Raw genomic sequence first — 110,111 nt, 5'->3', positions numbered from 1 at the left:
TTTTTATAATTTTTATATTTGATATTAGTTCCCTAACAAATCACGGCACCATCTCCTTTTTAATCGACGCCTGGGGTTGCCAGGTAATGTTTGGATGGATAGGTTTTTAATGAGTGGGTTATGGTGTGTTTGCAGCCGGGCATGAAAGATTTTGTAGAAACGTATAGCTTCTTCTGTCACAGTTTTTATTGACAGGTCATTATGTATAGTGTAATTCGAAACAAAGGGTGGAGCATTAGTAATTTTTCGAAGAGCAATATTCTGAAATTGCTGAATTTTGTTTGTGTTGGACGTTTTTGCTGTACCCCATAGTTGGATACCATATGTCCATAGAGGTTTGAGTAATGTTTTATACATAAGAACTTTAATTTTTAAACTGGAGTGTTTGTTATTTGTGAGTATCGTTCGTAGTCTGCGAAGACGGGCGTTTAAAGCAAGTCGTTTTATACGGATATGGCTATTCCAGGTGAGGCGCTTATCCAAGTTAAGTCCAAGATATCTAACTGAGTCAGCTGTGGGAATAAGTATGTTATTTAAATAGACATTTGGACAAATGGAGTGGCATAAAGTGAATGTTGTGTGTACTGACTTAGTGGGATTAGGTTTAATGCGCCAATCGGTGTACCATACAGACAATAGGTTGAGATGAGTTTGGAGATTTGCCGAGGCCGTAATAGGGTTTTTGTCAATTGATATGATGGCTTTGTCATCCGCGTAATCAGCTACAGTAGTGTTCTGTGAGATAGGTTGATCAGAAGTGTAGATATTAAAAAGAAAGGGAGAGAGGATTCCGCCCTGGGGAACTCCAGCTAAGATTTTCTCGATTTTGGATACTGAGGAGCCAAACCGGATTTGAAAATGGCGGTCGCTTATATAAGACTTAATTAATAAATATAAACAGGGAGACAGAAATTTTTTTAGTTTAAAAAGTAAACCTTCGTACCAAACTCTATCAAACGCTTGGCTAATGTCGAGAAAGGCACAAGTGCAATAATGCTTGTTTTCTAGGGAGCACGAGATTGCGTCAACTAGTCTATGTACCTGGTGTATTGTAATTAAATATAAATGTGAAAACGTGTACCTTTACTCAAGTCCCAATAAGTAATTAATAATTCATAAATTATTATAGCCAATATTGGCAATTTCATATGTGGAGGCTCAATTAATAAGAAACTTTTTTTATACCTATTTATTCAATGAAAAATTTCAAATATAAATAATTGTATGTCCGAATATGGCTTATGCTTATAACTATTAATTATATATAAAAAACAACTTTTGTATTAGTAAAAAAATTCCGGTCAAAAAAAAAAAAATCAAAAAAAATCAATGTCATAAAAATTTCAAGACTCATATAAAAATAATAAAATGTTCATGAATTTATACATAACTTTTTTCTAATATGCTAACAGTAATTTTTTGAGGTACCTTATATTATATTTTCAATATATTTTGACAGGGCAAAAAATTATTTTCTAGTGTAATATTCACTAGGAAAAAAAACAGGTAGGCTTAAGTTCATGTAAACTCCTGCAGTGAAGAAAATCATGTAACAGTACACAATTTATAAAATATATTATTATTATAAATAAAAATAAATATTCGTTATTTTTAAAATGAAAGTCGTCCATATAAAATCCCAAAACTTAAAAATAAAAATAATAATTGTCTCAACAAATCATTCAAATTGTAATGTGTACCTATCATTATAATAAATAACTGTGAAAAACTATTTTTTAATTATTTTTACTGTTCTAAAAGTTTATGACAGAAACAATAACAAAACAATACACATCGTTGTACACAGAATCTAAAACTGTTTCAAAGCCAATAGGCCAATTTGTCCAAATATTTTGAAAATGTCATTGTGTGGGTATAATATTATAATGTATAGTACAATATCATAAATATAATAATATACTATAACATAATATAAAATACATGTAACAGTAATAATATTTCAAGTTTCTACAATTAGTATTTTTAATTTATAACAAAATTATAAAAACATTTGGTAACCTGCATGCTGCCAGCAGGCAGCAGAATTTAAGTGTGTCTTATCATTAAGTTTATTATTTAATGGTTGTCTAATGTCTAAAATGTGAAATTTGAATTGAATGATACATCATTACTAGGGCCTAGATTTGTATAGGTATGAGTAGGTTGAACAAATTTTTGCCAAAAACATAGTAAATTATATTATCGAAATAATTCATTATACGTACCTAATATTGTATCATATTATACGATCGTTATAAGCTTATTCACATGTAACGATGGTTACATCATTACGACATTACCAAGCTGTGTATCGTATATAGGTACTTCTGGCCCATGAATCATGATCATTGTTCTTTAACATGTATACCTACATAAAAACACAATTAATTAGAGATTGATGATTATACTAATATAATAATAAGCCATTAACCATTTCTGAACTACAATAATAATAATATTATAATCCAGTATATTAAGCTCAATTTGTGATCTTAATCCGAGTAGGTACCTTCCTTCACATTTATTTATGCATTGTAAGTTATGAGTAACTTTGTTATTATTAATTATTATAGTTATTAAACTATAATTACCTATATCTCTGTATAAAGTTCTAAATGCTGAAAAACGATAATCGTGAAACCTACAAATAGCGTTCCAAGAAAAATATTCCCCTCATTCTGGACATTATTATTTTTTTTAGACTATATTCTATTGGGGTGTGACGAGCTTCTAATTTCTACACTAGTCACCTAGTATAACAGGTTATAATAATATCCGTCGTGTATACCTGCGTTTGACATTTTACGCACAAACGCACATGCAAACACGTGACCCGCGTGACACTTCTCTTCACCGTCGTCCAACACATTTTCGTCCTGAAAAAAGAGCGACACGCGTGCCTCGTGCACATGTTGCGTTTGCACGTTTATACGGCGCAGTCCTAATCCTACAATCTTAATTAGCCCCCCCCCCCCGCACCGCAAGTATACACCCTCGGCAACAACAGTTAGATTATGTCTATTAGTAGTGCTGTTCGAAATTATTTAATTACACCGTCTCAAAGGTTATACAAGCTAAATAATATATATAGTTTATAGTGTCGTTGACGACTTCACGCTCCACCCAACATAACATATTGTACAAAACACAAGTTCACACCGACCAACTGTATGATTTCGATTTCCACATTTAATTACCACCTGTAGCGGCGGGATCACTACATTATTTCTATATAAAATAAACTACACCATAATATACACCCACGTCGTTTCTATATATACCAACATTTTACGTTACATCATTATATCATAGACGGACGAACAAAATGGAATTGTTGCTGTCGAGTTTCGACAATCGTAATTATTTCACATCATATGTTCGTCTTCTACTACAAAATGTCTGAACAATTGTAGAAAAGAAGATGCGCTACGTTAAATTGGATTGATCTACTTGGTTGATTGCGATTTGTATTTTCCCTATAGGAAAACGAAAAATACAGTCCACCATCAGATTAGCAAAGACATAGTAAAGTATAGAGGTATAAAAACGTGCGAGTGCAGGACGACTATACGAGTCATAATGTAACATACATAGTTACGGTATTTTTAATGCCTATTAATACCTAGTATCCGTCTAAAATAGAGAAGTATAAATAAATTGAAAACAGAAATTGCGAATAAAAATACTTAATAGTTTAAATTTGAAATACACATATAATAGCGAACGAGGAAATGTACCTATCGGCATATGCAAAAATATGAAGGTATAGATATTAATGTATTATGTTCATAGGCGGTCCCAGGATTTTACTTCAGGTGCAGCCGTGCAGCATAGATGGTTAATTTTTAAATGTTAGGGGTATTGGGAAATGGGAATGTGTACGAAGTTAGATTTACTGAGTATCGATGAACCATAATTTACTTTAGACTATTACATATAATTTTTGAAACTAGTAAAATAGTAATTTCCTTTCCTCCGAACTTGGTTTTTCTTCATATTATGATAATTATAGATGTGATCGCGCGTGACTATAAATACCACCAGGTTAGGTTATTCTGTGATACCACTGTTAGCCTAGGGTCTTCCTCCCTTTAATTCTGGCTTGATCATCAGATCTACGAGCTAACAACTATCCAGTGTTAGGTAAATTACTTTCGATAAGAAACTAATTACGTTACCTACTTGGCTACTTATTACATTAAATATTTTTATTTAAATTACATAATTCGCGTTTCCCGACATTATTTTTATCACGTTATGTTACTTTTTCATTCAAAAAGTAATGCGTAATGAATTGTTACTTTTTCAAAATTTAACGACAAATTCAGTCTATAACGAATGCCGAATGTAATAAGAAGTAGGTATACTATTAATTATTATATGTAAATTGTATAGTAGTATATGTAATACATTAATTATGTAGGTACACTATATTGATAATGGATGGATGTAATACACATGAATAAAATACGTAAAATGCCTGCATATTTTATAATATTCATCATTATTATCTAAAATTTTCAGAATGGTAAATACATTTTACCGATTTTTAATTTTTCTCGAATATCTTAACCCTTAGTCTATGTCATGGACTCTACATTCATAACTTATTTTAATAACGTGGAAAATAACACGTTGCTCCAAAGAAATTACTTTTATAAGAAATTTGGTTACAATTGCGTTAATTTAAATAATATATAATAAAATTACTACAGCGTTACTGGCTACTACAATAGTAATTTGTATTCTTCGTTACGTTACTATCCAACACTGAAACTAACAAAGTAACAACTAAGTTCATGATCAGAACAATATATCGTGAAATAACAAAGATATAAACTATAAAATATCTACCTTATGAGTTATGAATAGTTATATGATTTCAACCAATAAATTAAAGTGGTGGTTGTAATGTCAGGTGCAGCACAGGCTGCAGAGGCTGCACCCGTAGGACCGCCTATGATTATGTTTATATGTATTCTTTTATATGTGTAATAATTGTTGTTATAGTTATAAGTTATAACTTAAGTAATATTTAAATTATCTTTACATAATAACAAAGCATAATAGTGAAAGATTGAAAAAAAACATAAAAATGAATTAAAATATTTTGCATTAATATATACTCATGAGTTAAATTATGGAAAACATACCTAGGTACTTTTATAATTTTTAAGGAATTAATATTACCATCAAAATTATATAATTAATTATTAAATTAAAATTCAGGATTTTTTTTACAAAATTTGTTGACCTTTTTGATGCTATTTTTGTTACCCAGAAATTATTATAATATGTATATTTTTTAGATTCTGAGCAGAGCAATACTACTGAGTAGTACTAATGCCTACTAGTAAAATAAATAACTTTACTCGCAATAATATTATCAAATATACTAAATTACTAAGTACCTAATATTATAAGCTGACAGATAGTCTTCGCTCAGAATCGTTTTTCGTATACAATGATTTTATTTAAAATTTAACGCTATCGTCATTATCCATTACAGTGACACTGAACCTGCACTTGTAACCTATAATTTACAGCAGAGCGACATCCACATAATAACCGCTTTTTTAAATTTAAGTTGAAGGCTCGATAACAGGACCATTGGTTTGTATTACATGCTTAAATTGTTTAAACTAAATTGTACCATTTAATATCTTTCAAAAATAATAACATTTTTTAATGGAATCTTCGTTGGTGCCCACTGCTCAGTGCGTCGTAAGGTGCTCGGATAAGTCGAATTTCATTCTAATATTGTTCTCATTTTGTTTTGTTTATTTTAAACGAACTTTTGTGTTGCACCGTGTGATTTTTAACAAAAAATAATAATTTATCTACAAATATATTTTTAATACTTTCTCTAACTTTTAGGGAATTTTAAAATATTACTGAGTGTATAAAATTGAATACACATTAAAAGTTTCAAATAACTCACGGGGCCACGAATAATATACTAAAATTACTACAAAATAATTGAAACCATTATTCTTCGTTTAAAAAATTAAATATCTAATTTCATAAAAATTTGAGTTTAAAATACCTATAAAAAAACTGTGTTTAAATATTTTTTAGATTTTTGAATGAATATAAAATGAAAAAATAATACAATAAAACCAATTTTTGAAAAAATCGATTTTATATTATTGGTAGGTACAACTTAAAAACTAATAGCTGTAAATACTTAAAATGTATACAAAATATTTATATTAACGTCTTCCATTTATGCTAACACTTTCAAAATACTTTGACACTTTGAGGTTTATTTTTAATTTTTTAAATTTTTTTTTGCCTATAAATGTCGATAAAAAATTGTTTGATCGGTCCAAAAGCTCGGGAGTGTAATAGAAGATTCCGTACTAATTGTTATTATTATATCTATCACGATTATATTAAATATCGTCTCTGCTAAACTGCTAACACTTAACTGTTAACTGATATTGCTATTTAACAAGCAACCTGCATTAATAGTAAAATTACTACAATTAGAAGTACAAATAAGTTTAAAAAATATATACATAGCTGATTACTGCTTCCATTTGAGGTCCCAGAATTACATAAGTAGTTGGTCATACAAGTAGTATTAATTTAACTTTGGTCCATAATAAGTGTTTCACCATTAGCTATATGTTCCACTATTCTGTAGGTTAAAATCGTCAAAATCGTCAAATATGTACAAAAATTGAAGCCGATCTAGTGGTTGTCCAAGAAAGACTGGGTGAGTACGAAATGTTTATGGAGTTATTCAGGACGTATACTTGCGTACCCGGACGGTACGATGAGTGAATGTCTATAACTCTTAAAACGTCGATTGATTCGCCGTGCCTTATGAGCGAAACAGTTGTCATTCTCTATCGACATTGACAATAATAATTGTATGCATTTATTGACGGATAGTGAATACAGAGATGTGTTGGGTGTCACATACCGTAAATAATATAATTTTGCTCAACTGTATTTATTTGCAACAGATATTTTTACTGGGCGTTGTATACATTAAATTGTTGTACTTGTATAAAACGTTATGAGAAAAAATTAACCATGTTACTCTGACTATAACCAATTTCTATGAGGGTTTACCTATATAATAATTTCGCGACATTTTCGTCTGAAAAAGTAGTTATAGGGACATCATAAATTCATAGCTACTAACAAAACTACAATCCAATATTTACTTCTCTTATTTTTTTTTATAGACATTTTAAGTTAAAATTTTGATAAAATATAAATAATTTGATTATGATATACTTTGATGTAATTTAAATAAAATATTTTTTTTTTTGTAACCGGAAACTTTTACCTATACTAAAATATGTTATAAATATTAAATACCATGACTTTTTAAATACATAATGTTATACTTCTAGCGCTTCTATGGTATTGACTACATAGTTAATAACAAAGAACAATAATGTGTCAGTGGTGGTTCGTGTACCTATAATCTATATATCCGTATAAGTGCAGTGTGCACGTGCACTACCTTCTCAAACTCAAGAAAAATTTAAAACCTAAATCATAATTCATAATAATAAAACCAAGTACCTGTAGTGCTAAGACAATGTTTTAAAATAGAAGTTTAAAAATTCAGAATATGAAAATAAAATAAAATTTGGATTGGCTTATTTTAAAAGCTAAGCGGACGGGCGGTTGACCACGTCGGAATGGTATCGGTATGTATAGTAATGCACACAAATACACAATCGCTATACACATTAATTGTTCTGTGTTCAGTGTAAAATTAAAACAAGTCAAAACAAGCAACACAATAGAATTGATATGCACATTCGTCTCTGTGCAAATAACCAATTAAATTGTTTTTAGCAAATTATTTTCGATGTCGTAGTCGCATCTCCCATTATAATTTATTTTTACTATCACTCGTTTATTATATTCCGATTATCAGCTGAAAATGTTCGTAAACAATTGTTTAATACAATCTATAATATACATATATATATATTATATAAGTTGTATTTTTTATGGATGTGCCTATTTCATTAAAAACCCACGAACCGTCCCTAATATGGGTATAATGTATAAACATATGCTATTATAATAATTAAATATTAATAAAATAATATATCCAATGTTTTCGGCAAAAATTAACTAAAAATACTATAGGTTAGTGTATAGTAAATAGTAAAATTAATTACTATACTATAAATACATCATAAAGTATAGGTACCTATGTACTTACTACTTAGTTATGTACTTATGTAGGAAGACGACTGTCTTCGCACAGAATCATTTTTGGTATGCAAAGGTTTATCATTGAATTCAAATTCCACATGCATTATTAACTTACTTTATCTATTTACCCTGTACGTCTGTCCCTGGCGTCTGTCGTTTCCGCCAAATCTATTTTTATCTACCTGTCTAAATATAGTTTGAGAACCATTTAGAGTTACCTAGGGGCCACCACGAGGAGCAGGTTCTCATTGACCTCCAACAATTGTTTGACTTAATTTTTATATTAAAATTAAGTTGATTAAAATTGAGTTTGTCTTACAATAAAATATATATAGTCAAATATTTTTTAATAATTATTTAGTATTTATTATTCTGAATAATTGTTACATACCTTTTTTAAAAGGTCATTCTTGAAATCTTTTTGTTTTTGTATTCGTTTATTGCGTTATTTGTATGGATTAGTCGTTTTTTTATATTACAACTGATAGGTTTTTGCATACATACGTTGCAACTGTTAAATTGAATGTATACTCTGTTTTAAACATTTGAAATTAAAATTTTTAAAGGGTTCTCAAACTCCAAATCAATAATATAGGTAGAAATATAGATTTGGAGGAAATGAAAATCAAACCTTTTTCGTTTTGGCAGAAACGAGAGTTGGCGGAAACGGAAATCGAGCTTTTTGGCGGAAACGATGACCGCCCACCTACTGAACAGCAGAAAGGTTATCAACTTCTCGGTTACTAACTTCCCATTTTTATTGTTAACTTTTAAGTATACAATTTTAAAATTATACCCTTCCCAGTTTCCCATCTTAGATATAAGGAACGGTAAAAAGTTTTGTCTCCATGATTTTTTTTTTTTTTAATTGCTAAAAGTGAACTAATATTATTTGACAAAAAGTGTTATTATTCGTTTATCTAAATACTTTTGGTAGGTCGTGTTACACATACTATACTATTTTGATAAAATTTGATATTCACACTCAAAAAAAAAATTGATGTAGCATTAATTATGGTTACCTAACTTTTTTAATTTCAATAAAAATACCGTATATAATGATTGTATACATGTAACCCTAAGATATTTAAATTATAAATTAAATTTTTTTTTTTAGTCCAGAGTAATTTGCAAATTTTCGTGATTTTGAAATACTGTTATCGAACAAAAATATATTTATTTTATTTCTAACTTATTCAATATTCATTAAGAGGGCGTTATAGTATAGAATCTAGTGTTTAATACACGATTTGTTCATCACCATTTCGTACATGACGTGGGTCATATTAGACATTTTTAAATTGATCCTAGATTCCTAGATCAAAATTGTTTGATATTAAAAAAAAAATGTATTTAGTTTTCATCAGAAAATTTATATTTTACCTTATGACGTGTTAACTTTTTATTTGTAAGTTAAAGTTTATTGATTTTTGTTTTTTTAAACATAATTTAACCCTCATCTTAATTCTTAACTTATAAAAAGCGTTTGACAATTTATTAATCATAGATAAATTTCTCTTCTACAAAAAAATGAAATAAAAATATCTTACGATCCTCATGAGTTATAACCCTTTGTATTGTATAAGTAGGTTTCTATATTTTTCATACAAATAATTACATTTACGATTTCACGGATTGTCATTTATCGGCTGTTCTATTGAGTAAGCGGTGACGTCAAGAAAAGTATTCACACCACCACATCGAGTTGGTACTGTTTGAAGCCTGGAGGTAAGAGGCAATGGTGTCATGGTTAAGTATACCGTATACGTACAAAATATGTACAATATACATAATAAATAATAATCATAACATACCATTGTACATTTTGCATCATAGATATTTGAATATTTCTTAGAATTACAATAATAGTAATATTATGTCTATGATTTGCATCACCACCTGTGCCGCTATTCCTCACCAAGCACCAGTATACTGTATTACTGTATACTGTATACTTGTCGATGCTCATTAGCTCACTGATACCATCGAATCAGACAGAGAACAGAGTTATAACTAAAGAGTGTACCTAATATTATTGTAGTACCTAAACACTCAGAGTAATAACTAATAATAAAGATTAAAGACTAAAGAGTAAGCATAATATACTGTAATAAGCACTTCTCCGAAACAATGATAAGGGACGTTTACGAACAAAATAACATCACATTATCAGGACTCGGCGGCAGTCGGCAAACGGCAGCAATTTATTCTGATAAGTAAGCCACTCGGTCAAAGTTTTTCGTTGTAGTCTCAAATTTTCGATATCGCCGTTGTTATGGTTTTCGTTGTTATCATTGACTTTTAGAATAAACAAACACGTAATACAATTCCATCGTCAATATTGGCACAGCTTGCATTAAACGTTATATTATCATAAATCACAATTGTCGAAATTTGCACACAACAATGAACCGTATTTTTTATTGCCTCCGGCAACTGGTCTCAATGTAAAACGCACGCGCCGTACAATCCGCGTTATAAACTGTTTCGTTGTACACCGTAATGACGTGGTGCTGTTGTTGTTATTATTGTTGTAATAAATTATTACTGTCTTGTAATAACTCTGTACGCAACGTTCACCGCCCTCGCCACTTTGGCGGCAAAGTTTGTCGTCAATCTATTTTTCTTAGCGTGCGTCAACACTACGGCCAGTATCGCTGTTGGAACGCATCGAGTACTGGCACTTAAGACCCCAGTCCTCAACTGAATAAGTGTATCGACTATTGCGTCCACAATGTACGGGTATGACTTTGAGTATGCGCTGCGTATTTCCGCTTCAGCATGCACGTGCGTCCAGTTCCTGTCTGGATTGTGAGTACAACACTATCATAGTACGATTAATAAGTACATAAATAGGTATCTATAAATTATAATGTTGGGTTATTGTTGAATTTTTGTATTATTTATTGTTTTGTTAACTGCACTTGATAATCAACAAGTTGCTTATGGACATATTATTATATTGCAATATTTACTTTGATATTCTTATGTTACAGTTTGATATGTGCTAATTTCATGAAAAAGGGCAAAGTATCGAACGAGTCTGTAGTTCCATTTGTAACTGGATTTCTGTCGTAAGTAATTTCATATTTCAATGTTGGAATTACATTTTTATGACTGTTGTAAATAGATTCATTAATTGTTGATAATAGTTATGCTTCCTTCATAATTATTATTAACCTTAGATATAATATTATAATTGTTACTACTAAAATAAAATATTTAATGGAATTATAATTATTATTGCCCAATCACAATTCCTATTAAGTATTAATATTATTATACTCAAATATTTTAGGTGTTCACTCTGGCTGTATTATGGTATGATATTGGCCAACAGCACATTAGTGTCGGTGAATGCTTTTGGCTGTTTGCTATTTGCGATATACACATGGATATACTATAGATATACGTCTAAAAGAGTAAGTTATTCAATAAGCAACTTTCTAATAAAAAATTAGTGTAAAATATTGAGGGTTGTAAAGTTAAACAAACAAATAATTTTATACAATTACCATATTTTATGTTAAGATTTAGTCCTAAAAAATCACAAAATATGCAAGCAAATACAAAGTTAAAAAAAATACAAATACAAAAATTTTTTTCTTGTAATTTAATTTGTGATAAAATAAATAAATTACATATAAAATAAGACACATGCAATAAGTTTTTAAGAGACTAGTGTAAACTCAAACACCCAATCAACTCGCAGAACAGATTAAAATTATGTTTTTAGGAACATTATCTTCTTTTCGAGGATTTTAAGCTATTTACAAAAAAGTTTTGAAAAATAAATCCAAATCGATCAAGGTCTGCAAGAGGTTCACATTTCTATCACTGTCTTGGTATGCTGTGTCAGTAGTCAATTAATGTGTGAAGTTTTTTTAATAATATGATAGCAGATTTTTGTTTTCATGAACATTATTTATACCAAAATATTACTAAAAAAGCCCCCCCCCCAAAAAAAAAATTATATAACAAATCAAAGAAAATCCAATTTTACTTTTGAACATATAATTACAGATTTGTAGTTATATGAAACAAATTTGTTTCTTGCCGTTCTTTTTTTACTGTTATGCAAAATAAATAAGTAAAATATACTACAAGTACTCTGCCTTATCCATTACAATCTATTTAAAGTAAAATCATTTTATAGTGAACCTCATATTAAATTTTGATTTTTGAAAATTTGGTTAATGTATGCAAATTAAGTATATAATTAAACTAGAACCATACTGACACATTGAACAGTATTATAATTTTTTTTAAACAAAACATGTTTTTCAATTCTCATTAATCAGTGTTAAATTATAAAATAAATTAATAATATTTTCTTTTCATCTATCTCAAATTGTACAAACGATAGTATTAGGATAATTTTATTTCTTATAAAATCGGCATTATCTGCACATTCTTTGTTATTATAAAATAAGTTTACTTATTGGTTATAAACTATTATGTATGTTTCACATTTTAACTATTAATTTATATAATAATATGTTTGCTCTCGGTGCTTTAGAAACGAGTTATACAGTATGTAGTATCAGCTATCGCCGTCATTGCGTGGATTGTATATATTACTTACACAAATGTAAATAGAAAGCAGTCAAAAACTGTGCTAACCTCAGAATTACATCAACATCAAACAGTGGAGGTGGCGGCAGTAACACCTTTGGATATATCAGACACATTAATCATCTCAACGACTACTAATGATGCTATAGACCGTGTTGGACTTTTATGTTCTCTGACTACTATGTTGTTTTTTGCAGCACCATTTTCAAATTTAGTAAGTGCCAAGACTCATGATAAATTGCATTATATACATTAATAAAAAAATTTATCTCAAATAAAACTAATTGTTAATGATTATTTCCACATTTACAATTGTTATAGATTCATGTGATAAGAACTAAAAATACAGAGTCAATGCCACTGCCGTTGATTGTAATGACATTCCTTGTTTCTGCTCAGTGGTTGGTTTATGGCCGAATGTTACGTGATAAGTTCATTATGGTAATTTACAATTATTATTAGTTTGATTTTTCAAATCATTTATTAATCTATACATTTTTGGTTGTATTAAGGTTTGAACTATTAGTTAAGCATTAATTACAATTATAGATTCTTAACGGGGACATTCATGTATTGATTTTATATCTAAGATTTGAAAATTTAATATAAAACTGCCTATTAGTTTCCCTACATTTAACATTAAAACAAGTTTGCCGAAAACTCAAATTAAATTTTTATGAGCGTTTGTAATTAGACATTGGATATTCACCTGTAAATTCACAAGTTCTTGTAGAATGATTTTCTGATTTTTTTGTAATTCAAAAACTAATAGGTAATAGCCATATGTACTAACTTAATGTTTTGTTCGAAATGTTTGAACATTTATTGAGGTTCATCTTACCTATTGAGTTGTTAAAATGGCAGTTTAGTAATATTGAAGATGTATATACACAATTTTTTTAATACTTATGTGAAGTTTAAATTTTGATAAAATTCATGCAAATCTACTCAAATTACTTGGTAGTTAAAAACGTATAATATATTCAATTTTTACAGGTAAGGATTGAAAATTTAAAACAACGATTATCTTAAATAGTACATATTATACTGAAATTCAAAAATGTATAAACTCGTTCATAATTTATTGATATTTTAGGTTTAAATATTCAAAAAATAAAATATTATGATTTACTTTAAAAGTTTCAAGTACCTATATCTTAATATTTTATATACATGATATTTTAAAATGTAACTTTTTGGGTAAAAATTAATTCAACCTACTGTAGTAAAAATGTCTGAAGGTGAAATAAATACTTTAACCACGATAATATCATAAGATACACTTAGTAATTTAGTCTGACACACTCTCTTGCTCAGAATCATTTTTTTGTACAAAATATGGTTTTATATCATTGAATCCAAGTTTGACACATCCATTACAGCTACTCTTTTAGAGTTTCGACACTTACTATACAGCAGAGAGTTACCCACATTTCTTTATAATTTATTAATAATCACCATTAAAATTATATAAACAATAGTTATAATGTTGAACATTTTTATAATACTATTAACTATCTATGTGTTTTATTTATTTTTGTACATAGTCTTGATGAATTTTGTTACAGTACCCAAATGCTGTTGGATGTATGCTTTCTGTCATACAACTGGCTCTATTTGTTATTTATCCTAGAAGGTCTGCTGTACCATTGACCACCGAACTTCATAATCATCACCATCCATATCCTTATATTAAATTAATGGACGCATGAATGAGTATTTTATTATTATTTTACTAACATTTATAAGTCTTTTGGGTAGCTTATATTGTTGCAGTCTTTATGATGATAGCGTTTCATCAGAGAAGTACAAAACTCTAAAATCTAAAACTATAAAAAAAATTCTAATTATTGTTATTATATTTTTATTATTATTAAAAATGTATTCTAAGTATTACACTTGTGATATTTATATTATAATTTAACTAATTATATTTAGTTTTTATGTTGTTTTACACCATTAGTGGTACAATAATTGATAAATTGTGTTGTTGTTGCTGAGTTTATGTTATTTATTGATGACTGATGATTATCTTTTTCTCAGTTTTATATTTTATAAACTATTTTCTACAAAAATGTTTAACAGTAGTTAACATTTTTCTCAATAATTGTGTATTATTACTTATTAAACACTACTAATGTTCCTTCTAGTCTTTAGTTAGGGAAAATTAAGACATCACTTCATTGTAATCACTGATATACAATTTGACAAAGAAAGCAATTTATAATACATACAATTTATTTTAAGACAATAAGTATTGACAACTAAATTATTAATAGTGTATTATTATAGTTATTTATAATGTAAAATTTGTATTTTCTTTTCGAAAATATGTTATAACATAATATTATGTACCATTTACTTTGAAACCATGTACATTAAAAACCAACAAGGAATAATACTATTTTGTAACACCATCATTATTGTTGAATTACTTGAATAAAAAAAACCAAATATTTTCTTTTGTATTTTTAATGCTCTTAATTATTTACCTGATTATTATTATCCATTGAATACTTGGTATCCACAAAATTATTTTTTCTACTAGTATGTTTGTGTAAATTTTTTGCTAAAGGTTTGAATTATAACGAGAGGCAAAGCATAATATTAAATATTTAGATCTAGTTATTGAAATTTGAAATGGTATAACACTTGAATATTTCACAAGTCAATCATGTATTATATTTGAAAAATTCTTCACCCTCTATTATTAAATTTAAACATTAAGTAGTAGTCCATACTGTTGAGCTCTATCAGTGATTTACCAACGTGTAGTGAAAGCGTAAAACAAATTAAATTGTTGTTACTTATTACCAGGGCTCGCAAGTTCATGCACTAAAAAAAGCACAAATAAGCATGCATGAATGCATTAAAAAGTTCGAAAATATGCATTTAAATGCCCTTACATTTTTAAATTATGCACTCAAAATATGCATTATGTAAAATATTTATGAGCAAATTTTAAAATAATAAGAATATATCCATTAATTTTAAAAGTATTTTATTCCTTTTAATTTTTATATATTTAACAATCAAAATTAATAAAATGAATACTTGTGTAGTTTATATAATCTGATAATCATATGGATTTTTCATCTTTATTAATTTTAATTAGGTAGTCATTTTTTGTCTAATTTTTGTACACCATTATCCTGCACCTACAATGAAAATATTTGGAATGAAATATTAGTTATTTGACATTTTCACGACTCGTACAGTTAAACAACTCATCGGCGACTGGCGTGTGCAAGAAAACTATACTGTACCAGTGTACAAAATTGTAGATGCGGATTGGTAAGAAACATTGTACAGGCGTACATGCTTGTACAGGTATCGTTTCGACAAGGGACTAAACACGGCGAAGGATGGTAGTAGTAGCTATAAAATTGTTTCCGCGGTACTAAGTAAAACGCATAAAATCTAAATAGGGAAATACTAGAAAAGTAAGTAGTCACACAAAAATAAAAATAAATCAAAACACTATCATTCAGTAAACGGGAAAGTAAATAAGAAACAAGAAACATTTCAAATATTTTTCTAAACAATTTTTTTATAATACTATAAACTCTAAAAAAAAAACGATTATATGCCAAATTATGCCTTTACATCCAAAACATGCAAAAACATGCACTATTAAACTTCATATTATTATTACTATTGTTATGAAACGGATTTGTATCTCAGTTAGCATATTTTTCTGTGTAGCAAAAAAAAACATGCAAATGCATGAACTTACGAGCACTGCTTATTATTTATAAAATATTTGTAAACATTAAAACATTTTTAGAAAAAACAGTTTTTATAAGATGCCATTTAACCAACATCTAAAGAATCTGTATTATTTAAATTGTCACCAAATGGCAGCTTTCAGACAGGAAATTTATTTAATTTAAATTACAGTTTTTTTATTTCACCTTCACTTAAATTGGATAGCCATGTATATACAATTTTGGTGGTCTCCAAAAACAATGTGGCATAATCTATGGATGTATTAATTTTTACTCCTACGAGTACACTGTTTTATTACCTAACTCAGAGAAATTTTGCACCTTAAATTATCAATTTAGTGCACTGTTGTGGTTGTAAGCTTTTAAGTGATATTATTTTATACAATTTAGTGAATTTGGTAGCTTAGAACTTTAGAAGTTAAAACAATATTATTGTTATATTTTCAGGTTGAGTAAATTAAATTAACCAATATTTGTGGTAAGTTGTTATTATTTTGTAGTACTTTTATTATAATAATTTGTGTTGGGTACTTTGTTTTTTTTCTTCATAATAATATGAACTAATGAATACCTTTGTGGCTATGTTACATATTGAAGAGATATAATTATCTAATGTATGTATCATGTATGTATATTCTGTATGAAATGAAATTCAGAAAGATAACAAAAATGTTAAAAAATGTTTAAATACAAAAAAAGGTTCCAAAAATTAATTGTAAATACTTATACCCAATAAGTCAATAGAACATGTAAATAAAAATAAAAATATAAATTCATTACAGTCAAAAAAATCACAACAAATCTCAAATATTATTTGAATTTTGTTATTAAACATTGTATTAGTTGATTGATTTATCAATTAATTTAACAAAAAAAAACTTAGCAAGTATATTGCACACAGTATGGACAGACCACATAAAATGCAAACACAATTTTATTAGCTATGAAAATATATAAATATGTGTTAGCTAATTTAAAATTAATCATACTGATAAATAACAATAATAAAGGGTATTAGTTGACACTTGACTTTGGTATTAAACATATACAAATTAATAGAGAGCTACATTTTTTATGCAATTGCATATATTTTCATTTAATATTTTTGGGTTTTATCAGTAACCTTTACTAATTGTAATAGTTTGAACTCTTGAAGCCAATCACAAATTTTTTCTGTATATTACTGCAATTTCTGCATAATGTTGACAAAATTTAAAATGTATTATATACTACATGTTTTGCATATTAAAGCAAAAATAATAAAAAAAAAAGGGTAGTAAATAATATTTTGTTTAACATACAATTTAATTAGTAAGGCACTAAGTGATTATTAATTTTAATAATTTTAAATTATAAATTATTACATTTTAAATTATTTCTCGTTTATTAAATAGACACCTAAAATTATAATTATCTATAAGTTATTTAATTTGTTTCAAATTGTTTTTGAGTAGGTAATACATTTATAAACTTTTAAATTGTGTATTTTACCATATAACACAATTTAGAGATTTTTTTCTTGCATACCTATTTGTTGCATATTTTCATAATTTTGAGTGCAAAATATTATGTCATATTTTGACACTTTTTAGTGGATAAAAATCCGCGCTCTAAATATGAGTATAAAATGACAATTTACAATGATCGATAAAACATAATAATAATACGAATTACGACATGACATATCATTAAATAGGCGGCGATATACCGGGTCAAAACTAGTAAATGGACGGTCGCCGGTGTAGCGGTCATATTAATATTCATACACAGAAATCAGAATTATTATTATAATTATTAATAATATGATTCTTAATTGAATAATATTGCTACCGCGTAGTTGATGGGTAAACGGCTGTTCGGTACAACAGGCAGCCCCAAAACCAGCTCTTTCTCGCGCACGGATTATAAATGAGTGTAAAACAGAAAGATAACTTTATTATCTATGGGTAAGGCCAAGTCATTTCTTTATTATCTATAGTAATAATCCGCTGCGATCGACGTTATCACTGCCGCCGACGCCGTATCACCGTTGTCGTTACGAACAAAAACCATTAACTATTCTTTTTTGTATTCCGACATTAAATTTTTAAATCGTAGACGAAAATATTAAGCAAATCTAAGACTTAAATGCCTTCAGCTTACATAATAACGGATTCATTATTACATCTCTACAGCCGTCCGTGTACAGCAATAAACGAGTTACATATATTTTACTTCAGATTGATGACCAGTAAGTAAATTAGTTTTTTTGCTCACTGACACGGTTTCTAACTATTGTTATTTGTAAGTAGAAACGATTTATTACTCTAGAGTTAAGCAAACGTTATCAACACTCCAACTACCTATATGATAACCACTCTACAGTCCTTCCTAGTTTTTGTGACGAACGTGCTTTGGGTGTTGGTGGCAAGTGATACTTTGACAATTAATGGTGAGTAAGTATATCTTTATATTTTTTAATTATTATTTTGAATTACTTTTACGAATATAAAACTAGCACTTTTATGTGCTATTTACACATTTTGAAATACATATGTGTATTTACTATTCAACAGTAAGTATTTACAATCTTAATATTTTACTATTGTGTTTTTAGTTGTTTTCTGGAAGTTTGTCGATTGAAGTGATGGAGATGGACAAATACTATGTCCACACTATACAATTGACAAATACTACCTCTCAGTACCGTTGAGACTACATATACGGCAAAAACAATTCCAACACTTCATTCTTTTACCACAATGTTTTTCAGGGTCAGACATCAAAAAATGGTACATGTGTACCTACTTGTACTTGTTATACTAGGAATTTTAGTAGTATTGGGCGCAATGATTGCATACCACGCATTACTACGTGAACAGCATTTTCAAATTCAGGCAGCTGTAGCCAATTTGGCAAGTAGCGATAGTAATTACCAGCGTTTTGGTAAGTGTACATAAATCCATACCAGTATACTCATTACAATGTAATAGCCATAGGTGCTCATGACAAAATAGATATGTATGCCAGCAATTCTGTGATACGCATCTGGGTGTACCACCACATATTCCGTCTGCCTTCCACAAAAAAATCTGAGGCACTCGGGAAGTGCAGGGGTAAAGCTATTGCATAGCAATTTTGTAGCTATGTATCATGTATTTTTGTATGATATTAATTCAAGTTACACTTTTTAAGCGCGGAGACCAAATAGAAAAAAATAAGATCTTACGACTTGCGGTCACACTTTCGTTACAAAAAATATTTTTTCAGCCACCACGCCATAAAAGCTACGCAATAGCTTAAAAATTAAAATTAAATTGTTGCTGATATACACATCTATTTTGTCATAGTAATAGTGTGATTTTTCACAATTATATGAGTCACTATCAATCTGTGTGTACCACAGATTCATCTGCCTCACAATACCACAAAAACTCTGTCGTGATTCTAGAAGAACAAAAGCCTCTGGTAATCTACAATAGGGTGCCAAAAACCGGATCCACAAGTTTTGTCAATGTGGCCTATGATCTGCATTCTCATAATGCATTTCGTGTCCTTCATGTCAATGTTACGGGCAACTCGCATTTGCTTTCTATTTACGATCAGGTATTGATTTCAATGCGTCATCTTTATTCAAGATACTCTACTATAACTATCTCAAACTTAGTATTTAAATAACCAATTATTATCTCTTTCAGTTCCGGTTCGTTGATAATACTACACGTTGGATGCGGCCTGCATTTTATCATGGTCATTTTGCATATATTGATTTTGAGAGGTAATTATCGATTAATTTTAAAGTTATTTTCTAGGATATAAATATTATGTTATAGTTACACTTCTTGATTTTATTTTAAGATATGGGTACAAGAAGCCATATTATGTTCAATTGTTACGCAAACCTTTGGAGAGGTTGGTTTCATACTATTATTTCCTACGGTATGGTGATGATTATAGACCACATTTAGTGCGTAAAAAGCATATGGACTCATCGACAACATTTGATGAGTGCGTTGAGCGAGGTGGGTCAGATTGTCAAGCAAATCTTCTGTGGTTACAAATTCCTTTCCTGTGCGGTCAATCAGCCGATTGCTGGTTTGTATAATAATATTTTTCATTTATTATTCTCCATGTTTACTGTATTTTATAAATAATGCCATTTCATAGGATTCCAGGAAGTGAGTGGGCATTACGACAAGCTAAACGGAATGTTCTTGAAAAATATACTTTAGTTGGAGTCACAGAACAAATGGGACAATATTTACAAATGCTTGAACTTGTGATTCCTGGTGGGATGTTTCGCAATGCTTCTGAACACTTCAAACACAGTATGTATAGTGTATACATGGTCCATATTTTATTCAGCAAGTATGTAGTCTACCGCACATTTCTATAGGCATAATTAACAGTCCACCTCTCTCTACCACATGTTTTCTTTATTTAATGAAAATATCAATAAATACATAAATGTAGAAATAATAATAAAAAATATATAAATATTTAAATGTTATCTAGTAAAAAGTCATTCAATAATACACAAATATGTAAATAGCACGCTGTTATCCAATTATTTAATTGTAAATACAATAATTTATTTTTATTATTTCTTTTACATTATGAACATTACATGTATATAAAGTATCAAAATTATTTATAAGAAATAACTATCAAAAAATATTGGCAATATAATTAATTATATTTTGGCAAATATGATGTCAGTAAAAGAGGTGATGTATCATGAATTTCGTTTATAAATGTATGAAGTTGTAATGCACCCCATTAAATTTCTACATGAATACACAATTTTTTTTGAAAGCCAGTGTCCACTAGGAGGAGTATCAATGTTAATAAGTCTATTTTCCTTTAAAAACATGCAATTGAATTTTTCTCTGACTGAATAATAAAATTGAAATTGGCTAACAACTTAAATAAGGATTAAGTTTAATCATCACTGTTGCAAACTCTGTGGCAATTATTGCCTAGATGTGTGGTAGCCGGTAGGTGTTGTGCAGTAGACCACATACGACAAGAATACCTTTTATTCATTGTCTTTGATATATTAACTATTTTCAGTTCCATGTATTGTTGAACTTACTATATTATATAATAATTTATAGGTTCTAAGTCACATCTAAGAAAGACCGCTAAGAAATATCCTGTCTCTCGAAAGACCATACAAAAATTTCATGAATCTACAGTTTGGCAAATGGAAAATGAACTATATGCATTTGTTGTCAGAGAGTTTGCTTTTGCATATGCCAAACAGTTTCCAAACGTCTCATCAGGACTTTCTGGTACTATGAAAAAACATTTAAAAGTTAGTGACCTACCTCCACCTAGTTTCCGATATGAAAAAATATACCCAAAGCCATCACAACAGAAAAAGAAAAAAAATACTGCCCGTGTTTAACAAATTTTATTTTATGAGCTTTTACAAATGACTATACACAGTAGTACCCATGATGAAAATAAAGTACTACTTATTACTATTTTTTAATGTATTTATAATGTTATGTATATGTCTATTTTAAATCTGTCTTGTATATTATTATTAAACTATGTTTTCTACATTTTTATTGATGCCAAAAGTTATTATTTATAATGATTAATTTGTTTTAAATGTTATCTGTTAAACGGTTGTATTATTTTTGTGTGTATATAAATTTAACTTGACATCATGTAGTATAGTCAAACAGTTATTTTTATACTAGTAGAGAATAATAGTTATAGAACAACCAATATCGACTGAATTTTTAATATTTATTGTTTATTTATTTATACTTTTTATTATTTACACTCAATGTTCTTGAAGAGAAATAAAAATGGAGATTTAGATGTAAGACTTCAATGTTTATTTTTTTATATTACTTATGGATTGATTTTCATAAAAAAAAAGGAAAATATTATATAACGTATAAATTGTATTCAAAAATAAATCATAACTTATTTTAATTGCATTTAGAAATTCTTTTAATCAATCAGACTGATACAATAAGATTCAAAATATTATAACATTTAACATTATACCAATTAAACTAATACATTTAAACATATGTATATAGAGACAGTAGAACCTTGATAAGTTAAAAACCTTGGTGTATGATATGAATTTAACCTAATGTAGAACTAATGCCTATCACAGCATTTGTTAACAATGATAATATATTGCTATGGTTTTAAAATCTTTACCAACTTTTAACCATTAAATTAACTTAAAAAATACTATTAAATGCACAAGTATTATTAGGTAGTGATCACAGTAATGTGGTACTTTTACTTATAATGGCTTTGAGAGTTAGGGGAAGACGCATAGCATGTCACTAACTTAGAGACATACCATTTTAAAGTTACTAGTTTCTTAGTTTACAATTTTAAAGCTGTATTTTTTTGAGGGCTAAACAAGTCAGTATTTTACTAGAGCGATGGCAGACTATTAATCAAATATATTAATAGCAGTGATTTCTATTTTATTTTGTTGATATATTTCCCTATTGCCTACCCTCATGATATTAATTATATCGCCGCTGCTTCAGCAGCACTCATTAATAGTGATTAACTGATATTGTTATTTAGCAACATGCATTAATAGTGCAACTACTACAATTAGAAGTTCAAATAAGTTTAAAAAATATATATAACTGATTTCTGCTTCCATTTTAAGTCCCAGAATTACAAACACTATTTTGTAGGTCAAATATGAACAAAAATTAAATTAAGATTTAATCAAAACTTATTGTTCTTAATTGGTAACTACTTGAATGGTTAAATAAGTACACTAATTATTTGAATTTCATTATTTTAAATATTAAATGAGAAACGTTAAGAGTAGGAATCATTCCAATAAAATTAAGCAATAACTAATGTAACATAATGATAACGCACTTTTATAGTTAAGTCAACTTGTATGATGTATCTATTGAATGTATCTAAACAAATCGTTTGAATCATTCATTTAAGTGAATGTTTAAGTAGGTAGTGAACGGTTCCCACGGAGGCGGTTTTGAATTAGGTTCCTAGTTTTGGCGACGGGGTGACGGTTGTAGATACTCGCTCGGCCATCGCGATTAGAGCATATGCTCCTGCTACATTATATTCATTTGCTGTCAAGATCCTCCTTAAAAATATACCAAGCCAGTACAAGCCAATGGGTCGTGGAAATCCGGCGTAAGAGGCTTATATTTCCATGTTTTTAGGATAAATTTTAAATTATGATAGCAATTTATCGTCCAAAACTCCAAAGTTACATTGAATGCAAATTAAGGTGGTCGGTACCACTCTGCTGTTCGTTTTTTAAAAAATGTTTTCTTTGGTCGTGGATCAATTTTCTTTGGTTTAGTGATCATTTGGTTAAGTTAATTAAACTATCTACCTACAGTTATATTGTACACATAATGGCGCGTCCAGAAGTAGCGGCCTTCTAGTTTCTAGGATGCGGCACACAAGAGTGGCCATCATCGGCCTTTTGTCGCAAGGCAAATACGTGTCTTGACTATGCAGCATTTGTTTTTCAATAATATTGATAATGATTTTAAAAATTATTTAAATATTAAAACATTTATAAAAATAAGTACTGATGCCGCGTGGTTTTGCCGAAAATGCACCACACAAGCGCGTGATAACCGAGTGGCACAAGCCGCCTCTGACTTCCTTTGATGTGGACAGCCAAAAATTCAAAGAAGTCCGAAGAAAATGTAATTGTGCCGTCAAATTTGTTACACGCTCGTTCCCCAAAAGCTGCTTCGTATGGATGCGCATTTGAGAGACATAAGTTATAACTAGGGCGTGGATTTTAATGCCCTAAAAAAAACCTATAAATGCCTTAGAAAAAATGCAATTATGACCTAAGAAATTCAATTAATGACGTAAAAAAATGTACTAAAAATGTGAAAAATGATGTAAAAAAATTCACAACATTTTTTTTATTTTATTAAAATTTAATTAATGACATGAAAAAATAGAATATTTAGAAGATAGCAATAATAGAAATAGCTGATTAGAACGATATGTAGGTATAAAACTATATTTCGTTGAAAAACGGAAATTCTGTCCACTGACGGGACTATTAATAGTTTTATCATTTACCACAATTCATATATGAAACAGACGATAAAGTGTAGTTTTCAATAATTTAGTAAAAGAAAAAAAAAAATACTTGAAATTTTTTATTTCTCTCCAAAAATGCTACATTTTTCGAAAATATGAAAATAATAACTTTAATAGTAGCTAAAATGACCAAAAATGCATTAAAGAAGTTATAACGACAAAAAATGCAAAAAAATGCAAAATAAAAATTGAATTACATGAATCTACACCACTTGAAACGCATTTTTGCCAAACTGAGCATTGCGTAAGGATTTAGGAAAAAAAATGCATTTTGCATTGAAATCCGCGCCCTAGTTATAATTTATGAGTTATAGCAAAACACATACCTAATACTATTCATAATACTAAGATACAAAAAACAAAAAGTGACAACACCAATAACATAATTATTAAACCTTTTCCTATATGTATTACATATATGGTTATATGTATGTAGGTAAAGGTTTATATAGGTAGGCATTAAAACCTAATAACTATTATTATTTGTAATACTTATTTTTTACCATTAGTCTTAAATAGACAGTAGCCAAATAGACAAATAGACTATTATTTAGCAATATTTCATTTCAAAATGGTAAGAAATATATACTCTTCGATTTCGATAAATAATAATAACTTTAAGCTAAAACATTATACTAAATAAATAAATGTAACATCAAAAATAAACAATAAGCAATTATTCGATCTTAAAAGATAGCCATGAATCTTGATATCAATCAGCTGTCGAATAGTGTCGATTTTATAATGTTTTTTATTGCTATGGTGACACGGTGTTATGATTTTTAAAAATGAGAACGATTAGTGATTATCTATGTGCTATGTCACTATGAGTTGGGCCGTGGTTGGAGTTGTACTACAATTGGGCTGCACTAACAATTTGACTAGCCTTTAAAAAGGGTGGGATAAATGCCCCCGCCTGCCTTCTCTGTTTCTTGGACACCAGCGATGTTTAATCTGTAGGTGGTTGCCAGCTGATAATTTAGGGCCGCTTACACATACAATTAATTTAAATGCATGTACATAAGAAAAATATTTTTCAATGGTACAAAAAAAATTAAATTTTAAATTTGGGAGCCTCGGACCGTCAGTCCGAAAAAGTAACAGTAAAATTACTGATCTTGTTAATGATAGGTAGTATACCAGCATACTACCACGAACCAATGATTATAATTATTAATATATGTAGGTAGGTAAAATAGTATTAAAAATAAATTGTCCTATTACCTAAAGGTTAAAAATGGAAAAACATAATATTATAATTACTCATAAGTCAATAGCAGCTCCTATTGATAACAATTAAAAAAGTAAAAACATAATAGTGGTTGTTCACTTTTTTTTTTACCGAATTTCACAAAAAATATTGGTTGGTAACGAGGGACTAAAAATGAATGTATATTTTTCTACAATATGTTATGTCAACAAACAAACAAACAAAGGTGTATTTTTTCGTGCATAATATTGTTATACGTTTTTATGTACTAGTATATTTGATTGAAACCGTTATTTCACTTGTTCTTATATTTTGTTTTCAATAAATAATTAGTTGGAGTCAATCATTTTTATGTTTTGAGTGAGCTTTCTGTGTAATTACACTATACACAATGGCAAATAATATAATACCTCAGGAAGATAACACTAGCGAGATACTAAGGGCCGACATACTTAAATATGGTTACATAAACAAACGAAATAAACTCAGAAAAAATAAAACAAATGCTAATCCAGCTAAACGTCAAGAGTAAGAATAAAATATGTACACTATTTAGTATTTACTTTATATTATAATTTAATACTAGCATGCATCTTGAATACCTAGCAAATATTTTTATTTGATGAACTCGAAATTAAAAGTTGATGGAAAGTTTAAGTAAACAACCATTCTGGATTGTATGCAGCCATCTATAACGATGTTGAATTATACTTATATTGTGTAGGTTACATATAGCCATATAGGTATAACAATAGTAAAAACTAATGAAAATATTATAAAGTAAATTATTTAATTAAAACTTTATGTACTTATAGCCTATAGGTAGTAATAACTAATATTAAATATAGGTAAGTGACGTAACGAAATAATACTATTTATTTCTGTCACTGCACTTAAATGATAAAACATTTGACTAAAAGATTACCTATTACAGTATTAGCTATAGGTAAGGCATATTCGTTTATATGTAGATAGCTAATAGCTTTTTTCAGTTATTTATAATGATTATCAGGGCAGGATTTAGTTAGAGTTGGCTGAGTGGAATGCAGCTCAGGGGCCACCACAATATTTTCTTATTCTACCTACTATTTTACACGTTAACAAAAATAAAGGTACCTAATTTAAACAATGCTGGATACATATTAAAGTAATTATTAGAATATATCATATTATCATCCTAATATCCTATATTATAAGAAAATGTCATATTTGTGAGCATGTTATTCGACCAAAATGGGGATTTATGATAATCATTATTTATTAGGTAGTTACCTATTAGTGTTATTACCGATATTCTTATTCTTATACTCTTGAAACCTAATCATAGAAAGCAAACAAAAGTATTGGTGAACTTATTATACAATACACCTAGGTAATAGGTACAGGCCTAAAACCCCTTTTTGTAACATCAAACATTGGTGTCGTATTGAAGAATTCAATATTTAGTGTACATTTTCTATAGTTCATATTTTGACTTTTTAATTTTATTATTTATCGTAATCTATTAACTAATGGTTATTACTTATTAACGAATTTCAATAAGTGTTGTGTAAAAGCACATAAAAAAAACTTTCATAAAGGTTTTTAATACTTAATAAATGAATATGCTTTTCACATAACAAAATACTGTTAATGATAGCTCCACTTATAATATTAGGAATATATCTAGTAAATTATACCTATGCGTTTATACAACAATTATTGTGATGGCCTCGGGACTGCGGATTGGTAATTAATTATTCCTTAAAATTAGTTCAAATGCAATTTAAAATTTAAATATAAACAAGTTACTAAAATATACCCATATGCCTATTCTTATTCCTAACCAGTGTATTTTAGGTATAATATTTAAGGTAAATGGTAAAGATACACAAGCTAAACAAAGTTATACAACGTACATTTTATCGGATATACCTACTCTTATGTCTGTTATAGTTTTTTCATTATTTTAATCCCTTTCTTCGACACTTTTATTTAGAAATAATTTTAAAGTATATCTTGTTATAAAATCGATCGAACAATATAGATAGTAATTACTGATTGGGTTAACCTATTCTTTCCTACGGTATTTATATTGGTAACTCTATTCTTGGTATACCTATATTTAACTCACTTTCACAAATAGTATATAAATTAAAAAATGTATGCGGAAAAAGACCATAACAGCGTTAATTAGTCTACAAACCACCACATTTTGTATGTTCTTATACGGCTATACGCCAATACATAACTATAATATTATAGACGACATTATGTTAAAATAAATTTTTTGCACTCTTATTTAGGGCCCCAAAAACGTTTTCGCCCGGGGCCACCACATACTTAAATCCAGCTCTGATGGTTATTGACGTTGGAATGTGTGGTTGCGTAGATGGGCCATTAGGTTCTTGGAAGAAGAACGCAATAACTTGACGGTTGATTTGAATGCTATGGAGTCCAAAGAAAAGTCAAAGGTAGACGAGAAGTACAGGGCAAAGTTTATAAGTTTAATTCACCAGACTAAACAGGCCAAAATCGACCTGAATGAACAGAGGAAAATTGAAGAGCAGGTGAACAAAGAGATAGTCCTATTAGAGGCTGAACTGGAAAAACTTACAATCAAAAATAGAATGGCAAATGTCGACGTTCCGACTTTGACAACTGTATGAATACATAATTAAATTCTATAATAATAGGAATTAGTTTTTTTTTTTGTAAACACTGTTGGGTTGTTTAATAGTGAATACTTAATTTTTTTTGTAGAATACTGTAAATTATGAATACAATAGGCTAATTGAAGAACAAAACCAACTGAAAATACAAGTGGAAAACTTACTTAAACGATGGCAACAAATACAAAACATTTATAATTCACACATGAAAAAGTTAAACAAAGGAAAAGAAATAGCATCAATTCTTTCCGAACAAGTAGCAAGGACCTACACATACAGGTATACCTAATGCTGATGGTATTACATGAGGGACACTTGAACAGAAAATATTTATTATAAATAATTATCTCTATTTAATTCATAATAGTTATTATTACCATATTATTTTATATACCTAATCATTTAGATAGTCAGCCAGTCAGGTAAATGTTACATTAATGGCTGATACTATAATACCTTACTGTAGAACGTGTAAATAGTGGTAACCAAATATTTTAAAAATTTTATCTCTAGAAATATTATTTTTTTGAGAAAAAAATGTCAACAAATTTAAAAACGAACTTGAAAAAAATTCATACATGCTTATATGTTTATGAGATTTTTTGGTGCTGTAATTCAACAAAAAATTGCAAATGTTTATGATCTTGACGAATTTAATGAAAAGTTGATCAAACGCTTATTAAAATATTTGTCCATTTGTCGAATTGCTAATGTCTTTTCAATACTTTCAAATTGCTGCAAGAATAGTTTATAATAGATCTTACCTATACAAAAAATATTAAAAATATTTTTAATTGTTTAAATATTTTGAAAATTCCATTAAGATTCTATGATAAATATTTTTAAGTTACAACAGGATAATTAAAATTGTTTAGAGTCTTTAGGAGACCGTTAATTTACGTTCGTAAATACTACATTTTGTCACAATGATTAACGACATAACTTTGAACATTGATAAAAAATGAATAAACCTTTATGCTCTTGACTTCTTAAGTTAACTTAATGAGATGTTTTATAGATAACACAAAGTATAAATACTATAAATATTCAATTTAAACCTTTAAGCCCAGGTTGGAATCTGTAGTACTAATGCCTAATAGTAAAATAACTTAAGTAAATAGTTATTAATTAAATTGAATCGTAATAATATCATACAATATTCAAAGTATTTAGTAATATATCATAGGCAGACCGCAGACATACTGTCTTTGCTCAGAATCATTTTTGGTTTACAATGATTTTATACAATTGAATTCAAATCCAACACATCCATTACAGTGATTTCTCTAGACACCTAATGTACAGCAGAGCGTTACCAACATGGTTAGGTTTTTTTAGTTTGTTCTGATTGTCGTCCGAGGAGGAGATCTTAATGTCTCTAATACATTTGCGTGCAGTCTAATTGTCATCTCGTCTGTAGTATTATTATTCCAGGGAGTGGTAAATCGAATCTTAAATAACTCGACGAATATTGGGGCTAAGTAAATTGAGCTTGAATAATAATATAATTTAATTTATTGATATTTTTTAAAATATTTATTATACTGTTACCGGGTCATATTTTCAACGGAGATAATAAATGCATTAATACTTGATTCAGAAATGAAGCTAAGGAACGATTGGAGACATATTTAAAAACAAGTAACACTCAAACTGGTGATTATGAAAACCGTTTAGTGTCACTCAAACGGCAGGTGAACGAAGATTTAAGAATGACAACATTTCTTTCACAAAAGCGTATGTATTGGAAATGTATAGATTTAAAAAGCAACTTTCAAGTTTAGTTACTATATAGTCATATAGATAAGAGTACGGATTTATGCATAGGTATTAGGCATATGACATTTGGTTGAAACATACAATTACAATTGTGAATGAGATTATGTGATACAGGTAAAGTGGAATTTAAGTCAAATTTTCGATAGCTCGAAGGACTGCAGTCTTGGCCCCCGATTTTCAATACGTGCATACGATTTTTTATAACTAGAATTTTTTTCCCTTTCCGACCGATTCGAGTTATTGAAGTTTTACTGTATGTTTGTTCAATTGTTCCTATTATATTAATATATTATTATTTATTATGTAATACATGCAACGGCTGTATGTATACCTCAAATTAGGTAGTAGTTGAAACTACAAATTAAATTGAGTAGGTATACGATATACCTAAAAGTTTTTTGTTTTCAAATTAAATGTTTCATTTAATATTTTTTTCAAGGATAGGCATTTACGAGTTAAAAATTAAAATGAAGTTAAAATTCTTAAAAAATCGTTAATTTGCCCAGCCTTGGTTTTTTTACTGTCGAAGTGTCGACTCCAACCAAAAGTCACGCAATATAATTTTTAAAAATCAATGAAATAATCATAAATGTGTTTTAATAAGATACTGTTATTTTTTATTTTTAAACATATTTTTAGTAAAATTAAGACATAGTAAACAAACTGAAGAACCCCAAGTTGATAATACAGAAATGTTAGCATTGAATGTTGAAGCAGAAACATTTATTAAACATTTAATTCACATTGCTGATGAAAAAAACTTAGAAAAAATTATGGATCAAATTGTTAAAATGGACCTTGATAATAAATGTATGTTTAGGTTTTTGATGGAGATAGAATCATACGTAAGTAATATGTATGTACCTATATGTGTTTAATATTTAACTATTATAACATAAATTATATAACATACAAAATATTATACAAGTATAGGTATTATATACATTCTATTTATATTTTGTTTAAAATTATTTTTACTTCAATTAAACCAGGAGAAGAATTATGATTATTAAACATTTAAAACAAATGTATGCATTGATGTTGAATGGTTAGGTAGGTATGTATTGTGTCATGAAATTCTAATTGCGAACAGATTTTCTCATATCTTGCATATTTTATAAATAATAAAATATTTTTAAAAAATCATTAATATATTTTATGGTAAATTATGTGTATTTAACTATTTAACGGTTTCTAAGTCATCATATGATATTATCATAGATCCTAGTTTTTTCGGTTGTATAATATATTTTGGGTTTTTTATCAGTATAATTTATTTATGGTGGTAGCAATATCGATTTATCTGTTTTAAGTTAAATTTCACAGTGATATACGTTAGCTTAACCTAGGTCCATCGGAGTTGATGTAATTGATGATTTTTGAAAGTATTTATAGTTTATATTAATTTTAAGAGTTGTATCGTTGTTCGTTATTTAGTTCATTAGAAATCTATATTGTTGTACAATGTACTTTGGTTGTCGGTTGTTTCGTATTTATTAGCGATAGTTGCATTAATTAAGTTAATTTGGTTTAGTTCATGTCGTCTATTATCATATTGTATGCTTCATTTATCAACAATTGCAATTGATTTCTTTTGGGAAATTGTATTAAGAGGACGTGATACCCGTATGTGTTGTCTCCGTCTTACAAGTGCGTACCATAGCAAATTTTACGCTCGGCAGAACACGTGTAGCTCCGTTAGTTTAAAAATGAGTGCGAATTGACCTCTTATAAAATCTAAAGGTAAGATTATTATCTAGTCAACCTCATAGGTTTTTTATTATATTTTTATCTTAACGCGAGTTATGAGTATTTTAAGATGTATAAAAATTAATTTAACTTTATGTTTATCGTGGTGGGTTGTACTTACAATGCATTATGTTACTTAGATTTTTGAATTATTATTTCCATCAATTTTGTACCATATTTGTACATTGTATAGTTTTATTTTCAATTTTCATATATTTATTTTTAAAACCGATTATTAAGTTGTATTTAAAACATTAAAATCGTTTCCTAATAGTAATTTCTAATTAAGTCCTTTTATCACGTTTACCTTGATTGATATAGAAATTTCTTAGTTTTAATTATTGATTCTGTCGTTCCTATTTGTACTACTTCATTATTACCCTCACCTTTTATTATTATTTTGTTATTTGGGCTTAATGTGTTGTTTATTTTTGATTAGAGAATAATCTATGTATGATATATTTGACGATTTGAGCCTCTGTCTATTATTGCATATTTTTCGTTACTGTTCTACTTTTATTGAGAATATTTTTTATTTTCGTTCTATACATTTGAATTATACTTTAAGTATGGGTGTTGATTTTAATTTTATTTTTGTGTTGAGTTAGTCGGCTTGTCATTTCTCTCCATATTTTTGTATAGATCGGTTGCGACATTTTCTTATATAATTCCTGCAGATTTCACAGAACATTATGTCTCCCCCACACTCCAAGACTGTTCTCACGGTCGTCTAGAGTACTCTGGGCCTTAAACAAATATTCCCAATCTTGGTGAAATTGTGAGTACCATATTGTGGGTTTATCATTTTTTAGATTGTTGTAGGCATTATCTTTTGTTATAAGATTTTGCTAGGATAATACATTTTAAACGATCAAAACATTTGTATGGAAAATGGTCTATGTTTTTTTTTTCAATAGTAATCAAAGTCGGAGAAAACATTATTGATAATTATGTTTTTGAATGAACTTGGGTAATCAGTTTATTTAATAATACCTGACTTCCAATGACAATTTGTATTGAATATCCCTACACTTTATCTATTTAATTCCCAGTAGCAAATGATGATATTTGTGTGTTCAGAATTTTCATGCATTATAGCCTATATAAGTTTAAATTAAATTGGACACATATAAACGGGTAGATTGTCATTATTAAGATAGTAGACAGATTTAAAATTAGGAATAAGTGAGAATATTTAATATTTCTACCGCTTTTTTAAATATGCGATGTCGTTATACTTATAGGTAGTTACAGTCACCACAATCTCCGTTTCTGTGTACGTCTCTGTTTTTATGAACGAATCAACGATAAGTGCGGTTTCGTTTTTTAATTCATCATTGATCGTATTATTAAAATTCCTAATTAACATGATATTTAGAGTTTGTAAATCATTGTCTTTAAGATATTTAGTTTGGTTTTCGTCTTCATTCTCTGATAATACTTGGACAATGGACATAATATAATATTTACTGGTAAATGTTTAAAAACTTAGTCTAGGTGGACATAACGTTCCATTCTTTTTATCTTGTTTAGTGCACATTTTTGGATGTGCTAATGTACCTGATTATTTTATTTTCTTTAGAAAATTGTTTAGTGTTACCTAGTTGATATTCTAAAAATGTTTTCTTGGAATTTCACTGGTTTTTAAGTTTATAATTTTTTAAGAATGATTATTGAATTAGAATTAATGAAGTTGACTAAAAAAAAAAAATATTTAAAATACTAATACCTATGCAATTATTTGAAACAAAATGTATTGTTTTTTTTTTCTGAATTCCGAAAGCATCGGAAAAATAGGGTCAAAACTGTTGAGTACAAAGATCGCAATATTATGAAGAAACGATCTATAGTAATGTAAAGCTTAGCATCTTTTGAAAGGCGAGCTCAGAGAAATCATTATACATAATACACACAATTAACACAAATATGCATGTATTATATAGGTTACATAGGTACATAATATTGATTACGTTGTATAGTGTTCTTGGGGTATTTACAATATATTAGGTTAAGTCAATGTATTTATTTTCATAAGACAGTATTCGTAGAAAAATATGATTTAATTAAATTGCAATAATACAATATTTGAACTAAATTATATATCGCCTGCCCACATAAATGTGTAATTTAGATTTTCCAAATATCTTATCCCTACAGCGACCTTTTACTAATGTGGGACTTAAAGATTGATATTTTTTACATTTATTCATATGTCAACATTCTAGTCTTATTTTCGGTGATAAAAATAGACTCATCGGTACTTAATCATTTTTTGGTGTGCATATGCGATAACATTTTGTCTACGCTTTATACCAGAAATATCTGAATTGCAGCGATTGAAAGTTTATAATTATAAAGGTTTTATTTTAAAACTAAAATTTCCAGTTAAGTCTATGAAATTGAATTAAAAATACATGTAAAATATTGATTCATACAACATAATATAAATATAATTTTTTTATACAGATAACTCTGCGCTCGCCTGTTTTTATGTAGATCGTTTCTTTATTTAGGCGGTTTTCAAACAGGGGTCTCAAAAAATTTATATTCTTTTTTAAAATGTTTCTTCGGTTTTCCATGAGGATTTAAAGTATCAAAAACATTGATATCCATTATAAGTCAATATAGTTTAATGTCGATTACATAATTCGTATTATAATTATAATATGTACAACAATTCTCTACGGTAAAAGTATTTATGAATAAGAAAATTAAAATATTTATAATATATTGTGAAATGTACAATATGTTGACTGTGGGGATTCGTTTAAAAAAAAGTTAGTGTTCTATGCTGAATAATAAAGCATTAGGGTAAATATAGTTAAAATTAAAAAAAAACTTAACGTGAAGATTTTGACACGGGCTTGTTTTCATTTGTATATTACAGTATCTATAGAGGCAGTAAATACTTGGTTCCATACAAAATTAATGCTAATAACTATTATTGAGAAGATAAAAATGTATATAATTTTTTATGATTATTAGCATTGTGAGTACTAAATATTATGACTTAGGTATGAGTCGATATTTTCTTTTCACAACACAAAGCAAACTGATAAAAAAGCTGTAGTCAAAATTTGAAAGTGATCATGATTTAGAACTAATTATGATTTATAAAGCATAACTGCATAAGATAATTCTTGACTTTTAATTTATGTTGGGTGAGTATTAGAAATGGAAATGTATTAAGTAGGCTCGTCGCTCGTGGTTCAGTTTATTATGTAAGTTAAGCCATGCGTTTGTGTGACAACGGATATATTGTGTAACACATACTATAATGTTTAAACATTATGGAGATGCGTTTCGTCCATTTTGAATACTCCGTGGTATCATACCTACCAGTCCATTATTTTTTTTATTTATTACATTTTATTATTGATGACTTTTTTTTTGTCATATAATTGAATGTGTCGTATCGATTTGTCCATATTTTTATTAGATTTGGGATAGCTTACCTTAGTTTTCAAAAGTTCAGTATAAACACTATTCATTTTCTGTGTTCATTTTAAATTTCTTGAAAATTTAGTTGAGCAAAATAAAAAATGAGGCTAGGTGTATAGGTAAATGAAATAGGTTTCAGAATTTTCATTTGTTAAATTGATCAATCGATAATAAATCCAGTTCAAACTTTGTATGCGTTGCAAAATTGCACGTGTTTAGGACAGTGGCGGAAAATCTTCACTTCCAATACCCTCATGTTTTTATATGGTCCATGATTGGAGGTGATTGGGTCCTGTACACACTGCACAAATGTTTCCCGGTGGTTATAGAAACACCCAACTTTGCTTGATAAGGTGTAAAAAGAATTTGTTTAATACTTACGAGGAAAATGTGTGAGCTTAGACGAGTATATTACTTAAAATAATTTGTGAAAAAACCGTAATACCTAGGGATTTCGGGATTTTATTTTTAAATAGACTACTAATATCTATTGCAGAGAATAACCTAATAATTTGCCATTGACACATAGCGAACAATATCGATGATTATAATAATAATAATAATAATAATAATTTTTTTTTATAATTATTATAATATTATTAATAATAATAATAATAACAATAATAATCGTGTAATTCGGTCGTGCAGTTGACGAACGCTGAAAAAACGATCGAAGAGACGCGCATCATCGTGTCGGACAGAAAGCGCGAGCTTTGCGAAACGCAGGCGGCGAAAACGGACGAGTTCGCGAGCGCCATGAAGACGTTGAAATCCGGTCGTACGTCATTGCGGGAGGCGCGCAGGACGTTGCGTCTGATGGCGGACGAATGGCGGCAGACGTGCCGTACGGTTGACGACGCGTGCAAATTGATGATGGGCAGGGACAGCCGGCGGCCGTCGTACAGTCTCCTAGTGCGCGACGACGGCCGCGACGGCCAACGAGGGTGTGAAGACGACGACGAACACTGCAGAGGAGGAGAAGAAGAAGGGGAAGACGAAGAAGACGGCGAAGACGAAGCCGAAGACGAAGCCGAAGCCAACGAAAGCGACGACCACGATGGCGGCCGCCGTCAGCACCGCCGGCGCGGCCGCCACCGACGTCGCCGCCGTCGTGGACGTCCGCGCGGCGGCCGACTATCGCCAACGGCCATAGTGACAGAGGTGGTTGAGTATTTCGAGCCGATCGACAGGCGGCTGGACGACGTACTGCAACGGGTGTTCTGGATCCAAAACAACTATGTTGGTGGAGACAGCGGACCGAGAGAGCAGCTTGAGGTGCCCGCCGGTGAATCGATGTCCACCACGTCCGATCAGGAAGACGAGTTCTTAGCACGTGATCTGGACGGAACAGTGAACAGGCACTCGAAAATCATTGCCGCCCTAGATCCGACCACTGTGACAGTCGACAACGAAGCACCGCCGCCGCCGGACGGTGGTCAAGTGTCTTCACTCTGTCCGAGGTGAGTATTTATTTATATCCTGAGAATAATTATTGTTGCGTTAAACCTGCAGCGGGCAAACTACATTTTTTTAATTCGGCTTTTAAGACAACTGCTGTAGTGTGGAGCAGTCTGCGAGCGAGATTCACAGTTTCGTTTTTGACAGACCTGATACCTTTGACAAATAACAATAAATAGCAGCCACTCTGTAATTATAATTATTATTTTAGGACTCGCATAATATGTTTTGGCTGGGAAAGTTAACTATTTTTTTTTTCAACGCGTTAAGTTAATGTAATGTATAGTAGTTAATATTCTTTATATTAAAATTAATTTTTACAAAATAAGATGAGCTGAAGAAATAACTTAATGAGACGGTAAAATTAATTACTTCACAACATGGAAAAAATTAAACTCTTCAAGTTAGAAATCACTACTAAAAAAACTTATTTTGTAACTTTTGAACTCTTTAATAACCGGCATCGGCGATTTGGTACTTAATTACAGGGCGTTGACACATACTATTTTCATTTTTCTAACGAGTTTACCTAATAGTATAGTATTACAATATTCTTATCCCTATAGTTTTCTTATGATATAATAATATTTTCATCATAAAAAGTACAAATAACCACTTCATACAATTTTAAGACGACAACACTCAGACCCTTTTTCGTACTTGGGCCCACTGTCATACCATCGTTATTCGTTGACCCTACCTGCGATATGCGCACCAAATGAATAATTTGGTTCCGTTACAGGTGTTTAGAAAAACGTTACGAAGAAGAAAATCAATGGGTGTTGAGATATATCGATAAGTTCCAGGGTGACAGCGTTGCACCACCGACCGCATCACTTGTATGCCAAAATAAAAATGTCAGTTTCAAAGACATCGATGACGAAGAGTTCAAGAAATACTTTCACCGAACTTTAGATTGTCCTCTTTATACAGCTGAAAAGTTCCACGCGAAGTGACACTACGTTGAACATATTATCACTTGATGTCCATGTAATGCGCTGTTGTTATCGTGTTTATTAATGTTGTGTTTTTTTCCCTTTCAATACTACCGTGTCTTAGAAGTATTTATTTTTCAAACATTAATCCAATTTCGAAAGTATTATGCTTGTAAATAAATTTAGTTCGGAATCGATTATTTATTCGTAGTGTTATCTACCTAAACTTACTTGGGTAAGTTGTACAAAACAATTAATAATTTGTATGGAATATATTTATGCAAGGGTGCCTATACTACCTACTGGATAGTTTAGATAGATACTTAATGTTGGTTATAAAAAAAAGTAATGTACTTAGTTTAAGATTTAAAAATTAAAATACAGTAGAATGCAGGTATATATTTATTTATAATATTGGTTACGATAATTTAGTAACTAATTATTTGTTAAGCGTAAAAGAACTTTCTTAAGTTTTGCTGGATATATTTAGCAACAATTTCATGTCCATCGAGAGTGTTAAAAATATATTTCTCTATATTGTACATTGCTATATTCAAAAAGTATAGGTTCTTAATTAAGTGTAAATATATAAATAATATAATATTTGGATATTATAAAGATATTAAAGTTTCAAATTATAAAACGTTAAAGTACAGTTAAAAAGTTTAAAAAATGAAGTGCCTTTTTAATTCTAGTTAATTACTACCTTTAAGTATATCTGCTGTTTATCTTTCAACTTTAGATAGTAACTCGTACCTATAAAATTATAACAAGAATATTACATACCGTGCTCACGAGGTAGTCAAGGTACCATTATAGTTATAACTATACTATGTGAACATTGTGACTGTTTTTTTATATATAGGTATACGATTAGGTCATGGTTTGAAGCTGGAGAGGGGCATTGCCCAGTCTCGATGCCTCACGCTTTTTACAAAGATTTGGGGCTTCGTGTTTGAAAAAAATTAGGAATATTGGAATCAAAAATTATATTATTTCATGGGATTTGAAATCTTATGTTTCAAAAGGAAATAACCAAGAAGTTTCTTTGAAATTGTGTTGCGATATAGTGACTTTTAGGTCGGACTTATAATAACAGGGCTACACAGTAGGACAAAGCAAACAAAAAAAGTGTAACAAAATGATATGCGTCATACCTATACTTCGGAAAATATATTTCTTCAAAAAAAGTTTTGTTCCATTTTTATCCAAACGTTTTTTTGGACTAAAATCATATCCATTTTCTCTAACACTGATATTATATACGTACATACGTTTGTTAAATTGTTTATGAGTTATCACCGATTATGTATATGATTACATACAGACTTGAAAATAAAACAGACACACGAATGTTCGATATCTCGAACTGTATTATACTCAATGGCTGCATCCGAATTGCATACAAAAAAAAAAACGTCCAAATTGCATGTGGTCTCTTGGAGAGATCTGCCCGAATTGCATTCCGTGAACCACATCCTGTTTATTCATCATGCATAAAATATTTTTATATTTGAGAAAAATATTTCCCCAAATTGTATCTATATTTTAGTAGTGTAGTGTATTATGGTCTGTTTCACAGACATACGTATCGGTCATTTAAGTGTTTGTAGCTCAAATTTATAAGCATTACTATACATTGATCTGAAATAATTATGATAAGAAACGTAGAGCTACGTACTACGGCTATAAATAATAGTAATAATAATAATATTATTTAGATCAAATAGAGATATCACCTGCGTATTTTTCTATGTCTTATAATATTAGTACGTCTTGGAACGTAAACGTTAACTTGTCTGTAGTGTGATCTTGGAACCACAAGTTGAAATATATATATGACATATGTTGAGTGAAAAAAACAAAAAACTTTTTGTAATTGATGAGTTTAAATTTTATTTTCAAAAGTTATTGTGCAATGCTATTGAAAGGTGGGCTTGTTGTAAACGTTAGTGTACGGCTTACATAAAATTATTGTATATAAACGGTGAACAGAAAGTTATATTTCGCAAGATATATCACAACAAAGATGATAAACAAAAATTAAATAGACAACGGGTACGTAATGATTTAAAACGTAAAGGTCTAGATGATCCTTTTGAAAAACCAAGTAAAATATTGCATCGTGAGCTATTAAAGGGAGTTATTACTGATATTAGTACATGAACAACAGATGACACTACACGTCAGTACACGAGTTCGAAAAATGTACATTATGCCTGATCAAGCATTTATCCTAAACTGCCAGAAACTTTGATTAATTTACATACAGCTTTAGATAATTTATACATTAAAACTAATAGACATGACGATTTTTATTTATTAATAATCATGATAAAAATATTGTGGCATTTGCAACACACGCAAATTTAAAATATTTTAGTGAGTGTTTGTTTGTTGACGGTACATTTAAAAGTTTCCCTAAAATGTTTTACCTATTTTTTACAATTCACGGTGTTAAAAATCATAACTATACGCCACTAATTTTTTTTTGCTAACTGGTATCAAAAATCAAATTTATGAAGATGCTTTGTCTAATTTATTAATGAAGATGAACTATTTGAACTTAAATTCATCACCAAAAATAATTTACGCTGACTTTAAAGTAGCTATTCATTCTGCATTTCTAGTTGTTTTTCCAAATACAATAAGAAAAGAATGTCGTTTTCACTTAGAGCAGAGCATATGGAGAAAAATACAATCAGAAGATTTGTGCACAAATTTAAAAAAAAAAACAGAAATCGAAATATTTTTAAAATTATTTTTTGGACTGTCCTTTTTAAATCCAAATGATGTAGACGACTGTTCCACAAACGAAATCGTGGCAATTCAACCCACACATGGACGTATACATGAATTTTGTGACTAATTCTTAGAAACTTATGTGATGGCTAACAGTTTATTTCCACCATCTATTTGAGCTGAATTTTCTAATTCTACAATACGTAAACTAAAGTTTGTGAATCATTCAATTCCAAACTGAATAGCATGTCTTACTCTCCAAGTCCTTATATATTTCAATTAGTTGATTTCTTAAATAGCAATTACAATGTGATATATATGTAAAAATGCGCAGTTTAAATTTAAATAAAAGACGTCGGGAAATATTAGCAAAAGAAAAAAGTATAAGCTTTGTAATGACGGAATTTGAAAATAATGAAATTAATAGACTTGTACATGTAGAAAAAATGGCATACAAGGTGTTGCCCACAGCAAAATAAATAAAGGAATACTTTTCCAAATGTCTAATATAATATATATGACGTTAAATATGACTATGCCTATACTATATAGACAATTATATTATTATAATATTATTATCTAATATTATTAATTATTATTATTGTTTTTTAATTTATTATTATATAATATATTGTAACATTTTTCATTGACAATAGTTTCAAACATTACTTACTATATCTATTTCTATATTATTATTCAAAAAAAGATGATTCCGGTATGAATATTATTATTATTAATATGAACTATCACGTCTTTATTATTTTATTATTATTTATTTATATGTAATATTCTATGCCGAGATATATTCGCTTACATGCATTCACTACAATAGTTGTATACTTTATTGTAATGTAACAAAAGCTCGTTCATTCAAGAGTAAGTTATTTAGTTGGTATGCAATTCGGATAGATCCCTCAAAGAAACGGCATGCAATTTGGACATTTCAATTTATATGTTTTTTTTCAGATGCACCGTACTTCATTTACGAGATGTAACAGAATTACCTGACAAATGAAATAACTTTTGTTCTAATCAATCCTCAAAATTTAAACATTTTTTTTTTTATCTTTATAATTTATAGACACTTGCGCTTCATGTATAGTATACCTACATATATTTTTTTTTTGAAAATAGACAATCTAATTTTTAGGAAAAAATTTGACGGTAAACACTTTTATTTGTCAAGTAGCTTATATTTTATTTTTTTTCGAATTTACAAAAAAAAAATTAATAAATTTCTTCAAAATTTAAAATTCCAAAAAATCCATTTTTTAATGTTATATATTTGCACCAAAAGAAATTTAAAATATTTAAAAAAACTTATGGTATTTCAAATATGGCAAAAAAAACCGTTCATTTTGACATTTTATTGAACTGAAAAATATATTCGAAAATAACTGCCGATATTAATAAATATCTACATTCAATAATATTGAGTTTTATATTCAATATTATTATTAAAATACACAGCTTATGAAAGAAAAAGATCAATTTTTTTAGAAAATGTATAAAATGTGCAAAATATGAGTATAAAAATCAATAAATATGCACTTTTCCTCTAAAATTGATGAACATTTTCAATTTTTAAACTCACCTATGTAAAGTTCAGATTTCTAACTTGGTTTGCTATAAATTGAGAGTATATAGAATAATACTCAACTCCTACAACTACTGAGCTCTAAATTATAAGATATATTCCAGATAGTATAGCCTTATTAAAACTAATAATATATAAAAGCATTAATATAGTTTTTCATGCATGTATAAGGATTCTATTTGTAAGTTTACCATAAAAAAAGAGGAATTGTCTTTTATATTCATAATGTTTTCTTTGATTTCTTTTAAAGTACTAGGGTTAAGAAGATCAAGTCACTTTTATCATATTTCTCATGTGTAATATAGGTATCATGATAAAATAACTGTAATCATTAGATTTTTTTTTGTTTGTGATACTGTTTCCATTGTTTCCAACATTGCTAAAGAATATGATATTGGGACTTATTAAATTAAACTGTAATTTTTTGTTTATTAGTAATTCTATTATTATCATCATTATTTTTAATACAATTAATAGGTTTAGAGTCACAAGAAAACAAATTGCTCACATCTTTGATTAGAGTCCAGACTTTTTTTTATCCTCATTATAGTATAGTAGTTCTTTCTAAAAATACATATTTTTTTCCCCACAAATTAAATATTGTAATAAATTCCTGTACTTAATGTAATAAATATTATATTTTATATCAAATAGATTATTAAGTTTTTTAGAATTTATCTTTCGTTTATGTCTAATGATTAATGATTAGACTGTAATTGATGTAATAATACCCCTGGATATCCATTTTTGAAATTGAGATGTATGTATATGTTTAGAAAGCATTACAAATTAATATTTTTAATTTGCTATTAAATATGTCGAGTGAGGTATTAACATTATTTTCATTCATCAAATCTGACCTATTTGCGTTTAAAAATAAATTACTTATAAGTTTAAACTTCAATACATTTTTCAATTATAAATCAATAACAGTATTAGGGTTTTTAATTTTTATCTAAGGGAAGTTAAGTGGAACCTACCATTGTACAACTTATTATATTAATCAAAACAAATAAAGGTAAATGGTCACTTAGAGAGAATATAAAACACTTGATTTTAGGTTATTGCAATTAACACTTTTGACGAAAATATCATCAATAGACTTTTTATGATGATCGATTATTCATGTATAATCAATAATGCAAGGAGTATACTGGCCAGAGATGTCAAATTTTTAATAAAATGACCTGTTTTTTTAAAAATTTTTTCACGCGGTATTTTAAATTATGAAATATTTATCTATATGTAAATAATCAAAAATGATGGTCTTATTATTTTTTATTAAAATTAAAATTAAATATAATATTATAATAAGTATTTTAATATGTTGAGTGCCCTCAAAATTTTTTTGTGTCCCATTGATTTGCTATTCCTGATATAGTTAGTGTGCTATAACATTAAGATAATTTAGTGAGTTCAAATTGTTGCTATTAATATCTATATAAGTATCTCCTTTGATTATGTAAATATCATTTACATTACGTAATTCTAAATACCATTGTAAGCTGTTATCAAAATCAATTAGATTAATACTAGATCGGTAAATTCTTGTGCAATAATAAATTGTACTTTTAAATTCAAACTTAATTTCAAAATATTTACAGTTAGTTATACAGTGTTATCTATTATTAAATTTATTTCTAATAAATACAGAAACACAGAATTGTTTGGATTGCTGTAGTAATTTTGGATTTTTTGCTAAAAACAAAGTAATTATTAGTCCAAACAAAGCTGTATTTGTTAGATGTAAGCAACAATTTTTAATATGCAGAGCAACTTTTTATTGAATAAAGTAAGATAGTGGCTTATATATATATATTTTTTCAATGAAGCGTTTGTACTCTGTGTCAGTAGTTTTTAGCGTTTTATTTTATTTTTCACATTTTCTATAGTTAGGGAAATTTATTTTGGAACTTATATTTGATGCACATATATTAAAGATAGATATAATATTATATAAAAATGGTGTTTATATTGCTATACTTAAATTGTAGTCTATGTATGAACAAAAAATATAATAAGACAGTAATAAAAAACATTTATTAATGTCAGTTTTATTAAAAATAAAAACTATACACAAATTAATGGGATGGGGGCAGTCTCTACAACCTTAATATAAAAATATAATTTAACTTTAACTTAAAAATAACAATAAAATACAACATATTTTATCTTTGAGGTCAATATAAAACAAATTTTTCATAAACACATTAAAAACAATAAAATAATTAGTTAATCATTGTGTTATTCTTGACATAAAATAACAAATATAATATATCTATATTATACAGTTAATAAAGTGAAAATCCCACAGTTTACTTTTAAAGTTGGGTTCCTATGATTGGTATACTTGCCAAATACACCTATAATCATATGGGCCAGTAATTCACATAGTTTCATTCATAATGTTCCAACAATTAGCACATTTGTCAAGTACATCAAAAAGTATATTATTTGCTTTTTCTTTAACAAATGCTACGTTTTCTGGAAACACACCAGTCACAAGTAATTTATTATATACGTGTACCATTTCAATGGTATTTTTAACATCCAAAAGTGACAAATTTTGGCAAGAACACAATTCATGAGAACCCAGCTTTAGCTAGGAAAATTAAATCAAATAAGAAATTGAAGCAGTCTCTACATTACAAATTAGGTTTAAAATACTATGTCGGCAGTTTTCTTTAGTTAGAACTGGAAGAAATGTACATAAAACTTAAAATAAAACATATAAAATGATTATAGAATTACAGAATTAAACGGAACATTTGCCCTGAGAGTTGGGAGGCGTGGTTATGCCAAACAGATCAAGAGAGATAGGTTAGGTACTGGTATGATAAAAGTGAGAGAAACGGAAGTATTGTTCCAAGGACAGCCAATTAGAGTGATTGTTCAAAACATTAATTAGATTAGGAGCCTCGTAATAAGCTTGCCAGGCATTATCATACTCAATAAACCTATGTTTATTTCTATAAGTCTATGACAATATTAGACAAGTATGTTTTTACAAAATAATAATAAATGAGATGATTAAAATTATACAATAGTAAAAACATTATAAAATTGTAATTGTAAACATTTAACATAGATATGTAATATATAATATAATGGTAATAACTACATAAAAAAGTAGTTTTCTTATCCTCGGCAGTTTAAGCCTACAGCATATCGTCTCCACCATCGTCATCTTCACCAACACCAATACTATTGTACCATAAAGCAGTAACATTCATTGGCTTGAATTTGCTATAATAAATAAGAAAATGATTTAGTTTAAAGAAGTTACAGTATTATGACATACCATGGAGGATAAAGAAGGCATTAAAATTAGGCACACCCCCCATCTCCCAACTATCCTTCATTTCATATTTAAATTCTAACATAATATACATGTACATAACACAAATAGTGATAATTTCCTTAAATATCAATAAATACTTAACCAGAATAACAATGAATATAATGGTACATTAATTATTAGTTATTAAAACATTTGTAAAACTTACCAAAAGTGTGAAAATGGGCAACTTATGATAAATAATTCAGAACCGCTTTTAATATGTGTTGGAATTCCTTCTTCATCTGCATTTGTTCCGTCATCTTGATTATCTGTATTAAGATATAGCCGCCACAGTCCCTTGTAATGCCCTCTAATGTCTAAGTCCCATATACCTAGGCACTAAATATACAAGCAAATATAGTTATATTCTATAATATATTTAAACATAGCTTATAACAGTTGAGAGCATTGAATGATGTTAACACAATTATTAGGCAATTTATAAGATTATCAGCTATTTTGGTATTTATAGTACATGCAAGCATGCATGTACATAAGTCAATAACACATAATTTAATGATAATTCAGCAGCTTGGCAACATTCACACATACTGAGAATCTCTGCATGGGTCAAAGCATAATACATAATGTAGTCAACTTTCTTCTGTTTATTTGTCCTTCACGCCTAATTATTTTCGATCTGTTATTCTTGTCCTATACCTCCATATTGCTGTTCCTCATTTCTCTTTTTCAAAGCCACCTTTTTTTTTAGCGCCATTCAGTATTTTATCTATCCATCTCTTTTCCAGTCTTCCTCAACTTGCCTCTCCTGCTAAATTTATTTTCATAGCTGCTCTCACTGCTTCCGAGTCATTACTTCTCATAACATGTTAAAACCATCTAAACTTATTCTCCCTCATTTTGTCTATAAATGGTGCCACTCCTACACTATGCCCAATTAATTCATTTATTATTCTACAGTTATATTTACCTTAGCATTCTCATCTTTGTTATATTCACCCTCATGTTCTGTTTTAATATGTTATTGTCTATTGCCAAACACTGCGATCTATATAGCTTGCCCGACCTCACAACTGTGGTGTAAAATTTTATATTATAATCTCAAAAACATTCTCTTGTCATATAAAATGCCTGACACTTCTCTTCACTTTATCCGTTTGCACATAATCTTATTTCTGATGCCATCCTCAAAACCACAATTATTTAGTAACACCAATCCTAAGTACTTCACACTACACCATCCCTAACAGTCCCGTTCACCATTCCAAGTTAAAAAATAAATAAATACAAATACATTTCATTCAATATAAATTATAATGAAAAACATTTTAACTATGTGTAATTTACTAAGTTTAGTCAGGCTTTTAGGTCTAAATTGATTAAAGTATTAACCACCTTCAATTCTGTTAATAACCATTAAACAAACTATTTTTCAACATTTACTTATTTACCTTTGCCAAAGGAGTCCAAGCAACATTTGCTGTATTTCTATTGCCACCAGATGGATCTTCCATTTTTATATATAATATAAATAATTTCTTAGACCTAATTGTATTATCACTATTCATCATTTCATCAATAACAAAAAATTCTTCATCTGATTGATAATAGTTTCTGTTTCCGGCATCCTGCATTCTTCTGTTATCATTATGTCTTCTACCTTCATTATTCCACTGTTTTTTTCGACATGGCCACCTACTGTGGTCTAACAGTTGGCCTTCTGTCATGATCCTACGTTCCATCCACCCAAGGTATGCTATTCGAGTCATCCTAAAAACATAACACATACAATTTTATTCCGTATACTCATCTATAAGCATTGTAGAATAACAAATTCAAACTAATTAATATATGAGAAAATAAACCAGTAAATATCATAATACAAAAAATATTATTTAATTTTAGTAAAATATACTGACTTGTCAATGTTTTTAAAACGAATCAGGCCCCCTCCATCATCATATTCTCCTCCAGTTCCACCACTATGAGATCCAGCACTTCCTCCATTTGTAGCAGCATTAGGGTTGTAGAATGCGTGACGACCAAAGTATGTACGTTGAAAGTATGGATTCACGTTAACAGAACGAGATGATCCAAAATGATATGTTCTGCTAACTTCTGGTACTATACATTGTCTACCACGCTGAACTTTAGTTGATCGCATCCACATATCCCAATCCCAGGGCTAAACAATCATATTGATATCAGTTAGTTTTTAGTTGACAGCAGAAGTAATTGATGTGTTTATGGTCCAAGTTAAACAAAAATAACCTATTTTATTTTATTATTAGAAAAAGGTAATGAAATACAGTTGAATTTCAGTATCTATAAATTCTTGAATAAATAAAATTCCCCTTCAAATAACAATAATATTTAATGATTTTGAAAATTCAACATTTTTAGTAAGTCAAATTTTTTTCCTCCTCATGAACTTTAAGTCACCGAGAGTCGACTGTATTAACTATTAACATCAAACAGGAAAAAATTAATTCATTATTACAGCAATAAACCTATTAAAACAATTGCCTTGCAAAATAAAAAAGACAAGGTGATTTAAAAACAAAACTAAGAAATTTAACGAATTTATGAAGACATATTATAAAATTACGAATCTAAAAAATATATAAAGAAAATAGCATAAACTAACTTTTTCTACTGTTGGCCATTCTGATTCTAATTGGTCTTTGTACAAGGATCTTTTAAGCATCCATCCTAATCCTGGCATCCAATCGACCCGGTATAAAACATCTGGTCGACTAGCAGTATGCTCATATCCCTGGTCATTCCATGCAGACACACAGTACAGCGATCCAGAACCACTACCACCATCTGTAGAGTCGTCAGCTACTGCCAATAGTGGAAGAGTCTGACTGAAGAAGCTAAGCAACACAACAAATATTTCACATTAATACAAGAGAGTATAAATCAACAGTTAACTTCATACAATGTTAATACCAAGCTAATTTTCTTATCATCAGTAAATTATAATGTTCAATAAAATATTTAGAAGAATAATATAAGCAGACACCTAAAAAAGTCAACGGAAACATCAAGGTCGTCTTCCAACACAATAGCATAATCAGCCTGTGGGAACAGTGAACCAAATGTGTTTGTTAAGGCTGATTTATAATGCTGTGTTACTCGACGGCGACGTGAATTAGAATTGCTTGCAATTTGCCCTCCACCAACACCACTGGCCGAATCTCCTACAGCAGGCATATGTTGCACAGCCCTCACACCCAACAGCCGAGCCACTTCAACTGGTTCATCATAATATCCGTCTACATGAACAGTAACCATATGTCGTTGAACACCTCGAGCATTCAGCACAGATTTTAGTGTCCTTTAAATCACAATTATACAGAATATACTAAAATTAAACTTCCACAACAATATAATATAAAAAAGTAAGTAATACATAATCAGCATATAATATAAATCACTTAGTATGTCTACAAAGAATAATTATAATACCTGTAAAGATAGTCAGCTCGATTACCAGCTACTATTACCACAGGCACTCTGTCAATATTTGAATCAGGTATCTGCATACAAATAATTCAAATTATTATATGACCTAATGGGTAATTTTTCCTATTTCAATAAAAATATTCTACACTCACAGGCAATGGATGGAAGTCTAGAGGAGCAGGATGTACGCAGCTACATACATCACCATAGCCCTCGATACGGCTACAGAATCGTTGTCGCCGTGCCAGTGGTGATTCAACTATAACATCATCATCAATAATGGAGCCACTGTCCACAAAATCACCACCATCATCATTGTTATCTTCGGAAGCACCAGCTGTTATCCACGAATCACACCACTCGTCATCTACAAATCAATAATTAATGTAAGGTATAGAAAAATTAAATGTTAAATAAACTGGGTGATTATGCTTAAGTTATACATAAATACTCACTTTGATTGTTATGACTACGATTTACATCAAGTGGAACTTGTACGCGCAGTAAAACATCAGTGCCCCAAGAAGATATAGCTGGTACACTCTTACTATTATGTTGTAAGACTAAGCTCGGGTTGCTATTATAGCTCTCTCCGTATACACGACCACCAATACCATCAACATTTCTCTCTCCTTCTGGATCATTGTTATGATGTTTGGCTACCATTGCCCACATATCACGCCAACCAAGTTCATACAGCCACAATGATCCACCTGCAGCAGATCCAGATCCACTTCTACTAGCACTAGCACCGCTTGCGCCAGTATGCATTTGCATAGCACGCCTACCTTCGTTGGTGAGGTGGAATGATGCTTCATCCTAATAAGTAGTATAGAAAGATTAAATTAAATTTAAAAAATAAGTCCAAATTGACAAACACTAAAATTCCAAAGTTTTACTTAGCTGACACGGTATAAATATATTGACAGTAATTTAACATGCATGAAAACTTAAGAAGCTTACATATTACAAGTTTTATTTATATTTGTTATTAAAATAAGCAATCATTAATAAATACTGGAGTCAAAATGTCATTTCTTTATATTAACTAAAATTAGGTAGGTTGCACACGACAATGTATGTGACGCTAATTGACAAACTGACTTGAATATATAACATACAAATTTAGTGATAGTTAATGCCATCTAAATCAACAGCTATATGTTTTACTTATTAACAACTAAAAACAGGAATTGTACTTAAAATTTCTTTTTATAATTATGTCTACCTATTATTTCTAATCTTATACACTCAATTTTTCACTTTGTGGGGGTTTTTATGTTACTTTTTGAGCACAATTAGCTATTCTACGATTTTCATTGTTTTTAATACATACAAGTAATTTTCATAATTGAATCGAGCAAATTTATTACTATTATTAATAACTACAATTTTAAACTTTATAATAGTCAATACAAGTTACAACTTAAACAAAAAGGATAAGTTTGGAGCTTGTATATTAAAATTTATTGGATAAATGTGTGAATAAGAATTTTGAATAATAATAATTGTGAAATAATGAAATATAATATATGGCCAGTACTAACTTTAACAGCAAATATCATTATACGGCCAGAGGACACACGATGCAAAAAACCAATGAGCGGTTCATCATCCATGTATGTATCAAATACCCGTTGAGCCATCACCATACCAGTGTGTTGATTCAAGACAACAACATGCATGCCTCTATTGTTTAATGGATCACTATCATCAATCACCTGAAAATAAATAAATAAATATATATTTTTTTTTACTAATTTTATTTTATGCAAAGAAAATATCAGAGCTTTGTTAGGTTTCTCTCTTTGAACCTTGCGCAATATAGCAAATTTGCATTCCGCAAAACCAATTTTTGTTATTATCTTTAATATTAAATTTGAGTATATTATCTGTGTTTGTATGTTCTGTTTTTATGATTTAAATTTTTCTGCAATGAGTATGTGGTATATGAACATTTTTAAATTATAATAATTTACGCACTTATAATTTGCATACAATTCTTACAACCTATATTATGCTATAAAATTTTGAATTTGTGTTCCACTTTAATATTAAATAATTTTAAAATGTACCGTATTATGATAACCAAAACAATAATATACTAAATTATATTATATCAATCATTATTAAAACTAAATATTTTCAAATTCAGATAAATTCAATGATAATAAACTATCAACTTTGGGCATTGAGTCAACACTGTTAACATACAATTTTAATTCATTACTGAAATTCGCATTATGCAATTCAAAAGTTTGCATTAGCGAAACACACTGGTTCATTATTATTTTCGATAATTAATTGTAATCAAATAATTTTCAGTTTTCTAGTATTATATATTTTAAGCTAGAACAATATCAATGTAAATAATATGTAAATTACCGTTGCATCGTCAACACATATCCTCACGCGGTTTTTACTAGACAGTACCTCTATAGATATGTACTTTGCTGTATCACCTTGAACCCATTTACTACTGTTGTTGTAACCAATACCTACTGCAGAAGTTGCAGGGTCAACATGGTGGTTAGCGGTGAGCAAAGTCAGTATCACGTTGACCAGGACAAACAGGATGACAGAACACACGAGTAACACCTGTAAGTGAAACAGACATTAGACATGCTGTTTGGTTAAATATGATACTGTAATGCTACAGCTTCAATGAACTGGCAGATACTCACCCTGACACGTTTCCAGCAACAACAGTTTCGACGCATGGCCGCCGCTGCCATGGTTTTTGTATACATGCGCACAGAGAAATCGCTCATTGCTACGGTTTCACCAGACCACTATAGAGGCGTTTTCTTCCGCACAGGACTATATTCGCCACCACATCACTCGGAATAGTCGAAACAAAAGCACGTGCGATGGTACGTGAAACCGGTGTTTGGGTGTTGTCTTTCCAAAAATATTTCGCGCTAGGTGTTCCTACTTTATCTCTTCCGATTTGTGTCGAGTAGCGCTCGGTACGTAAGTTTTTTTCCGCCGATTCAATCCACCGCGCAAAAATCCATGAGACGGACGCGGTAACGACGGTCGACGATAGGAAATATTATCCTGATCTTACCGGTTACTCAATAGTTAGTAATCACAATACGGTTGGTCATTAGACCATCTCCACCACCGCCACCGACGCCGAAGATCGTCGTTTGTGCCCGTCAGTACGATGCGTCGCTGCGGACGGATCGGTAGCCACAAAGATTACGTCATGTCCACAGGGATCGTACGTACCTTGTGGTATTATAGTGTCTTCGACTGTTTCCGATTCAACAACAACAACAACAACAATAATAATATCAGTTTAGTCATTCGCGCGGTGAGTAGTCTAGAGTGTTGATAACAGTAGATTGTAAGCAACATCTTTACCCACACGCTTTGTTGTCGCGGCTGATAAGAGTGAGACGAGCAAGAGACCGGATGGCCAACTCCGACAGATGTCGCGTCAAGTAATGCATATTGAAGCCTCCACGGTGAAGACACCTACAGAGTGGGTAGTGGATAGTTGGTACTGCTTAGTGGGTAGAGTGGGTACTACTCTACGGTGAAGAGAGTCACCCTAACTCCAGTAGTCTTGTTATAATATTATATTTATCTATCCATATTATTGGTATTCACTATAAATAAAGGTACTATTTTTTAGATTCTGAGCGATGAATGTATTGATTTCACGATGATGTTTATTTAAAGAAAAAACAATTTTGTGACCGCGTACCCAACTAAGTAGTCAAAATAATGATTCGATTTTCACCTTCAGTATCTTGTCCAATATTTTCGATTTTTATTAGTGTTTTTTAAATTAATGCCGATAAAAAATTTTGGCTCGGTCAAAAAACTTGAAAATGTAATACAAAGTTACTCTTAAGTTTTTGTTAGTAGAAATTTAAAAAAAGTTGAGCATAATAGAAATGAATAAAAATTGTCTATGTATACATAAGATTTGAAAATTTAATAGAAGAGTCCCCATAAGTTTTCCTACACATTTACCTAATAAAAAAAAGTTTGCCGAAAAGTCAAATACATTTTTTATGAGCGTTTGAAGTTTGGCATTAGATATTCACCCGTACACCGTAAAAGTTAACAAATTCTCATAGAGTGATTTTGTTATTTTGTTGTGATCAAATCGAAAATTGTTATAAAAATTTAATAGTCGTAGGTACTTGAAGTCTTGAAACGTTCACAATCTCAAAGTATAAAAACCAGGTGGTTATTAGTTATATAGATAGGTGTTTTACAGTAATTTATTTACAAATATACTTATATGAATAATAACTACATTAAACAGTAGGGTGATGGTGATACGTATTATTTATTAGACTAATTCTAATAGTAACTATAAGAGCTAATTATTTAGGTTTACAACTTTGGTATGTGTTGTACAAGTTTGTTGCTTGAAAGGACGTCGCACCCGCGTGTGTTGTCTCAGTCTTACACACGAACAAACAACATAGCTAATTTTCGTTCATTACTTTCAATAATATGCTGTTAGTTTTGATACTATAGTGAATTTACCTAAATTATCAAACCTGTAGGTAAGAACTTTATTTGTGTTCTCTCTTTGTTTTTACGATATTTTAATTTTTAAGTGAATTATGAGCATTTAAAAATATTAATACTTTTCCATACTTAGAACTTACTTAAAAATTTAAATATCATAAAAAACCAACTAGAGTACACAGGTAATGGGTAACGCTCTGCTGTACATTAGGTATTTATAGGTGTCTAGAGAATGATTGTAATATATTATGTGTTAAATTTTTAATTTGAATTCAATTAAAAAACAGTTCATTTCATAGAAAAATGATTTTGAGCGAAGAGTGAAGACTGCATGTTAACCTATAATATCACTAAGTATAATTGATGATATTATTGTGATTATAAAGTAATTAATTTTACTATTAGGTATTAGCACTGCAGCTGTAAATTCATTTTCGCCAAAAAATTATATATGAAAATGTCAATATAATAATAAAAAATATATAATAAAATATAATAATTTACTCTAAAAGATCCACAAAATACGAATAATATTTTTTAATTATAACAAAATAACTAAAATCGTTATTCTTTGATTTAATATGTAATTTAACTAATATTAAATTAACAATTTTTTTATTTTTTATACTTACAATATTACTTTATAATTCAAAACTTATAAAAATAAATAAATATATATATATATGACTATATGGATCTTTAATATTTCCAAACTGCTAGTATAACTATTCTTATGAGGAATACTTGTATTGAATTTTCAAGCATTTCAAACCAATGAAAAAAATTGTAATTTTATTTATAGAAAATAAAACTAAAAATATTGAAAATCTCAAATAGTTCATAGAAATCGCTAATACATAAATATTTGGTGAAAATTACTATAGTATCTACTATTTTTTTGGAGTTACACTAAAAACAAAATCGATTATTTCAAAAGCTGGTTGTGTGTAAAAATCTCTGATTTTTCTTAATCTTTTGTATTTGTTTTTACTGATACTTTTGAAAACTATCGGTAAAACCAGAAAAGACGCTGTTGAAGAAAATCAAAGAATTTTTACTGTTATAAAACGTGATGACAGAAACACTCACACACACATCATTGTAAAATCATCGGCTCAGAACCTAAAATAAATGTAAATACAATTTTTTTAAAAATATTTCTCATGTATTTGTTGGGGGCAAGTGTACCATACTGAAGACAGTAAATATTTGTTGACTTTTGTGGTGTAATTATTGTTCCTACAAAAATGATAATGTTATAATAATATATTATCGAGGTTTGACGTTTGTAAAGACTATAGACAGATATAAGATTATACCTAGTTGTAGTTAAAAGTCACTTGATCTACCTAAAATATAAAATATGTTAGTACTATTTGAAAAATAATTCAATATTACTGCTTAGTACTTACTTACATAGTATAACATCTTATCAGTAGCAAAAGACAATACCTATTTGTAATATATAAGTATTAAATCATCTGGTTAATAATTTGCATAATTAAAATTATTACTAACTTATAATTTCAAGGTTAAGAGGAGAGGACGCCACACCGGCATGAGTTGTTTCGGTCTCACAAACGTACAACATAGTAGTTGTTTTGAGCGAAATAGAATCACTGAAGCTAAGCAACCAAATATTCACACTTTAAACAATAGAACATTTACTGTGCGACTTAGTCTTTATTTTTCGATATCACAAATACAAGAAAAGTTATTTAAGCTTGAAATAATTAATTTTTAAATAGTAAGAACTTTTCTTGTATTTGTGATATCGAAAAATAAGAACTATAAATACTCAGTAAATGTTCTTCTCTTAATAGTTTAAAAATTTGGCTGGTTAGCTTTGCCTAAGATAACCTAACCTAACCTAAGATAAGTTACGGCTAAGATTCTTGGAAATCTGTAAGGTAGGTATATACGAGCAGTCACACGTTCCTATATTTTGGGATCACAAAAGTTTTAACATGAAAATCCTAAGTCTTTTTCCTTATTCTTTTTTCTAGGTTATGTACGAAATGGATTTTCGAATTGTTATATTGTTGAATTTGTATAGTATACCAAATTTATTTTCTTTTCTTTTCAAATATTACTATTACTTAAGTGTTACTAAAAAAAATTTATTTCCTACAAAACACAGATATGAAAGATAAGAAGCGAGCAATTTCAAATATTTTTTCAAAATTAAAATTGGAAATTTGAAGCATATTTTTTTCTTCAGCTTATTGGTTTAAATACACAAAAAACTTCTAGCTTTCCACAGCCTTAATAAATTCTCGTTGGAAATATTATTCAGCTGCCGTTCATCAGTATATTTTATTATATACTATTTATGCATATATTAAACACATTTAAAAGCAAATTCGGTGAATTCGAAAGAGAATTAACAAATATTCTACTGGCATCCTCTCAATACTTATGTTTTACAGTAGGTAATCTATTGGTTTATTTGTTCGACTCCATTATAATAACTTACCATATAATTCTTAAGTTTTTATACTTAAACGCAAGGCCGGGCAAGTATGAATATTTTTTTTAAAACACAGTTGAGTTAAGTTAATGTTTCATCAATAACAAAAAGTTCAATGTTAAAAGTTAATTTTTTTTATTTATGCGTACTTTATTTTTTACCAACCCAAAATTATCGGGTAGAACCATTATACAGTATTTCCATATAAGTTATAATGAAAAAATGAAAAATTTTAAACTTTAATAAATTCACGGTAAATATTTTTTGACATGATGATGAAAAATATGAAATAGACTCAAATAGTGAAATGTAATAAAACTAAAAACAAAATAAATAAATAAAACTATTACTCCTTAAAATAAAAATTAACCTGATGTTAATTAAAAAAGAAACTTAGAAAGTTAATAGTTAAGATAATGAAAATCAAAAAGTAACTAGTTGAGTTAAAAAGTTAAAACAAAATAAACTTAATAAATCAATTCAGTTAAAATAATAGTTAATAATAATGAGTCGCGTGAGTAATCAATGATAATAATAATAACTATTTTAATAGTCATATATCTATGTCATTGTTTACGTCATAATAATTTATCATTATAAGTATAAGTTATAACTAATGAGTAATGTGGTTTGCCGATTATGACCTACTATATGCATTAAAAACAAAATTATTATTTGTAGGTAGTAGGTTAGGTTATCTTAAAGAGACGAAGAGTAGGTATATCTGTAAGGCTATAACAGTAACATAAATATTTAAAACTTGTACATAATATTATTTAATTTTAAGTTGTTTCTTGTTATCTTTATGTATAAGATATTACAATTTTATTATCCTAAACAAATGCCTATAATTGTTACAGTGGAAAGTAATTGACTCATCAAAAAAATTTGATATATCCAAGCTTGGGAAAGTTAACGGCTTTTCTTAACTCAGTTAACTAACTTTTTTTTTCAATTTATAGAAATTTGTAGGTAATACATTTATAAAGTTAAATACTTAGTAATTTTAGTTTAAACTTAAATACTAACTGAAATCAATTTAATTTACAAAGAATATTATTCTTAATTTTTATAAAATAATCATTCCCATTTCAAATTACAGAAATTATTCATAATTACATATTTTATTTTATTTCTCATAATAATAATGACCTACTTAAAATCATCTTCAAAAAAAAAATCTGGTAATGAAAAGTCACCTCGGCGATTGAAATGTGAAGTGCGATCCTGGAGTCGTTTTGGTGAAACATGTTTTTGCACCTATACCTGTATACCTACAATATATATACATAGTAGGTATTGTGTGTATAATGTACTATGTACACAACTCAAATATATAATATACTGTAGATACCTACTTTACCAATTTTGATGAATTATTTCGACAGAGTAATAATTATTTGTGATTATAATTTACATTCAAATAATATAGGGATATAATTTTTATAATTACATAATACGAGTATATTATGTCAGTAATATGGATAACATATTATTATATATTCAACGTTTCAGCGAAACTCGTTTCTGGTTAGGTAGAGTTTTGATTTATTTCTAGAGGAAAATAATATAATTGAATTCTGCTATTTACCTATATTAAATGAATGATAATGTAGTGGTCATAGCTGATACTTACTGCATTATTGTCAATATAACAATAAGCAATATTTTATTTTGAGTGCAAGTTTCGAGATTCTTATTACTTAATATATTTTTTTTCGCTCCTTAATAAAATCAGTATTTTTCTCCTATAGAAACATTAGCAAAAAAAACTTTTTAACTTCTCAAGCTTGAAACTGAATAAAAACTATATCCAAGATCTTGGTATTTCTGTAAGTTCAATAGGTACATATATATTAGGGAGGGCCCAGTAAGTGACGACAAGCACAATTTTTTAGTAGGTTTTACAACTAACGAATCTATGTTAACCTAACCTAACCGTAGTGGGTGTAATAAGTGTAATGTTTTTATGTGATACTAAATAACAGTGTTTCTAATGCTTTTTAGTGGTTTTATGATCTACCAATACAATTTTTTTATTGTTGATAATTCGTATTTTTTATTATTTCATATTTTCTTAGCATTTTACTGTGTACAATTTGGAACTTTACTGAAACAAGTCGTCAGTTTATTATCTTGCAGTAAAGAATATTAATGTGTATTATTATAATGGACGTTTTACGTTACAGCGAATAGTATCCACGAGGCTATCTGAAATATAATACGTGGAAATAAAGTCACGGAACAAAAATATAAATAGCCACAGTAACAGCATCTATATATTGTTAATTCCTTCATGACTTAGAACGGGGTTGGGGGCGGACATGAACAGCCCACTTCGACCCCTGTGAACACGTCACTGCCAGTAGTGCACGGTAGGTTTGTAAAAGTTCTGAATAAGTATTGGAAATCATTATACATGTATAATATATAAAATGAATCCAGCCATTTTGATAAAAAATATTATATTATTATTTTGTATATTTATAGTGGTAGGGTATTATATAATATTTATACATAATTTAGAGTTCATCTCTACAAGCTCTATATCAAACACAACCACTTCTTAAACTTAGAAAGTTATACTAGACGCATTTGAATACTTAAAAGAAATTAATAATTTAACTTATCACAATAATATCATATACATTTGTTATACAAGTTAATCTTTTGGAAATATGAAAATAAAGCCTAATAACTAACAGTCAAACTGTTTCGACGAAATTTCGGATAGATAGCTAGAGTATAGTTTTAATTAAGCTCCGTTTAGAAATCTGTTTAATCTATATTGTTGCTTTCGGTTGTTTTATCACGGCCCCGTAGGTACCCACAGCCTCCATATTAATATTCGGTTTTTGTCCAATCAGGATTTTTATTTTTATTTAAAACATAACACAAATGGTACCACTTGGTGAAAACAATAATAATTTAATGCGTCAAGTAAATTATGTGATGATTGATGATTAAAAAAAATTGTTCAAATTTCAAAGACTAGAAGACATAACCTGCAGAGACGAGTTGAGGAGATATTTGTCTACGTTGACACTAGGCGCTAATATAACTGATCACTTAAAGTTTTGAATTTTTCAAAATACGATCATTTTTTGCTTAGGCAAATACCAAAGAGTATAAGTTATAAGTTATAACCATTATGTAAATATATAATCATACTACATGAACAACGATTTTGATTCGGATATAACTTAATTAGACACTATTACACCAACACAAATTGTTCAAGTCAAATCAACGAGGTACGCCCGACGGCTGTAATAATAATACCTAGGTATAGATGTTTGAACATATATTATAGTATAATAATATAATAATTTAAATCTGTATTGAATATTAGCAGATATATACGCATCTGGTATTATTTAGACATTTGGTACATTGACCGCCGGCCGCGATCGCCTTGCTGTAGATATTAATTTTTATGTTTTTAATCGAATACATCGAATATGAGCATGTATAAGCAATATTATTAATAACATTGGTTTACATATTTTGTAGTATTATATTAAAGGTTGGTTAATGTTTTAATAATGCTAATGTTTTTTCGATAATAATTCAAAAATGTTTTTATGTAAAAAATTGAATACACAGTTAAAACAAGAAATTACTTATTCTCATTTCCATAACATATAGGTAATAATATTTTAATATGCAATCAAACTGTAAACGTGGTAAACCTCATTCTGTATGACCTTATTCTGGAAACTAACATATTTACTCAATTATTCAAACATAATAACAGCCAATAAAGAAAATAAGTAGTACAAATTATATTTCAAAAACATGAGTAAAACTGTTTTATAATAGTTTATGGAGAGTAAGTTTGTTTGTTTATGAGAAATTAATATATCTATGAATAATAAATACCCTATTTCGTATAGATTTATAGGTATTATTAACTTGAAAATTTATCTATTAGACTGACCATTTTAATGACATTATGTGACTTTATTTATCGGAAAATATTTTTTAGTGAGTAAGTACAGTGGAGATGTTTAATGATTAGAAATCGAATATACATAGAGTAATATTTGAGACTTCCATCTATTTTTTAAAATGTCAACAAGCACCAGTTCCTATACAAATATTCGCCATTTATGTGTCATCGCTTTTAAATTCAAGGTCACTCATTATAGCAGACAATTTATTTCTCATAATAGCCACTTTAAATGTAATTGAATAGTCATTGTGTTTCAGAGGAAAATTTAATACCACCAAGTATACCACCAAGTACATATTGCTACTTATAATTTAATTTTAAATGTATAATACCTCAATATATACAAATGTATAGAAGTTTAAACGAGCAAAGGTGTGAACCAATTTACTAAGCATTTAGTGATAAATAATAATATTATGAAACATTTCACAATTTAAACCCCTTATTTTATTAGGTGATTTGTTTATAGTTTGTACAACATTACATTAGGTATAGTAAACACTAAGGTTTATATAATATAGTAGTAGTACATATTATACCGTATACCGCAGTAAAAATAATGATGTGTATTGGATTTCATTCTCGATAGGTATCGATATCCTACATGACGTGGTGACGAGCACGTTTTGTTTAGTCTAGTGTTTTGACCCATATTACCACTTACGTTTAATTAAGCTAATCGTTATGGTAAACTATCTCCGAAAGATGAGCTATGACCACACGGCAAAACGTTAGACTAAACAAAACAAAACATATTATATTCCACTATGATCACTACATCGTAATATTATTTAATTAGTATGATAACTGCAAGGTATGTCACATAATCGAATAATTTTTTAAAATGAAAAAAAAACCATAAATATATTGATGAGCTATTGTTTATATTTTTTTATTAAGTTCTATGTTACAATAACTATTTCTTTTAACTTAAAGAAATTAAAGAATGTCTACTAGCTAAAATATTATGCAAGTAACGAGTTGGTAATTTTCGTTATTTCTTTTAATACATTGTATATTATATTGTATTAATGTAATAATAAAAAATCTTTCAACAAAAAAAAAAGATGCCAGAAAATTTCACTCTATAATTAATGTCAATAGGTAGGAGGAACCCAACTTTCTATTTACATAGTTATTATAGGTAGGTATCTAATAGTTATTAAAGTATTTGTTAGATAAACTATGTATCATTAATTATTTAGAAAAATCCACGATTTAAAAAAAACCGGCTGTAATAACGCTCCTTTTTTAATACAGACTATCGATATTATTCTATGTATATATTGCAGTAATGCTATACCTTTACTTATTACTAGGTAGATTAGGGGCTTATAATAATAGCCCAAATACACTCAAATAGACATGTTAGTTTTATATTTATTTGTAATTTGAATTATTTTTATTTTGTATAATTTATTATATTCATTAAATATTATTGATATAAGATCCTTCAAAAAAAAATATAATGAGTCAATGTATTTAGAAGACTGTTGTCGTGGTGGGAAGAAGCGAAAATCGTATATAGCATTGAAAAGCGCACACTATTCAATGTTGCAGAAATATTAATATTAATTTTCATTTTAATATTTAATGTTTAAAAACAATTTTTTTTTTTTGATAAAGCGCTAAAAATCTAGATTATAATTTATAATGAGCAAAATTCTTGAACGATGCAAAAATGTGTGTATAAATTGTTTCATTTAGATTACATGATTCCTGATATTCTAAATGGAATTATTATTTGACCTGGCTATTTGCTTAGCAAAAAAACAAAAATATGAGATTACAATAAGTTTGAAAGTCTTTAATTAGTAATTATTTGTATCATATAAGTAAAATTTAGGCGGCAATGTTGAGTTGCAGACAATTATGTCAGTCATAATTAGGGCTCGGATTTATATGTATTTATTTAACCAGAGTATGTATTTATGCAGCAAAAATATGTACATAAATATGTGCTAAAAAATTTATAATATGTATTATCAAAAAAAAAAATATTATTATTAATTAAAATGAAATGTAATAAAAAAAAATATTTATCTAACTATCTAATTATTATGGTTACAATTAATAATGACATGCATTTTTAAATTTTCGAATTCGAAAGATCGCCGATTATGTCGTAAAATTGATCTATATCGACTGAAAGATCTCTCAACTTCGACTGATGTTATAGGACAATATTGCACGTTGACTATGTCTGAAGGAAAAAGTTCTACAGTATTATTTTGTACTTTTTTAAACATGGGTAAGTCTGTATTAATAAATAATAAATCGTAAATGAACAAATTATCGAAATATGTAGGAAAAATGGAATTATTGAGAAATATGTAAAAACATGTACTTATGGCAAAATATGTAAAAATATGTAAAATAAAATATAGTTCATTTTATTGGAAATCCCTTGAAACGAATTTATCACTTACCTAAATTAATTTATCAAGTCACAGTAAAAATATGTATTTACATATAAATCCGAGCCCTAGTCATAATATTACACATACCTGCTATTGTCTTAAGACGGCTTTTAATGTCTTTATATATAGCAAAATGAAGATCCGTGATAAATATTGATCCATGATTGATTATCTGTGAACAATAATCTATAGATTTTTTGTATTAGATATTAGTATGTAACCTTTTTTCCTTTTTTTTAGAATAGGGAAGCTCTTTAAGCGTTAAGCGTGCTAATATTTGTCGGTGTAAAATCACCATTTAAATGAATCAGCTCAATAGTATTTACTATGTTTTATTTAAAATATGGTTGATTATTTCAAAACAAAATAAGTTAGTACACTTTCATAATAATAATATAACTCAATATAAGTAATGATAATTATTCAGTGCAAAATATTAAAATTGCCACCTAAGTGTAGGCAAATAGGTTCGGTACTTACATATATTTGTCACCGAAACCGTCCGCATTTTCATTAATTGGTCAATATTTAAATAAACCATAATATTATAGTTTTAAAATATATTTGATACCTCGTCAACCTGCACGATTACATACAACAATTTTGAAAATTTTGCAGTCATTTTTGCTGCTAGCAATCTATCAGTCGAGTACTATAACGACGTCGTCGTCTTCTTCTGTGGCTAGGTTATTGTCCACTTGAGTGGCGACTGTATTGACAGATTCGTTGTCGACGCGTTCTGTGTCATTGTTATTATTGTTCGGTCGGTTGTTCCTCACGATGTTTTTCCGGCCTTCTTCCAGTCTATCCCGGTCCAGAGGCATGTAATACTCAACGTTTGGTAAATCTTTCATGACACAAGCTGACAGCGCTGACCTGTAGACTTGCATGCTTTTTGCTTCGAACCTTCATAATATTAGGTAAGAAATAAAACATAATTAAAGATCCCAATATTGGTAGTGTACGGGGTGATCCATGTAAGCTGCGACACTGAACTTCCTCGTATGTGTTAAATAAAAAAATAAAAAAATGTTTTGTTTGCAGTCTGAATTACTGTTCAACTTATTACATTCGTTTTTGTACCTACCTATCCTATATTCCTATACAAAAATGACGAGGAACTAAATTAGACCCTCAAGAAGTAGTTAGTGAAAAACTATGTCTATTATTTAGTTCCATATGAGGTAGGTAGCAGGTTCTTAAGTCAGGGCTCTAATATACCTGGAAAAAATTTGCGACTGTTGAGTGATCGGAAAGTTTAAAAAAACAACATAATATTATGTATATTATTTAAAAATACGAAGATCAAGTGTGTTGATGCAAAGAAGATGAACTCTTACAATCGTCAATGTTCATATAACAATGCTCGTTTATTGATTGACTTTGGAGTTTAGAAATTTGGATTACCCATACATTATCATCTATCATAGTTGAACATTCACCTTATGAATAATTAAACAATGGTCATCTTAATTTTTTGGGGAAGAGAAAAAGTTCTAACTGTCTTGTTGGATCGGATGGGAGAAGATGACATTTAAGATTTAATCACTTACAAATGTAATTAATTTATATACGACTCAATACGAGTAAGACTATACATTAGCAGTTTTATGCCTTACATAAATGATTATATTTTTATGATATGATATAGACGATAATATAGTATGCATTGGATTTAGTTAAAGTGTCTATTGCAGTAGTTGTTTCATCATCGATAATGTGATCATAATATTCTGTTCAATTAAATGTGTAAGTTTGGCTGATTTTCGTTATGATTTACGAGGTATTGTGGCAATAGATATTTTAAGGAAATGTGTAGTTTCATTTATATAAAGGTAGATATATATATATGTATATATTTAATATATTTTATAGCTAACTCTTAATTTTTACTATAACAAATATTAAAGCCGATAAAATGGTTAATAAATAATTTATAATAGGTGAATTTTCACAAAACAAGAAGGTGACATATTAATATATTATACTGAAAAATCGAACCTAAAATCAACTTTTATTACTTTATTACATATATTATATTATATACATCATACAAATATAGGTACTCATACTTAATTTACAATGTTGTACTTACATTAATAATAATTATTTGATGTGTTACACTTAACTCATTATATATGTACTTATATTTTAATAGTTTAGTCCATTATTGTTATTAGTTTTGAGTATTAAATACCTATTTGGGCTACCAGTATTTATATTGTCTAGCAGGGCTCAAAATCGTTTCAAATATTAAATACGATTTCAGGTTTAAGAACGATTTTTTAAATTCTTATAATTTTGGTTTGGTTTCTAAAAAACAGTTCCAACCCTCGCATTCTAGAGAAAAAAATCTTATTCGTCTATTAATTTATCCATCCCACCTATCCATCACACCCATTCATCCGATCAATTCATCTCATCCATTCATTCTATCCATCTAGTTCTCACCATTCGTCCGTGCGGTCGTTGTAACACTCCACCTGCGCAATGGTGGTCACTCCGTTGAAACCACCGGCCACAAATATCATGTCATCCAGCACCTCGACAGCAAAATTGCTTCGGGGATTGCACATGTCCACCACCGGCGACCAGTGGTTAGTGGTCGGGTCGAACTTCTCGCTGCTGTTCATTCTCACCAGCCCGTTGAAACCACCGATCACGTACAGACAGTTGTGATACGTTATACAAGACACTCCGCTGCGTCTGGTCTGCATGGCCGGTATTAGCGCCCACTCGTTCAGTTCCACGTTATAAGTCTCGGCCGTGTTCATACACTCTTGTCCGTTGAACCCACCGGTAATGTAAATTTTGCCTGCCCGATAATGTTATATAGTTGTATGACGATTATGATTTAGAGTTTTCATTATTACTATTATTGTAGGTTAGATAGTAGGCACTAGGCAATATATATATATATATATATATATATATAGGTAGTAAGTATGTTTTACTGTAATATTAACACCAAGAGAACTGCAGTAGTTAAGCAAAAGTTAAGATATTTAGACATTATCGATTGACAAAATTGTATTTGATTAGATAGATTTTAATTATAAAAACAGATTTTGGTTTAACAAATAATACCTATTTATTAAAATTACCATTATATTATATTATACCTAGTGCTTCTTTTGACACATTGTGTGTAACTTCTGTTACAAACATAGTAGGTATAGCGTTCCACAGCTAACAACTAACATAATTATTATTTATTATACATATTGAACGTATGACAAAGTTTTTTTGGATAGGAATTATTTTAAATGGCGAGTGGAGTTAAAAAAGTATATTGCCGGGTCAGCCGGTGTGTCTCCCCCTCCCCCCCCCCATATGGCGATCACAATATACTTTGACTTATGTGTCTGTACTCTATATGTATAGAATTGAAATCAAAATCATCTCGTATAAATTTTTCTCCTTAAGATGTGGTGAACTGCTGTCCCCTTAAATTTTAAAATATTATATTAGCTATAAAATATGTATATTTAAAAAAATACAACTGTCAACAGCATGCGATGAACATAGATTTTTCATATTTGAGACTAAGAACTTACCATTCATCACGGCTGCACAGGCGTCACTCCTCTGGGAAGTCATAGGTGCTATCATCGTCCACTGGTTTCGTTCGAAGTCATATTTTTCTGCAGAGCCTAGCCGGTGATGGCCGTCGAATCCACCCATTGCGTAAATAATGCCGTTTAACAATGCAACGCTGACATAACATCTGCGTCGGTTAATTTAATCATCAATTTAATTCACAATATCTGATTTCTTAATGAACATTGAACATATTTATTTTGTATAGGTATAAATGTGTTTTTAAAATATTTTTATATTGACAGAAATTAGTGTAAACGGAAAGTGAGGTATTAAAAGTATATACTATTTATACGTTTGTATTATGTGGTATAATTTCTGGAATTGAAGATCCAATGCTTAACATCACACACTTATAGTAGCTAGTGGCCCTTTTAACTCTCAAACTTAAGCCCTTCTAATTGCAAAACTTTTAAACTGTTTTATATAAAAAAAATGAAATAATTATGTATTATTATTTTATACATAATGATAAATTATTCAAACTAAGATACTAAGTGTAGTCGGGCCACGAAAATTGGAGTTTGCTCCTTCTGTAATAGCCACCCACTGTGAATAATTGTCATCGCAATAACCAATGACGTAAAAATATCTACTGCAGCGATAGACACTATTATAAGAGTTATTGTTACATCGCTCTTAATTTTAACACTGTCTAAAAGCAGACTTATTTGTTGGCTGCGGATATACAATAAATGAGTAATGGCTGACATAATATAGTCTCATAATACAATAACGTTACCTCTTACAGTTCATCGGCGCTACTTCCTCCCACGTTTTCGTCACCGTGTTGAACTTCCTACAAGAGTTGAAATACTCCAACCCGTCGAAGCCTCCAATTATGTAGATGTACGGTCCCATGACGATGGTACCATGGTAAGCTCTCGGCCCGTGTGTGTCCTCTTGGAATATCCTCGTCCATCGATCAGACTTTGTGTCGTAAGTTTCAATAATTGAGGTCGGACTGCCACCGCTCCATCCACCGATGGCGAACAGTACTTCGAACGGGTACCTGGGGCGCGCAAGCGTCGGTGCTATGGAATCGGTCATGCTCGACGTCAGCTGTAGGTCATACATGAACTTCAAGGTCTCGATTATGTAAGGCCTACAATCGTCTCGGTTTTGTATGTAATGATGGTCCTTGACCTGCAATGATGTATTGATGTTATAAAGGAATCACCAAGCGATAATTAATAATCCTATTAGCACTGCACTGGACAATCGGTTATAACTCTTTTCCGCCAAAAAGCTAGTTTTAAGCAAGATTTACTTATAAGCCTATTATGTTTCAGTTAAATCTATTTAAATCTTTTTATTATTTATAAATTTATTAATATTAAAATTTTTAAATTTTTAATTTCTGGCTAAATATATCTCTTTGAAAATAAGTTTCTGCTTATTAAGGTGCATATCCAGGTGCATTCTAACCTTGGAATGTCCAAATATTGGAGCAGGTCACACTGTGAATATTTAATAAAACATTTGTAGTTTAAGTTAATTAAGTAAATATTCTTGACATTATTACATAGGATTTCAAATAAATAATAATATTATACAATTTGGTGTAGTTTTTTTAGACATTTTAAGAATAGAATATCATAATTTCAAAACATAATATATTGTATTATATTGGTAATAATAAAAAAAAATAAAAAATGAAAAAAAAAAAAAAAATAATAATAATAATGGAATAATTATAATATTGTCTATATTGTCATGTTCAACTTTATATAATATATTAGGTAGGTAGCAATTTGGAAAAGCATGGTTTTTTTTATTTTGTTGTCACCAACTTGTGTGCAATGTGCATATAGAATTCTATTAATTTCATTATTTTGAAATTCCTTCATGAATGCACCTATACGTTTTTCATTATTTAAATTTGAACTACAAATTTTTTCATTTATAACTAATAATATATTAGGACTTAGATAGTAAAACATGCTCTATTCAGTTTGAAATGGAATCATTCACAAACATTAGTTGAACACATTGTAAAATTAGAAAATTCACCAAAAAAAGATGGTGGAAATAAACTGTAAGCCATCACATAAGTTTTTAGTAAGTAGTCAATAGTCATAAAATGCAAGTACCTATAATATGATAATTGTTGGGTTGAATTGCCATGATTTCGTTTATAAAACAGTCGTTTACGGCATTTGAATATTTAAGAATGACAATAAAAAAAATAATTAAAAAAATATTTCAATTATTGTTTTTAAAAAAATTTTTACGTTAACCTACTGATTGAACTTTTCTCCATTTGCTTCTGCCCTAAGTGAAAACGACATCTTTTTCTGATTGCATTTGGAAAAATAACTTCAAGTGCAGAATAAATAGCTAGTTTAAAGTCAGAATAAATTATTTTTGGCTATAAATTTAAGTTCAAATCATTCATTTTCATTTATACATTAGTCAAAACATCTCCATAAATTTGTTATTTTTAAAAATTAGAAACGTCCAAAAAAAATTTAATTTGTGAGCATAAGTGCATAATAAATAAACTTGTTGGTACATGGAATGCAATCGGACAAACCCGTCTAAGAGATGACACGCAATCGGATGCAGCCGTTAGTTAATATTGTTCGGAACAATGTATAATCCATAACCACGAAAATTTAGTTTTAAATTTGGGTAAGTGCTGCATTTTTTTCTAAAGAAAATTCGGAGAGCGTTGAGGGTTAGCCACCTGCACCTCCTTATTTAAATTATAATATAATAAAAACAAATATATTTTCATTATGTCATTTATTAAACGATTAACAAAAAAAAAAATAGTTTTAGAAACAAATGTATTTACAGCAATATTATTATTATTTTAAGTATACCGTCTGAGTACAGCTGCCGCCGTTTGATACAAAACAACTCAATATTGATATTGTTTATATTTTTTAGAATATCAGTGATAATTTTTATTTTGTAAATAACCAATATCGTAACATAGGTATTAGGTATACACATTTTTAACGGTATTATTTACACAAAATATGGTTGGTAATAATAATTTATGCGTATGAATTTAGCGCATTAAAAAACCTTGAAATCTCAAAAAATGTAGTCATACAATAATCTTAAAAAATTCTCTAAAAGTATTATAAATTCGTTAAAATTTTTAAAAAATTGTGTATAAAATACACTGCGAGTATCATAATTTAAAAAAATATAAAAATCAAATTATGTGTAAATTTTTAAATTAAGATTTTATTAATTTAGTACGGAGATCTTAAAGAACGTACCTATAAAATATTTATACTATGAACACTGAAAAATTCATAAAATATGCATAAGTTTAAATTTACAAAAAAAAACAATAAAAAATGAAATAAATGACCTAAAAAGACCAAAAGTGATCTCATATAATACATTTGCAAAATAATAGTTTTAAAATTGAATTCAAACTTTGTTCAAACATATTCGGTATGTTCGGATTTTTTGTTGAGACCATTTTTTATTGGTTTAGGGGGGCGGGAGGTTGATAAAATATTATAAAAATGTACCTAATAACAATAATCGTGTGTGTATACGGCAATAAAAAATACTCTTGTCATTATATGATAATTACAAACATATTATCTATTTCATAGCTATTATAAATTTATTTCAATTGAACTAAAAAATACCTTATATTATCATAATTAAGTAAAAGATTAATATTAATTAACCGGAGCTTGTATATTCCACCTTTTTTTATTTGCTTAGTTAATTTTAAATTCAGATTTATAACATGTGAATTGCACTATAGTACATTTTTTCGGCCTGCAAAAATAAATGTACTTAATCTTCACTCATGTCGATATTACTTACCATATACACAAATATAAATAAATATATAGCTCCACCGATATTATAAAACAAATCATATACAAATACATGTATAAAATAAAATTGATAAAACTAAAACTAAATTTTCCAACTATAGGTAATTGTGGGAAAATTTAGGATTTACATTATACCCTATATTCGAACAGAACGTCATCATAGTCTACAGTGTTTTTAACTGGTGGTTCATGGACCCCTAAGGAGTCTGTAGAAAGTTACTCAGGGTCCAGGGGTTCATGGAGTAGATTTGATTTCTTTTTAAATTTACATATAACTAATTTTATAAAATAATGACATTTTAAAGATTACGATATATCGTATAAGAATAATAGTTTCTCTCCTGTATCCCAAACTACTAAAATTACAAATCTACAAATTGGCCCCTATACGATGCACATAGCTAAAATAATGTTAAGTTAAATTTAGATAACGTACAATATTGTACTATGTTAAAATGTCGACAACGAAATTTAAAAGAAGATTACAACACGACACATGCGATAAAACCTAGTGCGTCAGGTATGGTAGAACTGGTTTGTGGTAAAGCTCTTCTATCTTAGTCAAATAAGTATTATATTATTCACTCCAGAATTTCTGATACATCAACTGACATTTAAAAACAAATAATTTTAGAATATAATTGCAACATATTATCTATGTATTATGAAAGTGGACGATAATACTGACTCTTCTCAATGCTGTTAATTACTATTTTGTGGATTATATTTGTTACTATTTGCCAATAGAAAAGAAAAATGTTTATCTCGTAAACCAATTTTGAAAAGTACAAAAACAGTAGATGTATTTGAAATGATCACAATTTTTTTTTCAACTAGGGCTTTAATTATAAAAAAAAACTTGGTTCGCTGTGATGGTGCTTCAGGCTCCTGTGATAATTGGTAAATAATCTGGGTTTACAGCTCTGATAAGGAAAGAAATTCCAGACATAGTCATCAGTCATTGCTTTCTTCATCGGCACGCATTGGCATCAAAAATTCTACCAACGGTTCTAAAAGAGGCTTTGACGACAGCAGTTTAATTGTGAGCTCCATCAAAGCAAGAGCCTTATATCACCGACTTCTACACGACAATAACCAAAAAATCAAACATTTAAGAAATACTTTAGCCTTAAATTGAGAGGGAAAATTATTGTTATAATAATTAAATGAAGTAATAGTTAAATTTAAAAATTTAAATAGTAAAATTGAATTTGTAATAAAAAATATCGGTGGAGTCATGGGCATCTAAAGTCGAAATTCTAGTTGGGAAAAAAAGTTGATTGGACATGGTTCAAGAACTAGCTGACTTACAAAAATTTACATTGAGTTTATTATTCGAATATTGTCTTTAGTTTCGCTTTCTATAGTACACGTAACCTGTACCTATATTACCTATACCTGTAACCTACCATTTGATATTCAAATACAATTAATTTCTTATCATTATAAAAGTGTTCATATTTAAACTCAATTTTTAAGCTTTTAAATTTAAATAAAAAAACTGCATATTTTGTGTATTAGTAAGGAAAGATCAAGTAAAAAAAATAATTAATAAAGCACCAGTTCTGCATGTTTTAAAAGCTACGAGTTAATGAGAAAACAGTAATTTTGATTAGTTAAAAATCAGTTACTATTTTAATATTTAATAATAATAAAGTTATTTTTTATCATTAGAAGAACATAATAGGTAATAATATTATTAATTTATAATGAGTACACAAACGTGAATGGGATTAGGTACGTGTTTGGATACTGGGAAAATTAGTTACATTTTTCTTTTCTCAATAATTACTTAATACATAGAACCCATTGATTATTAATAAACAGAATACATTAAATATAACTACCATTTTTTATTAGTTTCACGTACTTATATTAATAACTATTACAGAGTCAAGAGATAGTGCTACACAATGTGACACTACAATTTAGTAGTTATCTATTGAGAATACATATAGGTCACTTTAAAATATATAAAAATATTAATTTAAATGAATATTTTTTTGTTTTTTTTATAAAAAATGTATAAAACAAAATATTGGTATTGTAAATTCTAGGGTGTTTTATCTTTTATATCTATTAAGAAAAAAAATAACCTAACATGACAAATACAATTAATTATCTCATAAGTAGCTGCATACTTGGAAAAAAATTAGTTAGGGCCTAACCTAGAAGTTACTTCTAACAAAAAAGCACACTCTGTACATTGCTTGAAAATTAATGGTTACCAAACTTTTTTGGCGGAAACAAGCTGTGGTAAAACAGTCAATATTATTTCCGAATCAACCGGGCGATCACTATGTAAACAGTAACACGTCATGTTATACTTACGTTCTCGATGAAATATTTAGAGTCCATGAGGCCAAAACGGACTTTGGGCAGCAGAAACAACAAATCGTTTTTCCTATTTTCGGGATCCTTGTCCACCCATTTCAGTAACACGTCCCAAACACACTCTTCCCGTTTCACATTCAGCTGATTATCTTCGATTATTAGTTTGAATTCTTCCTTTCGGAGTTTCATTAACTCGTCGCCGTGTTCCGCAATGGTCATAAATTCTTTGATTATGTATTTGTACGCCGCATTTGTCAATGCTCCAAAGTAATAGTAGCTGCCAGATTATTATTAAAGAGAATGCTGTTGATATTAATCTAAATAGTAACGGGATTCCGAGGGATTATGGGGATATATTTTTTTTATTAGATTTACACATACTCGGCAAATTGTAGCACAGAAACACAATTGTCAGGTCCCAAACATTCGACGATAAATTCATGACAGAGTTGCACCAAACCGTCTATGCACAAATAATCAGCTGTCCGCATAATATCCATAACGTTTTCATAGTTTATATCAATTTGTCTCATATAAATGTACTGCAAAATAAATTCCATCGTAGTACTTTCAATCGATTTTAGGTTTATTTTTGTGTAGTCTCCTTCGTGTAATGTAGTAGTAAAGAGTATTCTAAAAACAGAATACAATACACGTTTAAACTTTAAAATATTAATATTTCGAGGTAGTTATTGCCTTAAAATAAGCAATTGCACTATTAAATAATAGTTGTCCTTATATTGTATTCATTTTATTATTCTACTATACCCAAATGTTACACATAAAACAACAATGAAAGTATTTTAGTTGTAAAAAAAAATATAGTTAAAATAATTTATAGTTAAGTACAATTGGAGGCAATTTATGTTTAAAAAACAAAAATAATATTAGCAGCAGTGAGTAGGCAATGTCTACTAGGCACCTATACTATATCTAAGAATTACTCAATAATGTTGGTTAACAGGTGATTAATAAAAAACTCGTATAAGTTACAGAGACTAAGTAGACTTGGTAGCCAAATTTGGTCAACCCTTCAAAACTGAACTATTTCAATATGGAGATAACACTTTTTTAAATAACCACCAACATACTAATTATATAATACACTTGACTTATAGATATGTTTTGAATTTCATATCATCACTTAATACTATAATTTATTATTAAGTGTTGACTATTTATAATCAATAAAATATATTATAATATACATATAATCAATTTAAATCAGCATAAGAGTTTCAATAAAACAACAATAATACACGAATTTTGAATTGTCTGTATAACACTATACTATTAAGTATTAAGTTAAAATTAATTTAATATTATGGAATATGGTTGGTATATTAAAATATAAAAAAACACTATATTTGCAGTTATTGTAATCAAACGGTAGGTACCCATATAGTTATTCCGATAATTTCCTACTATACTAACTGTGTATATTGTTTTAAACACTAATAATTACCTATTTTCCTTTGGATTGGTATTAAATGTGTGTAAATTAGAGTTAGTGACCTAGAAAAATAATAGGTAATAATGCATTATAAAGGTGAAGTGCATTTAAAGTGATAAAAAAGCTTCCGTTTTTAATTTAAATGTGATAGAAATATTATTATGGACTTATTCAGTTAACACATCTATAATATTGACTTATTGTTTTAAACCAAATTACCTATATAATATAATAATAAAGCGTCACCAAACATATATGTACTATTCAACTAGGTATAGGTACAATGTTTTATTCGAGCTGCCTTGTTTTGTAATTAAAGAATATTATATCTAGTATGGCTCATAGAGAAATGCATCGAGTGGGTCGTGGGTACTGACCTAAAGTAATCGCTTGAACCACTCAACACCGATCTATGTATTGGGAATGTGTCTCCGTTATCGAGTATCAATGACGCATCGCAGAGCTTGACGTTCAGCCGGAGTTCGTTAAAGCCATTTAGAGTGTGCATAGACACTTGCCGGGTCAATCGACGTCTGTATGAATCATCCCCGTCGATTTTTTTAACAACATCTACCGTGTGCATAATGTTGTTTTTTAATTTTTTTTAAAACGATGTACAGTTGTTATATAATGTACGTCTTAACTTACTATTCATGCTAAAAAGGTTAAAAACTATTAACTAGATGTACGTATATCTATACAATTTAAATATCAAAATAATATGTTTGTCAGCTATATTTGTGAGCAATTGATGTTTGGAAATTATAATTTTTTTTTCTCACACTGCGTATAAACACTCTAGTTAATATAGAAACGAATACATAATCAAACAGATATAGAAGATATCAATCTACATGTGTGCAGTATATTGAATTTTTGTTTGTGTAAACGTTATACAGTCTACAATCTACACAGGAGTCAATGATAAATATATAATTGGACACTGGAATTTAAGTAGTTTATGATTTGACAAACTTAGCTGGTTATCTAAAATAATTACTGCAACGTCAAAGATACCATAGATTTAATTTGGGGAGGAGCAAATCGCCTAATATTCTCCAACTTAACTTCATCAGTATAATAAATTATGTTAATAGGGCCATTGGGAAAATTGATGTTTCTAGTTCCCCTCCCTCCAGTCTTAACCATATTTATACCATTGTAAGAGACAATAGTATTGTTATACCGATTGAAAGTACATACACCCAACTCAGATTAAGTGTACAAACCTACGTCTGTACATGATATACTAGTAGGTATATAGACCTACTGTTGTATCATAGTAAGAAACACGTATGTACTGCAACATGTCAAAATGTTAAAATAATCAATCGGTGTCGTTGGCTTCTTCAGTGGAATCCGATTGAACACTGTCCCTATTTTTGAATAATCCGTTTCAGCACTGTCAAACGAATGCAATGTTGTTGATTTTCCTGTCAGTGGTCAGTCTGCAATCAACACTGCACATTAGCATTTTATTAAATACTCGTGCGTTATGTTACGTTGATTTGATATTAATAATCGTTATCAACACATTTTATATTCTAAAACATATATAATAAATATATGTAGAATACTACCCCTTTTAATATCGAATTAAGTTTTTTACCTCTTAGGTTGTTAACCAAGAGTAACTTAGACCCAACTATATCATTCGTTAGCCATTGTTACTTATTTGTCGTTACATCGTTTTGTTTTGGTGTAACGTTTTTATCAGTTTCAGCAAACTACATTTATTTACTTAACATAAGCCGTAGGAACTCGATGGATAGTTGTAACATTAAAATTATAATCGGGAAGAGGAAAAGAATTGGACAATTTTGGAACGAGTGTTATGTGAAAAGTTATTTATGACACAGAGGCACACATTTTTATTATGATATTTTCTTAAATATTAATTCTTAATAAATCACACATTTTTCAAACATTTGTCCGTGTTATATTATAATACGCGTTATAGATAATAGCAATCATTAACGATTGTATATTATATATTTATATTATTCATATACGATCATAAAAAAGTCAAACATTTACAGTTATTAATTATTAACATGGTTATATTGACTGTTAAATATAAATGTTGACAGTTGTATATAAATGTGCCCACACTCACATATTGCAAAATCACGCAAACTCAAAGTGTGCAGTACTGCAGTAGGCAGTGGTAAAATGATTATTACTCAGAACACCGATAATCGCAATATCTATATAGTTTCTAGTGAATAGCAATAAATTAGTGGTATACCGCGTGCATTCTATAATCTATACTCTATAGTCTGTGCCGACTATACTATTCAAATTATTGTAATAAAATCCAAAAAGATTTACAATTGTAAGGAGATTGATCTAGATTGTTTTGTATTACCTACATTTCTTATCATTTTTAAAATAGTAATTTTAGGAAAAAATTATGTTTTTATTCTTTCTCTTTTTGTTAAATAAAAAATAAGGTAATATTTACAAATTTGTAATTGTATTTTTTAATCAATAAGTAAATTTGAGATAAACTTCTTTTTATGGTAAGTTAAAAATGTTTAGTATTTTATTTTATTATACGAGTATATAGGCACGCCGCGCTAGTACAATGAAACTACGCGAGGAGTTGAGAATGTCGGCTGCGTAAATGTTATAGAATTGTATGATGATATATCACTAGGTACCTTTCGGGATATTTCTTGCTTGGATTTGGAAGCGAAACGAGAAAGAATTGGATCGAAGAACAAAAAATGTGTAGTTATGAAGGTGAGATTGAGTTAACAAGTATAGAGTGGTGCTGAAGGGAACATTTTAAATTTAAAAATCAGATCAGCGGGCCATCCTGGTAAAAGCTTGAGCAACGTCTCAGAATATACATTGGCAGTATTTTTTTTTTCAAACGAGAGTTATTTTTGGAAACTGCTGAGTATTTTGATTGTTATTAGATCATACCCGGGTGTTTAATATTTTTTAAATTTTATTATATATATACTTATTTGTTTTAACTTTTAAGTTACGATAAAATTATTTAAATTTTATGAATTGTCAAATCAAGATTTTACATATCAATTAGCTGCAAAAAAAATCAAAGAGGAACTCAATGGACAATGTTTAAATAAATAGTTTTAATCCATATACATATATATACATACATATGTAGGTGTATATGACATTTATTATATCCAGTCTATAGATTAAATTGTTCGCAACTCTACAGCTCTGCTGCTTCAAAGTCAATAACATTTGTTTTTTTTTTTTAATATATACTATCAACCGCATTTTACAGTCGCGTTAATCGTTGAAATGTAAGTATAAAGTAATGGTAGGTACAATGGATAAAACTATATTTGGTGAAAAAAAAATTATACACGGCGGTATTAGACGGCCTCGTAGAAAAATAAAAATAAATATAATTAGTCCACAGACACGGGGCAAGTTAGGATTTTGTTCGCTGAACTCATCGACGATCGTCGCCGCATCCATTCCCGCCGTCGGTGGTCGAAGTTTTCAGGTACTCCCGGTACCCTTCGGCGCCGGTGAATATGACATCCACCCACACTCGGACAGCTTGGCCAGTCGCTGCCGATAGGTAAAACGTCCGCTGGGCGGTCTTTACCACAAACGCGCACCCCTGTCCCTTGGTGCTGTTCGTGTGGTCGACGTACACTTCCTGAATGTCCTGTTTATATTAACACACAGAAAAAAATTATATCAATAAAACACTATAAATATTTGGTAATGTGAATAATACACAATGAGGTTGGAAATTGTTCGCGCATATTTTCCCAAAACTTGGCTCGCTTGTGCGAATCCGAGTAACACTGAGAGTAGCACTGCATAAAATGAAAACATACTTTTTGGTGAAAATGCTTGAAAAAAGTAGGTACCTAATTTTAATTATAACATCATCAGAAAAATGTTGACAATGTTTGAATTTATATTCAATAGTTTTTATATGATGACATCGCATGCAATTTATATTCTACAAAAATACTAGTATTAATATTTGGCTTTAAAAATAAAACATTCGCACTGTTGAAATTACAGGAACAATAACAAAATAACCTAAACTGTGAGTACTGATCGTTAGCCAGCGTAATAGTTTTTATTTTATTATTATTTTATACTCCAATAATTTAAATTGAAAAGACAATTTTGGCAATAAAACTTATAATATATAGGCCCATATGTGAAATCAGAATAAAACGATTTTGGGGGGATTTTCAGAAAAGTTTTCAGAACATTTTCCTAACACACACACATACACACACACCTGAAAACGGATCGACGCCCTCGGTGGAGTTTTCTTCTCGGTCGCGGCAGCGCCTGCTCTCTGGTTGGCGGCGGCGTCGACGCCATCGTCGGACCGGCGGCGATAATAGGACAGGGTCCTCGACCGCCGGTCGAACACGAACCATCTCTTCAGCCATTTGCGTCCTCCTCGGCGAGCGTTCTTGCCGCCTGCACCGGACAGCTTTTTCAAGTAGCCTCGACACGACGAGCTGTCGATCCAGAAGTGCCGGTCGACGCCGCCGTTGTCGTCGTCCAGCTGGTGTCCCGCCGACTCGATGTGCGCGCGCAAGTCGAACGCCATTCGGTTCTCGGTCGAGCCGTCGCCGTCGTACCGTATCGGCAGATATCTAGTCAACGGCCTCTGCAGGGATAACACAAAAAACGCATAGTATTTTCATCATTATAGGTCACCAAGCGTAAGCAAAACATTTAGTTGCATCCGTCAACAAGCGAATTGCTTATCAAAATTAATATATACTTTATAGGTAGGCAATATTTTATGTATGGTTTATATAGGTAGGTATGTCTAGTGGTCACTACGAGTGCAGGTGATACTAACTTTTGTGATGTCCGACGGAGACGTTTTGTTTTTTGGTCGGAGTTTGATCGTGGCCCCTCCATCGAAGATAGTCGACATCGACATTCGTGAAATAGAGTCATCCGATATCGGTCTGGTACAACCATCATCCTGCAGTAACAGACAACGCGGAAACATTAATCTAATATTCATTTTAATGTATAGTCACCCGAAGCATTGCATCATTGCATGGGATTTAATAGCACCATAAAAGCATACATAATACAAAAAGTTATATTTCAATACGACGAGAAGGTGTTTCAGTGCCAATATATAGTGTTTCCCTTTGATCGGGCTTATATACCTTAAGGGGTAAGATCCAATTTACAGATAACTATTTAACCGGAAGTAACCAGAAGTTACCGGTATGTAAAGAAAACAATTATTACCTCGCCACCACTGCTGCCTATACTGCTACAGCACGTCGTCGTTATGCTACCAGTCATCAAGCTATTCATGTTATTGCCCGTCGTGTCTTCCGTCACGGGAGCGGCTGTCGAAAACCACGGTGACCTCGATGGCTGTAGATCCCACGACAACGACGACGGTGATCTTGATGACATAGGAGATTTTAGTTGTTGGTCCCACGACCATTCCAAAGACTTGGGTGGTTGATGTTCCGCTGCCGGTTGCCCCGAGTGCATTTCGTATTGAAACTGATGGGGACGTCGGTGCTGGTCTGGTATGGTGTTTGTTGCTGTCGTCACGCTAGCTGCGGTGGCGTCCAGATCTTGCAGTTTCTTATGACCCTAAAATCACAATTATTGTAAGTAAGAAATCTCATTTTTTTTTGTCAAATTTTGAAGCATATCATTTGTCCGGTTTAAAATTGATGGAAGATTTTTTTAAATATTATTATAATAATATTACCAAAAAAGTATTTTATTCTTATACTTCATACAAAAAGTAATTCAGCGGTTTTTAAGTTTTAACTAAGCCTGTCAATAACAGAGGGTTCTAGATAGTTAAAATATTTATTTACCCGAAAAAAGTAGGTCATATACTTATATGCTCAAATGAACATTTTATATTCGCCAAAATGATATCCTAAACTTTGCCTTAACGATTTTGGTTATTTTTCAATTTGTCCGCATAAAATCTTATCGATCTATTTAGTCAACCCGGAGTGTGGGTAGTCCTAGCATTCCATTGTGAACAACGATAATGTAAAAATGAAATCATAATTTATTAACAGTGGTATATTGTGTAACATAATACATATAATTATTGTTTCTTTATAAATATTATAAAATGTCGACATTTTTTACGTTTATAGTTTTTATAAATAGATTTTGTCGTCGGTATTAGTAATATGACTTAAAGAGTCTAACGCAAAATTAGAATAGTGATTTTCATTCATAAAATTATAATACGACTCGATTAAATAGATAAATACAAAACGCCCCCTCAAATAGTTTCGAAAACATCCGGTTTTAGGTATTTGAACAAAAAATCGTACACTCAGAAGACAACTTCGGGACGTACAAATTACAAGATTTTAAATTTAAATCGAAGACAACCATACCACTATAAAACCACTTAAAATACAGTTATACAGTCATCGACAATGATGCTTATATTATATTATATTTATATTCTAATGGCTGCTGTACTTTTATTATTTAACATTAAAATCGTAAAAACGTGTCTAAATTAGTTCATTTTCGGATAATGTCAATTTTGAAAAGCTTAAATTATGATTAGGTATACGTTTCGTCTACGATTTATAATCGGTAACTTATATCCGAGCAACATTTACGTGTGCTTAATATACCTGTTGGATGGACAATGTAGCTGTATTTATGTCAGTCCGCAGTGCTCGTAGTTGGTCGTCGCCTACGCTTCGGAGCTGATCGAGCTGCGCGCGCAACCACTCGGCGCGAGCCCGTCGAGCCCGCCTGACCGCCACGGCCGCGGCCCGGTCCCTGTGCAACTCTTCTCTGCGAGCCAGCCATCCAGCTTCCTCTTCAAGCAATCCGAATTCTACATCTTCGTACAACTGCAGGACACACACCAGCATTACGTAAATATACATATATGATGTATACTATTATCTCCGGCAAAAAAATCAATCGTGTTAGTCATCGACCGCGACGTTGTTTTCATGATTCGTTACAATATAATGACGCAGTATGTCATAGTATTACAATATTATTTTGTAATGTCGTTAATATTATTATATATATCTCACCTTTTGTTCGGCATCTAACAGTTCCGTCTGCTTGTCAATGGAATCACGTATTTCAGTTTTCAGCTCGTCGTTGTCTTCGATCGATTCTAACCGCTTCCGTAACCTATGACGGTTATTATTTATTGGTATATTATATTATATAAAAGTAGATTATTATTTGTAAACAACATGTACATTGTAATAAACTGTGGGCGTATACTACGAAGATACTGTAATTAGATTTTATAAATATGGTGCCGGGTGGGTGGCATATACACTATACAGGTAGTGGTGTAAACGACAATATTAGATCCATACGAGATAGTAATCGTGGCACAACTATTCTAAGGGAGTGGCTCGAGGGATGGATACAAAAATAAAAAATGTTTTCAAAATAATTAATTACAATCACGATTATAAAGAACATAATATTAGATTTCATTATAATCACGGCTATACAAAATACCAAAACTGGGAAATAAACTATTTATTTTTTAACTTGTTAAAGTTCAATCTTTATTTTTAACAAAAACTGCTTGTACTATTTAAACCCAATATTTAATATTTTAATACTTATACATTTCCCCAAAATATTCCGAACTCGTCATCTTACCCACATAAATCTATAAAATGTAGTACAAATAATATGTACATCAAATACTTAATTATAGTAAATTAAGAATATTTAATCTATGATTAGTGATTAAACCAAACAGATTATGTATAACGAATGACTCACAGTGAATTAATAATAATAATTATTTTTAATTAAAAACATTTTTGTTATTACTAAATAGTATAAGTAGTACACTCCTGTTATCTTTTCCCACAACATATTTTTAATTTTTAAATTTAATTTTAATTTTGGTATTTTTGAAGTTCTAAACAGATGTAAAATATTATTTAAATGTGGTTTAGATGAAAAACGTCGATAACAAGCGAGTAGCTAGGATTTTGTGAAGGGGGTGTTTTAATTTAATATTTAAAAACAACTTCGAGGGGGTCTGTTCACACATTTAATATATTTTTAGATTATAAGGCCGCGGTTGGGAAGTGTTTTGAGAACACACTCCTAGCTACGCGCTTAGTTGATAAAACATATAATTCTTATCAGAATAACACTTAGTATTGAAAATGAAGCTGATTTTATCATCGTACATGTAATTACTTACTCAATTACTAAATTGAATTGATATCATAATTTTTTTTAAGAAATATAATTAATTCGTCATCCTTATCTGTACACACTATCTAATCTAAATTTTTTTAAACTGTATATTTACAATATATACCAAAGTACACCAAGCTAATTAGATAAACTCTTAGACACAAAAACAAAAATGATTCTTATAATGAAAATTAACAGAAAAAAATAATAGAAAGGATGACCCTAATAAGTAATAACAAAGTTATTTATTATTTAGTTTAATTTTTCAAAAATATTATGGCACCGCTACTTTGAATTGTTGTCGGTTAAACGTTAGTAATTATCATCGAAAGATTTGAAAATAATGTTTTTGGGTGATGAGACTGTAATTTTGTTTGGAAATTTTCAAAAAAGTTGTCTTTATATTTGTTATATAATTACGTTATTTTGATCCCTATTATCCCCTATTGAAATTCAGAAATAGTGCATTCAACATTTCAACAATCTAGAATTTATCATGCGTTTACCTCTGATGCGATATTTATTGTTCCTCGTCCTATTATACTTGTTTAAGCCACCTCCCTCACAAACACGGGCAGTGGTTATCTGTAGTAGTTGTCGGCTATTGCCTAGGGTACCATCACACTTTTATAAACTTTTCGTTATTTGAATATGTATTATCATTATACATTATTATGATGGTCATCCCCTTTGCTATAGTATTCTGGTGGTGACTGTGGGGGTAAATTCGTGTACGTGCTCGGCCTTAAGTAGTATAATAACAATAAATTACCCTTGGAGTGTTCGCCGGTGTCCTGCCAACTGCGAATCAGCTGCCATCCTCTGGTCCTGCTGTTTCACTGTACACGCGTCCATTTTTTGCCTGCAATCAGCTACGGCACGGTCCAAACCGTCTACTATGTTGTCCGACTGACGGGTTTCATCGTCGGCAACATCAAGTTCAGCTCGCAGCAGAGCGGTCTCGATGATTAACTGTAAACACACCGTAGAAAATATTATCTTATTAATACGGTGAGCTTGTGAAAAAGTTGTTTAAGACTGTAAATTTAATAATGTAAAAATAATTATACTCGCATTTTTTTCTTAATCTAACTATTAACGAGGTATTTGCTCTCATAAGTTATAAATAAAAACCGATAAATTATGGAACTAAAAATTGTGTAATCAAGTCAATTAAGTTAGTTTTTACACTTTTTTTGTGAGCACTGTGGGTCAAACTTTATTTAAGTAGAGTATACACTCATGTTTATAAATGTATACATAACTATACCTACTACACAGTCACAATTAATCAATAATAAATAATTGTTTTAATATCAAATGATGATTTCAAAGTTTATGTTTAAAAGATTTTGGATGAAATGCTATGTTTAATGTTTATGTTTAAAAAATATATTTATTTTCGTAATTGGTATAATTAATTAATAATGTTTAATTTTTATAGGGGAATTTGATTGTTGCACTTGTGGACATATACATATGAACTGTTATCATTGATTTATAGTAGTATAAGCTCAAGAGCTATAGTGAAGGTTACGTGTAGATAAAAATATTTATTAATTGTTATAATAAAAACACACAAATAACGAAATTCTACGAAATTCTACTAAAAATTACGTATCCATACTTCATATACATTGCCAAATTGATTATTGAAATGGTTTACAATTTACGATTTAAATGGTTCATGGTGTTTTTTACCGAAATAAACTTGTAGGTAGTACTAAAATATTATAGTCCTTGTGTATGACAAACTGAAGTTCAAGATTTTTTTTAAATAATTTATTTCATACTGTGTACTAAAATTTAAAAAATGATGAATAATTTAAAAGTTGTATTATAAATTCTAATTAAGATGTGAATAAAACCCATGGCCACCGTATTTCTGAGAGTATAGGTATACCTATCTATGTGAAAGAAATCATGTTTTTAAACAAAATATAAAATTACGTCATCGACGCTGACTAGATGATTAATCAGAAATAGTACGAACACAAAACTAGGTAGGTATAAGTGACTAAATCGAAACGTCTTGATTATATTATATATTATATTATTTAATTTAAAAGTATATATACGTATTATCTTTACCTTTATGCATTATTTTTATGGCTGTTGGAAGCGATACATTTTTTATGTGTTTGTTAGAATAAGTTTAATGAGGTATGAAAAATGGCCAAACCATAATTATTGTGATCGTTGTATTCTTATTTAAGATACATTCAAAATAAAATTTAATCATGAAAATAGGTTACATTTTTTTTTTGTGCATTTTAAAAACTATTTCCCCGGTATATATCTATTATCTAGATAGACACTTAATGATAATACGTTAATTTTATCTAATCAGTTTTAACAATCGCCTATTTACGTGAATAGTAAAAAAAAACTGAGGATTAGTATTATACTTCCAGAATTTCATAAATTCTTTTGTTCTGGGCTTTGGTTTATTCATGTGTAGCATTAGAGCAATAAAATACTTTTAGGCATATAGTTGGAAACATATTCATGCGGAAAGAATATACACACACAAACACACACATCAACGATAAATTTACTTATTACACAGTCGCCTACACTGTCTATATCGGACTCCACACGAAAACGTTCCGCTTGCGATCCCGCTTGAGCATATCCATATACGAAGACGTTCAATTGAAATTTGAACAGTTAATTAACAAAATTACAATATTATGAAATTGTTTTAAATTCAAAACCCGAAGTATCTATTTTTTGACACGACGCACTCACCTCCCGGTCGACTTCTTCGCGGCGCAAGTGCAACTCCACCAGCCGGGACTTGTGCGCGGACAATTCGACTAGTAGCTTCCGACGTTGCTCGGCCGCCTCGGCCACCTTGTCGGCAACAGCGAACGAAACCGTCGGCGTAGTCGTCGTGCCACCATCTTTGGAATCCACTGCAAACGGAGACGAACGCAGCCACATCTTCGTCGTCTGCCACGAAGGAGGCGGCGGTGATTGGAGGAATGGCGACTGCAATGACTGCAGCTGCATTTGTTGCACCGGCCTGTCCGGCGATTTCGACGAGAGGTTATCTGCAGCGGTCGGTGACGTTTTTGAATCGGCGTCGGGGCCACCGTGACCGTTCAGTTGACTCTGTCCTAGTTGATGGTCCTTGCCACTGTATAAATCATAATATTCAAAAACAGATGGATCGTTATACTCACATTATCATAATACACAGAAGCTAAGTAAACATAAAAATAAGAAATAACTATGAAATGTAAATGTAAAAAAGGAGAGAGCGCACTGCACGTGCCTCGATGTATGTTTTACATGTTAGAGCATTAATTATTTATACGAGCACCGAAGAAAAACAAGCCATATGTTCAATGTAAAGATAACACCTCTGGATAACACTTCCGGTGGGCAAACGCTAACCGATGGTGATCGATTTCATTTTAAATCACGTGTATTTCGTTCGCGCACGTTGTCTATCGATTCTAATTTTGAAATAATCTTTTCTCGGTATAGCTCTGACGGCATCACGAGTATGTACATATTAAAAAATGTATAAATTATTTTATAGGAGCAAACACAAACGTGGGACGTTCAATTCGTTGTGCATTACATGCGCGGTCGGTGCGCCGACATTATCCAAGTATCTAAGTATAGAGATCATTTATCATATACACTAGATACAATTTATTGTACATAATACTATATACTATAATTTATAGTATGAGGCAGTGAGTACATATCGGGTTTACATGATATAATATTTTAGAGATGAAACTTTTGTCAAAATCATGGCCAAATATTGGCTGATGTTTCGAATACTAGTATGATAATTTTAATTTATAGAAGCCAATATTATGTGTGGTAAACATTATATGTCCTTCTATTTAGTTCAACTATGTATAATAAAGTTTCTTGCTTACAACGATATATTTTTGTCATTACTCATTGCAGATGCCATTGTTGGGCGTCGCTCTAATATAATACATCGTTTTTTACAATATTATTACAGTTGTTCCTGCAGTTATACACCGATACCTATATTATTATAATAGTTTTCGTGCATTTGTTGTTACTTATGCAACAGGCGTTCCATGTAAGGTGAACCGTGCGCTCATTATTATTTGTCCAACGTTCATATAAATATTAAATAAATATAATAAAACATGCCGATTAGACAAGAAATACCCGCATGACACTGTGCCGCCGAGTGTATTGTGTATTTCATGTTTTAGACAATAAAAAGAAATGATATCACACTAAAAACATTATAATATGATGTGTAAAAAAAAATTTAAATAATAACGAATCATTTAGGTAGCTATAACAAAAACGAAATAAAGTTGTGACACCAATTCAAAAGTCAAAACTGAATGAAATATGAAACAATTATTTTATGTTTGTTAATTATAAAATTTATCTAGGTATATATGATAAAAATAGAATTTAAAAAAGAAATGTTTTGTTAAAGATAATATTTATTTTTTATAATGTAGGTGCCTACTATGTTTTAATGTACAAAACTATTTATATTTTATTTGATAAACAAATTATTATTTACTTGACCGGGAACTTACGTAATTATTCAGTACCAATAATACTTAATAGTCCCGACACCGTTAATATTACTTGGTATATATATAACATAATAAGATAAAGCTCATTAACTTATATAAGCCGTAATATATTGCAATTATTTAATTGCATTCAGAAAAGTAAATTATTGAATGAAATCAATAAATAATTACATTTTAGCAAAACGGATTATGCAAATTTAACATCATTCACATATTATTAAATACTATTCTTTATCTGTTCAACAGATGTTATAAATTTAATGTAATTATCAAAGAAACAATCAATTACATTTTGTCATTTGAATGGGTGTAATTTAAACGTTAAGAATTGTTCTAATTATGAACTTTGAAAATGTGTTTTATCACTTGTGATAACTAATTGACGGGTCTATTAATGTCTAATTATAAAACAGTTTTTTTTTACACAAGGAGAGTTCATAGTGCGTATTATTTAATACGGGTGTGAACAATACAGTGTTAATTTGCAGTATAATATATTAAAGGGCACCACCAGGCATAAGTCATAAAAAAAGCTTATTATCCCCCCCCCCACCCACTATAATCCTTAAGTCGATTACAACATATGCAAAAAAATCCTGGGAGGCTTATTTCAAAAAAGTAAAGAATATATAATATACGATCGTAAATACTAAATATTATGGTAAATACTAAATAGTACTAAATACATCTATTAAAATATATTCATTATAACAATAACGTTGTAATAACATTTCAACATAGAAGTTTCGATTTTGGTTATCATAACATTATTTACAGACTACAGTTTTGATGTACCTATTCATTACGTTAAGCCTCTCGAATCTGCACTTAAGCGGCGTGTAAGTACCAAATAATTAAATACTGATAATAATTATTTTCTACACTCTAACGACTTATCTACCTATATTATAGGTCACGGTCGTGTAAACAATTAATCAAATACAATTTTGAAATTTTGTTTGTATGTATACGAAAAAACTTATAAGGGATGCACACCATAGAAATAAAACAAAAATATTTGAGACAAAACTGCACGTGGTTTTTGATATTAGCTTTGGGCCTATTATACCACATAGTCTGAATACAATGCTTATCAAATTGTGGTATAAATAATATTATAATATTGTTTTTATTATACTTTAATTATAATTTATAATTATTTATAAATAATTAGTCAGGTTTAGTCATCGGTAATTTGCCCTTAGTTATGATCGACTTATCCTCAAATCTACACAATATAAAATAATATAAGACTTTATCTACATGAAAAGCTTATTGGTATAAGTAAAGAAATAAACATTTAATTCTTTTTATTTAATTACGATTTGTAAAAAATATTTAATACAAATTATTTATTTATTTGTGTAAGTAAAAAAAAATTATTTCTACACTAACTCCGAAATTTAATTAATTTGTGCGGTATCATGCCATTTTTATGTGCGGTATTTGATTAATGTTTATGTGGTAATGAAAAGTTCTGAATATAAGATTTGCGTTTGGTCATAAACGAGGGTTTATACAAGGGTGGATACAGGATTTCTGTACAGTGGAGGCACTTAAATTAAAAATATTTTTAAGATGCTAATTTTTAATGATAAATGAAAATTTTTTTTTTTGTGATCTGGAGGGGCACTTGCCCCCAATGCCCTCTCTGGATCTGCCCTTGGGTTTGCACCCATACTAATATAAGTAAGTACTTCTGTCAATGAATCCGATAAAAAAAATGTACCTGTTGTGAAATAAATTTTCGGTAGTCGTCGCACAAGACGTCGGGACAAGCGTTCTTATTCTAGTCCTGGGACTTCCGCAAGTTACAGGCGACGCTGGAAGATTGTCGTTTTCCAAAAATACTGAGTCACTGTCTCCGCCGGCTGCACGCAATGACAGCGGCGACAGCGTAGGAGGAGATGGGGTAGCCACGGACGGCCAGGTCGATGATGGGGACAGTGGCGATGTCATTGGCGATAGTGGCGATGTCATCGGCGATAACGGCGACGTGGGCGAAGACGTTTCTGTGGAAGATTTCTTGCTATCCCGTGGAAGAGAACCGTTTGTTTTGATCCTAAAATCGGACAAAAAAATAAAAAATATAGTAGGTACCTATGTATAATTGACAAAGGTTAGGTGGGTAGCAGCTAGCAGTTTAGTATGCCTGCACATATTATAATGATAGGTAAATTATCGTAAAGCGCAGAATTTGGTAACCTTCTTTTCTATATCAAGTGGCAAAAAACGTATACAATTTTTATCAAAGATCATAAAAAATAAAATAAAAGTATAATCTTATTTTTATGGATAGTTTGGAGGTAGTTGTTTATAATTTACTTTTGTATAACAAACATGCGACAAACTGTAGTTTAAAATAAACGCGTGCACTTCACTCTGCACTGCAGTAGACATCTAGAATGTATATCCTAGGCACACTGGTACACTGTACAATTGTGTGCTCAAAGGAAATGATTTAAGACATACTGGCATAACATCAACAAAGAATAAAGATAACATTAAGTAGTCTATAGTAGTTATGGACTATGTAATATGTTTATTTGTGTATAAATTATAAATATATTACGCGGGGTACACAAAATTACTTTTCAGGCCATGGGTTGCTGACCCCTGGTATTGTGATATACATATAGATAACACTTGGTCTTAGAAATTAGAAAAGACGAGATATCATCTGACCATTGGGCAGGCTTATCAATATATCAGCAAAAGGGAATTTTCCATTGTTTCGATAAATGAACATATAATTGGATATTGGATCGAAGAATTTAAAATATTTTTGTAAAATGTTAATGATGTATCTATAAAAAATATCGATTCGCACAGAAAGGCCAACGCGTGTTCATTAGATTCTATATAGGCAATAGGCATAGTATAGTTTTATAGACTGATGCAGTACACACGACATAACTATATTAAGCTACAACATTTCAAATAATAATATTTTTTAAATAACATTTAAATGCGATCGTTAGTGCGTTAGAGTTAATTTGATTTTGTCAATAGTATTAAATAATGCATATTATCCATAATGATAAATCCTATAAGGATCAACTCCGAATTCACTTAAGCTAATAAGCTTATATGTGCAATGTGCCTTAGCACATAGCCGTGTGAGTAGAATATCACGATTGGATAAATGGCTCATTTCATTTGTATCCCTCAAAGACCTAACATTCTGAAAAAAACTCAATGTTTATAAATTTTAAACTCCGCTTTCAAAAACTATTGTCCTCGGAAATACTTAGAAATAAAAATGTTATGGTCAAATCAAAATTGAAAAAAAAATTTTTGACATTTGTTTTTTGTTTTTTACACCTGCCAATGAAGTCTGCTCGCCTATATCATATTCAGGCATGCAGCAATGCTGCGTTAGAAATGCAAACTTGAAGACTATCTTATGAGACACGCTATTCACACGGCACGTGTTACTACGCCTTTCCACTACACTCCGTGTTAAGATGTGTGAGGCGTGTGAGATGTGTGATGCACTGATGTGCACATTTACCGGTTTTGATGCGGAGGTGTGGTCGTCGACGGCGCCGCAGTGCCTGGCGACGTGTTTCCGGAGCTTTCCGACTGCGCTTGCTGCCGACTTTTGTTCCGCTCTTCGTAGTCTACACAAGCCTGCAATACTTCGTCCAACTGCTGTTGCAGACACTCGGCAGTGTCCCGTTGCTTGATGTTCTCTTTATCGTCGTCCCGCCCATCTGTCAAACCTCCAGACTTGTAGTTGTGCCGCTGGTAGTAGTACTATGTATTTACATAAAATATATAAATAGGTACAAACATATACTTCAAACAGATAACCTATATACAAGTACAAAATATGTTACACAAACGTTTTTGGTTTTAATTTAAACTTTTTGTTTTTATAATTATTATCCATCAACAAATCGCTTGACAAATGTATTATAGAAGCTCGGCGATTATACATTATATTTTGCAGGTTATTGGCTTATATAAAAGTTGATATTTATCAGAATTTGATGTGAAAGTATAGTTATAGTTCCAGGAAAATGACATACCCCGATGGCCGATGACAAAGATGTGTGAAAACAACATGGGCCCGCGAAAAGAAAAATAGGTAATATTCTGTGCAGATTCGTGTATTCAAATATAGCGGTAGGTCTGTTTTTCTGTAGTAGGGGAAGACAAAATAATTAATAATGAAATAATGTATAATAATGTACATTGATTTTATACATATTGTAAGAACCGATATATGTATTATTGTCTTAATGAAGTAATATTAAGATATGAAATGTACAGTAGTACAGTACTATTAATATAGGTATGTATAATACAGATTCGATGTACACAGTGCGAATGTGCAATAGATCAGTTACATATCACACTATATGGCCGATTATACATGTATATTTAAATTATATTTTAACTTCCACTAGTTAGGTAGGTACGAAATTAATTAAAATAATCGAGCGATTTTTAAATTATAAAAAAGGACAATTTATATAGTTACAAAAATTAAATTAATTAAAGTTAAAACTTATAAACTCAATCCAAATGCAAATCTTAAAGTAATTTTTTAACTTGGTATTGTTGTTTTTTCATATATGTTTACATGAAGTAAATTAAAGAAACTTTAGGGAAAAAAGTATATTATCTAAATTGCATTTTTGAAAAAGACAGTTTAATAGACAATGGAAAATCTTTAATTACGATTTTTATGTATTTTATTGGTAGTATATTTAAAGACTTGAAAATCTTGGCAAAATTGCATACAATTTTGAATAGACGGCTATAAGAACATAAACTGCAAGTTGCAACGAAATGATATCCAACGAATACATGTGCCAATTGCCAGTCTACTTTTGGAATCGTGGTGATTTTCAAACCAACCACACCCTTTCTATAACTCTAAAAATCCCCCTTCTTATTTGTTACTCATAAAACAAACGCACCCACCAATTTAACATTTACAAAGGGTGAGAATGAAGCCAATGAGGTGGAAAAAACTATATTAATATATTATGTTACAATAACTTGAAAGTTAGTAACAATAGTAGATATTATACTAGATTAATAATTGGCATTACAATAATGATGACTTTGTCATTGAAATAACTATATGTGCGTTATAAAATATGATATAGTCACATCAAACTTTGAATTACAAACTAATAAGTTCAATATACAGGCATATTAATTTGTTTGAAATTAGATAAACGGTAGAAACTTGGTATAATTTATGATTTGTTAAGAATAGTAATATTTAGCATCTGTCTTAAGCTCTTAGCTAGTAAACTGCGTACGTTTGCTACCTTGTCTACTTGATCTTACCTCAAATACGAAACATGCGCTGCGATGTGCAACGAACCAATCATTTTAAAATAGTTCTAGCTGTGACTCACAAACCCCTTTTAAGCCGCCATACATACAACAACCCCATAATCGTTATCGACAAAATAGTCTAAATGACACGTAGTCAGTCGTTACAAAACGCGTGTCCCTCCTATACAAAAAAAAAGGAACTTCAATATTAATTGTTCACTACTAATTTAACGGTAAACAAAATATCCCTTATAAAGAATTACACAATTACAGGCGAAAATGGGCAGATGCCTACCTACTATTAGGGCTGAGGACATCAAGTACTCAACAACTTCAAAATATATAAGCAGAACTATGCACATATGAATTTAAAAACAAATAATATGCACTTAAAATATGCTCTAAAATGTAATACTATACAAAACATGGAAACTAAATAATAATATTTTTGTGAACAAATTTATAAAAATGTAATTTCAATTAATTGATAAAAACTTGAAAAATAAATTGAACAATTATCAATTAATAGTAAACGGTAAATTATGACGGACTGAGGTTTACTTCCTACAATCCTACACGCGTTGTGATAGATAGTGAACTACCTAACCTATAATATTATATAATATTAATACAATTATATTATTATATTATATAGGTTGACACTTTGACAGTATAGACATTCGGAAAATAATATTTGTATATGTTGTATTAAATTTAACATCAACATATATATATACCTATATGTATGCTCTTAATTTGTCCAATAACATACTCAAATATGCAATTATATGCAAATTGAACTACAAAATACTATGCGGAAATTGAGAAATACTATTTTAACCTCCCTGGGTTATAAAACATACATTCATTTATACATTACTCACATTGTTCTGCAACCTTACTAGACAAATATGAAAAAACCTAAGTCCTCATCCCTACTTTTTATGAATAAAATGATATAGGTACCTATATGCATATCAATTATAATATACAAAAAAATATGTTTAAAGTGCGAACCCTTACCTTTGAACTGTTCGCGTAGTGCAGATCGTTGTAGTCCTGATCGCCAGTGGCGTGTACGACGTTTTGCACGTTGCCCAGAGGTACGGTGGCGGTGATCGGTGGCGGTGACTTGGGGACATGGTGGTGATGATGGTGATGATGCACCGGGAAACCGATGACTGGATTCCGGTCGTAGTAAGGGCTGGGTAGCGACAAAGCAGGTGACGGTGGCGGTGGGGTAGTAACCGCTTCGTCCTGCGGGCGTCCTGGACGAGCGGCAGTGGCCGAGGCGGTGGCGTCGTCGGCTTCGGTCGGCGAACCGGTGAGGTCTGAGAGTACGCCCGACAGTCCGGCGCCGGTGGCCGGCGGACCCCGGCGGTGGTGCGGGTGATCGTAGCGACCTACCGTGTCGGTGACGCCGGTCGACCACGGCGACGTCCCGCCGGGAGGTGACGTCTCGGCCACCGGCACCGGTTGGTCTAACAGGGCCTCGAACCCGGTGCGATCGTGCCGCCGTTGTGGTTGCTGCAGTTGCAGCTGCAATTGCATCTGTTGCTTTTTGACGTTCATCGAGACGACGGCGGCGTGACTCTCTGCGTCCCAATATAATTTATACCTATACAGATTAAACGGCGATCGTGTTATATGCGTTATTATAATAATAATTTATGTTGTACGTGCACAATATTGTTGTCGACCAATGACCATAGTACATGCATTATACGACGGACCGTCTTACTATAATGAATATCGTCAAGACAATATCATCATTATAAATTATAATAATAATAATAATAATAATAATAGTATAATCCTAATAAAACGCGCGCACGCGCACGCATGCAAGAATAATGATATTTAATAGTACGCGTGCGCGTCAACAGTACCTAATATGCACATTTAACAATAATTACGTGTAAACACACAACCATCGAGACACCGAGTACGATTTATGCACAGACTTATTAGTTGTTGACTGTTGTAAGCATTTTTTATTTATCATAATCATTATAATGATATTGATACAACGACAATCATATTATACCGTCCGTATCGCATTATAATAATACAATACTAATATATAGGACTTCAGGACTCGATAGTACCGCTCGTGTGATGACGGCAATAACGATAATAATATAGTGTTTTATACTAATCGTCGACGGCTTTAATTACAACAACGACAGTTGTAAATTGTAATACAACGAGCTATGATATAAATGATAAATTATAATGAATTCGCCGACAACTCCCCGCTCCGCCCGTCTTCGTCTTCGTGTATTACTACATAATACGCTCGAATAAGTGACGCTCTGAATAAGAGATAACAATATTATAATAATTATTTTATTGACGACGGCGGTACGTTTGACGACTGTTGCGATATGAACGTTGTTTTTTTATTAATTTTTTTTTATTCGTACCTACCTATATAATGAAATAATCGATTGGCAAAGACGGCGGCACGTTTGCCAATAATATTTTATGTCTGCATCACGCCGCGCCGCTGCCGCCACTTGAGAAAAATAATATGATATACACATCAAAGATCAAACATACCTAATATTTTCATTCCACCTCCACGGGGGGTTCATATGGTTTTCAAATGCCGTGAAATATTTCTATATTCAGATGAAAAAAAAACTTGGAGAACAAATTGGTTTTCAATTTAAAAAAACTCTACAGGTATGCTGCAGTAGTGTAATGATATAAAATACATTACTATTCATTCTATACATGATGAGTACATGCGTTTTTGATATTATAAATAAAATACTTTTTCGAATTTAAATCCATTTCATTCTGTACTCCGGAGAAAATCTGAGGTGATACCTACTATTCTAATGTTTTAATTTATATAGATAGAAATATAAAATTAAAAAATTATCACACATATTTTAGCTTATAATATAAAAGCCAATAAGTAAGTCTGTAATTTGCATAACCTACTGTAATAATAATTTATAATTATACCTTACACATAAGTACGTAACGAGATGGGATATTTTACATTTTAAGGTTAAGCTGCCTACGTTTATTTCATAAAAAAACATTTACACAATACTAACTACTACCTAACTATATAGTAACTATAACGACATGCTAGAAATACAAATATATAGGTATTATAATATTACCATATATTACAGACGTTTCTTAATCGTTGAAATATGTTTAACGAAAGATGAATATTATATGTTTTAAATATTCATGAACATTCATAATAATTAAAACCGTAATTTTATAAGTAAAGTGTCTACTAGGCATTTGCCACAACAACAGTAAAGTACACGCACGTCACACATCGTCAGTATCTTTACGATAGGTCTGAAGTAACGATGGTGGTAAAGCAAACTACGGTGTAATATAAAGCAAACAACAACGCATACATAATTAATGTGGTTAAACGACGTTGGTGAAATGATTACAGAACATTTTTTGTAAACGAGACACAATTAGTATACCTCCCACAGTTCTACATCACACATGATGCGCATAATATATATATACGTACTATATAAAATATGTCTATAACACTGTAAACAGCAGTAATGCTATATATAGGAGGTATATATCATATATTATAACCATTTTATACCATGAAGATTGTTGCGCACAATTGATAAATTAATTATTTGGCCGCCGCCATCGCCGGTGCTGTGATTATGATTAATTGAAAGCCCACGTCGAATTAGGTATACACCGGTAGTCAGACACACGTCATATAGTTTAATGCTGCTGGAAGACCACCCGTGTCTGTCGGTCCCCCCGGAAACGGAACGATTTGGCTAACGGCTAGTTTCCTACAATTATGAACGGACCGAAATAGGTACATAAAAATATATTTTAAGCTACCAGCGTGCGTCAGAGTTAAGTGAGACTTTAGTTCAAAAATATTTCCAATATATATATATTATTATATCAGTGTCGCGTGTTTGTACCTATTGTATACAAGCCATATGGTCAAAAAATGACATTTTTTTTTGAAATAGTTTATGAAATAGTCACGGAGCTTTCATAAGGTTTCACAAAATCAAATTTTAATTTAAAACTATAGAAGAAAGTACATTAAACACCTCTACGTAGTTAAATGTTAAGTGGAAAATACTGTAAAATTATTGCTTACATCGTACGTTATATAAATAACATGATAATTATTTATCTTATATTTATCTTATCTATACACAGTGATTGGAAATTACATATTTACAATCACTAACCAGGCATGAAATCAGACAGACCATCTATATAGTGATGATCTTATTAAATATACCAAAAAACACAAAATGTAAAGAAAAATTAAAAAAAATTATACAACATTTATGATTGGGTTATGCTCCGGATCTTTTTCCTCGAACATTTGCCGACCGAAGCTTAACCGGAATTACAGCAACAAATTGAAAATAAATATTTTCAATCATTGCGTATACCGGTATACCAAAGCAACCGTGAGTGCTAAACGCTCGAATAATAATTATTGGCACGTGCCGACATAGGTACCCACCGATGTAATATCATTTACATATGTTCGCGCATTATGCTAATGTATATATAATAATATGATCCTCATACATTATACATATTATTAAAACAAACGAACTTGGGATTTATCATGTTGTTGTATCCGTTACAGGAATTTCCACATCTAATAGTTTTTTTCAAAAGGTCTTTTATCAGAGGCGGCGGTGGATTTTCTGTACTTACCTATAATTTAAGTAGATGCAAGTACACTTATTACAAGTACGTGTACCTACGTAAGAACATGTTACATGAACGGAATTTATAACGCAGAATGTATAATATATATTATATAGGACAGACGAACTTACGGAATTTATACACATTTTACTTGTCAATCGTGAAGGGAATTTACACATCTCCGTAGTGCATATTTGTGTAATTGTATATTGTATATGATGCATCCGATAAACACAATCAATTACACCTTTCTACAATGTTTTAATGACGAAATGTCGATTTTCGAATCCGATTGTTGTCTGTAAAACATATATTGTTGCCCCGAACGTCTCTTACGATTTGTTCACGTGGGAACCCCCGATCGCTGGCAATCATTCCGGGGGGGGGGAGGGGGGAATTTTGATTTCCGAAAAACGTTTGGAACGCGACCGCAAGCGCGGTATATACCTGTACGTATATAAAGCCTCGCGGGCATACCAGTCATCCGGCCGGCCCACCTCCATGTTTCGATTTTCTGGTCGTAAAGGTTTTATTTGTTTATTATTGTACGTAATTTATTTATTTTTGGGTTCTACAATATATACTGGGGCGACGATTTAAACGCAGCGATGCGGCTCCCACTCTGCAAGCGTTTACCACCGGAAACCCAACCTCTTCCACACGGTGCACATGCGTTTTAATAATAATAATATATTATGAATATACAACTTAACCGTGGTAGCCACTTGTGGCTGTCGCCTACAGGCGCGAAAACTGCAGTATATTGGCCGCGTTTGTTCCCGCACGCATCGCATATAGTGCGAGTATTTGTCGGTCGCCCGATATTTGTGCTAACCGGTTCGTTTTGCCGCCCCCGCATTCCCCCCCCCCTTCTGACGTCCGCCCCACGTGCGGGCTCGTTTTAAACAAACAAAATCGTGGGAAACATAATCGTCGGAGCCGATACGGGAGCAGCCGCGGCGAATACAGACGACAAATCGTATGGAATCCGCGGATCGCTGCAGTATGCAATCGGAGCGAAAACCGCAACGTCGGCAGTATAAAACTGCAGCAGCGACCTCGTAATAACCGAGGTAATAACAATAACAATGTTGTACAACGACCGATTGTTATTGGAACGACTTATATTGTATGACGTATAAAAATGTTATAACGATGATGTTGTTGTTATATACATGTTGACATGGTCGCGAGATGGCTTTTTATTTTACCGATGTCGGATTATTATAATACAACATGGCGCGATATAGTTTTTGGTGCCCACGATAAATGCGAGCAAAAAAAGTTTCGAAACGGCAAACAACGCAATCCGATCTGATAATATTATAACGAAAATTTACGATTTTTTGCTTTTTTGCAGCAACCGTTTCGTTGTTTGGCCGCCCGCCTCCCGTCGTGATATAATATTATGATATCATGTGTCACGACGAGTGTAAAAAAGAGCGTTTTTTCAATTATTTTTTTAAATATTATGCAAAAATTAAATAGAGATTGCGTACCACACTGTACACACACTTTTAGTATCGCACATATTTATAACACGGTAGGTACTCGACTTTAACTCTTACAATAATATTAATAATAATAATAGTATTAGTAATAATATTGTTATATCACTAAAACAACGCCTGGCCCCGTCATCGCAGCGCGCCTCGCCGCGGTCGTTACGACCTAAATAAATCGTGTTAAAAATAATATACCGGCGTTACCGTAACAACTAGTTTTTACTAATTTTTTTTTACATCTTACACCGGCGGCGGACTCGCAGTAAAATAACGTTACGACCAATATGTGCCGGCCGATGATAAAATATAGTGATCGACCGAACAGCGAACAACGATCGTGACAGTAATTAGTGCGGTTAATAAAATATCGAATCTATGATGGACAATCTATGATACAAATCCAATTATCGAGAGGCGAAAGAGGGGCAAATGTTCACGTAATAAGTGTAATATCCGTCGAAAATGGAATAGAGAGAAAAGACGTTATATTTTGCGTCGACGGCCAAAAAGGGGGGAGCTCTCGAATCATTCGTGTCGAATCGTTTTTACGACGAAGACGACAACGACCTCAAAATATACACACGTATCAATTTTCAAACACAATAATCGTTCAAAAATTATGGTCTCATCGCCTCTCATTTTTATAGTTTTACAGTAGGTAAGTCGTCGTCGTTAAACGTTGACTCGTTCTCGACGTTCTCGATGTCGCCTATTGCGTCGTAGAATTTTAAATCAACGTTTTGACAATAACAATGCGGACATTCGTTTTCAATATCAGATTGTCTGTAATTTAATTTTAGTTTTTTAAATCATTTTTTACTTACAGTAAACTGTCACAACAACGATGGATATCGCTGCGGTTTACGCGGTAAACGCTCGAGCGGTCCGGGAGGCGCGAAATAATAATTAGAGGTTGTAATATTATCGTCGCAGTGTCCGCGAGTGCAAGTGTTGTCGGTCGGTCGGACGGTGGTGCCGTCTCATGACTCGGCGGCGACGACGGCGATTTGAACGCGCGAACAGCAACGGAAAAGCCGGAGGAGAGTCGGCGCGGCGCGGACGGCGTGCGAGCGATGACGGACCCGGTGCATCGGCGCCGTTGCTGGTTGCACACTGCCTGTCCGCGGTCCGCCGGTCCGCGGCGCAGCAATAAAACACCGCCGCCGACAAATATGCCTGTGAAACGCCTCTACGCGCGTGCGCGCCGCCGCCGCGGTAATAATAATATTTTTGTACCGCCGGCAAGGCAGCTGCCGCCGCCGCCGCCGCGGCAGCCGGTCCCACGCGGCGGCCCAACGGACGACGGACGGACGGACGGACGGACGTCGACCGACGAGACGCGACGCTGGCGCTCCTCCGCTGGTACACAAATAATAACAATAATAATAATAATAATAACGAAGACGATCGCGGTCGGCGTCTACATTATTATTATTATTATTATTATTATTGTATAGGTAGTGCGTGCGCGTTTGCGTGTGCGTGAGGTATGCGTGCGTGTGCGTGAGGTATGCGTGCGAGCTGTGCGTGTGCGTGCGTGTGGTTGCGTCCGTCACCGCTTTGTGTGCAGCGGCATCGGCGGCGGCGGCGGCGGCGGCAGCTGCACCAGCTGCGGAGATTATAGCGACGCAGTGCAATGCCGCCGCCGACGAGAGGAATTTTCGTGTGGATAATAATATTGTCATTATTGTCGGCGACAAAGGTCGCACGGCAGACGATTTCGCCGGCGATTGGCGCGACAAATCCAAAGACAGCGACTACAATTTTCTATTTTTTTTTTTTTTTTTAATAAAATGACGTGAAATGTGTTATGGAATTATATTTTCATAATTTCGGTATTATCCTCCGCGGTCTGTACGCGATCTGAACACCGTAGGTTCATGGCGGCATAGTCACTGCAAAATATTTTATTGCAACACCAATAGTTCTAATGTTGTCGCCCACTTATTATATTGAATATGTGCGAACTGCTTATGGTTTGTGTCGCAATAATGCATTACTGTTATGGCATCTTATGGAGACAATTTGTGTGCCCTTTACTTGCGTTTGGAAACATTTCGATGACAGACTACCGCGACCTAAAAATCGAAAGAAAATTGATTATTTTCCCGGCAAATAAAATGAGTAAAAAGAGAATCTATACGCGTAACTACTATAACTACGCGTTTGAATTCGATTATATCATTTTGTTTTCGAAACGAATTGACCGAGATTACGTAATCATCGATGATCACGGAACAAAAAATATTGCGCTAACGACGAAACGATTCGAGTTTGCTGAATTAATAATGGTAACGATAAATAAATAGTTTTTTTTTTGCAGACTGTATATTATAATTTACCTATACTACATAGTCTTATTGAACACGTTGGTATTTGTATTGTTAATTAATTCTATTTATTTTTTATCATTTCGTGATTGGAGCCGGCGTAAATAAAAATAATATATTCACCAATTATACCCATATATTATTATAAAAAAAAAACAAATTTTTCACCGTCAGTATAGGAAAGTCAAAGAACCTACCTAAGAAACACATTTGCATGCGTGACCCGTGTAAAATGCTAAGATATATTATAGTAGCGGTATACCTAGCTAGTACTGTTATTACTACCTATTTAAATATTATACTCGATGGAAGTTGTAAGTATACAAAATATATTCATGACCAAAAACCGATACCTATATACTCTCTAAAAATTGAATATACCAATTTACTACATGCTAATACCTATTATGAATATTATATGATTATCATACATTTAAATAAACGCAAATTTAAACATATTAAATAAAACCAAAAAAATGTCCATTTAATTAATGAATTTTTTGTAAGGATTCGACAATTCTACCATAAAAGTTTTTGTACAAAATTTTTTATAATTTTATACATAGTTGTGTTACTTCGATAATATAAAAATATATTGTATTATATTATTCTAATAATGTACATGTACTACTTATATACGAATTAACATATTATTATGTGTATAAACTGTACGTATTTTGTACAACTCATATGATGTCGATGTACGCTAAACATACATTTCTTACATTAATAAATATACTACCCATGTATATACATATGTATATAATTATAAAATGCATTAATACATCGAATGGAAAATTCCTTATTGGAATTTTGAAGCAGAAATAATTTCAAATGAAAATAGTCACATCGCGATTATCGCAACAACAAAAATAGAAAATATTATCTGTTTTATCGATTCTTAAACGTTGGTATAATCTCGTATACAGGTAGCTATGGACTCTATTGTAACGGTGAAAAGTTGAACGCACGTGGTCAATGCATAGGTGTACAGTAGGTACTGCATACTATATAGTGATATGTAATAATAGTAGTAAATTGCAATATTAACCGTTATCAATATGATATTCGCGAAAGAAAAATTCAAAAATAATTTTGGCTCATGCAATTTTACTATTATATACTATAATATAGGCATAGGTACTGCCTACTTAACTATTTATATGAAATGCTATAGTTATTTAAATTATTAAGTTCAAGTCCCTTGGTAATTAAAAAATTTACCGAGTAGATTAACAAATTAAGGGATCATATAATATATTATATGCCCAAGTATATAACTATAGAACATTTCCATATATCTATCAACTATTCCTCAAGCCCACTCATGTATATGCTGAGGTCTGTGCACTCCGGTGTCTGTGGTAAATGGTAACACCGTACCACCTAATGTTAATACCTACAAGTCTTTCATCAACATCAAATAAAGAATAAATGTTCTCTCTACAGATGATTTCAAATCTATCATCAACCCACTTCTAACACTCTTAACCTCCGCCATTTCAAATCTACTAAATGGTTCATTTTAAATCATTCATCTTTCCATATCCCACTCAACACACCTCATTCTATCGTGTGGAGTGTAAACGGCGTATAACTAACCATGTACGAATAAACTTTAAAATACAACAATTAAAAGATATGTGTGGACATATTATGACAATTTGAATAAACTAAACTTTGAGGGTTTCACCAATAGTTTCTCTTCGTGTATCAGTTATTTTCCGCATGCCTTATGAAATGTTAATTAATTAATCACTTACATAACGTAATAACTAATAATATATACTTATACTAAATGTACCCATGTATTGTATATGTATATAGAAATTAACTTCAATTTTACAAAAAAGTCGTTTTCAAAGAAATTTCATTACGTGGGAGTATTTTTTTTTTATCAAAAACTGAATATGATGAATATGTCGGATTTGCAGAAGACTAGATGTTCAGACTTATTTGACAAAAAAAAAAAAAAACAAAATAATTGATATACCTATAGGCGTATAGTGCGTCAATAGAGATATGTGCGTGTACATATGCTATTTATTTTACATGCAGTCACACGCATACAACACGCACTAATGACCATTTACTACACGGTACACAAACATATTTCACACGATCCTCACTGAGTACTTAGACAATTGCCTATATTGAACTCCTTAAAACCCGAAGTTAACAGGTTAAGTTATTAAGGCTATATAACCGTGAGTCGTGACTTACACTCAGCCATTATTTTTTTAGCAGCAGCTATACTCTAAAGTACGTGCAATTTTAGAAAATCAAATGATCTCATATGCAGTTATCGAAAATTAAGATATACCTACGCATTGAAAAAATAGGTAGGCAAGTGGGTACACCAGTATGCTGTACGGTGTCGACTTGCAAGTCACTGTAATGGATGTGTTAAATTATAATCAATGATATAAAATATTTGTATACGAAAATCAATTCAGAGCCAATACAGTCGAAAAAAGTATATTTTAAGATATTATATTGCTTTTAAATTATTTTTTTTTACTCCTTATTTAATTATTAACAGTAGGTTGAATTAATTTCTGCCAAAAATATTCATTTTGAAAATGTCATTGTGTGCATAAGATATAGTAATATACTTTAAAAGATTCAAGTACCGACTAATACTATTTTTTAAACACAAGAAACTACAGATACCCACTAAACTAAAATTGTTTATTACTTCTTTAGAAACATATATAGTTTCGTCCAAATTTCAAACAAAAATGTCTGTAAAAAAAGCTGTGTTTATTATACTCGTAAGATTTTCTGGTTACAGTTTAAACTATTTATGAGATACTGGGTTTAAATTTACAATGCTTAGCTAGAAAAAAATGAACATTCAATATATTTTTATCTACAAAATAATTTCCAAATTTGAGTGATTTTGATAAATAATGTAAAAATTTAAAAAAAACTGTACAATTTTTTAGAGGCAAGAAAACTTATGAGAAATCTTGTATTACATTTTCAAATATTTTGTATAGATAGAACATTTTCATTAAACTTTCAACTATAAAATATTTTGCATATTTTCGAGATTTTCACGATTTTCTTAACATTCTAAATTGTAATAGGTACCTACTTATTGGTTATTATAATAAAATATTATTTTTATATGTATTTTCTATACTTTTTTGAATGCTATGTGAACAACTTATATACAACTTGGTATTAAATGTTTAAACTGTAGGATCGAGCGAAAAAATTGTCATCAACATTTATTGAAAAATAACTAAACTAAATCACTATTATTATGCAGTAATCATCCTTAAAAATAAAATTCAAAATAATTTTTTTAGTATAAAATGTGTAAGTACACAACACAAGTGTGAACACTGAACACAATACACATATACACACAAAAAATAGATTACCTCATTGTAAAATCAATAAATTCATTTTGCTCCACTCATAATTTAAAATACATACAATACAGTTTCTAGTATCTATACATTTTACAGTTATTCATTTTTGAGTTACATAAAAAAAACAAGATTTTGTCGAAAACTGGTTTTGAGTAAAATGTCCTTACCTGACCTTAATTAATTTTTTTATTTTTCCTAACACTAGTGAGTGGTGACAAGTACTGGACTTTTCAATTTTAACCTGTCAAAAGTACCAACTAGATCTGATAATTTGGTATCAAAAACAACCCTCTAAGTTAAAAACCAAAACATTTTTTTGATTACCTACTTACCTTGTATACATATAAGATAAATACACATCAATACATCATCATACAATCAATACATTCATAGCTCCGCCCAAAATCTAAAAGTACATATTCCTATTATATTTCCAATATGATAAACTATTTTAGCAATTAAACAAAAATATTTTATTCACAGACGATTTCTGATTATCTATAAATATTATCACTATCGTGAAGACAAAATTTCTCATTGATATTAAACTTATGGACGTGGCAATGTGGCATTGTGGCAAATCTGAAAGCCAACACATCTGGTATAACATCATTACATCTCTTTTAAGTCTTGTTGTTTGTTTCTTCATCGCTCGGAAGCTTCAATGTGAGCGAGAACTGTAGTTCCTCTCTCAGTTATGTTTTCATTCACCCTTACCTTCACAATCGTTAGTACCTAATAAAATTCAAACGCGAGACGTGTGCACTTGGGAAAATCAGAAAAATAGCCACTGGCCAAAAGTGTATGTTTAGTGATGATAGGAATGCCGTATCTCTATGTTTATTATCATTTCGAATTCGAGTCTTCTTGGTTATACTTATTTGCTATTACTTATACATAACTTATACATAATGTTGATAGTTTAATATGTAGGATAGTCAGTATAACTATAACCTAGGTATAAAAACACTAGAAACCATAATATATCATGGTAATAACTATTAAAATATTTTATTAATGCTATCATATTTTATGTAAATACAAAATTATATTTTATTTTTCTGATTTTAATTGGTTGGTATACGAGCAATATTTTTAACGTCCGGTCATCGTATAGCCACAAACCGTCAATAGCATTTTTTGTTGTGTCGGAAATATCAGTTTGAGTAACATTATTTCTACATTAATTACTTAATATATAGTCAGAACATTTGAAATACTCACATACTACAAAAATTAAGATTATTAGTTCCTGTTATACTGATATTTACATATATTATTAAGATACTGTAAAGAGTTTCTTTTAAATAGGTACATTTTGATTTCATGACATTTTTATTCTTATTGTAAAAATATTTTATTAGTTTTATATTTTTATCGTTATTATTATTTTTAAGCTATACAGTTTTAAATGTACAATGAGTAATTTTGATGACAGCAATTATAGTTAATAACAAGAAATTGTCTTGTATGTGCCGTGGAACCCGACCTGCAGAAACACTTTAAGATTTAGGATTTTTTATACCTTAGTAGGTAGGTCTGTTGGCCAATGTCCTTTTAATCTTCTGTGCAAATTTCTGGGAATTGAGATAGACGATAGTTGTTAACAACTTAACTTATAGGGGATTATTATGAAAGTTTAGATTACTATTATAGTTTATATAAAATGTAGATAAATACAATTTCGAGTAAAGACCATGACTAGGGATTTTTAGGTCTTTACACCGATTTTTATCGTTTATTATCATTATTATTAAAATTGAATTTATTGAAAATATTTCATATAATTACTAATTACTACTGCTAATTACTAATACTGCTCTAATTACAATCATTTACATAAAAATATTTTATTAATTGTATTAGTGGTCAGTGACGCCGAATGAAATTACAACTGGCAGTTCAATTGGGAAATAGTATAATATTGACGCACCCACGCTTCAAACGACCGTGAAACGGGCTTAACTAATTATATATGAATAATTTAATGACATTCTCATGTTAAATAAAACAGATGTTAGTAGGTACATAATTTTAAGATCCTGGTGGTCCATCATCATTTATCATTATATGGCCGATGGTGATACCAATTTTAACAATTAAGAACATTTAATATGTCTAAAAACAGTAAAAGAAACTCAAACGACAAACCTTTAATTTAAGTACACAAAAATAGGTATATAATTAATATTCATAATTGCACATTGTGTAAAAATTATAACTATAGCAATATTAAAGTGTATGACTCAACTGCAATATTATTAACCATCTATCGTATTTAATTGACGTTATATTTGATAATCATCTGGAAATATTTAAGATTTAACTCAAAATTATTTTGGATAACACAAACGATGTCAGTTAGTTGAAAAATAATAAAATATAATATATATTATACTATATTATTTCGTCCTCCTACCATTTTGTTAATATTTTCAGTAGGTTACGGTTCAATTTATTGTTTTTTATTGGTATAACTCAAAAATTTTTACATTCAAAATTCAAACAGTAACACCCAATTTATCAATGTATCAACGTAGATAGGTATCTCTAATCTATTATAGTAATATGAATTATTATAATTGATTGTTTTGGGTTATGACAATATTGACGAATGGATCTTCGCAGGAAAAAATTTGTTTGTGTCCGTATATAATATTGCATACATTTAGCAACTTTTTTGCGGTTTTCAAAATATGATAACATTGATAAACCGATAACATCATTTTCATTAAAAATAATAAATTATAATATTATATTTTATTATATTAATTATAATTAAAATAGTTAAATACATTAGTAGTTAATAAGTTATTAAAAAACACAATAACGTAATTTAAAATTTAAAAATACACAATTCATTGAGAATACAGTATAAATGTAAAAAATAATGTTATTAAAATAACATAACTATTCAACTAACATAATATTATTTTATAGATATTATAATAAAATTATTTTTTATGTATGGTAATAATAATATTATTTAACAAATATAATAATCAAGCTATTATAATAAAGAAAGTATATTATTATAATTATTATGAATCTTGAACATAATTTAATACCCTTTGGATAGAAATCAGTATAGATGGTGGTATAGTATCTATACTTACAAACGAATCAAAACCTATATGCAAACTGAAGATATAAATACAATTAAAATAAAAAAAAATATTGAAAAACAACCTCGTTTCTTTACTGAAAATAAAAAAAAATAAACTAGAATTTCATCAATTGTCGTCGAGTGAAGGTAATATAATAAGAAAATCCTTACTAAATAATACAAGTGTTTTAAATGTTCATTCATATTATGACGATCATTCTTATAGCGCTAAAAGAAAATGAATTCATTAATATATTGTTGAATTGTATCTTTTAAATGACGATCGTAAGTGAATAAAGAATATTATGTTTTTTTTCGAATTGTGTATTATGAAATTTACTAACTATTAAAGTATTTAACTATTTTAATTATATTTTATAATGTAAAAATATTATGTTAGTTGGATAGTTACGTTATTATAATAACATTATTTTTATAACAATATTTGTGTACTGTAATAATAATAATAATATCGTATTAAGAAATTAATTTTCTTTTAGCGCTATAAGAATGATCGTCATATGAATGAACATTTAAAACACTTGTATTATTTAGTAAGGATTTTCTTATTATATTACCTTCACTCGACGACAATTGATGAAATTCAAGTTTATTTTTTTTTATTTTCAGTAAAGAATCGAGGTTGTTTTTCAATATTTTTTTTTATTTTAATTGTATTTATATCTTCAGTTTGCATATAGGTTTTGATTCGTTTGTAAGTATAGATACTATACTACCATCTATACTGATTTCTATTCAAAGGGTATTAAATTATGTTCAAGATTCATAATAATTATAATAATATACTTTCTTTATTATAATAGCTTGATTATTATATTTGTTAAATAATATTATTATTACCATACATAAAAAACAATTTTATTATAATATCTATAAAATAATATTATGTTAGTTGAATAGTTATGTTATTTTAATAACATTATTTTTTACATTTATACTGTATTCTCAATGAATTGTGTATTTTTAAATTTTAAATGACGATATTGTGTTTTTTAATAACTTATTAACTACTAATGTATTTAACTATTTTAATTATAATTAATATAATAAAATATAATATTATAATTTATAATTTATAATGAAAATGATGTTATCGGTTTATCAATGTTATCATATTTTGAAAACCGCAAAAGAGGGGCTAAATGTATGCAATATTATATACGGACACAAACAAATTTTTCCTGTGAAGATCCATTCGTCAATATTGTCATAGGTTAGGTTACCAGACCGTTCAGCTGATGTTATCAGGTCGACCAGCAATGGTTAAACTGACCTCAAAATGAATAGTCCGGAGAAAAAAGTCCAAGGAATAAAGTCCAAACAAAATGACAAAATGTTCGAACAAATTATAATATGTTTGAAAAAAGTTAATTATTTATTAACTGTTGCAGTATGTAAAAATAAAAGGCTAAAAAACCACAAAACTATGTTTGAACTCTGGAGAATCATTATATTGGACAAAATTGTACTAACAATTTAAAAAAATAGATTAAAACTGTAGAGGAGTATTCAAACTGGAATGAATATACATTTTGAGTGTTTTTTCTAGGTTAGGTTAATAAATGCCTTTATGTATAAGTATTATAGAAGGATAAAATATGAATTAGATTTGGAGGAACAAACTTTTATGAATTTAGAACGTACGTTACATTGAAATTTGAAGGTACGAAACTGTATCCAGTTATCATCTTATTAACCCATAAATAATAAAATAATATTTCAAATTATTGTGTACTAAATTAGTTTACTATTACAGTTTATAATTAATTTTTTTTTTTGAAAAAACAAATATTATGTATTTTTTTTTTGAAGAAGAAGAAGAAGATAATGTATCCCCCTGAACATGTTCGAATGGGGGCCCACGAGTTCAACATTTGAAATATGAATTCTTTAAATAGTTCATATAAATTAAATAATAACAATTTGTAATATACATTTCTCCCATAACTAGAATATTAGTATACCTTGTAACCGTGGTTGTGGTTTATTACCTAATCGATTCGACACTAGATTAAGATATAAACAAGGCATGGATTTAAATTCACCAAAAAACAAGAAAATCGGCTTAAAAATAGGAATTAATGCACTAATAATGTTACAAAACTTAATAAAATGGCCGAAAATTGTTTTTGTTGAAAATAGTAAAACATGTAGGTAGATGTTTCATTTTAGTACTGGAAAATCAGAACCCGGAAGCTATTTAATATTTTCAAATAAAAAACTTCGACGGTTATATTGACAATTGTTGTTTTGTATCCTGTAGACCAACTCCGTTTCCTCGTCAACTGAAGACCTGAAGTTATAGAAGCGAATACTTTACGTAATAAAAATAGAAATACTATTAAAATAATTAAAATAATAATTAATTGTTGTGAATTTAATCTGTTTTTATTAAATTTTATTTATTTTTACAAAATTAACGAAAAATGGATTCAAACTATAAAAATGTCGTAAAATGCTCTAAAAGTTTCACTTTTCAAATTATTTGATGTTTGGAATGAATTTTGTCCTTAAAAAGCATTGCTTTAGAACATTCAGAAAAAAATTGAATTTGCTTTTAATTTCACGCCCTGTAGTTCTATAGTTATGACTTATGAATAATATTTGTTGATCATGCCAAGGGGATGGACTATCTTTTAAATCGAAAAAAAAATTTATTTTTAAATATCGAATGTAAACAAATTTAAACTCGCGCAGTAGCGCTTTACCATATGAAAATACTTATTAAATACCATATGAAATTACTAATATAATTTTTGAGTAACGGCCCATCGGGAATATTCCCGGTAACCTGTTGGCCCAGTCTGCCCTTCAAATGTAAAATACCTTGGAAATGTAATACACGGTTCCATGTACGTTTTTCTTGAGTCGAACGAGAACCGTCGAAAATACATACTCTCAATTTTTGTAACCAGCATTAAAATATCAATATTAAGAGGTTTGTCGAAATTACGAACATTTGAAATTTATTTGGTAGTTNGAACTTAATAATTTAAATAACTATAGCATTTCATATAAATAGTTAAGTAGGCAGTACCTATGCCTATATTATAGTATATAATAGTAAAATTGCATGCTGAAAATACATACTCTCAATTTTTGTAACCAGCATTAAAATATCAATATTAAGAGGTTTGTCGAAATTACGAACATTTGAAATTTATTTGGTAGTTTAATACATTACATACAATTTTTCACCTTAAGTTTCAAAATTAGATAAAAGTTTTCTTTTCCTCATACGATTATTTAGATACTGTAAATGAAATAAAATCAGTTTTGCCGGGACATGATAATTTTTCATGGGCGATTGAAATTCATGTTTGAAGATATTGGATATTTAAACTTACCTATGTATGATACAATTTATCCTGAACCTATTATATTATCTATTAATTATTATTTTCTTATTATTTCAGACACATTTGTCGCAGACACTTAAAACCTTTCATTTTTATTTAAATTATCATTCTCTGTCATAATTGTTACTCATTTTTCTTCAATTTTAAGCTAGTTAGGTATTTAATTTTTTTTTGTTTTTTTAAGTGTTGATAAAAGTGTTAGG

General features: G+C 30.0%; 7 protein-coding genes across 16 annotated transcripts in view; 3 read left to right on the top strand and 4 right to left on the bottom strand.

Moving 5' to 3' along the window:
* The window catches only part of LOC111032879, a 13,684-nt gene extending 6,862 nt beyond the window's left edge, over positions 1-6,822 (bottom strand). For all 4 annotated transcript variants that reach the window (XM_022313350.1, XM_022313351.1, XM_022313353.1 and 1 more), the window contains exons 1-2: positions 6,522-6,822; positions 2,226-2,368 (exon numbers count right to left, since the gene is read on the bottom strand). The gene's annotated coding sequence lies outside the window, so the exon portion shown is untranslated. The remainder of the gene's footprint in view (positions 1-2,225; positions 2,369-6,521) is intronic.
* Positions 6,823-10,927: 4,105 nt separating this feature from the next.
* On the top strand, positions 10,928-14,609 carry LOC111032875 (sugar transporter SWEET1-like). The gene is made up of 6 exons (XM_022313344.1): positions 10,928-11,004; positions 11,190-11,267; positions 11,492-11,615; positions 12,713-12,982; positions 13,090-13,209; positions 14,337-14,609. The coding sequence occupies exons 1-6, from the start codon at positions 10,928-10,930 to the stop codon at positions 14,478-14,480; spliced, it is 813 nt and encodes a 270-aa protein (XP_022169036.1). The 3' UTR covers positions 14,481-14,609.
* A 3,740-nt stretch (positions 14,610-18,349) lies between these two features.
* LOC111032873 (heparan sulfate 2-O-sulfotransferase 1) lies at positions 18,350-22,315 on the top strand. Of its 6 annotated transcripts, none has more exons than XM_022313340.1 (8): positions 18,350-18,726; positions 18,807-18,931; positions 19,249-19,421; positions 19,882-20,081; positions 20,174-20,253; positions 20,334-20,570; positions 20,643-20,803; positions 21,593-22,315. In XM_022313340.1, the coding sequence occupies exons 2-8, from the start codon at positions 18,843-18,845 to the stop codon at positions 21,883-21,885; spliced, it is 1,233 nt and encodes a 410-aa protein (XP_022169032.1). In that variant the 5' UTR covers positions 18,350-18,726; positions 18,807-18,842; the 3' UTR covers positions 21,886-22,315. The 6 variants fall into 6 exon arrangements, with proteins under 6 accessions (XP_022169032.1, XP_022169030.1, XP_022169031.1 ...); XM_022313338.1 differs by having other exon boundaries at positions 18,788-18,931; XM_022313339.1 differs by having other exon boundaries at positions 18,785-18,931.
* Positions 22,316-26,179: 3,864 nt separating this feature from the next.
* Positions 26,180-37,822, top strand: LOC111032885 (intracellular protein transport protein USO1-like). The gene is made up of 7 exons (XM_022313361.1): positions 26,180-26,316; positions 28,160-28,430; positions 28,531-28,718; positions 30,040-30,176; positions 30,858-31,063; positions 36,057-36,868; positions 37,609-37,822. The coding sequence occupies exons 1-7, from the start codon at positions 26,180-26,182 to the stop codon at positions 37,820-37,822; spliced, it is 1,965 nt and encodes a 654-aa protein (XP_022169053.1).
* A 6,268-nt stretch (positions 37,823-44,090) lies between these two features.
* LOC111032872 (protein O-linked-mannose beta-1,2-N-acetylglucosaminyltransferase 1-like) lies at positions 44,091-52,278 on the bottom strand. The gene is made up of 12 exons (XM_022313337.1): positions 51,597-52,278; positions 51,298-51,510; positions 50,460-50,633; positions 49,368-49,731; positions 49,065-49,279; positions 48,916-48,986; positions 48,470-48,784; positions 48,089-48,320; positions 47,361-47,626; positions 46,893-47,211; positions 45,647-45,819; positions 44,091-45,386 (listed from the first exon to the last, which is right to left on the bottom strand). The coding sequence occupies exons 1-12, from the start codon at positions 51,681-51,683 to the stop codon at positions 45,299-45,301; spliced, it is 2,517 nt and encodes an 838-aa protein (XP_022169029.1). The 5' UTR covers positions 51,684-52,278; the 3' UTR covers positions 44,091-45,298.
* A 10,415-nt stretch (positions 52,279-62,693) lies between these two features.
* LOC111032871 (kelch-like protein 10) lies at positions 62,694-75,920 on the bottom strand. The gene is made up of 7 exons (XM_022313336.1): positions 73,837-75,920; positions 72,388-72,639; positions 72,004-72,283; positions 66,597-67,000; positions 65,812-65,981; positions 64,706-65,069; positions 62,694-63,160 (listed from the first exon to the last, which is right to left on the bottom strand). Exons 1-7 carry the CDS (start codon positions 74,040-74,042, stop codon positions 62,896-62,898), a joined length of 1,941 nt encoding a protein of 646 aa, XP_022169028.1. The 5' UTR covers positions 74,043-75,920; the 3' UTR covers positions 62,694-62,895.
* Positions 75,921-76,546: 626 nt separating this feature from the next.
* LOC111032870 lies at positions 76,547-98,840 on the bottom strand. 2 transcript variants are annotated; one of them, XM_022313334.1, is made up of 12 exons: positions 98,534-98,840; positions 92,527-93,121; positions 89,717-89,961; positions 87,932-88,264; positions 84,398-84,788; positions 82,419-82,618; positions 80,500-80,602; positions 80,083-80,355; positions 78,698-79,057; positions 78,291-78,419; positions 77,712-78,092; positions 76,547-77,117 (listed from the first exon to the last, which is right to left on the bottom strand). In XM_022313334.1, exons 2-12 carry the CDS (start codon positions 93,073-93,075, stop codon positions 76,896-76,898), a joined length of 3,186 nt encoding a protein of 1,061 aa, XP_022169026.1. In that variant the 5' UTR covers positions 93,076-93,121; positions 98,534-98,840; the 3' UTR covers positions 76,547-76,895. The 2 variants fall into 2 exon arrangements, with proteins under 2 accessions (XP_022169026.1, XP_022169027.1); XM_022313335.1 differs by having other exon boundaries at positions 80,083-80,307.
* Between the last annotated feature and the right edge of the window lie 11,271 nt (positions 98,841-110,111).

The sequence above is a fragment of the Myzus persicae genome, unplaced genomic scaffold, assembly GCF_001856785.1.
Source record: "Myzus persicae strain clone G006 unplaced genomic scaffold, MPER_G0061.0, whole genome shotgun sequence".
Taxonomy (NCBI): Eukaryota; Metazoa; Arthropoda; class Insecta; order Hemiptera; family Aphididae; genus Myzus; species Myzus persicae.
The sequence above is the reverse complement of the archived record's forward strand: the minus strand, read 5'-3'. Positions and strand labels throughout refer to the sequence as shown.

Excerpts from the sequence above, each read along its gene's own strand:
- LOC111032875 (XM_022313344.1), top strand. The coding sequence starts at position 10,928 with ATGTACGGGTATGACTTTGAGTATGCGCTGCGTATTTCCGCTTCAGCA. Across the intron at positions 11,616-12,712 it reads ATAGATATACGTCTAAAAGA|AAACGAGTTATACAGTATGT; the intron begins GTAAGTTATTCA and ends TCGGTGCTTTAG. Across the intron at positions 13,210-14,336 it reads TACGTGATAAGTTCATTATG|TACCCAAATGCTGTTGGATG; the intron begins GTAATTTACAAT and ends ATTTTGTTACAG.
- LOC111032873 (XM_022313340.1), top strand. The coding sequence starts at position 18,843 with ATGATAACCACTCTACAGTCCTTCCTAGTTTTTGTGACGAACGTGCTT. Across the intron at positions 20,082-20,173 it reads TGCTTTCTATTTACGATCAG|TTCCGGTTCGTTGATAATAC; the intron begins GTATTGATTTCA and ends TATCTCTTTCAG. Across the intron at positions 20,571-20,642 it reads GGTCAATCAGCCGATTGCTG|GATTCCAGGAAGTGAGTGGG; the intron begins GTTTGTATAATA and ends GCCATTTCATAG.
- LOC111032885 (XM_022313361.1), top strand. The coding sequence starts at position 26,180 with ATGGCAAATAATATAATACCTCAGGAAGATAACACTAGCGAGATACTA. Across the intron at positions 28,719-30,039 it reads GCAAGGACCTACACATACAG|AAATGAAGCTAAGGAACGAT; the intron begins GTATACCTAATG and ends TACTTGATTCAG. Across the intron at positions 31,064-36,056 it reads TGATGGAGATAGAATCATAC|TTGACGAACGCTGAAAAAAC; the intron begins GTAAGTAATATG and ends TCGGTCGTGCAG.
- LOC111032872 (XM_022313337.1), bottom strand. The coding sequence starts at position 51,683 with ATGAGCGATTTCTCTGTGCGCATGTATACAAAAACCATGGCAGCGGCG. Across the intron at positions 51,511-51,596 it reads GTTGCTGGAAACGTGTCAGG|GTGTTACTCGTGTGTTCTGT; the intron begins GTGAGTATCTGC and ends TTTCACTTACAG. Across the intron at positions 48,785-48,915 it reads CGAGCTGACTATCTTTACAG|GACACTAAAATCTGTGCTGA; the intron begins GTATTATAATTA and ends TGTGATTTAAAG.
- LOC111032871 (XM_022313336.1), bottom strand. The coding sequence starts at position 74,042 with ATGCACACGGTAGATGTTGTTAAAAAAATCGACGGGGATGATTCATAC. Across the intron at positions 72,284-72,387 it reads TCTGTGCTACAATTTGCCGA|CTACTATTACTTTGGAGCAT; the intron begins GTATGTGTAAAT and ends ATAATCTGGCAG. Across the intron at positions 67,001-72,003 it reads CTAAATATTTCATCGAGAAC|GTCAAGGACCATCATTACAT; the intron begins GTAAGTATAACA and ends ACATCATTGCAG.
- LOC111032870 (XM_022313334.1), bottom strand. The coding sequence starts at position 93,075 with ATGAACGTCAAAAAGCAACAGATGCAATTGCAGCTGCAACTGCAGCAA. Across the intron at positions 82,619-84,397 it reads GCGAAGAAGTCGACCGGGAG|TTAATCATCGAGACCGCTCT; the intron begins GTGAGTGCGTCG and ends GTGTGTTTACAG. Across the intron at positions 80,603-82,418 it reads CACCGGCGAACACTCCAAGG|GTTACGGAAGCGGTTAGAAT; the intron begins GTAATTTATTGT and ends TAACCGTCATAG.